Genomic DNA, 144,179 nt, shown 5'->3' with positions numbered 1-144,179 from the left:
CATGTCCCAACAGCTAGCCGCTGTGTTCGGGGATCAGGTCGTTGAGGCCCCTGCCTTCGACTGCCACCCAATCCACACTGCACCAGCCCCCTACGGCTACCTCTGTGGGTGGTGATCCCACAGGAGGTTGGGCCCATGTCACCGCTTCAGGCTGAGCCCGGCCGGCCCCGTGGGCAAAGGCCCAGCCACCAAGCGCTCGCATACGAGCCCCAACCCTGGGCCTGGCTCCAGGGTGGGGCCCCGGCTGCGCCATACCGGGTGACATCACGGTCCTTGATAGATTGTTATCCATAAGGGGTTTTGGTGAACTGCTCTTAGGCTACATCCACACGACAACGGCAACGAGATTTTTTTTTTTTAGCTGGTAAAAAAAATATCGCGTCCACATGGGCAACGGATCAGTAAAATATCAGGTACATATAGCAATGCAACGCTTGCTGAAAACGATGCAATACACATGCCACACCTCTACGTGTGCTGTAAGACGGTCCCATCGGAGACAGCAGAACAATAGAAGAAGAAGTAGGACACATGTGCATGTAATGGGTTTATTTTTTTCCACTTGCCATTGTGTGTAGTGGTGGGGAAATTCTGCGCTGGCCCTTTAAGAGTGCAGGTAGTTATGGAAACGAGGTGCTGGCCTCTTTCAGTTCGTTTTGGAAATGTAAGCGCCAATGCCACTGGACATTTGCAGCCTGTCCTCAGCAGTGTATTTGTGTCTCATTTCTTCAGAATAAAAAGACTGGTGAACAACACAACGCAACGTCTGTTACACGCATAAACCCCTTCTTCTACCCGGCGTGAAGCACTCACAGGAACAAACACACAACAACAAGAAGAAGATGGCTGCGACTACGTGAGGAAATCGTGCCTTCTGTGTGTACAAATTAGTTTTATTAGTGTGCATAGTTTTATATAACTTAATTTTCTTATTGTGTGTGAACATTTTGAAAAGCATTTTTATATAATTTATATAACTTTTTATATTGTGTGTGAACATTTTGAAAAGCAGTCGTATCCAATAAAAAAAAGAAATTCAAGAAATGGTTCAGTTACTTGTTTATTTAAAAGAAAAGCTGTATACAAAAGTGAATGCAATGCAGTGGTTCATACAAAACAGTCTGTTGAAGGGTCTTCTGACCCTTTTCCCCTCTGCCTCCATTATAGTCAGGTAACTGTTGCTTTGTGTGGAAGGCTGTACTTTCTGTTCATCAAAGCAGGTGTAAATTGTCTGTCTGGCAGGTCAGTCAGGTTAATGTGTAAACAATTTCAATTTCTGTTGTTACGAATGATGCGCGCGAGAGTGCTGCTTGTTCTAGTCATGTGGTTGTGACATCATCGTAAACAAATCCGTTCTACTCATCCAGACGACTTCGCAACAGCGCCATTGCCAGATTTTTCCACTCTGGAACCCGTTCTCAAAAAATATCATTTTGGGGCACCCAAAATGCCGGTGCTGTGTGGACACCAGGCCGAAACGATAAACAATTTTATCAGATTCACCCGAATCCGTTGCCGTGTGGACAGGGCCTTAGTCTGGCCTGTCACCTAGGACCTGTCTGCCTTGGGAGACCCTAACAGGGGCGTAATGCCCCCGACAACATAGCTCCTAGGATCATTCAAGCACACAAACTCCTCCACCACAATAAAGTGGCAGTTCTAGGAGGGGTGCATCAGACTGCTGCTATATAAAAAAAAAAAAAAAAAATCCCAGCAACACCTAAATTTGCATTTCAACACCTTCTGACCAAGCACAATCAAGCATTGTGGTATAATATCTATATAGATGACTTGAATTGAAAATAATACTGTATATTACAGGGAGGCATGAGAGAATGAGGACTGCTTTTGGACTGAATAATATTCTGCCTTCACTACTGTATAATATAAATATATTTTGACCTCTTTTATTTGGACACATGAAGTTCTAAATAATGAACCATCATTTTTTACTTTGTCTAAGCTCTAGAATGAGTCGAACGCCTCTACCCTGAAACCTCCTTTCATTCTGCACCTGTATACTCATAATGCCTGATGTGTGCCAGATGTTAGCACCACAGACTGTTGCATTACTGTTGGATGTGTGGGACTCTGACGGTTCAACCACAACTGGCACTGAAGCGTCTGACGCATTTATTCCATGCTGCTTACAATAAACTCTTTATGCAGTGATTATTGTAATATTTAGGTAATACAGCGTTTTGCTTCTTTAACAAAGCATAAGATATTTTGCAGTCTGTTGTTGCCATGTTGCTACTTGTGAACATCACTTTAGTCCTATTTTATCAGCTGTTTATAACACTTCATGCACTGACAATAATTAAGTGTTAGCTGAGCAATGTGAGTGTGTATGGGCCTCAGACTGTGGCTGTGGTGTTGCTTTCATATCACCAGTCCAGCCCAGTTTATCATAAATAAGCTACACTTAATGTTTGCAGGAAACCGGACAAGAATCTGTTTCTATTTTCTTCATGATACAATGTCTATTAATCCCCCCTTGGACTTTCCCACATTTTATAGTTTTAGAGCCTGGTATTGAAATGGGATGAATTGCAATTATCAGTAATGAATTGACACAAAATAACCCATAATATTCAAGTAGAGGGGTGGCATGGTGGTGTAGTGGTTAGCACTGTTGCCTCACAGCAAGAGGTTCTGGGTTCAAGTCCAGCAGCTAATGGGGGTCTTTCTGTGTGGTGTTTGCATGTTCTCCCTGTGTCTGCATGGGTTTCCTCTAGGTGCTCTGGTTTACCCCAAAGATATGCAGGTTAGGTTAGTTGGTGGCTCTAAATTGACTGTAGGTGTGAGTGTGAATGGTTGTTTGTCTCTGTGTCAGCCCTGTGATGATCTGGTGACTTGTCCAGGGTATACCCCACCTCTCACCCATAGTCAGCTGGGATAGGCTCTAGCTTGCCCATGACCCTGCACAAGATAAGCGGTTATGGATGGATTCAAGTAGAGATTGCATCTCTGTTTAATTTCTTTGTCTCTCAATCACTAATTAACAGTTATTTCATGAAATCAAGTCATACATGAGCTGATAGCTGACGAGGCATGTGGTACCGAGTTGGCTATAAGCCATGTAAAAATGAGATTGAGTGGAATAACTGTTTTATTCTATCCACATTCACTGGATTTTGAGAAACAGAGCATTTTTATCTCATCTCATTACCTCTAGCCACTTTATCCTGTTCTACAGGGTCTCAGGCAAGCTGGAGCTTATCCCAGCTGACTACGGGTGAAAGCCGGGGTACACCCTGGACAAGTCGCCAGGTCATCACAGGGCTGACACATAGACACAGACAACCATTCACACTCATGGTCAATTTAGAGTCACCAGTTAACCTAACCTGCATGTCTTTGGACTGTGGGGGAAACCGGAGCACCCGGAGGAAACCCACGCAGACAACATGCAAACTCCGCACAGAAAGGCCCTCGCTGGCCACGGGGCTCGAACCCGAACCTTCTTGCTGTGAGGCGACAGCGCTAACCACTACACCACTGTGCCGCCCCTAATAAAAATTATTATTATTGAAAAAAATCCACATTCTTACCATGAAATACTTTCATTCCATATTTTGTTGCCTTTTTTGCATTTTTTGGGGGGGGTTTGTTTTCAAGTAAAGTTTTCATTTTATCCTCGGTTGGTTCAGCAACACACTCTGTCATTTTTTTCTCGACCCACGGTATATGAGCTGGTATCCAAGTAGCAGGGTAGCCAATCAGAGTGTGTGATTGTTCATATCCAGTGAATGTGGATAGAATTAATATCTTATATACTCTATTAGATGTCACTTTTACAGTCACTCATATTATTTCCAGAAACTTGGAAATCCCTGACTTGTTTTGATAACTTCTTGGTCTTCATGCTGTTTGTTTAGACATGTTCTCTAACAAATTCTGACTTCTTCTAGTGCATTTATACTGCGATTGTGACACTTTAACTGCACACAGGTGACCTCCATTCAAATAATTATGTGACTTCTAATTTAAGGGTTTTTCATGAACGGATGAATACTTATACAATCCAACATTACAAACTATATTGACTTTTCTCCTCACATCTATATTATAGGATGTTTTGTATAGATTCATGGCTTATCCCCACCAGCTACTTTAATAGGAACTTGTTCTTGATTCTAAGATCCCTGTTCTTGGCTGGCAGGAGTAGAACCCAATGTGGTCTTCTGCTGTTGCATGCTGAGATGCTTTTCTGCTCACCACGGTTGTAAAGAGTTGCTATGAGTTACTATATCCTTCCTGACAGCTTGAACCAATCTGGCTATTTTCCTCTGCCCTCTCTCATCAACAAGGCATTTGTTTCCACCCACAGAACTGTTGCTCAGTCAATGTTTTTTTTTGTTTGTTTGTTTGTTTTTCGCACCATTCTGTGTAAACTCTAGAGACTGTTATGTGTGAAAACCCCAGGAGGTCATCAGTTTCTGAAATACTCAAACCAGTCCATCTGGTGCAAACCAACACCCATGCCACAGTGAAAGAAAGCCACACTTTGTGATCACAATTTTTCCCATTCTGATGTCTGAAGTGAAGATTAACTGAAGCTCTTGATTTGTATCTGCATGATTTTAGGCACTGTGCTTCTGTCAAGGGATTGACTGATTAGAGCACTGCATAAAACAGTAGGTGGATGAGTGTTCCTAATAAAGTGGCTGATGAGTGTATAATCCCTGTTAGTTCCAGGATGTAACACTGCAAACTTTGGTAAAGTTCGAGGAGTGTGAATACTTATGCAAGGAACTGTAATGTAGTGAATTATGAAATGCAGTGTAATTTATGTAAGCAGGGATATTGTGCTTTTGCTGATTTTGTCACTGTATTTTTCTTGTTCTCGCAGTATGTTCTTAGGTTTAATCAGATATCTATCTGAATATTATGAAAGCCTTTGCAGAGAAACAAAATCATTTAGTGAAAATAGCTATACTCAGTGTGTGCTGAAATTGTGTTCATGTTGCAAGTAGTCATTTGCATCCAAGCGGTGTGTGTGTGTGTGTGTGTGTGTGTGTGTGTGTGTGTGTGCGACATAAAAAGTTCTCTTCTCTGCTTCATCTCTGTTCTCCTGATAAAGGTGGTTTCCTGTCAATGTTCCACTTTGCATGTGGAGATTGTGAAAGTGCTATCACTGCTAAATGTGGAAGGTGCTGAAGAAAACACGCATCAGCAGGCCGCGTTTCTTCGGTCAGTCAAAGAAGCCAATGCATGAGAGGCCTCAGCTTATGGCCTTGAGCTAAACTGTTCATGTCTGCAAGGTCATTGACCTAGAAGCGAACATCTCTCTCTCTCTCTCTCTTTCTCTCTCTCTCTCTTTCTTCCCTTATCTTATGCACTACCGCCCACTCTTCTTGCATTCATTCGATTTGCAGACGAAGCATAAAGCATAGGTGTTTGAACGCAGCACCCTGAGATGTGGTTTCCAAGTCTACAGATTGACAAAATGTTCCTTTTTTTAATCTTCTATTTTAAACCAGCCTTTTTTTTTTTTTAGTTTAAAGCGTAGCTACACTTTAACCAAAAAGAATGTATTTATTCCTTTCAGTTCAACTTCACAAAGTAATTTAGACTTGAGTGTTTCATGAAACTTTAAATCTTGAAACACATGATTTATGTTTATGATCCTTTCTGAGATTGGTCATTTTATGACGTGCAAAGAAGTTCTGAAAAGAAAAAAAAATCACTCATGAAAGTCATTTCACTCTTAAAAATGCATGTAAGCTCTTTTTTTGCTTATCTTTGGTGTTTCCAAGGTAGAGATCACTTCTAACCAATGCTAGCTGTAACAGGAATGTAATCAAACATGAATACTATACTTGCAATGAAGCAATATTATGGTCTATACAGATACAAATACTGATATGAAGATACACTACCGTTCAAAAGTTTGGGGTCACTTTGAAATTTCCTTATTTTTGAAAGAAAAGCACTGTTCTTTTCAATAAAGATCACTTTAAACTAATCAGAAATGCACTCTATACATTGCTAATGTGGTAAATGACTATTCTAGCTGCAAATGTCTGGTTTTTGGTGCAATATCTCCATAGGTGTATAGAGGCCCATTTCCAGCAACTATCACAGTGTTCTAATGGTACAATGTGTTTGCTCATTGCCTCAGAAGGCTAATGGATGATTAGAAAACCCTTGTACAATCATGTTAGCACAGCTGAAAACAGTTTAGCTCTTTAGAGAAGCTATAAAACTGACCTTCCTTTGAGCAGATTGAGTTTCTGGAGCATCACATTTGTGGGGTCGATTAAATGCTCCAAATGGCCAGAAAAATGTCTTGACTATATTTTCTATTCATTTTACAACTTATGGTGGTAAATAAAAGTGTGACTTTTCATGGAAAACACAAAATTGTCTGGGTGACCCCAAACTTTTGAACGGTAGTGAATGTACAAAGAAAATGTGCCCCATGACTGATGGTGAGTTTGAGCAACATATCATGGGCGTTTTCCAAATTTCCAGTGTAGGCCACGCCTGCTTCAAGTTTAAATCTAAATATAGATTCAGATATTCATAACACTAAACAGATCCAGATGCAGACAGACCCTGTGTCCGAAATCACTTCCTCATTCACTATTCCCTACATAGGGAATTACTATATAGAGGACTAATTGGTAAAATAAAAAATAAAAAAACACTTTTGGACACTACTCCGCCATACCGTTATTTACGTCATTGCTGTTGCACAATTAAAACGTGCCAGATCAGTCGGCTGGTGGGTTTTCAAAATAATAAATACATATTATACTGGGCATATTTATTCTCTTACTATTTTTAATTGTACTCAAATGTCTTTTTATAATGCACTTCTTACTCCGTCCATTCACCCCAACACACTTTTTTTTCAGATTAGATTAGATTAGATTAGATAGAACTTTATTGATCCCTTTGGGCGAGTTCCCTCAGGGAAATTAAGATTCCAGCAGCATCATTACAGGATAAACAGAGAATAGAAAATAGAGAAAAAAAAAACTTCTAGATAAATTTAAATTAAATTAAGTATTTACATATACAAATATAAAAAAGAACAAGATATGGGAAGAGAGGAAGGGGGGGAGGGGCCAGCAGGAGAGATATTGCACTTTATATTGCACATTATATTGCACATTGTCCAGTATTGCTTATTGTTAGGCTAGGCTACTGCTCCTTCCCATCCTCTGTCCTCCTGTTACCCCTCCTCCCCCCCAGAGAGGAGTTGTACAGTCTGATGGCATGAGGGACATGAGGTCACACATGAGTATGACCGCAATGCATGATGGTATATATTGCTTGGTTAGTGACCATAGGTTGTACACTACTTTTCATGGTGCATTGTGGGATACTTTGAGTGCACTATATAAGGTGGAATACTTCTCAATATACATTTGGACAGCACTAAACTGGCAAACTCACTACATAGTCCACTATATGGTGAGTGATTTTGGACATGGGACAGTCTTTGTGTTACACCCCAACAGTACAGCCATGCTCACTTTAAAACTAGCATTGCTTGCAATAAGCAGATTTGTTGCAAGTGCTTGGACCGGACTCTTGCCCACACTTCAGCAGTCTGGGTTGAACGGTGGTGGTGTTCATCTCCTTTAGAAACACATCTGGTCTGCGTACAGCTAGCCCCAGCCGAATGTGAGAACATCAGAGCCCTGTCTTTCCCACCCCCATCCCCCATCCCAATCTCCCAGCCCTACAGGACTCAGAGCTTCTCTGACTCTCATAGTGTGGGAAAAGCCCAGGATGTGATCCTGAGTGGATCCCAGCCAAATGATCCTGCCACTGAGACCCTCTCATCATTCTGCTACTTGATCCCTTTTCACATAAAGGTACATTGGTGTAACACCTAAGAAGAAGATGTAAAGTGATGTCATATGATGTGATGTCACACATGACTTGTATTTTGAGAAGAAGATTTCAGGAGATTAAAAATGGCCTTGCTGGATTTGTCTTGGCGAAATGCATCCATTCAAAAAAGCAGAATTCTGGGAAGACTATCAAGAACACTGACTTTTGCACATCCGGTGTGCTGGAGGCAGAATTATTTTAGTGACAGTGTTAATATGTATTTCTTTATTGATAAAGTTAAACGGTTCTCTGACTGGTCTTCTCCCTTTATTCTCACTGTCTGGCACGGTTACAAGCTTTCCGGGCAAACTCCCTTGAGATCTTTCCTTTAAAAACAGGAACTTGTATGTGACTATTGAGTGACATATTTTGGACCATTTATTAAGTTAGTGATAACAAAGGAAAATTCGCACAAGCTCATACATGTATCATGTATACACACACATCATTTTTCTCTCTATCTTTGTCAGGACCTTCCATTGACAATGAACTGTAGATAATAAACATCACACTCATACCACACTTCACTGCCATCATACCTCATTTGTCTCTTACATGCACTGAATCAATGCTACATTGCTATGTGGCCCATTCTATGATTGTGGGTACATTTCAAGCATTGACTCTACTAGTTATCGTCAACTCTGTTATCTTTAAACTGGGCAATCCATTAACAGAATCGATGATTGTAAGACTCCCTATGTGTGGGTGGAGCACAGAGGACGGCAGGACAGGGGTCAGGTTCCAAAATAGCGTTTATTGCTATACTTTTCAGCTTAAACAATAATTCACTCATTCACACAGACACACACACACAACCGGCGTCTGGTTCAGGGATGAGCTACCTCCGCTCTCACTCTCCCTCCTCATATAGGGTGCGGTCACTGGGAAGACACACAAACAGGTTAATTGCTCTCAGGTGAAGTGATTCTGCCACTTACCTTCCCTGACTCCGCCCTCCTGTCACAGACCGGCGCTTGACCACGCCCCCGCTGCCACATACCCCCACCGCCCGACTCAGGCCGGGCGCCCGTCCGGCCTGCAGCCGACTCCCCCCCCCCCTTGACGGGAGAGGAAGTCCGCCACGACCATCTGCACCCCCGGCCTGTGGACCACCTTGAAGTTGAAGGGTTGGAGTGCCAGATACCAACGGGTGATCCGCGCGTTGGCATCCTTCATGTGGTGGAGCCACTGGAGAGGCGCGTGGTCCGAAAAGAGGGTGAAAGGGCACCCCAGCAAGTAGTAATGGAGGGCAAGGACTGCCCACTTGATTCCCAGGCACTCCTTCTCAATCGTGCTGTAGCGCCCCTCACGCACTGACAGCTTCCGACTGATGTAAAGGACCGGGCGGTCCTCCCCCTCCACCTGCTGGGACAAGACGGCCCCCAGCCCTCTGTCCGACGCATCCGTCTGTAACATAAAAGGGAGAGAGAAGTCAGAGGAGTGTAAAAGTGGCCCCCCACACAGTGCAGCCTTTACCTCAGAGAAAGCCCGCTGACACTGCTCCGTCCACTGGACCGGATCTGGCGCCCCCTTTTTAGTGAGGTCAGTCAGCGGGCTGGTGACGTCCGAATAATTAGGTATAAACCTACGATAGTAGCCAGCCAGCCACAGGAACTGTCTCACCCCCTTTTTGGTCTTGGGCCTCGGGCAGGCCGCAATCGCTGCTGTCTTATTAATTTGGGGACGCACCTGCCCGTTGCCCAAGTGGAAGCCCAGATACCGTACTTCCACCCGCCCAATCCCACACTTCTTTGGGTTGGCAGTGAGGCCCGCCCGCCTCAGCGACCTAAGGACGGCCCTCAGGTGTTGCAGGTGCCGCTGCCAGTCATAACTATAAATGATAATATCATCTAAATACGCGGCTGCATAGGTGGCGTGGGGCCGGAGGACCCTGCCCATCAGCCGCTGAAACGTAGCAGGCGCCCCAAACAGCCCAAACGGAAGTGTGACGAACTGGTGTAAGCCGAACGGTGTGGAAAAGGCTGTTTTTTCCCGGGATAATGGAGTCAAGGGGATCTGCCAATATCCCTTCGTCAAATCCAGTGTCGAGTAAAAGCGAGCCGTGCCTAGTCGATCGAGCAGCTCATCAATACGAGGCAATGGGTACGCATCGAATTTAGACACCGCGTTGACTTTTCTATAGTCCACACAGAACCGGACCGAGCCGTCGGCCTTGGGAACCAAGACCACCGGGCTGCTCCAGTCACTGTGGGACTCCTCGACGATGCCCATTTCGAGCATGGCCTGAAGTTGTTCCCGAACCACCTTTTTTTTGTGTTCGGGTAGCCTGTAAGGGCGGCTACGCACTACCACCCCCGGGGGCGTCTCTATGTGGTGTTCTATGAGGTTAGTGCGACCGGGCAGGGGCGAGAACACATCCGAAAACTCGGCCTGCAACTGGGCGACCTCCGTGAGTTGGGTCGGGGAGAGGTGGTCTCCACAGGGGACCGGAGAGGTACGTGATGCCAATGTCTCTTTTTGAACCTCCGGCCCCAGCTCTGCCTTCTCCGGAACTACCGACACCAACGCCACAGGACCTCCTCGTTCCAGAGTTTAAGCAGATTGAGGTGGTAGATCTGTAGCGCCCCACCCCTGTCTGTTCACCTCACCTCATAGTCGACGTCCCCGACTCGCCGTGTGACCTCAAAGGGCCCTTGCCACTTGGCGATCAATTTGGAGCTCGACGTGGGCAGCAGTACGAGTACTTTATCTCCCGGTGTGAACTCTATAAGGCGCGTACCCTTGTTGTACAGGTGGGCTTGCCGTTCTTGGGCCTGCCGCAAATTCTCCTGAGTTAGGTGGGTGAGCGTGTGGAGTTTTGCGCACAGGTCCATAACGTACTGAATTTCATTCTTACTTTGTGAAGGTCCCTCCTCCCAATTTTCCCGCAGCACGTCCAGGAGGCTTACGCCCATATAATAATTCGAATGGGGAGAACCCCGTGGAGGCTTGGGGGACCTCTCGCACTGAGAACAGCAAGGGTTCGAGCCACTTATCCCAATTATGTGCGTCCTCACTTACGAATTTCTTAATAATATTTTTGAGGGTGCGGTTGAACCGTTCCACTAAACCGTCCGTTTGTGGGTGATATACGCTGGTGCGGATCGGCTTAATCCCCAATAACCCATACAGTTCGCGCAGTGTTCATGACATAAACGTAGTGCCTTGGTCAGTCAGAATCTCTTTCGGGATTCCGACTCGGGAGATGACGCAGAAGAGTGCTTCTGCAATACTGCATGCCGAGATATTGCGCAGAGGCACTGCTTCCGGGTATCGCGTTGCATAGTCCACCAGAACTAATATAAAGCGGTACCCTCGTGCTGACCGATCTAATGGCCCGACGAGATCCATCCCAATTCTCTCAAACGGGGTCTCGATTAACGGTAGAGGGCGCAAAGGCGCTTTTGGAATGGCCGCTGGATTTACTAACTGGCATTCGCGGCATGCCGTACACCACCTACGGACATCGCCACGAATCCCCGGCCAATAGAATCGGGCCATTATTCGGGCTAGTGTTTTATCCTGCCCCAAGTGTCCAGCCATGGGATTAAAGTGAGCCGCTTGGAATACCAATTCCCGGCGGCTCTTTGGAATCAAAAGCTGCGTGACTCGCTCTTTAGTTTGAGTGTCCTGCGTCACTCGGTATAATCTATCCTTCAAAATCACGAAGTAGGGGAAGGATGGGGTGGCGTTCGGCGGGAGCGTTTGACCATCGATTACTCTCACTTGGTCAAACGCATGCCGCAGAGTCTCGTCTCGCAACTGCTCTAATGGGAAATCCGCGAGGAATTCCCCAATAGAGAGAGGAGGAGCCAGCGGCTCCTCACTCTGACGTGGAGATGACGTAGACGGCTCTGTGACAGCTGCTCCCGCCAAAGCGACACCAGGACCTCCCCCTGTCAACTGGCAGGATCCACTCTCTACTAGGCGCGTCATTAACCCCCGAAATCCCGGCCAATCCGTCCCCAAAATTAAAGAGTGGGTAAGGCGAGGATTAACCGCCGCCTTCACTATAAATTTTTCCCCTCTGAAAATAATGTGGACCGACACCAAAGGGTAGCAGTGAACATCCCCGTGCACACACAAAACCTTCACCCCTTGTGCTCCCCCCAATGCCTCGTTTTCAACCAGGCTTTGGCGAATTGAGGTCTGATTACAACCAGAATCCACCAATGCCTGATATGTAGCCCCTTGGATACTCACTGGTATGCGATACGCTCCGGCCCGATCGAGGGCGGCCTCTGGCGCATCGGGGATCTGAACCACTGCGCCCACTTCCATTGCTGTGCACTGCTGTTGAAGGTGGCCCGGTTCCCCACAGCGCCAGCAAACCGGCCCGGGCTTTCCCTCTGCACCGGTGATCTGGGGCTCACTCACCTGAGGTGGGGGAGAGACAGACACAGAAGGGAGAAACGGGAGGGCACCGCGGGTGCGGTGGGCCGGCTGGGGTGGTGCCGGCCCCCGCCTCCGTGGTGGGGGAATGCGGCGAGGACGGGACACAGGAGGAGGGGGGGAGAGAGAGAGAGAGAGAGAGAGAGAGAAGAGGAGAGAAGAGAAGATGTCATCTGCTGTCCTGCCGCCAGGACAGCCGCCAGATGATCCTCCGCCAGGTCGACTGCCTGATCCAGCAACGCCAGGCGGTGGCACTGGACCCACTCCGCGGTTCCTGCTGGTAAGCGGGCGATGAACTGTTCCAGTACCACCTGGTCGATGATTCCCTCGGCGTCGCGATCGTCGGCCCTCAGCCACCGCCAGCAGGCGTCCCGGAGCTGCTGGCTGAACGCGAACAGCCGACCGACTTCCTCTAATTGCAGCGCGCGGAAGCGCTGGCGCTGTTGTTCCTGTGTGCGCCCCACGCGCTGGAGGACGGCCCGGCGGAGGTCCGCATAGGCCAGCCGGCGGTCGGCGGGGAGCTGTAGCGCGGCCAGCTGTGCCTCTCCCGTGAGCAGGGGGAGGTGGCACGCCACGCGCTGCTCCATTGGCCACCCCGAGGCATCGGCAACCTGTTCAAACAACGTGAGGAACGCCTTGGGGTCGTCCTGCGGGCCCATCTTGGTGACAGTGAGGGGAGACGGGCCCGCGGCCGGAGCGCTGGTGGGCCCCGCCGACGCGAGGAGATGCCAGAACGCCTTGCGATCTTCCTGCTGGGCCAGCACCAGGTCTTCGAAGCGCCGTTCTTGTTCCTTTCAGAGGGTGACGAGCGCCTGGTGCTGGCTTTGCTGAGCCGTGGCGAGGGCGTGGACCAGGTCGGCGAACGGGGAGGATTCCATGGGGCTGCTGGGTTGGTGCTCCACTTTTCCCAGGTTTCGGCACCACTGTAAGACTCCCTATGTGTGGGTGGAACACAGAGGACGGCAGGACAGGGGTCAGGTTCCAAAATAGCGTTTATTGCTATACTTTTCAGCTTAAACAATAATTCACTCATTCACACAGACACACACACAACCGGCATCTGGTTCAGGGATGAGCTACCTCCGCTCTCACTCTCCCTCCTCATATAGGGCGTGGTCACTGGGAAGACACACAAACAGGTTAATTGCTCTCAGGTGAAGTGATTCTGCCACTTACCTTCCCTGACTCCGCCCTCCTGTCACAGACCGGCGCTTGACCACGCCCCCGCTGCCACAATGATAAATAGAGTTGACATTTCCCACCATTTTGTGTCTTAACTCCACATGCTAACCTCAAACTAGCTACCACATGGCATGTATAACAAGAAGACATGGCCATCACTATCCCCCACCATGAGCATTTTATGAAGACCTCTTAACACTTATGACCTCATAAGCCCATTGCTTTAATATTGACTTATGATGTCGTAAGTGCTATGACACCTTCATAAAATGCTACCCAGCTTTTTTCAGTAGTATGAGCATGCAAACTTTCATTGATGTAGCTTATGTAGTTTCTGAGAAAACTTGTCCAGATTGAGTCCACTTGTACAAAGTCCAATAACAAAAATCAACAGCCATAACTCTGAAAATAATAATTTCTCGTAAATGATTTTCGAACTCAACTTAAATAATGACCAGTAATATGAACATGCAAAGTTTCATTGATGTAGCTTATGTAGTTTCTGAGAAAACTTGTCCAGATTGAAATGGATGGACAGAAGGATGGACAGATGGATGGACGGACGGACAGACATACTCCATTCCTATATCTCCCTGTGCTCTTCATGGCGGGGGATAAAAACAGAATTTTATGGATTTTAATCATATTACTGTTATTAAAAAATGAGTGATAAATTCATTCCAATGTCATAATAACAGAGTTGATGAATAATTTATCTACTGTTGGTGTATCCTCAACATTTTGTTCAAATTAACGAGAGAAGAAACATAACACACCTTGCTGGCTTTCTGAAGTTTCCTGCCAGAGGATGTGACATCTCTCGGTGCAGGTGTCATGCGTATTATTAAAAGTCTTTGTGGATTTTATGCAGTTTTATAAGAACATTGAGACGGATTTTTTTTCTTTGTATCACTGAAACTTCACATAATACAGAAAATCGACTTTCTATGTATAACCTGGCGACTTGTCCAGGGTGTACCCCGCCTCTCGCCCATAGTCAGCTGGGATAGGCTCCAGCTTGCCTGCGACCCTGTAGAACAGGATAAGCGGCTACAGATAATGGATTGATGGATGGACTTTCTATGCAATTGATTTTATAACAGTTAATAGAATAAGCCCCAAAAAGCAGATTGTTAGACTGAATCACTTCATGTTTATTCAAGTTCAGTGGATGAATCAGGAGTGGAAGATGGCTAATAATGTGGGGGGAGGGGTGGGAGTCATTTAGTTAATGTTTTATGGATAACTGGGTCTAAAATGTACATCAAGCATCGCTATTGGTGAAAGTTTGTCATAATTTGCATTATTGATCAAAACTGATACAATAAAGATTTCTTCTGTGGAAAATAACAAAAGGTTTATCTTGGAGTCCTGAAATGTACCCCGAATTCTAGAATGACCCATGCACATTTCTTCTTATATGCTAACTGCATTTTACCCTCTTTGTACTTGTACTCTGCACACCAAACCTAATCGAAACTTAACTATAAAGGCCTCATCAGACTTCATGCAGACATGAAAACATGGGGACAACTATGGCCTAAAGGTTAGAGAAGCTGCCTTGGGACCAAAGGGTCGCTGAAGTGCTCTTGAGCAAGGCAACTAACCCCCAACTGCTCCCCAGGCACTAGGTATGTGTGTGTGCTTGTTGTACCTCGCTTTGGATAAGAGCGTCTGCTAAATGTCTGTAATGTAATGTAGTGTAATGATATATGCAGACATGGCTTTCTTGAACAACCTGACATCATGGTGAGAGGCTGAGCTCTCATGATTGTGTGATGATCAATGGCAGCAGGGTGAAAACAAACAACAAAGCTTGTAATTGGAGTATTAATATGCAACAACCAAAACTAAACCACAGAAAGTACATGAAGTGGTTTCATCTTCGCACAACCCTCACAGATCTCGTCCGCTCATTAAGGCTGCATTAACTTTAAAGTTAACCTCAGTAACCAAAAGGAAATCATTTTGCGTTTTAAATTTTCAAACAAAAGCTATTACATATGTTTATTTGGTGAGGACCAGGGGATTATGAGAACAGGTGACTCTATCTGATCATTGTGAGGATGTTTTTTTCTTTTTTGGTCCTCACAAAGGTTACAACACACACACACACACACACACACACACACACACACACACACACACACACACACACACACACACATTTTTCTCACAATCCTTGTGAGGACCTTCCACTGACATAATTATTATTGCAGTTAATTAATGCTGTGCCTGCACATAAACCAACCTTAACCTTAAGCTCAGTAATAAAAAGGACACTTTTTGGCTCTTTTTTTTTTAAATCAATTTCCTTGTGGGGACTATCTGAATGTCCCCACAAGGTCAAAATTGTCAGATTTTACTATCCTTGTGGGGACATTTGATCCTCAGTAGTATATAAAACATGCGCGCACGCGCACACACACACACTTGCACTTCTACTATTGTGGGGACACCAGTTCACAAAATACATTCCTTATCCCTTTATCCTGTACCCTAACCTTAACTGTCACAACTAAACGCCGAACCCCAATCCTGACCCTGGCCAGAGCATAAAAGGAGTCAACCCCAACCGTTAACCCTATCCCATGACCCCAACCCTTACCCTAACCCTAACCTAAACCTAATACTAACCTGAACCCTAAAACTAAGTCTTAACTCTCAAGCAGCCTTTGAAGAAGTGAGGACCAGCCAAAATGTCCTCACGTCCCAAAAATGTCCTCATTCTGTTGGTAATAAATAAATAAATAAATAAATAAATAAATAATATTCCAGTCCTCAATATGTAACAAGTACACACACACACATTTGTCATAAAATCTTGTCATCAAAACTGTGAGCTAGTCCTATGCTTAAGGGGACGAGGATGAGGGGACATGCATCAGAGATCAGAAGGGACACACACTGGAGTCCTGTTGGGATTGTTTGGTAGGATGTACTCCATCTATGACTGGATCTCTTGATAGGAAATTCTATGACACACACACACCTAATTGTTTCTGCACACCTTTTTTTCCACTATGTTAAATATGTGGACAGACTGCAATGTAGTGTCCCCCTTTTTCCTTTTCATCATTTGTAAAAATTTCATTGACTCAGTGGGATGGCGCCCAGTTGGCATTCTGCTCCTGCTCTCGGTCTAATATCATCTATGATTCACTATCAAGCCTCTGTTTACACTTCCTGGGATGGGAACATTTGGGAATCAATCCCAGATTCACTTGTACTCTGTCTTTCCACAGTAGAACCATGTGAGAGCGCTAGAATATACACACACAATGGTGTTCAAGGATAATGATGGCTCAATGAGTAAGGGTTTGGCATCACATGGAGCGTGTGTGTGTGTGTGTGTGTGTGTGTGTGTGAGAGAGAGAGAGTGACTGTCTATGTGTGTGGTAAGTTGTTGGGGGGAGGTGTATACAATACATACGTGTTTGTGTACGCAAGTGTGTGCTCCTCAGACCCTTTAGCTTGTGACCTCACACTTTCTCACGCCATACTGGCTGAATGATGCACTCATGCTCTTTAGTCATGCAAACAATGTGTGGAAGGCTGTAAAAGGTTTTTTTTTTTTTTTCCGCTGCATAGATGTAAGCTTGTGTGCCAAGAGACTGTTAGAAGAAGTTGTGACTCAACATACCGTACATGGGGTCTATTCAGATAAAATGTCTTTACTCAAAGAAATACCCGATAAAGAATTTGAGACGGGTGGAAACTCAGTATCTCCCACCACGTTATAATTTATCAGTTGAGAAATCATGAAGGGTTTCATCATTTTTTTTTCACGTGCCATCTAGTCTGAATCACTTCTCATAAATGATCAGTCCCTCAAGACCGACTCACCTATGACTCTTCCATTCTGATGGGTTACCTGGAATGACCCTTTCCTCAACTCAGCCAAGTGTTTTCATACAACAATTTATTTCTTTTTTAACACAAAATAGTCTTATCAACTACAAATATAACTGACTATATCTTGAAAATAGTAAAATTTAACTGGTATTTCTTATTATTCTATCCACATTCACTGGATAAGAGCAATCGCATGCTCTGATTGGCTACTCTACTACTAGGATATCAGCTCATACAGTGGTGCTTGAAAGTTTGTGAACCCTTTAGAATTTTCTATATTTCTGCATAAATATGACCTACAACATCATCAGATTTTCACACAAGTCCTAAAAGTAGATAAACAGAGCCAAGTTAAACAAATGAGACAAAAATATGATACTTGGTCATTTATTTATTGAGGAAAATTATCCAACATTACATATCTGTGAGTGGCAAAAGTATGTGAACATCTAGGATTAGCAGTTAATTTGAAAGTGAAATTAGAGTCAGGTGTTTTCGATCAATGGGATGACAATCAGGTGTGAGTGGGCACCCTGTTTTATTTAAAGAACTGGGGTCTATCAAAGTCTGATCTTCACAACACATTTGTGGAAGTGTATCATGGCACGAACAAAGGAGATTTCTGAGGACCTCAGTGAATTCTAAAGGAAAATGTCAGGACATCTGTCCATGAACTGAATCTCAAGAGAAGGTGGGTTATGCAGCAAGACAATGACCTTAAGCACACAAGTATTTCTACCAAAGAATGGTTAAAGAAGAATAAAGTTAATGTTTTGGAATGGCCAAGTCAAAGTCCTGACCTTAATCCAATTGAAATGTTGTGGCAGGACCTGAGGCGAGCAGTTCACGTGAGGAAACCCACCAACATCCCAGAGTTGAAGCTGTTCTGTATGGAGGAATGGGCTAAAATTCCCCCAAGCCGGTGTGCAGGACTGATCAACAATTAATGGAAATGTTTAGTTACAGTTATTGCTGCACAAGGGGGTTACACCAGATACTGAAAGCAAAGGTTCATATACTTTTGCCACTCATAGATATGTAATACTGGATCATTTTCCTCAATAAATAAATGACCAAGTATAATATTTTTGTCTCATTTGTTTAACTGGGTTCTCTTTATCTACTTTTATGACTTGTGTGAAAATCTGATGATGTTTGAGGTCATATTTATGCAGAAATATAGAAAATTCTAAAGGGTTCACAAACTTTCAAGCACCACTGTATACCATGAGTAGAGAAAAACAAAATGGCAGAGCATGTTGCTGAACCAACTGAGGACGAAATAAAAACTTGAAAACAAAACCCCCCAAAATACAAAAAAGCAACAAAATATGGAATGCAAGTATTTGATGGCAAGAACGTATCTTTTTTTATTTTTCAAGAATTATTATTGCATTCTTCATAAATTGCTACTGTAATTTCGCCAGTTTGTTTACATTCTAAGCAGAATTGATTTTGTCTGACATTTTGTATAAAGTTTTTATTTCTCAAATTTGCATAAAATAAAAATAAAAATGTTCTGTTTCTCCAAATCCAGTGAATGTGGATAGAATAAAACAGTTATTCCACTCAATCTCATTGTACATAGCTTATAGCTGACTCGGTGCTACGTGCCTCATTGGCTATCAGCTCATGTACGACTCGATTTCGTGGAATAACTGTTAATTATAAAATTACAATAAACCAAATATATCATTATTAAACGTATTTCTTGACATGTTTGTCTTATTTAAGCTTGAAGTATTCTTTTTCCACTGGCAACTTTGTTGGAGGAGGTTATTTTTTCACCTCCCTTTGTTTGTTTGTTTGACTTTTCCTAATATACGTCAAAAAACAGTGAACAAATTTTTATGAAATTTGGAGGAAAGGTGGGCCATGGGCCAAGGAATAACTGACTAGATCCTGTTATAAATCTGGATATGTATGTGGATCCAGGATGTTTTTATTTTTTCCCAACATAACTCAAAAAGTAGCGAACATATTTGGATGAAATTTGGTGTACTGCTTTAGTATTATCCTAGGTTCTTTTTTTTTGATGTTGATAATATGTGGCTTGCTGGAGATATGCACTCCAGTTTTGTTTGCATATGTTTTCTCATTTTAAGCATTTATTTGTAGAAAGAAATGCAATTTTCTCCCAATTGCATTCACAACTTTAAAGCTTGATTTGAGTGATGGCATCTAAAAACAGCCTAAATACTCTCATATTAGATTAATAATTATCTCATAATAAGACATTTTAGATACATTAGCTCATATTCAATATACAGCTATGGAAAAAAAGTGTATCTCTTAGTTGTTGTTTTTTTTTCAGTAGTTGTATTTTTAGTTGCTAAGATAACATCCCTGCAGTGTACCAATTTACCATTTCATTTGCATCTTGATTTAATTGAGATTTTGCTGTAATATTAGCTGTGTAGATTTACATAGTTCAAAGTATAAAGCCTAAACCTAAAATGTCTTTCTTCATAATTTTTGCTTAAGTTAGACTCTTATTTTGCTCTTTACATGGGAAAGTTTTGGTTCATGAAGTATTTCTTAAACCAGTGTGGCAATAAAAATCAAGCAATTCTAGATGGTCCTGGTGTCATGTGAATTTTTTTTTTGAAGGGAATGTAATGCTCATTAGCCAAATTTTTCTTTTTATGTTTTTATGATTTTTTTAACATAAAGAGATGATAAAAATACAGTGCGAGAACTGCTTATTAGTTAGTATTTCACTTACCTCACATCAACTTTGTGAACATTCATAAACATAAAAATGGACTCAGCATAAAGTAAAATGACCCACTAATATAAGGTTTTTTTTAACATCCTCATTTGAAAGTTCAACTGGTATTTCCTGCCAGACAAATTTAACTTATGTCAGATTTTTCTCTAACTTCAATATTTTGTTCTCTAACAAATATACATGGAACTAGAAGAGCACTCAGTAGAGTTCATACCTCTACTATACATAGAGTTCATACATATTATCAACATCAAAATCAAATCACTTGAACCCAAGATAATATTAAAGCTGTACACCAAATTTCATCCAAATCAATTTCTTACTTTTTGAGTTACATTGGGAAAAGACAAAAAATCCTGAATCCACATACATATCTGGATCCTAGATCTACATACATATCCAGATTTGCATCCAAATCTAATAAATTATTCCTTGGCCCATGGCACACCTTTCCACCAAATTTAACCAAAATCTATTCACTACTTTTTGAATTATGTTGGGAAAAGACAAACATACAAACAAATGAAAAATGCAGAGCACAATACTTGAGAAAATCACAAAGAAACGGAAGTTATGGTCGATTAGGTGTTTTTACAAGATTTGACCTTGGTGACCTTGACCTTTGAGCTTGACCCACCAAAAACTACTGATGTCTTCGTGTGATCCTAGTGAGTTATCCTGTGCATTTTGGTGAAGATTTGTCAAGAAATGACAAAGCTAGAGCACCAACAAACAAATGGACAAACGGACAGATCAACATACGTGTACTTGCAATAGCAAATGGAGGTGAAACCATAATCTTCTCCAACAAAGTTGGCAGAGTTAATTATTCTCTTCATAAGCAATAAAGTTATTCGTATTACATGACATTACAGGCATTTAGCAAATGCTCTTATCCAGAGTGATGTACAACATCCCCAGAGCAGCCTGGGGAGCAGTTGGGGGTTAGGTGCCTTACTCAAGGGCACTTCAGCCATTCCTGCTGGTCCAGGGAATCAATCGAGCAACCTTTTGGTCCCAAAGCTGCTTCTCTAACCATTAGGCCATGGCATCCTCCATATGAGGCATATGCTTTATTGTTCAACCACTTATTCCTTTCAAAAGCCCTCCTTAATGTTCCCTTCATTGTTTTAGTAACACATTTTAATAACACTGTATATGGATAGTCAAAATTTATTCAATCTACAGCATCTAAAAAATAGTTTGACCTTTTAACAACATGTAAGGTGATGCATCAACCAATGTTCATCATCTAACTTTAAACAACACTTTAGCAGCTTGTGGTTATCAGGTTTTAGTAGATAATCTATATGCAATCTAAAAACTATCAACTTGTAGTTTTAGTTCCCTTTATAATTCTTGTTAAATAGTAGATCATCTACAGACCATTAGTTAATCTCTAGTCCAATGACAAGTTCAAATTTGGTTTACAGTATGTTGAAACATCCATCCTATATTGCAGAGGGAAGTTCCAACCAATCCCAGCTGACTTCCTGCAAGAGGTGGGGTACAACCTGTCACAGAACACCACAGACAGACAGACATTCACACTCAAGGACAATTTAGAGTAGCCAGTGAACCTAATCCTCAGGTAGGCATGGGGAGAACATGCAGACTCCTCATAGAAAGGCCCCAGTTGGTTGTGACGTTTGAACTCAGAACCTTCTTGCTGTGAGGAGATGGTGCTAACTGCTGCACCACCATTCCATCTCACTGTTGAAACATATTTTTGGAAATCACTTGATATACTGCTTCATCTTATTCTTTAGATGGTTTGTGTAGTGTCTGCATTGGACTATCCAAATAAATATGTTACCTTTCTTTGTCTCCATTTCTGCTTGCCTTTTGGACCCTCTAAAATTACACACATTACAGATTACAGCTGCTTAATAAGACCTCCAGCTAACCCTCTCCAGTGGGCAGTGCAAGAGTGGAAACATTAACATAACCACAGAGAAAAGAAAATATTTGTGTCCAAAATAAGCTGAGTTAAGTTGAGGTCACATTAGTAGAGAAGGTTTCTGTAGATTTCAAAACCACCTGCAGTGGTATATGAGTAGGCTGAGTCATTTCTTTTAATGAATAGAGCTGTATTTAGTAACAGTCTTCGGAGGAGACCAATTAATATTCAAATAAAGGATTAAATTGAAACAAATGTCCAGTGGTAAAAATGTTAAGAGATTTATGAATTGCGATATGTACTGAATAACTCATTAGACTACCAGAAAAATGGTTATGGGGCAAAACCATGCTACTGTCTAATGACAGTTATTTATTTAACCCATCAACCATGATGTGTTTTGGTTGCTCAAAACCTTGTTAATTTAAACGTGGTTTTTACATTTAGAAGTGTTATGACGTCACATATTCCATTCTTGCCTCTTAAAATGATTTTTTTTTTAATTGAGTTGCCAAATAACAGCAAGCTAATATGCTAATAAGTATGCATTTTGGGGAATAACCCATTGCATCTGCATTAATGTCTGATTAAATATCATGCAAATGAAATGGAAAATTATAAAGAAAAAGATTAAAGCGCATTTATCTTGATCATTGATCAGAGACTGTAACAGCACTGATAAATGAGTGCAACAAATAACGGCTGTCTAGAGAATTAAAAAAAACAAACATTTTCTTCAGTTACTAAAATGGAAACAAATCTTAACAAGATACAAAACTCATTATGCCTTCATGAGTCATTATGGAAAGGAACCTGTAGATACTCCACATTTTCCCTTTAAATTTTTATCTTTCCTTTTCCACAAGTGGCATGGTCTGTTCTTTTTAAAGTTTTTGACAGTGTTAAAATTTAAAGCAAGTCACAGTTTTTTTTTCGGTTTTTTTTCTTTTTCCCTCACTGTGAAGTATTAATACAGGTCACATTTGTTCCTTGTTAAAATGGAAAGGAGTTCAGGGCTGCAGGGAGGCAATAGATCAGATCTCTGTCTTGTGCAGTGTAAAGGTCAATTGGAAAGAATATTGGAAGTAACTCTTTATTTCCAGGGTTTTAGATTCACTGCTGTCAGGTCCCTTTGAAAAAGGGAGTCATGTAAAAGGAGGAAAAAAAGCAACATTTAACCCCACCTCAGTGTTTGTGTCACTTCCTTCAAACTACCACATTTAAAATAAATGAAATGCAGTCACATCCAGACCTCGTTCTGTTTTAAATCAGGCTTGTAATTTGTCTTCCAGCTCTAAATGACAGGCTGAAAACATGCTGTGCTTCGAAAAATTTTAACTATGCAAAGAACTTGTTTTTATTTATTTATTTATTTATTTATTTTTGGAAGAAGACAGGGTGAACTTTGTCCAATCCAGAAAGACATGTCTCAAGAATTAAATGTTATCAAGCAATGAAGATCTGGAAAATGTGCATTTATATGTTTTATACAGTTTTTCAGGCTAGCTTATACAAACAAGCATCACTGGATAAAGTTTGAGCTTTAATAACAGTCTGAAAAAGGAAGAAAAACAGGATGTAACTAGAAGAGCACTTGGTAGAATGCATACCTCCGCCAAGCAATATCCTTGGATTTGCATCAACATCTAATCAATTGTTCCTTGGCCCATAGCTCACCTTTCCTCAAAATTTAATCAAAATCTATTCACTACTTTCTGAGTTACAGTATGTTAGGAACAGGCAAAAATATACTAGATCCACATACATATCTGGATTTGCATCAAAATCTAATATATTTTTCCTTGGCCAATGTTCCACCTTTTCTCAAAATTTCATCAAAATCCATTCATGACTTTCTGGGTTATGTTGGGAAAATGCAAAAAATATCCTGGATCTGCCTACATATCCAGATTGACATCAAAACCTAATCAATTGCTCCTCAGCCAGTGATCCACCTTTCCTCAAAATTTCATCAAAATCTGTTCACTACTTTTTGCATTATGTTGGAAAAAAGCAAAAAAATATCCTGGCTCTGCATGCATATCCAGATTGACATCAAAACCTAATCAATTGTTCCTTGACCAATGGTCCACCTTTCCTCAAAATTTCATCAAAATCTGTTCACAATTTTTTTGAGTTATGTTGGGAACAGGTATAATAATAATAATAATAATAATAATAATAGGGGCGGCACGGTGGTGTAGTGGTTAGCGCTGCCGCCTCACAGCAAGAAGGTGAGGGTTCGAGCCCCGTGGCTGGCGAGGGCCTTTCTGTGCAGAGTTTACATGTTCTCCCCGTGTCCGCATGGGTTTCCTCCGGGTGCTCCAGTTTCCCCCACAGTCCAAAGACATGCAAGTTAGGTTAACTGGCGACTCTAAATTGACCGTAGGTGTGAATGTGAATGGTTGTCTGTGTCTATGTGTCAGCCCTGTGATGACCTGGCGACTTGTCCAGGGACCTCGCCTTTCGCCCATAGTCAGCTGGGATAGGCTCCAGCTTGCCTGCGACCATGTAGAAGAGGATAAAGTGGCTAGAGATAATGAGATAAGATGAATAATAATAATAATAATCCTGGATACACATACTGGATTTGCATCAAAATCTAATCATTGGTTCCTTGGACCATGGCCAACCTTTCCTCCAACTTTAGTCAAAATCTGTTCACTACTTTTTGAGCTATGTGGGAACAGCCAAACATCAAACAAACAAACAAATGGGGGTGAAAACATAACCTGCTTGTAGTAAGTTCCCTATGGGTGGGTGGAGCACAGAGGACAGCAGGACAGAGATCAGGATTCAATTCAGGCTTTATTGCCACATTTTTCAGTAGACAATTTCAAACAGGAGACAGAGACAAACACACACACTGCAGTCTCGTCCGGGGAAGCTCTCCCTCTGCTCTCCCTCTGCCTCCTTAAATAGGGCGCGGTTACTGGGAAGACACACAAGCATAGGTTAATTGCCGTCAGGTGTAGTGATTCTGCCACTCACCTTCCCTGACTCCGCCCTCCTGTCACAGACTGGCGCTTGACCACGCCCCCACTGCCACATACCCCCACCGCCCGACTCAGGCCGGGCGGCTGTCCGGCCTGCAGCCAACTCCCCCCCCCTTGACGGGAGAGGAAGTCCGCCACGACCATCTGCGCCCCCGGCCTGTGGACCACCTTGAAATTGAAGGGTTGGACTGCCAGATACCAACGGGTGATCCGCGCGTTGGCATCTTTCATACGATGGAGCCACTGGAGGGGTGCGTGGTCCGAACAGAGAGTGAAAGGGCGCCCCAGCAGGTAGTACCGGAGGGCGAGGACCGCCCACTTGATCGCTAGACATTCTTTTTCTATGGTGCTGTAGCGCCGCTCACGCACCGACAGCTTCCTGCTGATGTACAGGATGGGGCGGTCCTCCCCCTCCACCTCCTGGGACAACACCGCCCCCAGCCCTCTGTCCTACATGTCGGTCTGCAACACAAAAGGGAGAGAAAAGTCAGGGGAGTGTAATAGTGGCCCCCCACACAGTGCAGCCTTTACCTCAGAGAAAGCCCGCTGGCACTGCTCCATCCACTGGACTGGATCTGGTGCTCCCTTTTTAGTGAGATCAGTCAGCGGGCTGGTGACGTCCGAATAATTAGGTATAAACCTACGATAGTAGCCAGCCAGCCCCAGGAACTGTCTCACCCCCTTTTTGGTCTTGGGCCTCGGGCAGGCCGCAATTGCTGCTGTCTTGTTAATTTGGGGACGCACCTGCCCGTTGCCCAAGTGGAAGCCCAGATACCGTACATCCACCCGCCCAATCGCACACTTCTTCGGGTTGGCAGTGAGACCCGCTTGCCTCAGCAACCTAAGGACGGCCCTCAGGTGTTGTAAGTGCCGCTGCCAGTCGTTACTATAAATGATTATATCATCCAGGTATGCGGCCGCATAGGTGGCGTGGGGGCGGAGGACTCTGTCCATCAGCCGCTGAAACGTAGCAGGCGCCCCAAACAGCCCAAAAGGAAGTGTGACGAATTGGTGCAAGCCAAACGGTGTGGAAAAGGCCGTTTTTTCCCGGGATAATGGAGTCAAGGGGATCTGCCAATATCCCTTCATCAAATCCAGTGTCGAATAAAAGCGAGCCGTGCCTAATCGATCGAGCAGCTCGTCAATACGAGGCATTGGGTACGCGTCGAATTTAGACACCACGTTGACTTTTCTATAGTCCACACAGAACCGGACCGACCCGTCGGCCTTGGGTACCAAGACCACCAGGCTGCTCCAGTCACTGTGGGACTCCTCGACGATGCCCATTTCGAGCATGGTCTGAAGTTCTTCCCGAACCACCTTTTTTTTGTGTTCGGGTAGTCTGTAAGGGCGGCTACGCACTACCACCCCCGGGGACGTCTCTATGTGGTGCTCTATGAGGTTAGTGCGACCGGGCAGGGGTGAGAACACATCCGAAAACTCGGTCTGCAACTGGGTGACCTCCGTGAGTTGGGTCGGGGAGAGGTGGTCTCCACAGGGGACCGGAGAGGTACGTGATGCCAATGTCCCTTTTTGAACCTCCGGCCCCAGCTCCGCCTTCTCCGGAACTACCGACACCAACGCCACGGGACCTCCTCGTTCCAGAGTTTAAGCAGATTGAGGTGGTAAATCTGTAGCGCCCCACCCCTGTCCGTTCACCTCACCTCATAGTCGACGTCCCCGACTCGCCGTGTGACCTCAAAGGGTCCTTGCCACTTGGCGATCAATTTGGAGCTCGACATGGGCAACAGTACGAGTATCTTATCTCCCGGAGTGAACTCTCTAAGGCGCGTACCCTTGTTGTACAGGCGGGCTTGCCGTTCCTGGGCCTGCCGCAAATTCTCCTGAGTTAGGTGGGTGAGTGTGTGGAGTTTTGTGCGCAGGTCCATAATGTACTGGATTTTGTTTTTACTTTGTGAAGGTCCCTCCTCCCAATTTTCCCGCAGCATATCTAGGATGCCGCGCGGCTTACGCCCATATAATAATTCAAATGGGGAGAACCCCGTGGAGGCTTGGGGGACCTCTCGCACTGAGAACAGCAAGGGTTCGAGCCACTTATCCCAATTACGTGCGTCCTCACTCACGAATTTTTTAATAATATTTTTGAGGGTGCAGTTGAACCGTTCTACTAAACCATCCGTTTGTGGGTGATACACACTGGTGCGGATCAGCTTAATCCCCAACAACCCATACAGTTCGTTCAGTGTACGTGACATAAACGAGGTGCCTTGATCAGTCAGAATCTCTTTCGGGATTCCAACTCGGGAGATGACGCGGAAGAGTGCCTCTGCAATACTGCATGCTGAGATATTGCGCAGAGGCACTGCTTCCGGGTATCGCGTTGCATAGTCCACCAGAACTAATATAAAGCGGTACCCTCGTGCTGACCAATCTAATGGCCCGACGAGATCCATCCCAATTCTCTCAAACGGGGTCTCGATTAACGGTAGAGGGCACAAAGGCGCTTTTGGAATGGCCGCTGGATTTACTAACTGGCATTCATGGCATGGTGTACACCACCTACGGACATCGCCGCGAATCCCCGGCCAATAGACCCGGGCCATTATTCAGGCTAGTGTTTTATCCTGCCCCAAGTGTCTAGCCATGGGATTAAAGTGAGCCACCTGGAATACCAATTCCCGGCGGCTCTTCAGAATTAAAAGCTGCGTGACTCGCTCTTTAGTTTGAGTGTCCTGCATCACTCGGTATAATCTATCCTTCATAATCGCGAAGTAGGGGAAGGACGGGGTGGCGTTCGGCTGGAGCGTTTGACCATCGATTACTCTCACTTGGTCAAACGCATGCCGCAGAGTCTTGTCTCACGACTGCTCTAATGGGAAATCCAAGAGGGATTCCCCAATAGAGAGAGGAGGAGCCAGCGGCTCCTCACTCTGACGCGGAGATGACGTAGACGGCTCTGTGACAGCTGCTCCCGCCAAAGCGACACCGGGACCTCCCCCCGTCAAATGGCAGGACCCACTCTCTACTAGGCGCGTCATTAAACCCCGAAATCCTGGCCAATCAGTCCCCAAAATTAAAGAGTGGGTAAGGCGAGGATTAACCGCCGCCTTCACTATAAATTTTTCCCCTCTGAAAATAATGTGGACCGACACCAAAGGGTAGCAGTGAACATCTCTGTGCACACACAACACCTTCACCCCTTGTGCTCCCCTCAATGCCTCGTTTTGAACCAGGCTTTGGCGAATTGAGGTCTGATTACAACCAGAATCCACCAACGCCTGATATGTAGCCCCTTGGATACTCACCGGTATGCGATACGCTCCGGCCCGATCGAGGGCGGCCTCTGGCGCGTCGGGGATCCGAACCACCGCGCCCACTTCCATTGCTGTGCACTGCTGTTGAATGTGGCCCGGCTCCCTGCAGCGCCAGCAAACCGGCCCGGGCTTTCCCTCTGCACCGGTGATCTGGGGCTCACTCACCTGAGGTGGGGGAGAGACAGACACAGAAGGGAGAAACGGGAGGGCACCGCGGGTGTGGCGGGCCAGCTGGGGTGGTGCCAGCCCCCGCCTCTGCGGTGGGGGAATGGGGCGAGGACGGGACACAGGAGGAGGGGGAGAGAGAGAGAGAGAGAGAGAGAGAAGAGGAGAGAAGAGAAGCTGCCATCTGCTGTCCTGCCGCTGGGACAGCCGCCAGATGATCCTCTGCCAGCTCGACTGCCTGATCCAGCGACGCCGGGCGGCGGCACTGGACCCACTCCGCGGTTCCGGCTGGAAAGCGGGCGATGAACTGTTCCAGTACCACCTGGTCGACGATTCCCTTGGCGTCACGATCGTTGGCCCTCAACCACCGCCAGCAGGCGTCCCGGAGCTGCTGGCCGAACGCGAACGGCCGGCCGACTTCCTCCAATCGCAGCGCGCGGAAGCGCTGGCGCTGTTGTTCCGGTGTGCGCCCCACGCACTGGAGGACAGCCCGGCGGAGGTCCGCGTAGGCCAGCCGGCGGTCGGCGGGGAGCTGTAGCGCGGCCAGCTGTGCCTCTCCTGTTAGCAGGGGGAGGAGGCGTGCCGCGCGCTGCTCCATCGGCCACCCTGATGCTTCGGCGACCTGTTCGAACCACGTGAGGAACGCCTCAGGGTCGTCCTGCGGGCCCATCTTGGTGACAGTGAGGGGAGACGGGCCCGTGGCCAGAGCACTGGTGGACCCCGCCGACGCGAGGAGATGCTGGAACGCCTTGCGATCTTCCTGCTGGGCCAGCACCAGGGCTTCGAAGCACCGCTCTTGTTCCTTTCGGAGTGTGACGAGCACCTGGTGCTGGCTTTGCTGAGCCGTGGCGAGGGCGTGGACCAGGTCGGCGAACGGGGAGGATTCCATGGGGCTGCTGAGTTGGTGCTCCACTGTCCCAGGTTTCAGCACCACTGTAGTAAGTTCCCTATGTGTGGGTGGAGCACAGAGGACGGCAGGACAGAGATCAGGACTCAATTCAGGCTTTATTGCCACACTTTTCAGTAGACAATTTCAAACAGGAGACAGAGACAAACACACACACACTGCAGTCTCGTCCGGGGAAGCTCTCCCTCTGCTCTCCCTCTGCCTCCTTAAATAGGGCGCGGTTACTGGGAAGACACACAAACACAGGTTAATTGCCGTCAGGTGTAGTGATTCTGCCATTCACCTTCCCTGACTCAACCCTCCTGTCACAGACCGGCGCTTGACCATGCCCCCGCTGCCACACTGCTCCAACAAAGTTGGCAGCGGTAATAAGGAACAGATATATTTGTACAACCCCGATTCCAAAAAAGTTGGGACAAAGTACAATTTGTAAATAAAAATGGAATGCAATTATGTGAAAGTTTCAAAATTCCATATTTTATTCAGAGTAGAACATAGACGACATATCAAATGTTTAAACTGAGAAAATGTATCATTTAATGAGAAAAATTAGGTGATTTTAAATTTCATGACAACAACACATCTCAAAAAAGTTGGGACAAGGCCATGTTTACCACTGTGAGACATCCCCTTTTCTCTTTACAACAGTCTGTAAACGTCTGGGGACTGAGGAGACAAGTTGCTCAAGTTTAAGGATAGGAATGTTAACCCATTCTTGTCTAATGTAGGATTCTAGTTGCTCAACTGTCTTAGGTCTTTTTTGTCGTACCTTCCGTTTTATGATGCGCCAAATGTTTTCTATGGGTGAAAGATCTGGACTACAGGCTGGCCAGTTCAGTACCCGGACCCTTCTTCTAAACAGCCATGATGCTGTAACTGATGCAGTATGTGGTTTGGCATTGGCATGTTGGAAAATGCAAGGTCTTCCCTGAAAGAGACGTTGTCTGGATGGGAGCATATGTTGCTCTAGAACCTGGATATACCTTTCAGCATTGATGGTGTCTTTCCAGATGTGTAAGCTGCCCATGCCACACACACTAATGCAACCTCACACCATCAGAGATGCAGGCTTCTGAACTGAGCACTGATAACAACTCGGGTCGTCCTTCTTCTCTTTAGTCCGAATGACACGGCATCCCTGATTTCCATAAAGAACTTCAAATTTTGATTCGTCTGACCACAGAACAGTTTTTCACTTTGCCACAGTCCATTTTAAATGAGCCTTGGCCCAGAGAAGACGTCTGCACTTCTGGATCATGTTTAGATATGGCTTCTTCTTTGAACTATAGAGTTTTAGCTGGCAACGGCGGATGGTACGGTGAATTGTGTTCACAGATAATGTTCTCTGGAAATATTCCTGAGCCCATTTTGTGATTTCCAATACAGAAGCATGCCTGTATGCGATGCAGTGCCGTCTAAGGGCCTGAAGATCACGGGCACCCAGTATGGTTTTCCGGCCTTGACCCTTATGCACAGAGATTCTTCCAGATTCTCTGAATCTTTTGATGATATTATGCACTGTAGATGATGATATGTTCAAACTCTTTGCAATTTTACACTGTCGAACTCCTTTCTGATATTGCTCCACTATTTGTCGGTGCAGAATTAGGGGGATTGGTGATCCTCTTCCCATCTTTACTTCTGAGAGCCGCTGCCACTCCAAGATGCTCTTTTTATACCCAGTCATGTTAATGACCTATTGCCAATTGACCTAATGAGTTGCAATTTGGTCCTCCAGCTGTTCCTTTTTTGTACCTTTAACTTTTCCAGCCTCTTATTGCCCCTGTCCCAACTTTTTTGAAATGTGTTGCTGTCATGAAATTTCAAATGAGCCAATATTTGGCATGAAATTTCAAAATGTCTCACTTTTGACATTTGATATGTTGTCTATGTTCTATTGTGAATACAATATCAGTTTTTGAGATTTGTAAATTATTGCATTCCTTTTTTATTTACAATTTGTACTTTGTCCCAACTTTTTTGGAATCGGGGTTGTAGTATCCCATGTGTATGCAGTACAAACTAAACATGTCTCTCATAAACACTTGGTCACTCAAGAATAAAACCATGTTCTGAATGCAGCAATTAATTAGACTTTTTATCCCTAGTTGAAACTTGGTGCATATGGCTTTCCAATGGTGAAACTTGCCAACTCAATATAGCTTTTTATACCACAGTGCTGTTAAATGCTTGATTCTGATTGGTCTGAAGGTTTTTTTGTTTTATTTTTGCATTTAGATACATTAAAGTTTCTATAGTAACAACTTACACAATCACTTGGAGGGTGGACTGTCCATATTAACAAATTTAAATTTTATCCCTAATTTTATCCCTAGTCTATCCCCAATGAGCAAGCCTGTGGCGATGGTGGCAAGGAAAAACTCCCTTAGACGAGATGAGGAAGAAACTTCAAGAGGAACCAAACTCAAAAAGGAACCCATTCTCATTTGGGTAATAACAGACAACATGATTATAAAATTTTTAACAGTTTTAACATGAAGTCTGTTTCGTTGATGTTATAAACTCTTCATTGATGGAAATTTGAGTGCAAAACTGTTCATGACAACTGCAGTCCTAAAGTTAGCAAGTCAGCTATAGTCTTCAGCCATAAACAGATTACTGTAAGTGTCCAGAGCATCTTCCAAGTGTGATTTTCAACTGTCCATATGGGGCCATCCTCGACAGGAGCAATGTGATGAGACTCCAGCCAGACATAGGGCATCACGATGGATCAGGCAGGTCCGAGGAGCAGAAGAGGTCAGAATCTCGATCTCAGGATTGACATGCAACTCAGAGGGACAGACAGAGTAGGGGGAGAAAAAAAAGAGAGAGAAAACACAGGTTGTTAGGTATTCCCAATATCACCTGATGAGTAGGAACAGTATACATTTTGCACTGACTGCAAGCAAATTTTTATATCAAACAATATTTTATTTAATCTCATCTCATTATCTCTAGCTGCTTTATCCTGTTCTACAGGGTTGCAAGCAAGCTAGAGCCTATCCCAGCTGACTACGGGCGAAAGACGGGGTACACCCTGGACAAGTTGCCAGGTCATCACAGGGCTGACACATAGCCACAGACAACCCTTCACACTCACACCTACGGTCAATTTAGAGTCACCAGTTAACCTAACCTGCATGTCTTTGGACTGTGGGGGAAACCGGAGCACCTGGAGGAAACCCACGTGGACACGGGGAGAACATGCAAACTTCTATTTTATTTAATATTACACAAATTTTAATATTACACACATTTTAATATTAATACAAGGACAGCCTAGGTACACATAACCTATTTAAAAAAAAAAAAAAGATCATTTCATTTATTGAAGGAAAAATGTTATCCAAAAGCATTTGGCCCTGTGTGATGGCCCCGTGCCCCCTTATTGGCTCAACTGACCAGTTTTAAAACATGTTAATGTGTAATGAAATTTGAAATTACACAATGCACACTGTAGCTTCATTACTGGCAGCTGTTGAATCTAAACATCACTGAAATAGAACTGTTTCAGCAATGTGAAGTCGGCTAAAAAGCCTCTACAATCAGCACACTATGTTTCTATGAAAGAGGAAAATTTATCATTGAATGTATATGAGTCTGGAAAGTGCTACAAAGCCATTTTGAAGGCTCTGGGACTCCAGTGAACTACAGTGAGAGCCATTCGCTCCAAATGGAGACAACTTGGAAGACTGGTGAATTTTCTCACAAGTGTCCAGCCTACCAAAAATTCCTCAACAAGCACATCAACAACTTACTCAACAAGTCAGAAAAGAAGACTAGAGGAACATCAACAGAACTGCAGGCCTCACTTGCCTCAGATAAGGAGCTAACTTGTGTCATGGACATTCCACAACATTAACTGTAACTATAAATAGATAAAAAAGTATGGCATGTAGTTATTTAGTTAAAGCCTGATAAGCTGCATCATGACTTCTTGTAGATGGTTTGTTAAAATGCAGCCTACGCCACCCACAACACATTTGCCAACAATATACCTGCATGAAATTAAGGCCTTATCAGTTTGTGTTTCAAGAAAAAAAAAGAAATGCAGCTTTATATTTCAGCCATATATACCACACATTCATAGTTAGGTATGAGAGCTAGGTATCTGATTAACTTTAACAGCATGTGGCTTGGCTACTGTGGTTGTACAAAGTCTGCTTTTGCAAATTATCTTTCTTCGTCATCATGACAGAGAGATCGTGTTTCCATTGCTCTGTTCTGGGTGACCAAACTGCTATACACTTGCAAGCGATCTGCACTTCCGAGTCAGTAGCACAATCTTCAAGACATTCTTGAAGTCATCATAAAGAAAATAACAGCGTCATGTTCTCCAGAATCAAGAAAATCAGATCTGACACTTTGACAGTCAGGTCATTTTTATGCTCAAAGTCCCTGTGAGAGTGCTTTGCATCCACGAATCTCACCATCCATTGCAATAAGCAGGGGATCGTATTGAGGGAAGTGTATATCCTATATCCTATATTTATTCATCAAAACAAAAGTTGCTTTTTCAGATGCAAACATCAGAACTGCAAAGCATCTCAAAGAAGCAAAAGAAACACAGAAAGACGACGGGAAAAGAATCCCCATGGGCTATGGCAATGGTGTGTTTGTGTAAGCCCATGGTGATTCAGCAAGTTTAGCTGTGAATATACTTCATGGAAAGGACATGTTATTGTTCACTAATGATGCGGTCACTGTGGTTGAAATGCATGTAAAGAAAAGTTCTAGTCATGACCACACAGGAGAAATCAGTGATTCAGAGGAGAGAAAGAGATAACTGGTGATGGCTCAGAGATGGGAGAGAGGGAGAGCTTGCTTACAGCAGCAGTTCAGTGGTCCTGCTGTGAATATACACATCAGCCCCTTGCACCTCCCACCTTTGCATCCACTTTAAACATTTACATCTTTTCCAGCAGCCTCTTTTCCCCATCCACTTAACCTACGCATTTATTCTGGGCTCATTGCTTTCCCTTTGGCTGTCATCCCTTATTCTTCAGTTATGTGTTGAGTAGGTGTTTTATCCACCACTGCTTCCTTTCCTTTTAGGATTATATCAATTGAAGTGTAGTGTATCATGAAAAATGACCAGCCTTTCTGTTCTGCACACCCACTTGATAATTCTTCCATTCTCAGTCCAATCTTTCCGTGCATTTTTCCCACAGATACGTTGTTTCTCACATTGCTTACTGCCTGCTTTCTTTATCCAGCTCTCCACTTGTTCTTGTTCAATATCTCAGCCAAGAGTTTTACATCAATCCAGATGCTATGTTGGTGTTGCTTTATTACCTCTCACAGAGGTATGGGAATAACTATCATGGCCAAATGTACTATAGATCCGAAAGTCTATCCAAGTTTTTTAGTTTTCTGATGAGGGTCCATGAGGAGTGGGTTTTTGGAATGGGGGGGCAGTGTGGTGGATTTGGGGGTGGAGGGGTGGTCTCTTAGGAGAAACTGTGATTGGAAGCAGATGTAAGCTAGTAAGGGTAGGGGTAGAGGTAAAGTGGGGGCGGAGAGGAGAAGGAACATTTCAGAAAATTCTCAGGCCTAAGTCCTCACTTTCTGGGCTCTGCCTCGTCCAGCCAATCAGAGCTCGGAGTCGGCTCAGCCAAAGGGTGTTTCAAAGGATGCAATTGGAGCAGAGGTTTTCCATGGTGTGTGGGGGAGCAGATGTCCTGGGAAAGGAGTGCTGACTCCCAGCTACAGTGCACTGAAAGAGAAGTGAAAACACTCCAAGCAGCAACTGGACATGGACCAGATTCTGTACTAATCCAGCTGCATGCACACACACACACACACACACACACACACACACACACACACACACACACGCACGCACGCACACTTGTAAAAACAGAGCAAACATATGCCTGGAATCGCAATTACTAGACAGCTGAAATACCCCAGGACTTATAAAATAGAAAGAAGAGGGTAAAAGTGCTGAGAAGTCAATGCCTACGCAAACACAATGCCCTCGTAAATACCAAGAGCTGCATTATGTATGCAGCTATAGCTGGCACGGTTCCTGGCCAGTGCCCAGTATCAAAGCACCACAATGGGAGGATAATAAACCCATTCAGCAAGCACTCCACATCCTTATTGGCTGGTGTGAAATAATTTTAGCTCAGGACCTCCCCTGCTTTACTGACCCTCAGCCTTCTCTGTCAACTCTGCTTCTTGGAGCCCACTCTCTTTTCATTGTGTCTGTGATGAGCCATCAGAGAACTGAAACAAAAAAATCAATCGGCATTCCTAATGGAAAGCCTACATTACCATCTGAAGCCAGTTCATTTCCTGTCAACGAATGCCAGGTCTATGTCTCCTGCCCCTCATGAATACGCCACCGCTTGGCATTGGCACTGTCATCTGAGAAATGAGGAGGTGACATGCCATGGGTTCCTCACAGGTTCAATGGCACATTACCAGAGGTCTGAACAAGTGTAATAAAAATGCAAATTGGAGCTAAAGCTTGAGAAACCCCCAACCTCAACCCCTATAAACCTTTATAATACACTTCCCACCTGTGGCCATATATGGGCCAGGACATCTTCACTCCATTTCACAGCCAAAGACAGAGACAAATGAAGACAGAAACTGGAGAACACAATCATGGAATTGTACCAGGGTAGGGGGGTTTGGGTAGAATGCCATTTTAGAAGTGCATATTGATTGATGGGCTTCCTTTTTCATGAAGAGGATGAGAATAGATCAAGGTCAGAGTGTTCATGCTTGTTAACTGACAATTATTGAAGGGGTTTCTTGAAAACTTCTCAGCCTGCAGATGAGCAGTCTGAACTGGAGCCATGAGAAGACAAGAGTTATGTCTGACACCAAGTCCATGGAGAATCACATGGATCCTTCACCAAGTCCCAGGATACCTCTTTATTTCCCTGGTTGTTATTGACCAGAACCAGATTCCACCACAGAGGACACTGAGCCCAGAATGGAGTCCAGGCTGTAAGAGAAACCAGGGTCTGATCATATTTCATAGGCTGTGCTGTAATAGACATGACCCTGACCAGAATAAAGTGGTTAGTGAAGATGAAGATGAGATGCTGTAATAGAACTGGCAAGACCTTAGCATGCATCATGAGGATAATCACTCTCACAATATTTTGGGGTTCAAACAGGGGGTCATTAGCTTTAGCTTTTTGTCTTCTATGTACCAGATGCTGTATTTTTCAGTGGCAAACCATTACTATTAGAGCTGGGACTTCAGCTCCGCCAAAACCTAATCAGACATACCAAAAAAGCAACAGGGCAAAGGAATTTGCAAGGGATTAGCGGCAGGCTGCCAGGTCGCTCCATTGTGTGTAGTTGTTGATGCTGATTTTTACATTAAGTAAATTGCAGTACATAGGGAAATGAATACTTAAGTATGAGTGAAAAATACTGTGGTGAGCGTGCATGGAAGAAGAGTCTGGAGACAGAAATCTTAGTTTATTGGTCATTAGCCTGTGCTACTTGCTCTTGATAACACTGGCTTGACTGCTGTATTAGCATTCGCTAACACTATTGATGAATGCTACACTGGCTGGGAGGTGACATCATTGCTGCGCTGATGGTGCCGACTCATGGTTAAGCTCATGTTGGCCTTCGCGAAGGCCTAGGGTGATACATTTTTGGTCCCTCCCACTATAAATCAAAATCTGATTGGTTAATTCATCTGTCACTTCCTACATAAACATACACTGCCATGGCCTTCTTTCCCAGCAATCAAGTCCTAACCAATGAGTAAGCCAGCTCTAAACCCTTCTCAGCCAAAGGACAACAAACAAAAATATCTCATTGGATAACTCTAGTTTAATGTTTTCACGACAGTAACTCTTTCATTTCTGAAGCAAATTTGATAGAAAATGAGGCCAAATTAGGATGAGGAAAGAGTAATTATAATGGAATTATGAAAGAAATTAAAGAATGAAAGAAATTAAATATAACATTTGAAATGCTGATATGTTTGGGCCTTCTCTGAAGAGCTAGAAGGCCCTGATAGTTCCCCTCTGATATTTTTAGCATCAGGTATCAAATGGACTGCAAACCTAACGGATACTTGTCCTGATAAAATATTTAATAAACAATGTACTGGCATTCATGTTATCAAGAAACATTGTCTCATAATTGAAAAGGCATAACAAATCACCTTGGCATGTTGACAATCATGGGAAAGGTTACATACTATATCCATTAAAGTCTTATGAACCAATGCTAAGCCATTAACTAAAATTCACAGCAATCACTGAATGCTCAATCCAAATTTGTTTTTATTGAACATTTCACGATAATTACTGTCACAAAGCAGCTTTACAGATGTACTGTACATCTAGGGCACTAATGAGCAAGCCAAGAAGCAAGGAAAAACTCCCAAACCTTGAGGGGAACCAGACTCAAACCTGAACCCATCCTTTTCTAGCTCATACCCAATAGCGGGGTTAGTTACTTAATAATATACTTTGGAGACTCATTTATACATTCACCTTCAGTAAGCACTTTATACTTATCCTACTGTTAGGGGTGGCATGGTGGTGCAGTGGTTAGCACTGTCACCTCACCGCAAGAACGTTTCTGGTTCGAACCCCACAGCCGATGGGGTCTTTCTGTGTTGAGTTTGCCTGTTCTCCCCATGTCTGTGTGGGCTTCCTCTGGTTTACCCCACAGTCCAAAGACATGCAGATTCGGTAAAAATACCAAGCCACTGGATTTGTACAAGCCAGTGCATATTTAGTGCCAGTCCCAAGCACTAAGATTGGGGAGGGTTGCATCACCAAGGGCAAAAATCTATGCCAAAGGGGTTGAAAATCAGTTGGGGCTTTGCCCTGTATTCTTCCTCTGTCACTATGTGATCTATGTCACAAATCAAATAACCCCTTTGGACACAAGGAAAAACGCTATGGAACTTCATGTGTACAATTGTACACATTATATCTGAAGGGGATAAATTAAAATCCCGATCAGAGATGTGGGGGATCCCAGCATGATCTCGGAACACACCCTAGATAGGATACTAGTCCATCACAGGGGCAACAGTCACACATTCTCACACCAAGGGGCAATCTGGCTTAGCCGGTTCACCTACTCATATGTTTTTTGGAGGTAGAAGTACACTGGAGAACCTGTAGGAAACCCACAAGATCATGCAAAACTCCATACAGACAGTGATATTCAGGGTTGATCAGAATATCATGAACATTAACGTCCAATTAGCTGACTACCTTACTCCTGAAATTTCTATCCATCCATTACCTGTAGCCACTTATCCTGTACAGGGTCGCAGGCAAGCTGGAGCCTATTCCAGCTGACTATGGGCAAGAGTCAGGGTACACCCTGGACAAGTCGCCAGGTCATCACAGGGCTGACACATACAGACAAACAACCATTCACACTCACTTTAGAGCCTCCAATTAGAAACAAGAGCATCTGGAGGAAACCCATGGAGACATGGGGAGAACATGCAAACTCCACACAGAAAGGCCCTCGTCAACTGCTGGGCTCGAACCCATGACCTTCTTGCTGTGAGGCGACAGTGCTAACCACTACACCACCATGCTGCCCCTGTTGAAATTTATTAAATCATATTGATTTGTGTTCAGAACTTTGAATCATTGTGAAATTTCAGTTTACTACTGTTTGTCTTTTCCTCTGTATAACTGTATACTATAATGATCATAAGCCCATTATCTATTGGCTTCCTCCTCATGGTCTCAGGGAGTATTTCCTTACTTCTGTCTCCTCTGGCTCGCTCATTAGGGCTCTAAATCCCCATTCAGATTTATGTAAAGCTGCTTTATGACAACAACAATGACAATGTCAATTGTTAAAAGTGCTATATCAATGAAAATTGTCTTGAACTTTCAACAATGAATGTTTTAGCATTTTGGATGGTGTTTATGGTGTAGGAATAATACTGTTCCAGCATTTTAGAGTGAACTTTGTTCTCTGGAAGTGAAGGTTTTTGAGCAGCTTTGGGATAAACTCAGTTTTGGTGTTCTTGAAATGAGGATTCTTGGGCTTTCTGGGAACCTGACGGGACATGAGACAGCTGGAGCCTGCCAGTCTTTAGCATAAATATTTGGGCTGAGACTCAGCGCTAAGCAATCTACTTCAGAATGCTTTGAGTGTGTGTGTGTGTGTGTGTGTGTGTGTCTGTGTGTATGTGACAGACGGCGAGAATATGAGACAGAGCGAGAGAGAGAGAGAGACAGACAGACAGACAGACAGACAGAAAGAAAGGGATCAAAAAATGTCTGACGCCACCAGGTGCGACACGACTTGAACTTCTTTTTTTTCTGCACCTAAATGCAATGGAAACTTTCCCCAGCATGATATGCAAATTACCCTTTGAAATCCCCAACTGTTGATACCGACAAAGCCACAGGTACACTGCACACGTTTAACTCTTCTGCACGAGCGTTTAGCTCACTTTCAGCTTAAAAACAAGATCTCAATCCAAAGTACCAGTCTGTACTAAGTGGAGTTTTATCACATTGAATATTTTACACAGAATGAACCCATATATAGTTTTTTCAAACCTTTTTGTTTAAACATATACTTGTTTTTTAGTTATCCTTTTTATAAGAATGACTATTGAAAATACAAAATGCAACCATTTCATTTGGATAGGAATTTTAGAAGGAGCTGTTATCAGTACATGCATTTTAAGTCAGCTCATGTTTACTTTAAAAATAAAATGCTTATCATACTTTCCTACTGACAGGTATGGGCCAAAAGATAGTGACTAATATGCATGTGTATGTGGAGGGGGACATGTGATGAATGTGAAGTTATGGAAGTTAAAAGAGAGAAAAAACACCTGTGCAGAGTGAGCAATTTCTGCTAAATAGTAACAAAGACCTTGAAAATTCTGTGTGTGGGCGTGTGTATGTGGGCGTGTGTGTGTGTCGGTTGGTAGTTGTGAAATACCAAATGTATGCTCTAATTAGCTGCTAAAATTGCATAATTTGACTTGTTCCTTATCCCAGTAGATTTATAAATCACAAAAGAACATAGTATTAAATAAAGACCTATACATGTGGTTTATCATTAGCTCAGTGGTTCCAGCAAGACATTACAGGCAGAAATGACAATTTTGTTCTTCATGTCCTTCATGAGGGCCTTTCTGTGTGGAGTTTGCATGTTCTCCCCATGTCCGCGTGGGTTTCCTCCGGGTGCTCCGGTTTCCCCCACAGTCCAAAGACATGCAGGTTAGGTTAACTGGTGACTCTCACTTGACCATAGGTGTGAATGTGAGTGTGAATGGTTGTCTGTGTCTATGTGTCAGCCCTGTGATGACCTGGCGACTTTTCCAGGGTGTACCCCGCCTTTCGCCCGTAGTCAGCTGGGATAGGCTCCAGCTTTCCTGCGACCCTGTAGAAGGATAAAGCGGCTAGAGATAATGAGATGAGATGAGATGTCCTTCATTATTCTTTCACATCTTTGAATCCAAAACTATTTTGTGCACTTACAACCACTGTATTATCTAAAACTTAGCAACTGTTAAGAAGGTTTTAACTCCAACCACTTCACATTCAGATCATGTCATGGCATTCCTGAAAAGCTTCATAATATTTGTCCATGAATGTGTCATCATGATATGTCAATTTACTTTACAAACCTTATAAACCATACTAACTAGAGTTTTTACTGCATTCAGAACAAAAAGATCTCGGTTTCTCCCACCGTGACATCAACTCTCTGTGTAGCCTCAGATTCTTGTTCTTGGCTGACAGTAGTGGAACTTGATATAGTCTTTTGCTGTTGTAGGCAACCAAGTTTCTATAATTTCTTTAATTTTGAGATGCTTTTCTGCTCACCATGTTTGTAAAGAGTGGCTATTTATCGTAGTTACTGTTGCCTTCGTGCCAGCTGCACTCTCAGAAAATAAAGTACATTACTGTACCTTCAAGGGTCCAATGGCTTGTCACTGGACTGGTACCCTCTAAGGTCCTTATTTGTACCCTTAATATTGCTGGGTTTCAGTCAGGTAACTTTTCTTAGCAGTTTTACCAGAAGTGAAATAGTTGGTCTGAACGGCTGTCATAGCGTAAACAACTAGCGATAACTTATCAGAGTATGCTCATTATCTAGAAGCCACTGCTCACTTTAGATACAGTCATGTGAAAAAGAAAGTACACCCTCTTCCAGTTACATGGTTTTACCAGTTAAGATACAACAAAAAAAATAATCTGATCCTTACCAGGTCCTAAAATTATGCAAATCTAACCTCACGTGTAAAGCAACACACAACAGATTCCACTGTGTCATTATTAATTTAACAAAAATTAAGTGAAAATGCAGAAGCCATGTGTGAAAAAGTAAGTACACCCCATGATTCAATAGTTTGTAGAGCCACCTTTTGCAACAATAACTTGAAGCAATCATTTTCTGAATGATTTTATCAGTCTCTCACATCATTGTGGAGGAATTTTGGCCCATGCTTATTTACAATATTGCTTCAGTTCATTCATGTCTGAGGCCATTTGTTTATGCACAGCTCTCTTAAGGTCCCACCACAGCATTTCAATTGGGCTGAGGTCTTGACTTTGACTTGACCATTCCGACTCCTTGATTCTTTTCTTTTTCAGCCATTCTGCTATAGATTTGCTGGTGTGCTTGGGATGATTGTCCATTGCATGACCCAATTGCGGCCAAGCTTTAGCTGTTGGACAGATGGCCTCACATTTTCCTCTACGATACTTTGGTATACAGAGTTCATGGTTGACTCACTGACTGCAAGGTGCCCAGGCCCTGTGGCTGCCAAACAAGCCACAGGGCTTGATGCTTGATGGTTGGTATGAGGTGTTTGTCCTGATATGCTGTGTTTGTTTTTTGCCAAACATGGTGCTGTGCATTATGGCCAAACATTTCCACTTTGGTCTCATCTGTCCAAAGGGCATTGCTCCAGAAGGCTTGTGGCTTGTTTAGATGCATCTTTGCAAACCTAAGTCATGCTACCATGTTCTTTTTAGATAGAAGAGTCTTTCTCCTGGCGACCCTTCCAAACAAGCCATACTTGCGCAGTCTTTTTCTAATTGTACTGTCATGAACTTTAACATTTAACATGCTAACTGTGGCCTGTAGAGTCCTAGATGTAGTTCTTGTTTGTTTGTTTGTTTGTTTTGTTTTTTGCAATTTCTCTGAGCATTGCACAGTCTGACCTTGGAGTAAACTTGCTGGGACGTCCACTCCTGGGAAGATTGGCAACTGTCTTTAATGTTTTCCGCTTCTGAATAATCTTTCTCACATTAGAATGATGGATTTCAAATTGTACTGAAATGACCTTATAACCCTTCCCAGACTGATGTCCAGCAACAATTGCTTCTCTCAAATCATTGCTGACGTCTTTCCTCCTTGGCATTGTGTTAGCATACACCTGAGTGCTCCAGACCAGCAAACTGCCAGAACTTCTGCTTTTTAAGAGGTGGCCACACTTGCTGATGATTAATTAATCAAATTCATTTGATCAGCAACACCTGGCTGCTAATTGCCTTCATAATTTCTATGGAAGCAGTAAGGGTGTACCTGTTTTTTTTTTACACACTGCTCCTGCATTTTTGGCTTACTTTGTGTTAAATAAATAATAACAGGGTGAATATGTCATGTGTTATTGGTCATCTGAGGTTGTATTTGCCTAATCTTAAGACATGGTAAGGACCAGATGATTTTTTATTATGTCCTGACACTTAAAACCTAGACTTGAAAGAGGGCACACTTTTTTTTCACATGACTGTATATTCAGAAGATTGCTATATGCAATGGAATCGACCCCTACAGTCTGGGAAAGAAGGATTTGTCATACGATCTCAAAAACTACCCTTCAGTCAATTTCCCTGACATCTCGAACTATCTGGTGTTGCAGACGTCCTTCTACACCGCAAAACATATGAAAGCGTGGAAGAGTATGGAGGCTTACAACTTTTTTGTATGTGGCTGGGTAAAGGACCCCGGTATCAAGTTGCTGCCAAATTAATCCTGTATTGTTTTTGCCCATGTAAGGATGTTTTTTTAAGCTTGTCATTCACATCTTTACAATGAAGCGCTGCAAGTTGAAGTGTAAACAAACAATAGTTTGCTTGATTCTCACTTATGTTGGCTCTTGTCTCTCAGGTAAATCATTCACAAAGATCATCAGAAACCCCTTTAAAGACCTGGATCTTAGTTAAACAAGACGGAGAAGTGATCACGGCACACTGTAACTGTATGGCTGGGTAAGAATTTTGCTGCGACCTTCATGCATATGGACTTTGTGAGGAGTAAACAAAGAAACAGCTGGGGACTTTAGCGCTTCATGACTAAAAAAGTACCGTAAAATAATGGCACATAGCAAGAAAAGTACTTGGAAAACACTAAGGACATAGCTGAGAGGGATATACAAACCTTTCACCAAGTGATCACTGCAAACTCAAGCATGCTTCGACTCAGCTCCCTTCGATTTCAGTGAGAGGTTCAAAAGCCACCTTTCTCAACGTCTTTTTTTGAAATCCTGTGTTCGTTCACCCTTTTTATTAGCTCACAGGGAACCCTAAAGAAACTTTTATCAATTTCATGGTTCGATCGATTCGAACAACCTAAAACAACGCAAGCGTAAGGCATTTTTCATGCGAGCAATGTACCTTCTCTGTACAAATGGTTTGTCAACTGAGCTTTGGTAGACCACCAGCTAAATTTTTGAATAACTAATGAGGCGGATGGGATGTCACCTGAAGCCCAGCAATACTGCTTAGGAACATGTATGTACCTTTTTGGCCCTAAAAAGGTACATATAGTTACCTTGAGGTCAAATAATGTGCCCTAGGGGGTGCAATAGTGTAGATTGTACCTTTGAGAGACAGAAATGGACTCCTACTGTACCCCTATTTCTGACAGTGTGGAACTAGTCTGGCCATTATAAGTGTTAATTCTGACTTTTCTCATCGACAAGGTGTTTATGCCTGAAAACCTGCAGCTCACTGGATTTTTAAAAAAAATTTTTTTCACATAGCTCTGTGTAAATATGAGGGAGTGTTGAGTGGCAAAATCCTAGAAGATCAGCAGTTTAAAATGCTCAAACCAACAACCATGGTCAAAGTCAATGAGATCACGTATTCCACAATTTCAATGTTTGATTGTAAATGTCAACTTTAGCTTGACCTACAGTATATCTGCATGATTTCATGCATTGCACTGCTGCCATATGATTTATTTTATCATTTGGAAAGTTGCATGAATGTGCTCACTCATTTGCATTTAAAAAATGTCAATCTCTGGAAAACTTCCAATGCCAAAATACTTGTAAGAATATCTCCAGCCACAGCTGTAGGATAATGGCAAGTTGCTTTTTGCCCTGCAATAGACTGGGGTCCTGTACAGGGTGTTCGCCACATCCCTCCACCTTGCATCCAGAGTTCCTGGGATACGCTCCAAATCCAAACCTTGCCAGAATTAAAAGCTTGAATGAATCACTATTTGGTTATGTATCAAAATTTCCATTTTGTTTCCAACTTAACTTGGACATCACTATAAGTGTTAATTCAACACTGAAGCTCTCAGTATCCCAATATCCTGTCAAAACCCTCCACTCCCACCCCCAGTTCCTAATCTCATGGTTTCTTGTCTTGAACGGATTGCATAGTGTCTTCAGCAGCCAGCTGCAGTGTTTCAAAGAGAGATGAGCAAGTGGAGAGAGGAATGAGAATGATAGCCCATGTGTGTTTTTATTTAGACATGAGGAATTTATTGGAGCTTGGGGTTACAAATAAGTGAATGGCTTCAGTGTGTCTGTTTTAGTGCTGACGTCACCAGGGCCCTCCAAAGGGGACTCGGTCATTAACGAGGGACACAAATGAGCAGAGTGTCTCCCTCTGGACCTGCCCCCAAATAAACCACAGGGACAGATGCAGTGCCTGGAATCTTGGACCAGTGTTCCTGATTCCCATTACAGAAATGTCATAGCACTGCACAGATGCATGGGTTCCTTGCCACATTATGCTCTTAGAAGAAAGGGAGTTTTAAAGGTTTTTTTGTAAAGTTCGAGTTCATGCTGATCGAGAAACATGCAGATGTAGCATGCTTCTTAGAATCTTTAAGGGTTTCCCCTGAGGGACAAACCCACTAACCATCCTGAAATGTTCTAGGTTTAACCATTTTGTACAGACTGTACACCTGACCAGACCTCACTAATGAAAGTCTTAATAGTTAGCTGGTGAGAAACCTCAAGTCTGAGGCATTGAAAATAAATCTCTGGAAAAAAAAATGGAACTGCAATGCGAAGCCTTGTTTCTGAAAAAAAAAATCATAAAATAATGTTAAAGAGAGTTTTATGTGATGCTTGCTCTCCCATTTAACATATACTGTATATCCTGAGACACTTTATGAAAACTCTGCTTTTGACATAGATTATATTGATATTATTGTCATTATATCAAAGCACTGTTGAATTCTTGAATCTGATTAGTCACAAGGTGTTGAATAACTTTCTATAACAGCACCTCACAGGAGTTCTGGCTGTAATTCAAAGCACAGATTTATAAATCACAGATTTATATGAATGAGCTTATTGTAATAAGGTATTGTTTCTCTAGTAAGGACTCATACCAAGGGACTTGTATGGCTCCACATAAATGAATTTTTAAAAAGAATTGCTATTTACAACCCTATTAATATATAATATGCATGCACAGGAATGTTAATAATTACGGAATGCGATGAGTCACAAGTCATGGAAACCCTATATTTCATTGAAAATAGTTCAAAGACAACATATCATATATATATATATATATATATATGGCGGCACGGTGGTGTAGTGGTTAGCGCTCTCGCCTCACAGCAAGAAGGTTCTGGGTTCGAGCCCTGTGGCCAACGAGGGCCTTTCTGTGTGGAGTTTGCATGTTCTCCCCATGTCCGCGTGGGTTTCCTCCGGGTGCTCCGTTTTCCCCCACAGTCCAAAGACATGCAGGTTAGGTTAACTGGTGACTCTAAATTGACCGTAGGTGTGAGTGTGAATGGTTGTCTGTGTCTATGTGTCAGCCCTGTGATGACCTGGCGACTTGTCCAGGGTGTACCCCGCCTTTCGCCTGTAGTCAGCTGGGATAGGCTCCAGCTTGCCTGCGACCCTGTAGAACAGGATAAAGCGGCTAGAGATAATGAGATGAGATGAGATTGATAACAGGTCAGTAACATGATTGGGTCTAAAAAGAGTATCCCAGAGAGGCGGGTTCTCTCAGAAGTAAAGATGGGTAGTGGTTTACCACTCTGTAAAACAATTTAAGAATAGCATTCCTCAGTGTAAAATTGCAAATAATTTAGGTGTCACATAATATATTATAATTAAACTATTCAGAGAATCCAGAGAAATCTCTGTATGCAAGAAACAAGGCCGAAAACTGACACTGGATGCCTGTGATCTTCAGGCCCTCAGGCAACACTGCATTAAAAGTAGACACATGTCTGTAGTGGAAATCACTGTATGGGCTCAGGAACACTTCAGAAAACCATTGTCTGTGAAAACAGTTCATTACTGCATCCACAAATGCAAGTGAAAACCAGATATAAACATTATCCAGAAACACCACCACCTTCTCTGGGCCCGAGCTCTTTTAAGATGGACTGAGGTGAAGTAGAAAACTGCTCCTGTGGTCTGATTAATTCGAAATTTGAAATTCTTTTTGGAAATCATGGACATTGTGTCCTCTGGGCTAAAGAGGAGAGGGACCATCCAGCTTGTTATCAGTGCACAATTCAAAAGCCAGCATCTGTGATGGTATGGGGAGCATTAATGCCCATGGCATGGATAACTTGCACATCTGGGAAGGCATCATTAATGCTGAATGATATATACACGTTTCAGAGCAATATGCTGCCATCCAAACAAAATCTTTTTTTCAGGGAAGGCCTTCCTTCTTTCAGCAAGACAATGCCAAACTGACTCCATAGTAAAAGAGTCCAGGTGCTAAACTGGCCTGCCTGCAGTCCAGACCTGTCTCCCATTGAAAACATTTGGTGCATTATTAAACAAAAAATACAACACAGGAGACCATGAACCGTAGAGCAGCTGAAATTGTATAATCCGGCAAGAATGGGACACTTTCAAAACTACACAGTTGGTCTCCCCAGTTCCCAAACATTTACAGTGTTGTGAAAAGTCGATATGATGCAACACAGTGGTAAACATGGCCTTGTCCCTTCTTTCTTGAAATAAGTTGCTGGGGTCAAATTCAAAACGAGATTCAAATCATCACATTCTGTTTTCATTTATATTTTACACAGCATCCTAACTTTTTTTTTTTTTTGCAAATGGGGTTGTAAAAAATCAAAAGTATATTATCACTGATATACTACTATATATATTTTGTAATAAGTTTTCAATCATGGGAAAGTATTTAGGACAGAAGACTTTATGGCATTTTGGTAACATGGCTTTTTTTTTTTTTAAATCCTGACTTAAACATACACTTTACAAGAAATACTGTTATTGAAAAATAACCATCTTCATGGTGGTGTCATTAACTCCATATCTGGCCCCATCACACCACACTATAAGTGATTATTTGTTACCGGCATGAATTGCTATCACCATAGTATATCTGGAACTCACTCATGCAAATCAGTGCAAGTCATGTTGAAAGTTATAAAGGTTTCATTAGCATTTGTGCCATCTCATACCCCTTCATTTACATGATGAGTATTAATTGGTTGATATAGCACATTTTGTTTGATTGTTACTTTTCAAGGATGAAAAAAAAGAAAAAAAAGGTTTATATATGTATATTTGTGACTGTTAAAATACACTTGAATATCTTGTTCATATCATCTGCTTTGTCTTTTTTCCATTCTTTCGTTCAAAAGGCCAAACTTATGCTTCTAAGACCTGTTATAATCTGACAAATATACAAGCTCTGAACTTCTAGTGCATGTGAAATGATCGTGTGTGTAGACTTTTTGTCTGCTGTATGATTTCGCTAATGTGATGCTTGCTGAAGCTCAGCTCGATGACACTGACAGAAAATTTTCCATAGCCAGAAACACTTCGCATCAGTTCCTAATATATATATATATATATATATATATATATATATATATATATATATATATATATACACACACACACAACCTGATATAGCTGTTAGGCTGCGGGTGATGGCTGACACATTTCAAGTACGGTTTATAATAAAATTCGACCACAAATCTTCCACAAAATCTGCAGAGCTACTGCATGCGTAAGCAATTCTCACCTGTGTGTGTGTGTGTATGTCTGCAGGGGTGTGAATATTTTAGCTTTATACATAAAGTAAAGCACTCAAACAAGGTTCTGTCATTTTTCATGTACATTTTATAACATAATTATTTGAAGTACAATAAGAAATAGAAGCTACCATTTATAAAACTCTCCGGCAGAACTTAATGATGGGCCAGCATCAGCCTTTTCTCTATATAACTGTATATGCAGACAGGTCTTTAAATTTCATATCAACTTCTTTTTCTGTATTAAAAAAAGAAAGAAAAAAATCGCTACATTTGGTCCTGCTCTACCTCATTTTTTTCATGAAAGCACCAGCTGTCTGCATCTCATATTTCAAAGTTTATAAAATATAAATTATTGAAAAATATTCAAAATGTTTATGAACTAAATACATTAAAAATTTTCATTCAACAAAAAAATACAGAAACACTGTAAATTGTACAAAAAAGAACAAATGAATTAAGAAAAAAAATCCTCATTAATGGTTTTGTGATATGCCCTCATCACAAACTTTATGCATGTGTGAATCAAAATAGTTGCTTTTGATACGCAGTTCCATCATTTTTGTTCTTAGAAAGAATATAATTGACATTTAAGACAATATCGAATGGTCTTAATACATTAAGCACAAAAAGACAGAAACATAATACCATGTGACATTTTCTGACATTATGAAGCATGAGTCAAGGAAACAAGTAAGAACACAACACTGTCGTGTAACACCTCTTGATCTAAAACCACGTCTATGGACCATATCTCCATCCCCTTTTCCATATAGATGATCAAAGAGAACATCTAGACCTAGAACATATCATCAATCCAATATATGTGTTTTAATTTAGCTCTGTAATGTAATCTTTTATTTTCTACCCAGTTTAATCCATAGTAAAAGCATCAGCAAATTAATTCATTTGAAACTAATAAAAAGATGACTGGAATGTGGGTTTGGTCCTTCAGCAGTGTGGATGAGCATTAAATCCTTCAACACTGAGACCTCACAGGCATTTCAGAGTTATTACTGCTTTAATAGTGGCTTATTTGTTCATTCTGGGTCTTGTCATAAAACGGTTTGAACCAATCTGTGCAAATAGACAATTCTAAAATGAAACCCTTCCAGGCAGTAAGCATACCACTGTAAACAATAACATTGTGTAGATGAGACGTCGTCTTAACTTCTTCGATTTTTTCCCCCCACAAGGCCTACGTGTTCTGTGGAACACAAGCCACGACTGAAAAGGTAACAAGAACCAGAGGCACACTGCTAGCAACAGGCTTAAAAAAAATATCATACTACAGTGCTGAAGAATTCTCGCTTCAGCCTGGTCAGAAGGTGTTGATTAATATTTTATAACAGCAGCTCTGACAGTAAGTCCAGCTGCCAGGATTATAGCAATCCACCCATTCGAATACAGTGTTGTTTCTACACAAGGAGACTTGCATTTCAGACTATTCATATTAAAAGATGATGAGTAAAACATGATATGGGGAAGATTATTTAACATTTATGGAAGGAGTCTCCAGTGTTAGCACTTTATAACAGACAGATTTTCTGCCAGGGAAGTCTTAAAGTCAGGGATCTTTGTGCTTGGTTGGTTGGTGAGGGAATGATTTTAGCTGCTATAACATCAATGAAAACAGAAATAATTTGTGTCAGATGTTCCACAACATTAAATGTAACTATAAATGGATAAAAAGTAGGTGTTGCTCTTTAATTAATTTAAAAAAAAGCTTGCAACTGTTGGCAAATCACTGTAGAGGAATAAACCACTTCAGGACATGCAGTTATTGGAAAAAAATAATGCATCTGGTTACATCACACCATCCGAAATTCATTATTTTCTTAATAACAGAATGCTTTGTTGTTATTTATTCCTTACTTATAGTAGTGACTGAAATCAATTCAGTACCTGTCGGTAATAATATTTGATTGTATTTTAGTTGTGTTATTGGTCAGTCCTTGTTCTGTGCTAATGCTATCCAGATCTGAAGCTACATGTGTAGTAGCATCACTGGCCTTTTTTTTTTTTTAAACATAACATCCATGCTGATCTTAAAACATACCGAAACTGTAACACCCCTACTTTCTTATGCCTATCCAACATTATCCAATACTATCCCATGCTCAAATCAAATCAATCGCACAACCTTCACTTCAGTGATCAAAAACTCCTACATCAGGCTTATGGCTAAGATCTCGATTACATTCAGCTATTTGTCCTCAGACACACTAACTAAAACAAGTCACACAAAAACATATAAATTTGGTCCCAGCTCATCAAGAAGCCTGTTTCCGGCTATCGATCAACTCACAAAAGAGGACTAGATCAGTTAAATGACATTTCTATTGTGCTCCACTTACAAACCCTTCAATCAGTCTGATGACAGGCAGCAAGGTTACAGACATGTTTACATCACATGTACTCTCATAGACAAAACAAGACATGAGGGTGAGTGACAGAAGTGATAACACAGATATAAACCTAAGGCAAGAGATGCTTGAAGTCCTTTGTCTGAACGTTAGAGATTAGAAAAAAAGGAGATCTGAGACGAGCCGTGCTTAACAGCTGCCTAAGTTGTGCTCGCTTAGAAGCGAAACACTCCTGCCCATAAGTCGAGGGCGGGTGTGTTCACAGCTTGCCGCCCTCGAGCAGAAAAACGGCTACTTTCGGTCGCGTCTGTCACCCGTTCTCGGTTTGAGTGAGAGGCTTTTCTTTTAACTGAACTGCATGAGTAAAACAGCAGTCTCTGATCTCACCTGCTGAGTTTTCAGTTATGCAACATGTACAGTATGTGAAGAGTCTTTAACTCTAAACACATGGGGAAAAAACATTTTGGCATTATCAATCCTTCATGTACAAATAAAAAAAAAAGTAATACTGGCACAAACATATCAGAGAAAAAAATAAAATACTATAATCATTTTTTTTTTCCGTGGTCCATTTGAGGACTCCGAGACAGCAACAGTAACTTAATCGTAAATATTTATGAATTTCTGTAAAGTTCCATATTTCTGTAACTTTGGCAACATATTTATAGAACTTCCCATCCATAGAATGTCCACTTTAGGAACGAATCCTTCGTTCTTTCCTCGTCCCACCCCTCTCTAGCAGTCTGTTTTTAGGTGCTGCTGGGTCAAAATGGTGGCTCTGCTGGAAATTCACCGCTTTCTATTCAGAGCTGAATTATGATACACGCTACAGACTATGAACTTTGGTAAGGTTTGGAATGGGTCCTTTTGTGATAGCTGCAGTCATGAGCTCAAAACAAAGACTGGAACTATGACTAAGTATGAAGACAGGACTTGGTTGGACCCAAAATAAACACCCAGTGTTCTGAGGAAAAGGGAGGAAAGTCACTCGGCCCCAGTACTCCCAGACTGGTCCTTCACTCGTCCGTGTCGGGTTTGACGTCCAGCATGGCGTGCAGCTCTTCAGGTGTGTATCCCAGAAGGCTCTTTAAGTCACACACAAAACGGTAGACATAGCGCTTGCCTGATGTCTTGTGGATGATGTTCTTGTCATAGTAGTAGCGCAGACCACGGCTCAGCTTTTCATAATTCATCTTGGGCTTGTTCTTTCTCTTGCCCCATCTCCGTGCCACCTTCATGGAAGAAGAAACGTTTCAATAAACGTGCTTTATGCAAGCTTTATTTCAGAACTATGAATGTTTGTGAACTTTAACACATAAACATTCTTACAACTCGATATATTTGTACCAGGTATGCAAGAAATCATAAGAAAACACACTTTAGTAGACTGATTTGCCAATTGATTAAATCTTTGTGCGGATCAATGGGGTGGCAGTTTCCACGACTTATTATATTTTCCACCCTGCTTGCCACCCCATGGAATCCACAAGTCTGACATAATGTACACTGAATTTGCATTTCTGATTATTCTAATAAAGACAGAAATGAAACTTGGAAAAAAAAATCATCAAATTCAATGTATTACTGATTACATTTTAATTTTTCACAATATTGTGGTGTATGACCACATCCTTCTCTAAAACCTCCACCTCTTTTGTAAATATTTTCTAGATGTCCCACTAAACATGACTAATAAAATAGTGACTTGGTTTATTTATGTATATACGCTTAGTGTTCCTTGGATAGTTCTAGCTTTCTCAAGTAATTCTACTTTAAACCTTTTGGGATAAAGGAACCCTCTGTTATCGGCTTCTATATGGCCCTGGTCAAACTATTGATTCCACTCCAAAAAAATGTCATGTCTAAGCTCCTATTAGGTCATGTTCGATATTTATCACCAAAAGCACATGTCCTAATAGTGCTCATATACTAGGACTAGCTTGGGTAGCATCATGATTTTTTTTCTGATCGATTTCCAGGTGGCCATAGTCACCCAAAGCCTCCCATTTGGCCGTATGCCGTGTTGCATGAAAATATCAGACCAGACAGGAACTGTTCATGGTTTTTGCCTGTTTGGCATCACCTTGAAATTTCTTGTTGGTTGGACTACTAACAGTCGATAGTTTAAATGTGTGGTAAGATTCAAGCTGCATGTTGAATGTCAGTCTTCCCAGATGCGATGCAAACCCATGGTTCCATCTGTATGTGACATTTTCCGTAAACAACTTTTAAGTTATTTCTAGTAGGCTGCTGCGTCCCAACAGGTAACAACTGGAGTCATTCAAAATGCTCTCTGAGAAAGCAGAGTCTAACGTGTAGGTGTAATACACAGACTTCTGAAACACTGATAAATTTTAAGATGTGCCATTTGGCCAAAGTTCATTTGATTATTTTCCGTAAACATTTGTGTCACATACGGAATTTCAATTGTCTCTGTAACCGGTGCTCCGATTCTGCTGAAATTTTCAAGTTTTGCCACAATTGCTTGGAACATTGACAAGCCTAGGTAAAGTGAATTTTAGAAACACTGAGTTTACACCACCTTCTTATTTGAAGCAGAAGAGCCTTCTTGTTGCTTCATTCAGATGCCTGGATAATGTGCACTAGGTCCCCTTAAGCTCTCACTCCCTGTGATTTGTTAACTTTAGGCTATTAGGAAATCAAAAAGTACAGTACTGGGTACATACAAGGATGTTTCAATTTTACCCCTTGTGCGACATAATTGGGACCAATAGCATGACCAGGGCCATATGGATCCTATAAGGGTTTGACCAGTGGGACAAGCTCAGGAACTTGAATTAGAACCCTGGATAGATCTGAAAACTACAGGACTTTCCAGACATTTTGAAGCTTATGTCAATTTCGTTAGAGTACATAGCTATTCAACAACTTCATCATAAACTGACACTCTCATTAAGTGTTTGCATTTAGCTTGCGAAATTTTAGCCATATTTCGTCAGACTGGCTGTTTTTACTGCTGCATTTGCTCAACTGGCTCCATAGCGTTGGCCACAGAGACATCTGACATGTTTTACTACACTACCACTTGTACCAAATTAATTCCCATCCTTCCACAGCTGTAAACCCAGTGACGTGTAGCTTATACTGTAGATTTTCTGAATTCTTCAGTGCAATACTGAACTACACACGCAGTTTCCATTGGAAGCCCAGTCTTGCCCACCACTATGCCTAATCCATGTCTGGATCTCTAAGCAAACAAAAGCTGCATTGTGGCTATAGATGGATGTCTTGTTTTGCAGTTTGACCCTGTCTCTATCTCCCATGAGGACGGTACTGGGCGCCCTTGTGACCTCTCACCTCGTCGGGGTCAGAGAGTTTGAACTCCCAGCCGTCTCCTGTCCAGCTGATGAACGACTGGCAGGACTTGTCTGTAAGGAGCTCCAGTAAAAACTGCCACAGCTGAATGGGTCCACTACCTACAGACATGCACAGGAACAATACAAACATATGCATTAGAACTGAAATGTAAAGAAATATACTGTCTGTATTGTGCATCACTGTAAAAAATGCATTATATTTCTAGTGTCATTTGAACTTAACCATAAAAATGTGCCAAATATCTCTTCAAACATGATCTATCATTTATCATTATTCATTGGTCTGATGGTTTCGGGGCAATGTCTGACAAAGTGTCTGTGTTGTGGTGATGCAAACATCTCCAAGTTCATTTTCCAGACTGGTGTGCAGACTGGAAAATTCTAAACAGGCTCAGAGACACACAAAGCCCCCAGTTCTTGACTCCTAAAAACTATAAATTCCAGTCCAGTGACATCACTGTGGACTCTGCCCTGAAGCTAAAAATATGAGAAATACTACACACGTATACAGGCGGGCATGTTACTGTGTGACTACAGTGATTGTGTGTGTTAGAACATGGCTATGCGAGTATGTGGGTGTGAGAATAAACATCAGTCATCAGCGATGGCCTTTTGCAATCAAGATCTGATGTTTCTTGACTTTCTATGTTGAAAAGCAACGTTACTTTGCACAGACAAAGACCGATAATAAAATTGCATGTTAAATCTTTTATACAAAGTGCTACTGGGCATCACATCCAGACAAAGCCAGCACTATGCTCATCTCATCTCATCTCATTATCTCTAGCCGCTTTATCCTTCTACAGGGTCGCAGGCAAGCTGGAGCCTATCCCAGCTGACTACGGGCGAAAGGTGGGGTACACCCTGGACAAGTCGCCAGGTCATCACAGGGCTGACACATAGACACAGACAACCATTCACACTCACATTCACACCTACGGTCAATTTAGAGTCACCAGTTAACCTAACCTGCATGTCTTTGGACTGTGGGGGAAACCGGAGCACCCGGAGGAAACCCACGCGGACACGGGGAGAACATGCAAACTCCACACAGAAAGGCCCTCGCCGGCCCCGGGGCTCGAACCCAGGACCTTCTTGCTGTGAGGCAACAGCGCTAACCACTACACCACCGTGCCGCCCTGCACTATGCTCATGTTAAAGTTAATCAGTAAAACAAGACCCTTTCTCTGGTTGTGCTGAGGCTTTTTTTAGCACGTATGCCAAAACGTAAACCAGTTTCTACACTCGGATCACCTTCAGCTCGCTTTCAACTTGCAGCTTATGTGTTAAAGATGAACCGATATGTTACATCACACCTGCTTCAAAGCCAAGAACCATCAGTGACACAGGAAGTGGGAAGAAAGATTTCGAGAGGTAACGGCGCTTTAAAGAAACCTCTATGATGAAATTGCCATCATATTCAGCTAAAAATACATCTATTGATTCTACACTCAAATATAGACAGTCAGGATTGATTGGCTTTTTATAAGCCTTTAAAAGAATGGACTTTCAGTTTATCCCTATCTATTTTTCTGGCCTGCTTGCTTTCTAAATGTTTTTTTTTTTTCTATTACAGAAGCACTACTGTTTGTGCAGCTTGACCACCAGAAGCCTTGTAACTTGAGCACAAGTCTACAAGACTGTGTGATGAGCATCAGACTTAAATCTAATGACAGAAAAATAGGTTTGTGGGTTTTGCTCTTCAAAGATAATGTACAAATGTTTGTGATTTGGAATGTGAAACATAAAAACCTCAAAGCTGTTTTTCTTCACATTATCAGCTCCCTACATCACCAACCTCTCTCTCTCTCTCTCTCTCTGTCTTTCATATACTCTCAGAAACGATAAAAAATACATAAAGACGTGATATTATGAAGGCTAATGACGCAGGGATTAGTTTGCCTAGGTGTCTGAACCTGAGACTGGCACAAATGCCAGTGTATTTTTTTTTCCTTCTTTTTTGTTCCACTTTTGTATTTCCACTGAGTGTTACACAAGTAACTGAGAAATTGAGAAATCATTGTGATGTGCTTGTTTAGAAATCCTAAGGAAAATTTTGCAATGCACATTTTTTACGTTTAGAAAATAAGGTTTTAAGAAAAAAAGTGCTAGTATAAAATGCTTTGCCATGTGTGTGTGTGTCATGTCATAGGTTTAGAAAACCTGTCTTTGTGTGCATTTGTGGTGTAGGCTCAGAAAGCCTTCCAAAGATGAAACGATAAACACACTCTCAGGTTAAGTGCACAGGGGCTGCTAGCATTTTTGTGCTGCACCCTCTGTTGCCAAGACGACCTGGGAAAAGGGTTGAGATGCAGGCTGTAGATAAGTATGTGCACATGAGAGAAAAAAAAAGGAGGATGGAGAGGTGCAAAAGATGCATTTCACTGTTCAAGTTGCTCTTGGGTGCAAATTGGTGGAGAAAATCACACACACACACACACACACACACACACACACACACACACACACACACACACACACACACACACACACTATAGGAGAAAAAGGCAATGGCAGCAGAGCTTGCAAGCATTTCAGAGAGATGCTGTTGTGGTTAAGAAACTGGTGCAATGTGATGTTCTTTGAATCCAAAGCTCACCGTGTGCTACTAAGTGCTGTGTTTTTTAGGTTTAGGATGCAGCATGTTTACCACCGCATTCCTTGTTTTCTTGCAAATATTGAAAGTACTTGTAAACACAATTAAGGGAGGAATAAACACCTGGGGATGTACTGTTATAGGAAAATAATCAATGATAGGCAGAGTGTTCAAGCATTACCACCCCAAAGTTTATTATTTTCCAATAACAGGAGACATCCTGAGACGTTTCATTTCTCTTTTACCATAAGAGTTTGCTAACACTTAAATTTTTTTATGGATTATTTATTAATTTAATAATACGTTTTTAACTGTTGAAAGTTTTAATGTTGAATGTCCACAAGTCATTTCCTGTTTTCATTTATCATTATATGCATGTTTTGTGAACAGCTATAAACCAGTCACAATATTTTTTCCTCTTGGTGAAAAAAAAAAAAAAAAGCTTGTTATGTTACCAAGAAACTGGCAGGTCCTCTCTCTGGAAAGTGTTTTTTTGTATGTAAAAAAAAAAACCTTCCAGACAGAGGACCTGACAGTTTCTTGGTAACATAACAAGCTGCATTAAAATAAATAAATAAATAAATAAATGAAGTTTTACCTCTGATACTGGAGACTCTTTCCATAAATGTTAGAAGAAAAAAATCCTTGCAGAAAGCTACACTGTATCAGCAATTATACATTTTTCTTTACTAAATCCAAAATTACATTTAGAAATATATTTATTATTATCATCCTTAGATTTTGCGGAGTGTTCACTTCGAAGAGTTCTTACTATAGAAACAATAACATGTTAGAATGAGCACATTAATATAAACCTTGGAGCCAGAACTACTGTCCGAATGTTGTCCTAGAAAATGACTCCATACCTACTGACCAATCAGATTCGAGAACTCCAGAGTGCTGTGGTTTGAATCGTGTGCATGACATATTTTAACTGATGTGTCACAAATTTTCAATGGCACCTTCAACAGACTCTCCTGATGTCTTTGGTCATTCATTTCTGACTAATCTGTTGAATTCCGATGAATCATAAGTATCACTGGCCCAGTTAAAACCTCACAGTTAAACTTTAACCTGCTTACTGATGACACCCTGAGCCACATTTCTGAACAGCACTGATCTTTTATGACTAATGCATCTGATTCCTGTGATTCATGGTGATTAAATTCATTCCTTTGTTTTCGTGACCGACAAGCACCTGAGTCAGGGAAAGTTTAAGTCTGAGGGGAGAGAAACTGACCCGTGTAGCCGGCGAGGGCAGCAGCTGGAATGACCGGCTTGTCTTTGCTGAGATCAGAGCGCTCGCGGACATAGTCTTTAAACGTGCCTTTGGGCTTGTGGCCATGCAGGGCTGCAGGATAGTCGTCTGATTCAAAGCTGTCATAGGAGGGGACACGCTGGAGACTGTTGAACGATGACTGACTGCTCCATGACTGCGTCAGACGGTCGCAGCTCTCGAAGCTCTCAGTGCTCTCGAACGAGTCCTGGCCTCCTAGTTTACCTGAGAAAGAGACAGAGGAAAAAAAAAGAATAAATAAATAAATAAATAAATAAATAAATAAACAATGCATACACCTAAATCCGGAGCTACAAACTAAAATCTTGCCATCAGTGTCAACAGTCACTCCAAAACATTTTGGCTTTTTCTCAGCAACAGCGATTCAACTCAGCTTTACAAGGTGCAACATTTGGGAACTAATAGAGTCCAGAAGGTTTGATGTGTTAAAACAGAAAGAGAATAGTGGAAGCTGAACCGTAAGAAAATATATCGAACCATCCATGACCGTTCATGTGCAGTTTTCCATTTTACAACCACCATTCACTCTCTTTTCTAATTGCAAGAAAACCAAAACCAAATTTCTCTCCATTTTAAGCCAAGACACAGATAAAAGATTAGTGCTAATTGAACTGCACTTAAGGAATGAACGCTAATGCAAACCTAAAGAAAAAAAAAAAAGCCCATCCTGAAATCCTCAGCTGCATAATGGAAGCCACATGTGGGTTTTGGTGGTGTCACAAATACTTTCCCACATCGGGGGGAAAAAATAAATGCTCGCCAAATTCACAATTTACAGTGTGCAAAGCTTGGTCATGACTGAAGGGGAAATAAATACACGAGGGTCTCATCCTGTTACGATGCTACATGAAAATCTCCAGCTAGAGATTCTTGGCTTTGGAGAACTACAGTGGCTTTGGCTGTTGGTCCTTCTCCAACCAAGGAGTGGTACAGCAAGCAGAAGAAGTGTGGAGGAGCACACGTGTAAGTGAAAACACACATCAAAAGTTTCGTGAGAAAAGCGCTTTTGACTCTTAACACCTTTAGTACCTTACAAGAAGATGAGGCGCTTTGGAAGAAGAAAAAAACAACACTGTCCCCGTTACCATAGCATACTCTGTAAATTATTACATAAAAGGCATAACTTTGGAGAGCTCTCTGCTCTATCTGTGGCTTTTCACATCACTCTTTGATGCAAGCAGCTTTGTTTTTCTTCTTTTTGCCCTCCCTTAGTCTTTTTTTTTTTTGCCTTTGTTTGCTACGGTCTTCAGTATTCAGATGAGGTGTGTGAAACCACAAATAAAACCGCAATAATTCCCTTCGTTCTCTAGCCGCCCAGGCACACATGGCATGCACGCAAAAGAAAAAAAAAAAAAATCACGCTGAAACCAAATGCTGTGCAGACCATATGCAAACGATCTAATGAAATGGGGATGCTGATGTGTTAGATGTGATAAGAACTGCCTCTTATGAAGGTTCTCATGAAAAGTAACGGTAAATGATCAAGCAGTGTGTGGTCGAATCATACAAGCTTTTCAAATCAGCTTCCAAGAGTCCATATTTTTCTGTGATACTCATATGAGACTGAAATATCATTCATTCATTCATTCATTCATTCATCTATCTTCAGTAACTGTGGATCCAGAGTTTGACACGATGGAGGAATACACCCTACATGCAACACCTGTACACACATTCATACCTAGGGGCAATTTGGCATACTCGATTCACCTACTTGCATGAGTTTGAGAGGTAGGAGGAAATTGGAGAACCCTGAGGAAACCCATAGAGACATCATAAGAACATGGAAAACTCCACACATACAGTAATATGAACTCAGGATCAAATGCAGGAATATGGAGCTGTGAGGCAGAACTGTTACACACTGCACAACTGTGGCCATAATTCATCTCATCTCATCTCATTATCTCTAGCCGCTTTATCCTTCTACAGGGTCGCAGGCAAGCTGGAGCCTATCCCAGCTGACTACGGGCGAAAGGCGGGGTACGCCCTGGACAAGTCGCCAGGTCATCACAGGGCTGACACATAGACACAGACAACCATTCACACTCACATTCACACCTACGGTCAATTTAGAGTCACCAGTTAACCTAACCTGCATGTCTTTGGACTGTGGGGGAAACCGGAGCACCCGGAGGAAACCCACGCGGACACGGGGAGAACATGCAAACTCCACACAGAAAGGCCCTCGCCAGCCCCGGGGCTCGAACCCAGGACCTTCTTGCTGTGAGGCGACAGCGCTAACCACTACACCACCGTGCCGCCCTGTGGCCATAATTGTAATTAAATATTGTAAATTATTATACATATAGGACATTTTTTCCAGGGAATAAAAACGTGTTCTATTCCCTTCTAGGGGGTTTCATTCATTTGGTGTGATAGCATGCAATATTGTTAACATATAGCTTATCCTATGTCTATTATGTCAGTCTACCCAATGGAGAATGAGCATTGAATATGGTTTATGATATTGCATGGTTGTCAAGACAACATGTCGTCACACATCGGAGACATAAAACTTCCATGCTAGCGAGTGACAATTTGTTAACAAACATGGCCACCAGGTTGGCTTCGTTAAATACGGACAATTTTGAGAGAATTTTGGCTGTCAGGTTGCTCCGTTGTGTGCAGCTGTCAGTGGTGATTTTTTGAAAGTAACTAAGTAAATTACATAGGGAAAATAATAATAATAATATTCAGCTTGGCTGCGCTAGTATTGGCCTTCGCTAACACTATACCGTCTGGAAGATAACTGGACTGCCGCGCTAACAGCTCCAAGTCATGGCTAAGCTAGCGCTGGCCTTCACTAATGCTCCTGCTCAATGCTACACTGGCTAGAAGGTAACTGGACTGCCACGCTAACAGCACTGAATTGCGGATAAGCTCGAGTTGGCCTTCGAGAATGCTGATAAGAAGAGAGCGTATAATAATAATAATAATAATAATAATAATAATAATAATAATAGCTTTTTCATGGTATATCAGATATATTTCATTCAGCTAGCATGATACTGAATGCAACTTCGACTCGTTCAATATCATGCTAGCTGAATGGGATATATCTGATATACCACTCAAAGTCAGCCAATATTATTTAAACTTACCAACTTCCTTCCTGTACACATACCCAACCATCACCTAACACAGATTCACCACTCATCCACACACACACACACACGCCACCCACTTTGCTCCCTCACCTCTGCTGATCCGACCCACGCACATGTTGTCAGGTGACACTTCCTGTTTGATGGGGAAGTAGTCGCCCTGAAGTGGGTTGAGTGGCGTGTCACGCAGAATGACGTTGTTGTATTCGTTCTCGTATTTAAGTGACAGCAGGTCTTCTGAGCTGATCGGATGAAGGGTCTGGTAGGACTCTGTGATGAAACCCGGCTCTGAGTACTCCGAAGGCGGAACACATTGAGCGTGTTCAATGCCGTAACCTGGGAATACAAGTTGCATCAAGGGTTAAAAAAGTAGGTATCGGATGTGGATATGGGCGTCTGTGTGGGTGTCTGTGTGTATGCACGTGTGAGGTCTTTTATGAAATTACTGTCTGTCTTCAAGCACTCATACTACAGACTCAGACAAATCAATGCACATCTCACGTTACAGGCTTTGCTGTGGCTGTGAAACTGATGGTGAAGTGTGGCTGACGGGTACTCACTGACAAAGTAGTCTGAGGTATAGCGAGATTCCTGGAAACCTGAGCTTATGCCGTTGACAGGGAAATGCTTTGGATCCTCTGTGTTGGAGAAAAGCAAAAAATATAGACGCATCGGTGTATGAGATCAAATTTACTTAATAGTAGATATGATAATGAGATTTCTTCAGTTTTAAAATAGACCATCCCTGTAACCTGACTAACTAAAGATTTTCCATACATGCCAAGCAATCAATAACTGACTATGAAGAGAAAAAAGCATGTGGCACACACAGTATGGTCTCCTGCTGTAATGAGGTAACAAAGACTCTACGCTGTGTGTGGGAAAGTGCTGCAGAGAATAATTATTCTAAAGGAAAGGGTGGGAAGACTTTAAGACAGTGTGCACAATGTGTTATTAATATATTGTTGATTTGAAAATCATTTTAAGTATTTCCGTAACCCCTTCAATGCCCTTGGACGAGTCACGTACGTCATGAAATCTTTTACCTTGTGCCTTATGACGGAAGAATGTTTTAGGCATTGACTGTAATTCATATGTGCCACTGTGAAGTAAAAGTAATGTGCCATGTAAGGTACATAAACTGAGGTGTTTATGACAAGTGGCATACGTCATAAAGCACAGCGGTAAAACATTTCATGATGTGCATGACTCGTCCAAGGGCATTGAAGGGGTTAATGAGGACATATCACATATGCTTGGGCACAAATATTTGGATATCTGGTGTACCTACCAACCTATAAACTCTGAAATAAGACACCCGGTCAAATCTTTTTTGTTGTGCCCATTTCAGAAAACATGAGCTTCAACAAGCTGTGAAAATTTGTCTCCTTTTTCTATGTCACAAACGGAGCTCATTAGAATAATCACGCCCCCTCATCTGAATATCTCCACTCATTGCTTGAGAACTGCCTTTGTGAATGAATTCGTATCATAAGGCAAGTTCTACCTAATTCTTGGGTTTCACGTGATGTCACATCCGCCTCATTAGTTATTCAAAACTTTAGCTGGCGGTCTACCAAAGCTCAGTTGACAAAGCGTTTGTACAGAGAAGGTGCATTTTTCACATGAAAAATGCTTTACGCTTGCATTGTTTTAGGTTGTCTGAATCGATCAAACCGTGAAACTGATAAAAGTTTCTTCAGGGTTCCCCGTGAAATAATAAAAAAGGGTGAACGAACACAGGATTTCACAAAAAGACGTCGAGAAAGGTGGTTTTTGAACCTCTCACTGAAATCGAATGGAGCCAAGTCGAAGCATGCTCGAGTTTGCAGTGATCACTTGGTGAAAGGTTTGTATCTCCCTCTCAGCTACGGCCTTAGTGTTTTCCAAGTACTTTTATTATGTGTCATTATTTTATGGTACTTTTTTCATAAGAGAGAACACAAGTGAGTATCAAACGAACTGTTTTGTTTACATTTCAACTTGCAGCACTTCGTTGTAAAGACGCAAACAAAAAGCTTAAAAAAAAAAAAAAAACTTACTTACACGGGCAAAAACAATACAGGATTCATTCGGCAGCGACTTGATCCTGAGGTCCTTTACCCAGCCACATACAAAAAAGTTGTAAGTTTCCGTACTCTTCCACACTTTCATCTGTTTTGCAGTGTAGATGGACGTCTGCAACATCAGATAGTTTGAGATGTCGGGGAACTCGACTGAAGGGTAGTTTTCGAGATCGTATGACAAATCCTTCTTTCCCAGACTGTAGGGGTTGATTCCATTGCACATAGCAATCTTCTGAAGATATCTAAAGCGAGCAGTGGCTTCTAGATTACGAGCGTACTCTGATAAGTTATCACTAGTTGTTTGCACTATGGCAGCCATTTTTGTTTGCTAGACCACCAGCTGTTTTACCGGAAGTGAAATCGCTAAGAAAAGTCACATGACTGAAACCCAAGAATTGGCTGGCAGAAGAGGTGGCTGGGCAAACAGTGACTCATTATCATTTAAAGGAACAGGCCGTTCCTCAAATCGGTCATTTTGAACAGGGCTGTTTAGACAGGGTGAAAAGGAGCTATGGTGATTTATCCTTGTGGTATTTTGATCAAAGCATGTCACGGACATTTCATTAAGACTTCAGGGAGCTGTGTCAACTTATGGAAAAGGGGTATTATATGTCACCTTTAAAACCTCAGATAGTATTCATTATACAAGACACCTACCTACTGTTGGTAAGTGTAGGAGGTATATCATATCACTTTCATAATGGCTGTTGATTCTATCCACATTCACTGGATATGAGCAATCATGCGCTCTGATTGGCTACTCTACTACTAGGATATCAGCTCATATACCATGAGGAGAGAAGAACAAAATGGCAGAGCATGTTGATGAACCAACCGAGGATGAAATAAAAACTCTACTCGAAAACAAAACCCCACAAATTGTTAAGTATTTCAAAGAAACAGAAATAGCTAAAATAATATAGTCCCCCTCCCACCAATATCTCCTGCTCCACACTAAAGCCCAGTCGGTGACAGTAATGCACCTTTAAGTTGGTTTGCCAAGTGCCAAAAAACCCTAAAGAAGAAGATGAAGAAAACCCCAGAAAAACACAACCCCCCCCCCCAAAATGGAATAAAAGTATTTGATAGTAAGAACATATCTTTTTTTTATTTTTCAAGAATTATTATTATAGCATTTTTCACAAATTGCTACTATCATTTTGCTGGCTTGTTTACATTCTAAGCGGAAGTGATTTTGTCGGAGGTTTGGGATAAAGTTTTTATTTATCAAATTTGCAAAAATAAAAATAAAAATGCTCTGTTTCTCAAAATCCAGTGAATGTGGACAGAATAAAACAGTTATTCCACTCAATCTTGTCATACATGGCTTATAGACAACTCGGCACTACATGCCTCGTCAGCTATCAGCTCATGTACGACTCAATTTCGTGGAATAACTCAAATATATAATGAGTGGGTTATGTACTTTATAGAAAAATCACATCATAGCCTATGCGATCCCATGTGCACATTTTTCAGCAGGTTCTGCCCTGAAACTATATATGAGAGCTCAAGTAAACACATCATGTTGAATCATGTGAACAAATTCACATAAAAATAAAAGGAATCATTTGAGAAAATCAGATGTGAAAAACAAAACCACAGACTCTACACTAAAAACTGTGAGAATAATGAATCACATACAAGAGTCTAAGTGGTACAATAAAAATGCATGCACTACATGTGAAAATTGTATTCTGTAAGTTTATGGGCTTTTTTCCCCTTTAAGTGTTGCAAAGTCTCAGTGATCTTGGTTCAATTTAGATGTTATGGAACAAGTTAGACTTTGAGGCTTGAATCCTAATGCAAAATAAGCTTCATGAATTAAATATGATTGACAGCTTCCTGATTAGTTCGATGTTCATGGTCTAAATCTTTAATTTCATCCACAGAGACCTGAAATTGTCCCTTGAGCAGATGCAGATACTGTATTCAAGCTGCTACGATATGAAAAGGACCGCAAACATTAGAAAAAGTGTTTTGGAGTTATATTTTAAAAATAACCTTGATTGCACCTTTAATTAGAGGCCACTCATTGTAACAAATCTACCAGTTTACCTTTTTGCAGCATCTCTAAATGCTCCCACAGGATGTCCCCTACAAAGTCAGGTGCCAGGTCGAGAAAGCGATCCTTGCCCAGTGCGCAAAGACTGGCTCCATTCATGCAGAACTTGAGGAAGTCCACGTTCTTCAGGCTGAACTCGTTCACTGTCCACAACAGCCATTCTCTCACGTGACATTCTGTCCACTGCCGGGGGTCTGCAGAGGGAGAGAGGGAGAAAACGTCACACTCGGCTTCTTGTAATGCTCCAAATGAATGATAAGCCCAATTCACTGAGTCAACTGTCTATGAGCTGAAATTTCATCTCAACCTCTTATGAAGATCAGAAGAATTTGGGTAATTAAAAATAAATAAATAAATAAATAAATAAATAAATAATAAGAGTGCTCTAAGAACACAATATCCCCTGCTGGTAACTAGGCCATAACTCTGGTAAAATGTGACTGAATTGAACGAAATTGTAATATGTGTATTAACGACATATAACAAAGAATCCTGCCAAGTTTTGTAAAATTCCTCCAACAATTGTGAGAGGAGTTGATGTCAGAAGGAAAACACACTCATGAAATTGTCAAATTATAATTGTGTTATTCAAGGGCTGTAACTCTGGTAAAATGTGACTGAATTGAATGAAATTACAATATGCATACTACCGACATATAACAATGCCTCTTGTCAAGCTTCATGAAATTCCTCCAAAAATTCTGAGAGGAGTTGATTTCAGAAGGTGAGCACCCTTCTCGGGATGGACGGACAGAAATCACCATGACATAATCCCCTTCGGGCCTTCCAGCCAGCAGTGGATAATAATAATAATAATAATAGTAATAATAATAATAATAATAATAATAATTCCTGAAATAAATCCCAATAGTATGCCATCAGGAAGTTATATACAGCATGTTGTAACCACAATAGCTGTGCTTGGAACTCAAAACTCGGTAATTACAGCCTACGGGTCGACCATTTCACACACACATGATATAGCACGCATATATAACACGGTTATTTTCAATTCCAGACCCAACACAGACTGAACCTCGTGCGACACAGCAGACGAAGCCACCCTGCGGTCTGAGTTAGTTTGGGAAATATAATTCATAACAGCACGACCGTGCCAAGTGCCTATCTTGCAAGATCTCCTTATAGATGATCTGCTTTGGGCAGTGCAAAACAACACAGAACAGTTTTGTTTTTTTCCACTTCTTTTTTTCCTCCCAGTCTGCTTCATTTTCTTTCTTATAAAATACACATGCAGTGATTTTATTCTTTAGTACAGAGCTAGCAAAGAAGTCAGACCTTGGTCATGAATAACTGCTGCTTTCATGCTCTCATCTAATAACCAACATATAACGAAAGAAGAACTAGAACTACACAACACAGCATGCCTTGTTGATTAAAGTAGGTTAACGGCTGTCTCTTATCATGTGATTCATCCATAGAAGACGAGATAAGGAATTGCTGAAATGCCAGATATGCACACAGGATAGATATCGCTAAGAAACCCAAAGTTGCACAGTTAATACTCGCTGTGGAACGTGTGTGTGCTTACCTTTAGGGATGCCGAGTCTCTGCTGCTCCTTGGTGAAACCGCTGAAGGTGGCTTTCAGAGCCTGCGACATCAAGTCTTTGCTCCCTGGAGTCAGTAGGGGAACATCCCCACATTCCAGATCTGTCTCAGACAAGCAGAAAGAAAGAAAGAAAGAAAGAAAGAAAGAAAGAAAGAAAGAAAGAAAGACACGTCATCATCATCATCATCATCGGACTGTTTCAAATCACGTGGTCACACAGATTGTTTTGACACCAAGCCATGAAAGAAACAGGCAAATAAAGGGATGTAAGCAAGATACAAACAGAAAGCTTCACAAGGAATCTAGATGAGATTAGTTGAGGTGTGAATTAGGATGAGATCCCGCAGGACGCGACAACAATGTTTTGTCATGCAGGTGCAAAAGCGAGCAATGAGACGTGATGAAACATTTACACCGTTTACTACCTCTGGTTGTTTTCAGTGTTTTTCAGTGTTTCTAGGGGCATAGTGGTAGAGTTTATATTTATTTATGAAAAAAAAAAACGCTTTCCAGTTCAGACCATGCCTATTTCTGGTTTGAATCCGTGAACAGATATGGATACATAGAGTACAAGACAAATAGGCTACAGATACAGCTAGTTGCATTGTTTTACATCAGTAATGCAAATAAATAGACACGCTCACTGTCTTTCGATCTTAATTTCAAAAAACTAAAACGTGTTTTTTTTTTTTAATCAGACAAAGTATCAATTCTTTTCGCAAACTTGGGTGAGCTTGCTGAGCACCAAAAGAGCATATTGTGATTTTATTCTATCCACATTCACTGGATATGAGCAATTGCACGCTCTGATTGGCTACTCTACTACAAGGATATCAGCTCATATACCGTGAGTAAAGGAAAACAAAATGGTGGAGCGTTTTGCTGAACCAACCGAGGACGAAATAAAAACTCTACTTGAAAACAAAAGCCCCAAAAAATACAAAAAAAGCAGCAAAATATGGAATAAAAGAAGTATTTGATGTCAAGAATGTATCTTTTTTTTTTCATTTTTCAAGAATTATTGCATTTTTCCCAAATCGCTTCTGTCACTTCGCCAGTTTGTTTACATTCTAAGAGGAAATTATTTTGTTGGACGTTTTGTACAAAGCTTCGTCGTACATGGCTGATAGCTGACTTGGTGCTATGCACCTCGTCAGCTATCAGCTCGTATACGACTTGATTTTGTAGAATAACTTAAATATTGCTACAGATTATGTATTAAATGCACTGCATTTAAAAAAAAAAAACATGGTGAGCCTGCAATGTATTACCAATAAATAATTTCACCATTTGTTTCAAGTCGATCCACAATTTATCCAAACACGAACAGTATTCAATAAAAGTACAACACTCGCTCACATGTTGCAGATTTCTCTATTATCCCGTGTTGTGAACATGATTGACAAATGACACTACACAGCTCAAAAGCCATCATCATGTGCCTGCTTCCCTGCTGACCCTTCAAAGCTTAAGTTCTAAAGATACACCCTAAAGCCCTGAGGATGCAGCAGGTCAGGCTCTGATCTCTATTCATGACCCAGTGTCCTCTTTCTTAGCCCTCGCCCAGACAGACTTCTGTCACCAGGTCTCAGTGGGCAGGGGTCAGAGGACGCAATGCTAGGGCAATGATGTCAAGACAGAATAGTCGTGCCAGTGTTGGATGGACGCCCAGCGGGACACAGAGGGTCTATTTATGAGTTAAACAGTACCCGATGACTCCTACTAATCCAATTAAATCTGGCCACAGTGACAGAGGATTGGACATGGTAGGGAAACCCCATGAAGGGTCACAAATGCAGCCACTTAAACTTAAGTGGAAAAAATAGTGTAGTGATGGCATTAAAGGCTTGTCTGGTGTCATGTGACTTTATTTATTGAAAGCTACAATAAATATGAAGATGGGTGTTGGTTGTAATGGGAAAAAAAAGTGCCCATGAAAAGGAGATTAGACCTTATGCAAAAAAGAAATCATATACATAGACACATGCTCATATGTTTTTCCACACGTGTGTAACATTTGATGCGAAGGTGAACTTCAGCGAGTCAGCTATAGTTCATCTGTAACTTCGCCTGAAAAATTTAAATGTGAAAAATGAATCGTTTAAAAAAAATCAGGTAAAACTAAACAGATCTTTGAGAAAAAAAAGCTACATGGAAAAATCTGAAACATTCAAAACATGAAAAATAATCCACGTGACAGAACATGAATTGTTTAAAACCACGTGTGAATTTTTCGTGCGAGTGTTCGCATGTGAATCATATGAATCACTCACATATGAATCATTAAAGTGACGTTTGTGTGACTTAGAAGGGTAGGACTGAACTTTTTTTTTTTCTCCACACAAATGTTCTGTTTATGGAATCAAGAATTCTGAACCTCATGTTCACGCAGTCTTTTTTTTATTTCTCTCTCTATCTATCTATCTTCCAGATCCACAACACGACATAGTCGAGCCAGGAATGTGGAACAGCTGTCCCTTCCCCTCCATCTCTCTCTCTCTCTCTCTCTCTCTCTCTCTCCTTCGCTCTCCACTCTGCAGTGACCATCTCTACACATTTCTGACAGCGTTACATTAAACACAGTGTGTAAATGGAACACAGCGTTGCGGTGCTCTGGTGTGATTCGATCAGAATGAAGCCCAGCTCTCTCCGCTCTCCATTTTCAGCTCTTAATTGCGCATTAGCGAAAACCGTTCTGCCGACCCTGATTCAGAACAGTCGCAGACATGCTGGAAAAGTAAAAAGAGCACATTTTTCATTTCACATTAGCTGAAATTTACCGCACGATGCCTGTTTGTGAAATGCAAATGCATAATGAGTGTTGTTTTTGTAATGATAAAACAGTGGAGACCTGTTCATTAGCACAGCACGCGGTAATGCCTTGAAAAATAAAGCAGAGAGCTGGTGTTTTGCACTGTATATCTGAACAGATAACAAACCGGCTTCTTTGTCTCAGAGCTGGAAATATCGCCTGGTGACGTTTCATATTATTATTATTATTATTATTATTATTATTATTATTATCTCAAAGTATGGATCAAACATGACAGTGTGATTTCCTGTTCTCATGAAAACAGTGACACGCAGTTTTACAATTTCTCCACATTGGAGAAGGATTTTGAAAAGCAGACCAGACAAGGAGATTTCAACCATTCCAGTTCTCTTGCACTTTTTCACATTTTTCTCTCATGTTCACTTTTATGTTGCTGTTGCACTCTCTCTCTCTGTTTTTTTTCTTTCTTTTCTCACCCACGCAGTCTCACATGTATCTCATAGAGGGGCCCCATGTCCTCTAATCCTGCCTTGAGCAAAGTTATCACTCTGAACCCCACTATAAAATGTCTTTCAGTTATAGAACAGGGTAGAATGCCTTTACTGTCACTGCACAATGAAATTTAGTTCATCATAGGAGAGCAAAGCGACTGCATATGTGTGTACCACCACTCTTGGGCACTTCAGCCCAAGGCCGACCCATGTTAACCTAGCTGCATGTCTTTGGACTGTGGGGGAACCAGAGCACCCAGAGGAAACCCATGCAGACACGGGGAGAACATGCAAACTCCAGACAGAAAGGCCCCTGTTGGCTGCCGGGCTCGAACCCAGAACCTTCTTGCTGTGAGGTGACAGTGCGAAACACTTACACCACTGGTCACAATTTAAAAAAAAAAAAATCCCAAATATTCAAGTGGTGGCTCCATATTACATACAATTAGTCAGACCTCAGGAGCGAAGTTTTCCTTTCAGACTCCTAGATCTACTGAAACTGTTCATTTTTCATTGTAGCTGGCCGGCATATTGAATCCGTGATGCTGATTGGGAAGACAATGACATGGCCCAAATCATATATCATCCTAAATGAAGCATCAAACAGACAAATCTCTCAAGCTTTGATGTCAACTGATGGCATGCCATATGATTGAAGAACGCCGTCATGTGGCACTGCATCAGTTGAAAACTGAACAAAGTGATGTTTCAGTGCACATATGGAAGCTATATGTGAAGCACATCGCCAGAAAGGAACTTGTGACTACACAGCGCATATTCCACTCACTATCATAGTCTTAGCATTGTGTCCTGTATTTAAGAGCTTCGTTGTGACAGGACAGGTGTGCGCGTACACTGCCTCTGTGTGTCCTGAATTCATGGCCACGTGGACCAAATTAGCAGTCTTTCTCGGCTTTTTGCCAGAGCTGGGGGCCGTGAAATTGAGATTATGGTCACGGTGGTCTCTGGGAACGGGGTGTGGTGAGGAGGGGCGTGTGAGTGATTCACTTGTCTGTAACGTGAGTCCATCACAAGACAATGCATGAATGGAGCTCCTCAGAGGGATGATATCAGCTGTATGGCGCTCCAGGCCCCTCCCTTTGCTCTGAGAGTGTTCATTCATGAAGACTGTCATGCTATTGATTCAGGGTTCCACTAACACATGCACAAAGTAGGCAAGCCTGTAGACTGTAATTGGTATTGTGAAGAAGGCTTATAAATAGGCCCAGGCCTGTGATTTAACTATGTGTGTGTGTGTGTGTGTGTGTGTGTGTGTGTGTGTGTGTGTGTGTGTGTGTGTGTGTGTGTGTCCCCTTCTGATGGTGCGTGAGAGAACATGAGTGGGCGTGCAATAAAAAGTCACACTGTCTCATGTGGGCTTTTCAAAACTCGGGACGATTAAGTGGCTGAATGCTTGCTGGGTCAGATTTATTTCTGTCTATAGTCTATATGTCAGATTAGCATATTGTGCCTCTTCCTGTCTTTTTTTTTTTTTGCATGGCTGTGTAGGTGGATTTTGCTCTGCATATGAAAAGCTCCAGGTCTTGTGACCTTGTTTGCACCAGGAGAGGTCAGATAACAAGAGAAGAGAAGGAATAAAACTTACTTCCATCGATGCTAGCATGGACTGTGGAAAATGCTAGCAGGAAATGTGCACTGCCTTTTAGTATCTGCAGGGGTCTGAGTGCAGGCTTAAAAGCTGCCCCTCCCTTGACAGCAGCCGTCCGGACGTGACCGTGCTATCAGACCCGTTTTGTTACAGATCTTTATCTTTCACTTTCTCCGGGAGTGTGCATTAGGAGAAGGCTATAAAACCTGGCCAGGATGAAGAAGGGTCATTCACCCAGCTGGACCGGGTGGGGGGGGGAGAAAGCGGCAGCAGGGTGCTCGCTCAGAGAGCCGCTTGTTCTAGCTACTATTTGGATTTCCATCTGAATGGAAGAGAAGCCTGGACCAGGAATAGCAGCAAATCTCAGAGCCAGTGCCAAGGCTAGCCAAGATCACCATCAGGGGGCTCTCCCAGCCCGGAACACTGTCACTATTCTTAGAAGCTCGAAACACGCGTTCTTCATGATCCAAAAGCATCGAAGGCGACACGGGCTAAACATTCCCTCTCTATTCCTGTTTGCTAAACTTTTGCTTTCGTTGTCACTCTATCATTCTCTGCTAGTTTTGATTTTACTGTGTGATAAATGACTTGTTTCAGTAATAAGAATCTTAAAATGTGCTCTACATGCAGATTTTTCCTGCATGCTACAAGCTTCAATGACTTTATCAGCAAAATTTGCACTGCATGCATGATAACCACCAACCCTCAGCTTTATAGTAAGGTGTGCCCAATAATATGTCTTGCAGAAACATGGCTGCGCTGCATACTTTGCAGTTGCATGAACGCGCACCACAAAAATCGTCACCCTCAATTCGAGCAGTTGATATATTCGGCTCGGGAGACCTGCTCTGTTTAGACATTGGAAACAAACACATGCAGAGTATTACAAACAGTTTATTGGCAACGTCTTCTCTCCCAGTATCAAGCACAAACCTCCATCAAGTGCATCTTTTGCTGTAAGATGCCACAGAAGTGCATAGCTGAGCAATAAACAAGCATATAAAAGCCCAAGGTATGATTTTTGCCCGAGCAGCTTTTGTAGCACCCAAGCCGTCAAATGGGGGGGCTGTGTGTGTAATTAGCAACGGAGTGGCTAATGGTTTCTGCGTGCTACAAGGCCAGCCGAGGTCCAGCAGGCACATATGCACTAAATGAATTCCCTACAGACCACAGTGTTTTCATGTAGCATGCCACGCATTCTTGCCTTGTTTTACTATCGCTAATGTGGAGGCCTTTGCATTCGTGTCTCTCTGAGTGCATGTTCTTAATTTGCCACGTTCAAACTGAAAAACCATGTTGTATGCTGGACTTAAGAATATTTAATTTAGCAAGCAATTTATATTAGGTACCACAGTGTTAGTCTTGAAAGTCATGCCTACCAAGAATAGAAGTCTAAAATTAGTTTGTATGAAAATGAAATCCAATGTCACACAACTTTGCTTCCTGGAGATGACATCTGTTTCGGTGGGTTTCTTTTGGTATCATCAAAGTGTGACTCAACAACAAAGAAATTTAGGCAGCAAATCTGAACATCATCTGGACATCTAAGAAAAAAAAAGTGCATTTATAAACATAACTAATTTTTGCTATAGCAGGCCGCAAATGGGTAACGCTGCTCAGATGGATCACAGAGAGCTAAGACCAGATCTCATTATGGTGGGGTTTCTAGGAGCTAATCCAGATGCCTGTGCCAATTACCATGAGCTGTACTCAGACCTAAAACCTCATCTTTATCTGTCAGAGATGTTGCAAAGAGGGTGAGATAAAGGAAGCCCATCTGCAATGGTGAGAACATGTGTCTCCTGTCACACGGGAAACATCACACAGTCTGAACAAACAGAGAGAACCACAAATGTTCTTGCTATAGCCAAACACTTGGACAGAAAGTCCAATCACAGACAGACAGCTCGAAGGTGAGACAATACCATGATGGCTTGGTCAAGAGAAGACAGAACCAAGGTCTGAGAGTTCACCCCGTTTTTCATTCACCTTACACACTTCTGATCTCCAAACCAGAACCCAACTCAACCTTCCAGATCTTTTCATTATGACTGATCAAGACTATAGGCCAATTTATGCTGACAACACAGTCCTCGCAGATGGCGTCGCAGATGGCGTCGCAGATGGTGTCTGCGTAGCCCCCCCCCTTCGCAGACGCTCTGCGCGCACCTCCCAAAAATTGTGACCACCGCAGAAGCCTCGCAGACAGCATCGCAGACAAGAGGGCTCTGATTGGTCCACTCTACATCCGCTGTACACGCACTTCCGCTTCCCTACTTTCCCGGTTTGTTTTGTTTTCACGACCGCCATTTTTAAAAACACAGCGAAGATGGAGCAGCACGAAGAGTGGTTGATCGAGGAAGTGAGGAAGTACGTACATCTATACGACTCCAGTTCTAGTCATTATAAGTAACCGGAGGATAAACACTCCACTAACCACACCCACCAACTACTCCTAACGATTTCGCGACTTCGCGCCCCCTTGCGTTGTGGCGGTGAATAACATCGCGCACGCCTATTACTCCCCGCTCAACGATAAATTACAACTGTCTGCGAAAAGCTATCTGCGAAAGCCTTGTCGCAAGAGCATGCAGAGGCCCTAAGGCCACAGAACCAAAGCCAGAGGCTGGCATGTTAAGAAAGGCACCACTCAGGCTGGTTTATTCACCTCCAGAGCTGCCCGCCACCCAGGAGAAAAGTCTGGAACTCACCAGTGATTCTCTGAAAGTTCCACAAGCTCAAGTGAATAGACGTAGAGGGGGTGGGGGTGAAGGTTGCCCCCTGAGACTCTGACTCAGTAATTAGCCTGTTACAGGCGGCTGGGATGAGAAGACATAGCAGCAGACAGGCACCACATCAGGAGCCGGGGAGCCGCGGCAAAAATAAAGGAGCATGTGGACCACAGAGGGAGGGAAAAAAAAAAGATGAATGGGGAGAGCAAGACAGATTAGGAGTAGAAATGAGATGTTGTAAAAAAGTTGAGAAAAAAAATACTTCTGGCTTGTTTGTTCTTTCCTGCTCGGGGACACACTGTTTCTTTTGTTTTTGTTTCGGTCTTATGTGGAGATGTGTAGCTTGAGTTGCCTGTTTGGGAGGCCATAACTGAGTCAGGTCTTCTACACCCCAACTGAAGTCCGTTGTTCTGACTTGTGCCTGATCCAAAATGTAGTGACACAAGCTAAGATGTCTTAAAATGCAGTCATTGATGGTAACATCTCGCAGACTGTTCTCACACATGCTTACTATTTAGCACAGAGTTGCTCCTGAAGGTAAATGCTCCCTATCCTGCTTTGATGACTACATGTTAAAGGGAACAATAAATACATGTGGTCACAAGACAGGCACCCTGAAAGGGGAGGCGTTGAACCGTTACGCATTCCGCCAAGAGGGAGTCATTTCACTGTGAAGTTGTGCAAGACTGCTTTATCAAATGTTCTGAGATAGCTAGGGGGCAAAGAAAAAAAAAAGACAATTGACAGTGCTCTTATTCCCCTAAATATGAAATGTATTTGGACAGAAACCCTACGTGAACAAGCTCAGACACTCTGAGCTCTGGCATGCCTTGCTCGCACCTCTCATTAAAACACACACTTTCATTCTGACTCGTAAAACATTCAGAGGCCTGCTCAAAATGAGCCAAGGCCTAGTCATTTGTTTTGCTTTACCAGCAGCCCACATCATATGAGGTCTGATCACCAAGCCTCATGTTTGTACAGCTGCCAGGCTTCTTTGGCATGCCCACTGTCTGGCAGAGCAAACCCAGGGCAGGAGAAACACCTCAGGCTGGATCTTATACAATACACGGAAACATCTTGGTTACAATCTACGAGTCCTGGAATCAAACACACACCTGTGTTATAATGGATGCAGAGCATATACGTACTGTTAACTAGGACTGTGTGGTGCTAAGGCTACACAGTCTAGTTGTAACTGAAGAATGCAAATATCAAATCTCTACGAAGGTGGTGTGTGTGTGTGTGTGTGTGTGTGTGTGTGTGTGTGTGTGTGTGTGTGTGTGTGTGTGTGTAAGCATGGTTTGGGATGATGAAGTAGTGTCTTAATCAGATAAAAGAGAGCAGCAAGCAACCCACCCAACCCTTACACATTCCTGTCACTCACTGAACCCTGGTTTCCAGCGAAGCAAAAGAGAAAGAGAGAAAGAAAGAGAAAGAAAAAGAAATGAAGCAGCACTCTCATCAAGAGCTGCTTCTTTCTGAAAACGAGTGGGTGGGATGTGACCCCTGGCTTACTCTCATGTTGTTGCTGACCCACTTGGCTGTGCTAAGTACTCTTTGGTCAGAGATGAAAGCAGCAACCCTGTCGTCGAGCACTTTGACACAACGAGTTATGAACGCGCATCTTAGCTCTTTCTGTATGCTCGGACTTTTGATATTGTTTTGTTTGCCGAGCCGTCATGCTGGTGGGAGCGATAGCTATTTTAAACAAGCCTGGCTTGAAACGGCTCAAGGCACCATTTCTAGATCAGCGCTAGGCAAGCATATGGTTCACGTTTGGGTCTGTTTGACAGTGGCTTCATGTTATATGTTATATATTTGTAGTCTTTGTGAAGGCTAGTCTTCAGAAGAAGAAGAAAAGTCAGTATGGTGCTGCGTTGTTTTTAGCTAACAAGATGTGAATGTGTTTGCACAATCATATTAAAGCAAGTCTATTTGAGAATCTAAATATGCTTGTCGAGGTCATCACTTATTTGGAGCCTCCATTGTCTGTTCTTCCTCCATTTGTCTTGAGTCAGTCAGATTCTAGATGAACTCTATACTACTTCTGTTACTGTTTACCTCGGCCCTTTCTCTTTAAAAAGAAATTTGGTGAAGTTAAAAAGAACGAACAAAAAGTGGTGCATGTTTTTTGAATCTAAAACTAGCTTCACTATATTCTCTGTCCTCTCAGACTTATGTGAGCTTGTCACCACTAATATGCATGTATACTCCCTCAAAAGTGATTAACAGGTACAAAATGTGAAAGAAGAGACCAGATTACAGTAAGCACCATGCAGAAATTTCAATCTTTGGCAAACAGTATTGCTAACACAGGACTCTCCATCCTGACCAAGCAAGAGGGAGCCTGTGTTGTGAAATGTTTTTTTGCAAAACACCACCACAGCGTTTTGGCAATTCGAGTGCAACTATCAGCATTTTTAGTAACGTTTTTCCATGTGGCTGATAAAGTTTGTGTATATGGAAATATTGCCAGTGTATGTACATGCAAGACTTTGAGATCACGCCTGTTTGGATATGCTGATATTGTAGTGATTCATATCATGCGTGTGCACACAAGCGCACACACACACACACACACCTCAGACTGAAGTCAGTTTTCAGTTTGACACTTATGGTGCGAATAGCATTTTTCCATGATGTGCATACAGCTGTTGCGGTGTGTATGATCGACAGAGTAAGCAGCGTGCGCAGATGTTATAATAACAGTCAGCTTTTTCGCTCAGGAAAACCAGCGGCCACTGAACTTGTTCTGCTCTGCTGACCGAGCACAAACAGGGTCAGGTTAGAAAAGTGCATTGGACGGGTGTACAGCAGGGCTATATTCGGTCACACACTCACTCCCTCTCAAAAGCCTGCACAATCATCACCTCAATCCAAGTTTCAGGAGTGTCCTGTCAGGAGTGTGAGGGGGAGGATTATAATGCTGACTGCTCAAGCCGCACCTCATGTACTCTCCCTGCCTCCCTCTCGTACTCTCTCAATCATGGTCAGGCATGCGGCCTTGCTCCTGCGCCTCGCCCTTTGGCTGGCATGAGCGGGTAATGAAACAGCATCATGACAAGTAAATCCTTTCAGCGCTGGCGTGAGAACTGACAGAGTGTTTCCTCCTAGACGTGCAGGATGACCGAGTGCAAGAACATAGCCTTAATGTCTGCCTTTATGAAAGCTGATCTCATGATGGCAACGTAAATGACATACCGCTTCTCCTGAAATATAGTAGAAGAAAAAAAAAACCTTGCATGCACTTTAAGCGCGGCCGCACGTTCTATCTATCTTATCATAAATGTCAACTTGCTTTAAAGTGAATAAAAGCAGATCCTGATCTGATTTGCTTTGCTGCAACTTACGCGCCTCGCCCTTTGGTTGGCCTGAGACACTGGCATGGCACGAACTAGCAGCATCATGACCAGTAGCTTGGTCAGCACTGATCAGTGCATGAACAAGCAGGAAAGTTTCCTCATAGCAGAGACACAGGATGGGAGTAATCCTGTGAAAGGCATGCATCTTGAAGAAAGTGTACTTTTGGATTAGAAAAAAAAAAAAAGCTGCCTACACTTATGTTCTTGCAACATCAGGCTTGCAACCTCATTTCAACATTTCCATTTGAGCAGATCGCATTATTATGACAATTAGAGGACGCAGCAAGCTCTTGCACACACACACACACACACACACACACACACACACACAGCACTGAGAGCGAATAAATAACTGATAGGCGCATCTGGAGCGCGCTGGACTGAGCATCGCCTGCGCTGGAGCGCGTGAGCTTTGCGGTGTTACAGACGGTCGTGCGCTCCAACACCAGTTGAAGCGCGCGCGCGGTACATCAAGGTTTGATGAGCCAAATAAACAAACAAACAAACAAACCAATGAATGAATGAATAAATATAACCAATAACATAAAGCTTTAAAAATATGACTGCATAATAAAATAAAACACTCACTCACCGTCTGCTTTTTCGGATTTTATTATAGTTAACGTTGGCGTCATATCCACGGCAGCCGTCATGGTCTCGCACTCAGTGCGTGCGCTTACAGCTCACGTTTAAGTCCCGTTATGTTTATATTTACTGAGGTAAAAGCGCCTTCCCTCTGGTTTTATTTATTTATTTATTTATTTATTTATTTCTAATCCCAACAGTGTCCTAAATCTCGAGAGCGAACTTCTCTTTCTCTCTCCCTTCCTTACTCACTCATTCACTCCCTCACTCACCCACTCTCTCTCTCTCTCCTTTCCTCTCATTCTCTCTTTCTGCCTCTCTCTGGGCGTCACTGTGTGAATGGGCGGCGTCGAGTCGAGTCTGATTCACTCTCTTCACAACGTTCGTTCCTTCTCTGATACCTCTCTATGAGAATAGCCTATCGTCCGTTCCACTTTTTCTTCCTCCTATGAAACATTCTAGTGCGTATATTAGGAACACCCATCCACCTGCAGTTCTCTAACAGGAGCACAAAAATCATCCATCCCATCTCATCTCATCTCATTATCTCTAGCCGCTTTATCCTTCTACAGGGTCGCAGGCAAGCTGGAGTCTATCCCAGCTGACTACGGGCGAAAGGCAGGGTACGCCCTGGACAAGTCGCCAGGTCATCACAGGGCTGACACATAGACATTCACACCTACGGTCAATTTAGAGCCACCGATTAACCTAGCCTGCATGTCTTTGGACTGTAGGGGAAACCAGAGCACCTGGAGGAAACCCACGCAGACACGGGAAGAACATGCAAACTCCCCCGTCGGCCGCTGGGCTCGAACCCAGGACCTTCTTGCTGTGAGGCCACGGTGCTAACCATTACACCACCGTGCCGCCAGATATGAATCAAGACCTTTGGTTAATGTTCACTTCAAACAACATTCATCTTATCTCATCTCATTATCTCTAGCCGCTTTATCCTGTTCTACAGGGTCGCAGGCAAGCTGGAGCCTATCCAAGCTGACTACGGGCGAAAGGCGGGGTACACCCTGGACAAGTCGCCAGGTCATCACAGGGCTGACACATAGACACAGACAACCATTCACACTCACATTCACACCTACGGTCAATTAAGAGCCACCGATTAACCTAGCCTGCATGTCTTTGGACTGTAGGGGAAACCAGAGCACCTGGAGGAAACCCACGCAGACACGGGAAGAACATGCAAACTCCCCCGTTGGCCACTGGGCTCGAACCCAGGACCTTCTTGCTGTGAGGCGACGGTGCTAACCATTACACCACCGTGCCGCCAGATATGAATCAAGACCTTTGGTTAATGTTCACTTCAAACAACATTCATCTTATCTCATCTCATTATCTCTAGCCGCTTTATCCTGTTCTACAGGGTCGCAGGCAAGCTGGAGCCTATCCAAGCTGACTACGGGCGAAAGGCGGGGTACACCCTGGACAAGTCGCCAGGTCATCACAGGGCTGACACATAGACACAGACAACCATTCACACTCACATTCACACCTACGGTCAATTAAGAGCCACCAATTAACCTAGCCTGCATGTCTTTGGACTGTAGGGGAAACCAGAGCACCTGGAGGAAACCCACGCAGACACGGGAAGAACATGCAAACTCCCCCGTCGGCCGCTGGGCTCGAACCCAGGACCTTCTTGCTGTGAGGCGACGGTGCTAACCATTACACCACCGTGCCGCCAGATATGAATCAAGACCTTTGGTTAATGTTCACTTCAAACAACATTCATCTTATCTCATCTCATTATCTCTAGCCGCTTTATCCTGTTCTACAGGGTCGCAGGCAAGCTGGAGCCTATCCAAGCTGACTACGGGCGAAAGGCGGGGTACACCCTGGACAAGTCGCCAGGTCATCACAGGGCTGACACATAGACACAGACAACCATTCACACTCACATTCACACCTACGGTCAATTAAGAGCCACCGATTAACCTAGCCTGCATGTCTTTGGACTGTAGGGGAAACCAGAGCACCTGGAGGAAACCCACGCATACACGGGAAGAACATGCAAACTCCCCCGTCGGCCGCTGGGCTCGAACCCAGGACCTTCTTGCTGTGAGGCGACGGTGCTAACCATTACACCACCGTGCCGCCAGATATGAATCAAGACCTTTGGTTAATGTTCACTTCAAACAACATTCATCTTATCTCATCTCATTATCTCTAGCCGCTTTATCCTGTTCTACAGGGTCGCAGGCAAGCTGGAGCCTAACCCAGCTGACTACGGGCGAAAGGTGGGGTACACCCTGGACAAGTCGCCAGGTCATCACAGGGCTGACACATACTGGAGATATAGACAACCATTCACATTCACACCTACGGTCAATTTAGAGCCACCGATTAACCTAGCCTGCATGTCTTTGGACTGTAGGGGAAACCAGAGCACCCGGAGGAAACCCACAAAGACATGGGGAGAACATGCAAACTCCCCCATTGGCCGCTGGGCTCGAACCCAGGACCTTCTTGCTGTGAGGTGACAGTGCTAACCATTACACCACCGTGCCGCCAAATACGAATCAAGACCTTCGGTTAATGTTCACTTCAAACAACAGAATGGGAAAAAATTGTGATCTCAAAGTGGGACTTTCTTTCACCGCGGCATGGGTGTTCGTGTTCATTTGAGCCAGATGGACTGGTTCGAGTATTTCAGAAACTGCTGACCTCCTGGGGTTTTCACACAAAACAGTCTGCAGAGTTTACACAGAATGGTGCGAAAAACAAAAACAAACAAACAAACAAAAAAAAACACTGAGTGAGCGCTAGTTACTGTATGTGGATGGAAAAATCTTGTTGATGCGAGAAGTCAGAGGAAAATGGCCAGATTGGTTCAAGCTGCCAGGAAGGATATAGCAACTCATATAATCACTCTTTACAACCATGGTGAGCAGAAAAGCATCTCAGCATGCAACAGCAGAAGACCACATTGGGTTCCACTCTTGCCAGCCAAGAACAGGAATCTTAGAATCGACAACAAGTTCCTATTAAAGTGGCCAGTGAGAGGGTGTGTTTATATTATTTATATATAATCTCCATTTCTGACTTGTGAATAGTTCCATGGAACTTCTCCATCCATCCATCCATTATCTGTAGCCACTTATCCTGTTCTACAGGGTCGCAGGCAAGCTGGAGCCTACCCAGCTAACTATGAGCAAGAGGTGGGGTACACCCTGGACAAGTCATCAGGTTATCGCAGACACAGACACAAACAACCACTCACACTCACACCTATGGTCAATTTAGAGACACCAATTAGCCTAACCTGCATGTCTTTGGACTGTGGGCGAAACCGGAGCACCCAGAAGAAACCCACACGGACATGGGGAGAACATGCAAACTTCACATAGAAAGGCCCCCGTCAGCCGCTGGGCTCGAACCCAGGACCTTCTTGCTGTGAGGCAACAGTGCAAACCACTACACCACCATGCCACCCCCATGGAACGTCTCATCTTGCTCTATTATTTAACATTACGTCAGCGGCAGATGCTGACAGATTTGTACAAACTTGTACAAACTCACCATAGGTAACATTGAGCAATTACTCGAGACAAATAAAAGGTGTTACGCAAATTATTGGTCAATTTGTGATCTCATTCTACATATCACATCCATGAAATGGTATTTAGTTCTTCTAGAGTATTCTATATCCCTGACGAATAATCACTAAAGCACTGGATGGGCTGATCATATGTAGTACACCATCTTTGCCAGTGGGTAAGTCTAGGTAGAAAGCAAGTCTCTTTCTCACCATTGTTAATCAGATATCTTATAACAAGCCTTTTGAATGGGATTAGAAAACCTCAAACATGTCCTGATCAGGCCTGAGTTTCCCAAAAGCATCACAGCACAAAGATCATCATTAAATGGTAGAGTGAGCAACACAATGAATGCTCTCTCTCTCTCCTAGTTAAGATGGTCTTAGTGTTAAGAGGCTTTTGGGAAACCCACCACAGTTTAGTCAAGTAATCCAGTAAAAGGAAGCTGGAAAATAACTTACCACCTGGCAAAGATGGTCTACCAGTTTGACCAGCTCTGCATCTGTTTTGGCAGCTGGAAACTGGTCAGACCAAGCTGAAGTTATTCTCTGAGAAAGATGATTAAACATAGCTCACAGAGGGATTCTTTGGTTTCACCCAATGGAGGAATGCTTATGTTACATACAGAATCCTATGACAAACAGTTTCCCTTTTGGGATCCCAATATAAAATTACCCTCCTGAAAAATCCAGCTTGGTCTGATCAGCTACGAGCAGCTAACACACCACATGAGCTGGTCGTGCAGGTAGGAAAAAACAAAAACAAAAAACAGTCTTTAAATTGCAGTTATTGATGGAACATCAATCAAGGGGGTAAAAGTTGTTTTGAAGAAAATAACACAACCTTAAGGTGATTAGAAAATCTCAAACACTTCCTGATCAGCTTAGTGAAGTAACCCAGTAAAAGGAAGATGGAAAAATAACGTATTAGCTGACAACAATCGTCCACCATGTTGTCCAGGACAGTTTGTGTTTTGACAGTAGGTAGGTATTCAGATTAAGCTGAAACCTTGAGGAACCCTAGTAGTCAACAAGCCTTCATCTGATGACCTAACAACACCATGATCCAAATGATAAATGCCTTCTAATGAGTTTGTTCAACACTGTCAGACAGACCAAACTGGGGTTCAGAGTAAGCTTGGTGTGAAGGTAGATTTCAAAGAGATACAGCCTAGTGTCATCCAATGACAAACTATACTGACCCACAAAAGAACATTGTTTACCTCGTGCCCCATCCTCATCTTCTGGCCTTTTATTAAAATCTATACAAAGAACAAGTAAACCATGCCAAGTCTTGACTTTGGATCCATTTCTGAACTGAATGTACAGCAGAAGCCTGTCTGAACTAAATCAGCAATAATGTTCAATGAGCCAGCTCTCAAAGAGTGTGTGCTGATGGGAGCGAGTGCCCTTGCAAGACTGGCCAAGTCCTATAAACACCTCCAAGTATTTCCTGCCCACCTTGAGTGGATCAATAAAAACCCAAATGTGGCATTTTACTGAAGATCCTCCCACCACATCCATATCCCTGTACACAGTGCTGCCCATGACTGACTCTTAACTCTTATTCTCAGATTTCCCCAGGGTGGATGTTGAGTGGCCAGTGAGTATAGTGTCACAGTACATGGATACAAACCTTTTTGTTGTCTTCTTTGTTCAGGTTATCTACAATGGAATATTTCAGGCAGTTTCAGCTTGACTGAATGTTCAATTATGGATATGACTACACCAAGCAAGCTGAAGCACATGAATTTTTATTTTTTATTGTAAGACATAAAGAGAGAGAGAGAGAGAGAGAGAGAGAGAGAGAGAGAGAGAGTCTCTGCTTGCATTAAGTTAATTAGCTGTCATGGCAACAGATTGCCATTACAATCGTCGTGTGCTGATCAGCTTGTATCGCCAAGTGGAACACGATGGCCTTGACAACTCTGAGAGGGCTTGTCAAAAGTGTTTATCCATTTCAGAACAAACGTTCTCAAAAATGAACCAGGACAAAGCAGCCTTTTCTTTCATTTTAATCAAAGGCCTTTAAAGGGAGTATGTCAAGATATAGCACTTGGTCGGTCTGGGCTTGCATATTCAGAATAACCATGTTAGCCCAGTCAATACTGGCTGGTCTCGTTGAGTAGTGGGTTTGGCCATGCCACATGCCTCCAAATGGATTTGAGAGAGCTGGGAGCCAGAGTTATTGATGAGTTATAGATTTTTAAACAGGGGTACCTTGCACACTAGCCATTAGCCTGTCTGTATCGTGTTGCAGCTGACAGATATGAGCAATGGTGCAAATTTTTAGATTTTCTCAAGGGCTTCTGTGGTCAACGCCTCACAAGAGTCTAGCAACCCCAAAAGCTTAGAGAGTCTAATAAAAGTAGGAGGCGATCTCTCACTCCCCCGACACTGTTCAGTCACTCCCACATTCATTTGTTCCCTCTTTCCTTCTCTCACTAGCCCTCTTTGTTTTAGCCTTAATGAGGGCCTTGTATAGTCCTTAAAAGGACAGGCTAGCCTCCTCAATGCCCAGGGGCAGCCATTAAGACTAATGGGGTTGCTGACTAATATCATAGAGAGAGCTTGCTGAGTGGCATTTTTCTCTTTATAGGAAAATGCAGAGATGGGGGTGGGGAGGGTGTCTACTCCTAGTCTGTCATTTCTTCATGTTGCTTTGATGCTATAATGTGAGTGCTTCCTGAGGAATTGCATATCAATGCTGTAAAAGCCTGTTAGATTCTATAGCTGTGTCCATGGGGTTAACTGAGTTAGACCTAATGAGAGAGGGCCACTTGTGTTCAAATATTGTGTCATCTTATAGTCTGATATTCACAAAGGCCTACTTTAGAAAGATATGCATGAGAGAAGTGGTGGGAAATTGGAGAAAAAAAATCCCTTAATCCCAAAAAGAAGATCAAAAAACAGAAACCGTTATTGGTCCATTTTTGTCGTTAGTTATCATCAGCATAACTATCATCACCATTAATACACAGTCATAATGATGATTATTTTGGCCTTTGGGTAATCCCAGACACTGAAGGATCTGGGAAATCCCACCATTGTTGTGTAAGAGCGCTCCTGATCTCACTCAAACACTCGCTACATGCTGAGTTTGATTCACGAAATCCAAAATTCAGTCTTCCTTCCAAGCTGGACTGTGACTATAACTCCTGAGCTTGTTGACTCCCCAAAACAAAGCTGTTGCTTCGATACAGCTATGGAAAAAGAGTTTGATGTTACGGAAAGCATGTGCTCTGCCTCCGAGCAGACCTTAGTTGTGTGGGAATTAGTTGAACAGAGAGGAAGTGCCACGTGCTAGCCCCTTTAGCGCATGCTAATCAGAGGGAGAGCCCTCTGACTTGCGGCAAAAGAGCCTGGTACTATATAACTATGAGGCTTTGATGTCTACCTTTCTCATGCTGAAAGTGCTGCTGTCATGGTTTCTGAGCAACAAAATTCAGACGTTAAATGTCACTCTGTGGCACAGGAACAAGTCAGCAGGTCAGCATATGTGAAAATATTAAAAGATGACTAATTAATCAATCTAGGTTGCAATGCAATAATTAATTACATATGTTTCAGTGGTGCTTGAAAGTTTGTGAACCCTTTAGAATTTTTTACATTTCTGCATAAATATGACCTAAAACATAATCAGATTTTCACACAAGTCCTAAAAGTAGATAAAGAGAACCGAGTTAAACAAATGAGACGGCAATATTATACTTGGTCATTTATTTATTGAGGAAAATGATTCAATATTTCATATCTGTGAGTGGCAAAAGTATGTGAACCTCTAGGATTAACAGTTAATTTGAAGGTGAAATTAGAGTCAGGTGTTTTCAATCAATGAGATGACAAACAGGTGTGAGTGGGCACCCTGTTTTATTTCAAGAACAGGGATCTATCAAAGTCTGATCTTCACAACACATGTTTGTGGAAGTGGATCATGGCACGAACAAAGGAGATTTCTGAGGACCTCAGAAAAAGTGTTGATGATGTTCATCAGGCTGGAAAAGGTTAGAAAACCATCTCTAAAGAGTTTGGACTCTACCAATCCACAGTCAGACAGATTGTGTACAAATAGAAGAAATTCAAGACCATTGTTACCCTCCCCAGGAGTGGTCGACCAACAAAGATCACTCCAACAGCAAGGTGTTTAATAGTCGGCAAGGTCACAAAGGACCCCAGGGTAACTTCTAAGCAACTGAAGGCCTCTCTCACATTGGCTAATATTAATGTTCATGAGTCCACCATCAAGAGAACACTGAACAACAATGATGTGCTTGGCAGTGTTGCAAGGAGAAAGCCACTGCTCTCCAAAAAGAACATTGCTGCTCGTCTGCAGTTTGCTAAAGATCATGTGGACAAGACAGAAGGCTCTTGGAAAAATGTTTTGTGGACGGACGAGACCAAAATAGAACTTTTTGGTTTAAATGAGAAGCGTTATGTTTGGAAAAAGGAAAACACTGCATTCCAGCATAAGAACCTTATTCCATCAGGTGGGTCATGGAGCAAGACAATGACCCTAAGCACACAAGTCGTTCTACCAAAGAATGGTTAAAGAAGAATAAAGTTAATGTTTTGGAATGGCCAAGTCAAAGTCCTGACTTTAATCCAATCGAAATGTTGTGGAAGGACCTGAAGCGAGCAGTTCATGTGAGGAAACCCACCAACATCCCAGAGTTGAAGCTGTTCTGTACAGAGGAATGGGCTAAAATTCCTCCCAGCCAGTGTTCAGGACTGATCAACAGTTACCAGAAACATTTAGTTGCAGTTATTACTGCACAAGGGGGTCACACCAAATACTGAAAGCAAAGGTTCACATACTTTTGCCATGCACAGATATGTAATATTGGATCATTTTCCTCAATAAATAAATGACCAAGTATAATATTTTTGTCTCATTTGTTTAACTGGGTTCTCTTTATCTACTTTTAGGACTTGTGTGAAAATCTGATGATGTTTTAGGTCATATTTACGCAGAAATATAGAAAATTCTAAAGGGTCCACAAACTTTCAAGCACCACTGTTTCATATCATGTACGAATGCATATACATAAACACTGTGATATGGAAGATTAATCAGTTAGGTTCAGTGATGTAAAAAGTACTCATCGTTGAGTATGGTGGTTCTTAAATGTGGCATAAAAAGTGTGGAAAAAAAACCATGGACACTTAAACACATTCCAGTTTTTTTTTTCTTAAAAAAAAAAATTAATATAGTCCAAACATAAAAATATCACATGCATTACATAAACACGGACCACCAAATATGGACCACCAAACAGACAGCATGTTGCTTTTTTTTGTTTGCTTTTTAATAAGTCATACTTAAATTCAAGATCAAGAAATTTGAGTACGGCGGCACAGTGGTGTAGTGGTTTGCACTGTCGCCTCACAGCAAGAAGGTCCTGGGTTTGAACACAGTGGCCGACGAGGGCCTTTGTGTGAGGAGTTTGCATGTTCTCCCCATGTCTGCATGGGTGTCCTCAGGGTGCTCTGGTTTCCCCCACAGTCCAAAGACATGCAGGTTAGGCTAATTGGTGACTCTAAATTGACCGTAGGTGTGAGTGTGAATGGTTGTTTATCTCTGTGTCAGCCTTGCAATGACCTGGCAACTCATCCAGGGTGTACCCCACCTCTCGCCCATAGTCAGCTGGGATAGGCTCCAGTTTGCCTGTGACCCTGTACAGGATAAGCGGCTACAGATAATGGATGGATGGATATTTGATTACGACGCAAAAGTGAGTTACACATGCCACTGATTGCACATGAGAAAAATATTAAAAATAAATTCAGAAAATTTATTTGTCCATACTGAGGGACAAGGTGTGTTGTTAAAGGATATGGGACATGAAACATAAATGCACGCTATATCAGTTTCTTTCCATTAAAAATATGAATTAATTGCATCAACAAATACAAAATCATCTATTAAATTCAGCAAAATCGTTATATTCGTGATGATTATATGGCATTTCTGCTTGACTTCCGATATGCATTTTTTGCAACCGGAAGAGCCGCTGTCATGTGATCATACGTAACAAAAACTTTCGGGCACAGCACAAGCGGGTAGATGAATGGAGAAGTGGATGACAAGAAAATTGTTTTTATAGTCTTTAAAGTACATTGGACAGCATACATTGGACATCATGGTGTATTGTGCTGCTTATGGTTGCAATAATTCCAATGGGAAATGCCCTGGAGTAAGTTTTTTTGCATTCCCCAAGGACCCGAAGCTGAGGAAAGTGTGGGCTCACCTGCGCATGCGCAGTAGGCTTCACGCATGCGCAGTAGGCTTGGTAGGACAAATCCAAGAGGTAGGATAACTTTACAGAACACCTGTTGAAAAAACTTTGCACCTACTGTTTCCCACAAACTGTGTTCGGACCATTTCACTGAGGATTCTTTCAACATTAATACTCAGGTACTGAGCGATATTAATTCATGAAACATGAAACAGGAAGTATAAGGATGAGAAAAAAAAACAGTTTAAATCAGGAAGCTGCGCACATTTGCGCCAGGCTACACAAATGTGCGCAGCTTCCCGATTTAAACTTTTTTTTTTCTCATCCTTATACTTCATGTTTCATGAATTAATATCGCTATATATATATTTTTTAATCGGATCTGTGCGATTCAGCCGTGAAAAAGGTGGCATCCGCCGAAAGGCGCGCTGTTTGCATCCCTGCACGGAGGCCAGGGAAGGAATATTTTTGTTGATATGAGTGATCCGGTGTGATTTCGCGACTCCCCTGTTGAAGACCTCTGCGCTAAGCGTCTGAAAGCCGAGGTAAGGATTAGTATTATAATTTTGGGTGTATCAATTATTGATTATCATAATTCTGACTTGTTTCGCCATTTTGAATGTTTTCATCTCGGACTCTGGAAGCATTGTATCTCAATCAATCTCGAAAAATATCAGCAAAAAAAAAAAACTAGCTTGCAACGGACTTTAGTTAGATCTATGATGAATTTTCAATGTATGATACAAAAATAATACTTCTTTGAACAGATCATTAGTCTTTGAGCAGAATTGTTTTTAACTTACCAGGAAGTGTTATCGAGCCGACCGCTTTCAGTTTCATGAGGGCTGAATGAACTCTCACTCTCAGAATCATCTGACCCGTCAGAGTAAAGACAAGATCCATGTTCATGTGAATTTCCAGCTATCGGTTCGAATTGATAGGGTCTAACTTCACATCTCTGTGAAACATCGGGAATGTCACTGTCGATGGTGTCCATTTCGGTAACCTGTTTACATTAGATTCTCAAGCGCTGGCTCCTTGGAAAGTTTTTGTTACGTCACGGGTCACGTGACCACCTAGCTCATTAACGAATCCTTGTTTTACGCTGATGTATAAAAAAACTTGAATAATGTGATGATTTTCACATTTTTGACGCCCTGCAGTGATTTAGATGGCATTTCTTATGTCCTTTATACATAATTATGCCCAGGTAAAAATCCATGTCCCATATCCTTTAAATTATTATGGTTTTGATCAGTGGTTCTCAATCTTATTGCAGCCAAGCAACCCATTCAATTAAAAAAAAAATTATAATAATAATTTAAAAAATAAAACCCTCACCCACTCTGTACAGATTTGTTTCTTAAACATTATTTAAATGTGTACAATAAAATATTGTCTATTTATTAAAGCTGAAGAGATTTCTATTCCTGAACCTTCCATCAGCAGAACTGATGAGTTCCAGCTTGGCTTTATTTATAGTCCTACTTGTTCTTGCATTATTGAGGTTTGGATTAAACCCATTCAATTCAAAGGACCAGTCTAACAGGCTACTTTAAGAGCTCAATAATAAATACAGCTTTAATAATGATGGGTTGTGATTTCCACTACTGTAACAAAATTTTTACCGCTGTAACAAAACAGTCATGGTCCGAATGGCTTTATGGACTCCTGGGTGTCCCAGGATCCCAATTTCTGAACCATTGGTTTAGATTATTAAAAATGAACATCGTGTTCGAACCGTCTAACTGGCTTTATTTTAATCAATTCAGTTAAACTGAGCAGTCAGTTAGTAATATAATTATAAAAACTAAAAAAAAAAAAATTACATTAAAAAAAGCACTAGAACCAAGAGATAAAGCAATAGCTGATTGTCGCTGTTAGTGATAGCATACGTAATAGACCCCTGAGAATCATGGCTCTAGTCATTCTTTTAGCCTGAAACCATGTTTTCCATTTTAAAGAAACCACCAGCCACAGCATTCCTGCTCACATCGGACATGGCAGAAGACCCTGAGGCTGGTGGAAAGCTTTTAAGGGGCATATGTGGAGGGAGGCAGGGTTAATTCTGGAACAGACCCCCCCTCCTGCTGGGTTCATCACAGAGGAACAGGCTGTCTGAAGAAAGGCCCAGCTCTTTCAGAACAATTAGCACTGCTAAAAAGCACATCTCACTCCTCCATTAGCTCAGCCATGTGTCTGTCCATTCACCCCATTGTGCAGCTAATTAAATTACACCCCTCCTGCTCCGCCTTCTCCTCCTCTTCCCCTCCTCATTTTATCTGTCTCCTCTCTAGCCAATTCGAGCATCAGCTATTTCTTGGTCTTTTTTTCCTACTCTTACCTTACCTACTCAGTCCTACCTCACACACTTTTTCTCTCTTGCACACACCAGCAAACACATAGATCATTCACTTGTTAATAGTAATATAGTTCTCTTTAATAGTTCACCCTGTCCTTGGTACTGCTGCTCTTCGGGCCATTGATCTGTCAGGTCAGAAGCCCTGGATCATTATGAATATTTCATAGAATACAGGAATGCACACACACACACACACACACACACACACACACACACACACACACACACACACACACACAACTGAAATGTGACACCCCCATGAGATCAGAGAATATCTGAGATGGTCTTATTTCTCTCTTACTCCCTGTGCTGTACCAACATGTGAGTCATTCTGGTGATTACTTCTATTTCTGTGGTATGAGTTTCACCACCCATATACACTGAAGTGTGACATGTTTCTCCATTAATGAACACACTGTAAAATTTCAAGTGAGGAAATACTGTAGATTGGAAGGGGAAGTTAAGAACTTCATCATTAGATGTTTGGCCATACTGCAAAAATGATATTTATGAAGCGAAAACATCTTGGCAGAAAGACTACAGTGTGGATAAGTTTGCAAAAAGAAAAAGTACATTTTTATGTTTATCTGTACACCGATCAGCCATAACATTATGACCACTGAGAGGTGAAGTGAAGAACATTGATTATCTCGTTACAGTGGCACCTGTCAAGGGGTGGGGTATATTAGGCAGCAAGAGAACAATCAGTTCTTGAAGTTGATGTGTTGGAAGCAGGAAAAAAAGGGCAAGCGGAAGGATCTGAGCGACTTCGACAAGAGTCCAAGTGTGATGGCTAGATGACTGGGTCTGAGCAGGTTCAAAATGGCACATCTTGTGGGGTGTTCCTGGTATGCAGTGGTTAGTACCGACCAAAAGAGGGTCAAGGAAGGACAACCGGTGAACCGGTGACGGGGTTATGGGTGTCGAAGACTTATTGATTCGCATGGGGCATGAAGGCTAGCCCACATGGTCCAATCCTACAGAGGAGCTACTATAGCACAAACTGCTGAAAAAGTTCATGCTGGCTAAAACAGAAAGGTGTCAACATTAAGTTTTTTCAGTAGTTTGGCCATTTTTTCCTGCTTCCAACACATCAACTTCAAGAACTGACTGTTCTCTTGCTGCCTAATATATTCCACCCCCTGACAGGTGCCATTGTAACAAGATAATCAATGTTAGTCACTTCACCTCTCAATGGTCATAATGTTATAGCTGATCGATGTATATTATACTGTTCTTGAGTTGCAGAGCTGGTCCTGACCAATTTTGTGTTCTAATCGAGAGTTTAGCTGGTGCCCCTTGCATCTCAGTCAGTTCCATCACCATTCATTGAGTTTATACTCTCACACAGAAACTACATAGTTTTATGTCTTTGAAATTTTCCCTACAAAAATTAAAACCGGGCGGCACGGTGGTGTAGTGGTTAGCGCTGTCGCCTCACAGCAAGAAGGTCCTGGGTTCGAGCCCCGGGGCCGGCGAGGGCCTTTCTGTGCGGAGTTTGCATGTTCTCCCCGTGTCCGCGTGGGTTTCCTCCGGGTGCTCCGGTTTCCCCCACAGTCCAAAGACATGCAGGTTAGGTTAACTGGTGACTCTAAATTGACCGTAGGTGTGAATGTGAGTGTGAATGGTTGTCTGTGTCTATGTGTCAGCCCTGTGATGACCTGGCGACTTGTCCAGGGTGTACCCCGCCTTTCGCCCGTAGTCAGCTGGGATAGGCTCCAGCTTGCCTGCGACCCTGTAGAAGGATAAAGCGGCTAGAGATAATGAGATGAGAAAAATTAAAACCTAAGATTTGCAGGGGTGGGATTAAAATATTTCAGGAGTGGATCTGAAGAGAGAAGAAGAGTATTGCTGGGCTTCAGTCACGTGACTTTTCTTAGCAGTTTTACAGGAAGTGAAATAGCTGGTGGTCTAGACGGCTGCTGTAGTGCAAACAACTAGTGATAATTTATCAGAGTATGCTCATAATCTAGAAGCCACTGCTCACTTTAAATATATTCAGAAGATTTATATGTGCAATGTGTAGGGGTCGATCTACAGTCTGGGAAAGAAGGATTTGTCAAATGATCTCGAAAACTACCTTTCAGTCAAGTTCCCCGACATCTCAAACTATCTGGTGTTGCAGACATCCTTCTACACCGCAAAACAGATGAAAGCGTGGAAGAGTATGGAGGCTTACAACTTTTTTGTATGTGGCTGGGTAAAGGACCCCGGTATCAAGTTTCTGCCGAATGAATCCTGTATTGTTTTTGCCCGTGTATGTTTTTTTTTGTTGTTGTTTTTTTTTAAGATTTTTGTTTGCATCTTTACAATGAAGCGCTGCAAGCTGAAATGTAAACAAACAACAATTTGCTTGATTCTCACTTGTGTTTGCACTTATCTCTCAGGTAAATCATTCACAAAGATCATCAGAAACCCCTTTAAAGACCTGGATCTTAGTTAAACAAGATGGAGAAGTGATCACGGCACATTGTAACTGTATGGCCGGGTAAGAATTTTGTTGTGACCTTCATGGACTTTGTGAGGAGTAAACAAAGAAACTACTGGGGACTTTAGTGCTTTGTGGCTAAAAAAGTACTGTAAAATGATGACACAACAAGAAAACTACTTGGAAAACACTAAGGACATAGCTGAGAGGGATATAGAAACCTTTCACCAAGTGATCACCTCAAACTCGAGCAGGTTTCGACTTGGCTCCCTTCGATTTCAGTGAGAGGTTCAAAAGCCACATTTCTTGACATCTTTTTGTGAAATCCTGTGTTTGTTCACCCTTTTTTATTAGTTCACAGGGAACCCTGAAGAAATGTTTCAGTTTCACGGTTTGATTGATTCAAACAACCTAAAACAATGCAAGTGTAAGGCATTTTTCATGCAAGCAATGCATCTTCTCCATACAGATGCTTTGTCAGCTGAGCTTTGGTAGACCACCAGCTAAAGTTTTGATTAACTAATGGGGCGGATGTGACATCACGTGAAACCCAGCAATATACGCCCATTGGATGCTACATTATATTAATAAAAAAAGCTGCTAATGGTGAAACCCAGTCAATAATATCACATAAGCTATATGATAGCCTATGACATTCTAAACAAAAACAACAAGAAGAATTACACCTAGCATTCATGCAGAAGACATGTATTCAATGAGCACTTCTCTCACATGATGCATGCTTGTTTTTTTTGTTTGTTTTTTTAAATACATATAAGAGGAGTCAACAATGAACATGCAAAAGAGTACAACTGTTAATTACTGTACAAAAGGGTAACATTGGCTAACTAGACTAAGATGTTAATAAAAATGTATGCTACACTTGAAAGAAAAGGTGTATTTCTCAAAATTATGTTTAAAGGAATAATCTGGAGTGATATGCTTTCTAGGTCTAATTTCGCATTATTGGGAGTGCATACGTTGAGTTGCAACCACAATCACATCAATCGGATTTGTTTTGAGACAGTTTGTTTTTTGCGATTTCAACCGGAAAGCGCTAACACAGCAGTGCGAGGGGCATGTCTTTTTGCCGATACAAAACGCTAGTTTTAAAACCATTGCAAAGCTCAAAACAACATGACAGTTCTGTGGAAGTGAGTAGAGGATTCCTACAAACAAAACGAAGTGTCCCTAGCTCTGCAAGTGCACGGACAGTGTGTGTAGAAGAGTAAATACAAAGCCAGTACCTTACCTGAAGTTGTTCTTCTCCAGACGCCATCTTCAGGGAAAAGTCCATAAAAGTCGAGTGCCGAGTGCAGAGCCCATCCCGCTGGAAATGCACACTCGGCACTCGACTTTTACAGACTTTCTCCTGAAGATGGCATCTGGAGAAGAACAACTTCAGGTAAGGTACTGGCTTTGTATTTACTCTTCTACACACTCTGTCCGTGCACTTGCAGAGCTAGGGAACTTCATTTTGTTTGTAGGAACCCTCTACTCACTTCCACAGAACTGTCATGTTGTTTTGAGCTTTGCAAGGGTTTTAAAACTAGCGTTTTGTATCGGCAAAAAGACATGCCCCTCGCACTGCCGTGTTAGCACTTTCCGGTTGAAATCGCAAAAAAACGAATTGTCTCAAAACACATCCGATTGACATGATTGTGGTAGCAACTCAACATATGCACTCCCAATAATGCGAAAATAGACCTAGAAAGCATATCACTCCGGATTATTCCTTTAAGCTTATTCCTCAAACACCTGAATAGTCTTTCCAACTTTCCCTAATGAATGTATGAAGTTCTTTTGACAACATACCACATGAAGCCACAAAAATAAGTCTACCCAAATGATTCCAATAATCATTATTCATGGATCCCCGGGGCCATACTCTGAATTCCTTTGTGAATTTGCAGATTTTCAACTCGGTTGTTTCTTTAGAAAAAGTATGAATTGTTGAAGACTAAAATATTCGTTTTGATCATCTAGAAGATACTCTCAAAACAGCATTCATGTGCATTCTAGATTCAGTAGGGGTTAATCAAAACATCACAGGACCCATTCATAATGGTAGTCACACTCTTGATTTAATACTACATTTTGGATTAAATATAGAAAATATAGTCATACTTCCACAGTCCGAAGCTACCTCAGATCATTATCTCATCTCATTTGAAATGTCTTTGCAATAATCTCTGCACCTAGGCACATGATTGCGTCAAATGTGTTGTACATTCACGTCAACTACTGCACAGAGTTTTATCAAGAGTCTCTCAGAGTTATCAACTTTGATTGGCTCACTGTCAGATACCACAGAACCTGATTAAGCAACTGAATGCTTAGAGTCAACATTCCACCATACTTTAGATAATGTAGATCCACTTATTAAAAATTATATATACTGTATATAATGTAAATGGCATCAAACTAAATTGGTAGTATCCTATTTAGTGTGGTAGGAGAGCCTCCTGAACTATAGAAAAGCTCTTTGAGTTACTAGATCAACACATCACTCCACCCTAATAGAAGATAACAAAATAAAAAAAAAAAATTAATAGATTCTCAGTTAATACACTAGCAAGACTGACTAGGAATAAGACCATCACAGAAACATGCACACCTTCAATACGCAGCAGCGACAACTTCATGATTTTTTTTCAATGGCAAAATTGAAAATATCAGTCAAATAATTCAGACAATTAATTTAAAGCCAGATAATTTGATAACTAACCCTGTAAATAACAATATACCTAAGTCAGCTCAATGATTAGAATGTTTTATTCCCTTCCAAAAGATCAAACTAATTTCACAAATTTTCTCATCAAAATCAACTTGTATACTAGATCCCTTACCGATATGCTTCTTCAAATAGATACCACCACCAGCAATTGAACCTCTTCTAAAAATAACCAAATTTTCACTTAGCAATGACTTTGTACCTAAATCCTTTAAACTAGCAGTTATCAAGTCCTTGATTTAAAAAAAAAAACTGACTTCGATTCCTGTCACCTGTCTAACTATTGGCCAATATCAAACCTACCTTTATCTCAAAGATCCAAGAAAAGGCTGTAGCACAACAGATATGCTTCTACTAACATAGGAATAGCATTCATGAAATGTATCAGTCAGGATTTACACCTCATCATAGCACAGAGGCAGCACTGGTTAAAGTAATAAATGACCTACTATTGGCTTCTGATCAGGGTTGTGCCTCCTTACTTGTGTCGTTGACATTAATTCAGCTGTTGATACCACTGATCACACCATTCCCCTTGACATATTAGAAAATGTTGGAGTTGAAGGAATGGCCTTCTCCTGGCTCAGGTCTCATTTAATTGATCGTTATCAGGTTGGAGATATAAATAGTGACTTCTCTATGTGTACTAAGGTAAAGTTTGGTGTTTTTAAGGCCCACAGTTTATATATGCAGCTAGAAGTAAGCTTTCTGATTCTGTTATTGATTCTGTTGTTCTATATTGCTGTTCTGTTTCATCATGTGCAGCAGCAAAAGACCTTGGTGTGATTATTGACTCCAGTCTTTCATGTGAGGCTAATGTACAAATAATATGCCACTACATGATACATAAAAACTAGTTCATGCTGTTGTTACTTCTAGGTTGGATTATTGTAATGCCTTACTTTGTGGATGTTCTAACAGATGCATAAACAAGATCCAGTTAGTCCAGAATGCAGCAGCAAGAGTCCTTACTAGAACCAGAAGATATGACCACATCACCTCAATCTTATCCACACTGCACTGGCTTCCACTCACATTTCGCACTGATTATAAAATATTATTAATGATTTCTAAAGCACTGAATGGTTTTGTGCTACAGTACCTGAATGAAATTCTAGTCTTTTATGACCCCCCATGCCTACTTGGATCAAAAGGTGCAGGCTATTTTTAGTACCTCAAATAGTGAAGGCTACAGCAGAGGGCAGAGCCTTCTCTTACAAAGCCCGACAGTTACGGAATAGCCCTCCCAATAGTGTTTAGGACTCAAACATGGTCTCATTGTTTAAGCCTTGTCTGAAAACATTTGTTTCATCAAGCTTTTTGTTAATAGTATTTTATTGGGTAAAGGAGGAGGTCTGTAGGGTTCTCAGGCATAGAGTGTTTTGGTAAACTGGGATGTTTGGATGCTATCAGCCCCCCTCACACGTTCACTCAAGTTTGTTGATGATGGAGTGGCTGGCTGCTTTATGTCCCAGGGCTCCCTCATGTCTGTGTTACCTTTTGGCTCTCCCTTTTAGTTATGCTTAGTATTTTGCTGGAGTCCCTGCTTGCACTTAACCAATACATTATAGTGAGCATGCATAACAATCTTTGCCCCCCCCCATCAGCAACACATGCCACTCCTGAGATACCAGTGATGCTGACCACTCTTGCTCTCCAGACCTGCCTGATCCATCCTGATGCCCTACTTCTGGCTTGAGTTCCCATTTCTTTGCTCCTGTGAGGATGGCTCCATATGTACAGCCCCTGATCTATCCTGATGGCCTACTTCTGTGACATAGTTCCTGGTTTTTAATTGTTTGCCAAGAGTCTTTTATCCATTTTTGTACCCCTTATTTGTTTTGCATCAATAATATTCTATCCATCCATCCACCCATTATCTGTAGCCACTTATCCTGTTCTACAGGGTCTCAGGCAAGCTGGAGCCTATCCCAGCTGACTATGGGTGAGAGGCGGAGTACACCCTGGACAAGTCACCAGGTCATCGCAGGGCTGACACATAGAGACAAACAACCATTCACACTCACACCTACATTCAATTTAGAGCCACCAATTAACCTAACCTGCATGCCTTTAGACTGTGGGGGAAACCAGAGCACCCAGTGGAAACCCACGCAGACACAGGGAGAGCATGCCAACTCCACACAGAAAGGCCCTCGTTGGCCGCTGGGCTCAAACCCAGGACCTTCTTGCTGTGAGGCGACAGTGCTAACCACTACACCACCATGCCGCCAATAATGTTCTACTGTTGTTTTATTTTTGTTGTATTTTTCATATGCACACACAAAGTCTGGAGTGGAGTTAGCAATTCCCCCACTCTGGCATAAGAGCCCTCACAGCAGGGCAAATGGGGGATGACTTGGTGGCATAATTGCAAAGCCAAAGCTAATGCTAAGGCTCATCCGCAGGAGCACCACTCCTCTCCACTTCACATGTCTAACAGGTTTGCTCTCCTCAGTGAAGAACTCACTGAGAAACCTGAAAGAGCTCTGGTTATGGGAGACTCTGTCTTAAGGCTCATGAAATTATAACCCTGATTCCAAAAAAGTTGGGACAAAGTACAAATTGTAAATAAAAACGGAATGCAATAATTTACAAATCTCAAAAACTGATATTGTATTCACAATAGAACATAGACAACATATCAAATGTCGAAAGTGAGACATTTTGAAATTTCATACCAAATATTGGTTCATTTGAAATTTCATGACAGCAACAAATCTCAAAAAAGTTGGGACAGGGGCAATAAGAGGCTGGAAAAGTTAAAGGTATAAAAAAGGAACAGCTGGAGGACCAAACTGCAACTCATTAGGTCAATTGGCAATAGGTCATTAACATGACTGGGTATAAAAAGAGCATCTTGGAGTGGCAGTGGCTCTCAGAAGTAAAGATGGGAAGAGGATCACCAATCCCCTTAATTCTGCGCCGACAAATAGTGGAGCAATATCAGAAAGGAGTTCGACAGTGTAAAATTGCGAGAGTTTGAACATATCATCATCTGCAGTGCATAATATCATCAAAAGATTCAGAGAATCTGGAAGAATCTCTGTGCGTAAGGGTCAAGGCCAGAAAACCATACTGGGTGCCCGTGATCTTCGGGCCCTTACATGGCACTGCATCACATACAGGCATGCTTCTGTATTGGAAATCACAAAATGGGCTCAGGAATATTTCCAGAGAACATTATCTGTGAACACAATTCACCGTACCATTCGCCGTTGCCAGCTAAAACTCTATAGTTCAAAGAAGAAGCCGTATCTAAACATGATCCAGAAGCGCAGACGTCTTCTCTGGGCCAAGGCTCATTTAAAATGGACTGTGGCAAAGTGGAAAACTGTTCTGTGGTCAGATGAATCAAAATTTGAAGTTCTTTATGGAAATCAGGGACGCCGTGTCATTCGGACTAAAGAGGAGAAGGATGACCCAAGTTGTTATCAGCGCTCAGTTCAGAAGCCTGCATCTCTGATGGTATGGGGTTGCATTAGTGCATGTGGCATGGGCAGCTTACACATCTGGAAAGACACCATCAATGCTGAAAGGTATACCCAGGTTCTAGAGCAACATATGCTCCCATCCAGATGGTGTCTCTTTCAGGGAAGACCTTACATTTTCCAACATGACAATGCCAACCCACATACTGCATCAATTAGAGCATCATGGCTGCGTAGAAGAAGGGTCCGGGTACTGAACTGGCCAGCCTGCAGTCCAGATCTTTCACCCATAGAAAACATTTGGCGCATCATAAAACGGAAGATACGATAAAAAAGACCTAAGACAGTCGAGCAACTAGAATCCTACATTAGACAAGAATGGGTTAATATTCCTATCCCTAAACTTGAGCAACTTGTCTTCTCAGTCCCCAGACATTTACAGACTATTGTAAAGAGAAAAGGGGATGTCTCACAGTGGTAAACATGGCCTTGTCCCAACTTTTTTGAGATGTGTTGTTGTCATGAAATTTAAAATCACCTAATTTTTCTCTTTAAATGATAGATTTTCTCAGTTTAAACATTTGATATGTCATCTATGTTCTATTCTGAATAAAATATGGAATTTTGAAACTTCCACACCATTGCATTCCATTTTTATTTACAATTTGTACTTTGTCCCAACTTTTTTGGAATTAGGGTTATAGCTAGGCCTCCTTTGATGGTGAGTGGCGTGTGGCTATGCTAGCTTCTTTTAAGAAGAAGCCTTTGTCACATGCACACTCAAGCACAGTGAAATTCATCCTCTGCATTTAACTCATCTGAAACAGTGAACACACACATGCACACACACAAGTGAACAACGAGCACACACACATACTCAGAGCAGTGGCCAGCTACACTACAGCACCTGGGGAGCAGTTGGGGGTTAGGTGCCTTGCTCAAGGGCACTTCAACCCGAGGCCACCCCCATATGAACCTAACTGCATGTTTTTGAACTGTGGGGGAAACCAGAGCACCCAGAGGAAACCCACACAGACGCCCTATATTCACACTATCTGTTATCACCCAGATGAGGATGGGTTCCTTTTTGAGTCTGGTTCCTCTCAAGGTTTCTTCCTCATGTCATCTCAGGGAGTTTTTCCTTGCCACTGTCACCTCAGGCTTGCTTATTAGGATTAAATTCACATGTTTAAAATGTGTATATTTCTGTAAAGCTGCTTTGCAACAATGTCTATTGTTAAAAGCATTATACAAATAAAATTGACTTGACTACTTCTGCCTAGAGTTCTCATCACATTGTTCCTGTGAAGGATGGCCTCATATACACAGCCTAACCATACACTTAGAATACAGCTTTGGACAAATAATACAAAGAATGAAGATGGGTGCCCTTCTCAAGGTTTCCTCCTCTTGTTGTCTCAGGGAGGTTTTTTTTTCCTTGCCACCCTCACCTTATTCGGGATATATTTTTTTAAATTCATATGTTTCAAATTTATATACTTCTGTAAACCTGCTTTGTGACAATGCCTATTGTTAAAAGTGTTATACAAATAAAATTGACTTGATGACAAATAATACAACCCCGATTCCAAAAAAGTTGGGACAAAGTACAAATTGTAAATAAAAACGGAATGCAATAATTTACAAATCTCAAAAACGGATATTGTATTCACAATAGAACATAGACAACATAACAAATGTCGAAATTGAGACATTTTGAAATTTCATGCCAAATATTGGCTCATTTGAAATTTCATGACAGCAACAAATCTCAAAAAAGTTGGGACAGGGGCAATAAGAGGCTGGAAAAGTTAAAGGTCCAAAAAAGGAACAGCTGGAGGACCAAATTGCAACTCATTAGGCCAATTGGCAATAGGTCATTAACATGACTGGGTATAAAAAGAGCATCTTGGAGTGGCAGCAGCTCTCAGAAGTAAAGATGGGAAGAGGATCACCAATCCCCCTAATTCTGTGCTGACAAATAGTGGAGCAATATCAGAAAGGAGTTCGACAGTGTAAAATTGCAAAGAGTTTGAACATATCATCATCTACAGTGCATAATATCATCAAAAGATTCAGAGAATCTGGAAGAATCTCTGTGCATAAGGGTCAAGGCCAGAAAACCATACTGGGTGCCCGTGATCTTCGGGCCCTTAGACGGCACTGCATCACATACAGGCATGCTTCTGTATTGGAAATCACAAAATGGGCTCAGGAATATTTCCAGAGAACATTATCTGTGAACACAATTCACCGTACCATCCGCCGTTGCCAGCTAAAACTCTATAGTTCAAAGAAGAAGCCGTATCTAAACATGATCCAGAAGCGCAGACGTCTTCTCTGGGCCAAGGCTCATTTAAAATGGACTGTGGCAAAGTGGAAAACTGTTCTGTGGTCAGACGAATCAAAATTTGAAGTTCTTTATGGAAATCAGGGACGCCGTGTCATTCGGACTAAAGAGGAGAAGGACGACCCAAGTTGTTATCAGTGCTCGGTTCAGAAGCCTGCATCTCTGATGGTATGGGGTTGCATTAGTGCGTGTGGCATGGGCAGCTTATGCATCTGGAAAGACACCATCAATGCTGAAAGGTATATTCAGGTTCTAGAGCAACATATGCTCCCATCCAGACGACGTCTCTGTCAGGGAAGACCTTGCATTTTCCAACATGACAACGCCAAACCACATACTGCATCAATTACAGCATCATGGCTGCATAGAAGAAGGGTCCGGGTACTGAACTGGCCAGCCTGCAGTCCAGATCTTTCACCCATAGAAAACATTTGGCGCATCATAAAACGGAAGATACGACTAAAAAGACCTAAGACAGTTGAGCAACTAGAATCCTACATTAGACAAGAATGGGTTAACTTTCCTATCCCTAAACTTGAGCAACTTGTCTCCTCAGTCCCCAGACGTTTACAGACTGTTGTAAAGAGAAAAGGGGATGTCTCACAGTGGTAAACATGGCCTTGTCCCAACTTTTTTGAGATGTGTTGTGGTCATGAAATTTAAAATCACCTAATTTTTCTCTTTAAATGATACATTTTCTCAGTTTAAACATTTGATATGTCATCTATGTTCTATTCTGAATAAAATATGGAATTTTGAAACTTCCACATCATTGCATTCCGTTTTTATTTACAATTTGTACTTTGTCCCAACTTTTTTGGAATTGGGGTTGTAATAATAATAATAATAATAATAATTACATTACCTGGTCAGTTACTTAGAATGAATTCGGTCTTCTGCTTTGTTTACCTATTTGTTCTCATTGCTCTCTCTCTCTCTCTCTCTCTCTCTCATGTTTTTTTGGTTTATAGTAGAGGGAAGTGTGTTCAGGGCTGATTAGCATCGCAGTTTCCTTCTTTCCCATAACCCCCAGACCCCCACCGGCCGCCTGTTTACTTTAAGACAAAAAAAAGGGCCTTCACTCATGAGGACGTGCCCCTTGTCAGAGAAACCTACGTCCCACTCCTCCAAACACATGCACCCACGCATGCACTTATAGAAACACACAAGCACACTCACACACTCTTCCGTATCAGCTTCATAACGTGCAATTTGTCTCTTCTTGCACTGTCCAGCTGTCAAATCACATCTCATGAAAGCCAGGCGACTGGTCCCAGGGTGCCCAAACACAGCTGCTAGCTCAGGCCGAGTAGATGTTAGTGCTTCCAAAAGTATACGCAAGCTGCTGGTGTGTGTAGCTGGGATGCTGTTTTCACACTGAGCTCTTGTAGCAAAAGTTAACCCAACATGTGTCACTTTAATTGATGAAAGTGAGAAAGTGTTTATAATAGCACTGCGCTCATTAACACTGAAACTTACACAGACACAGAATGCACATACAGTATGTAGGATTCACAAAGTTTACAAGTTACAGACACACATGTACAACATTTACTAAAACATCTAAGGTATGTCTGTGTGTGTGTGTGTGTGTGTGTGTGTGTGTGTGTGTGTGTGTGTGTGTGTGAGAGAGAGAGAGAGAGAGAGAGATGCCCAAGTAGCTAAAATCGTAAATCAAGTGAAAGTACACTTACTAAAAAAAAAGAAAAAAAATCCTCCAACTGATGATGATGATTCAAGTTGGATTCAAGTTCAAAAGTTACATAACTATTTATGGGGGAAGGTTTACCAATATTCAGCGTTGGTGGAACGGTGGTGTAGTGGTTAGCACTGTTGCCTCACAGCAAGAAGGTTCTGGGTTCGAGCCCAGTGGCTGACGGGGGCCTTTCCATGTGGAGTTTGCATGTTCTCCCCATGTCTGTGGGGGTTTCCTCTGGGTGCTCTGGTTTCCCCCACAGTCCAAAGACATGCAGTTAGGCTAATTGTCTACTCTAAATTGCCCATAGGTGTGAATGGTTGTTTCCCAAGCCCAGAAATGGGAGGGTTGTGGCAGGACGGGCATCTGGTGTAAAACTATGCTCCAATTAATATGACATGTGGATCAGTAGGGTCCACATGGACCCCAACCTTGCAGTAGTGCTGGACAAGGAGGAGGAAGAAGTTGTTCTCCAATATTCAGAGTTGGTTTATGCAGGTGCTTAAATTGACTTTCTGTGCAGCCCATTCAGATGTAAGTCTACACTTCTGAGATTGCCAGATAGAATATACTCCTAGTTGTAGTTGTCACATTAATCACTGCAATACTAAATTGAGATTCTAAATGGGGGCGGCATGGTGGTGTCGTGGTTAGCACTATTGCCTCACAGCAAGAAGGTCCTGGGTTCAAACCCAGCAGCCAATGAGGGCCTTTCTGTGTGGTGTTTGCATGTTTTCCCTGTGTCTGCGTGGGTTTCCTCTGGGTGCTCCAGTTTCCTCCACAGTCCAAAGACATGCAGGTTAGGTTAATTGGTGACTCTAAATTGACTGTAGGTGTGAATGGTTGTTTGTCTCTATGTGTCAGCCCTGTGATGACCTGGTGACTTGCTCAGGTACCCCGTCTCTCACCCATAGTCAGCTGGGATAGGCTCCAGCTTGCCTGTGACTCTGTACAGGATAAGTGGCTACAGATAATTGATGGATGGATGGATTCTAAATGGAGGTCATGAAATTGTGTGCTATTTTATCACACTATTAAATGTCAAAATTGTGTTCACATAATGCACTCTTTTTTTTTCAAAGGAAACATGCCCACAGTTTGAAGGATAAGCTGACCATGCTCACTTAAATTTAATCCATAAAAATCCTGTCCTCAAGGTAAGATGTTTCTGATTAAGACACATCTCTCCAGATCATTCCCAAGAGTAGACTTGATATTTACATTACTTAAAGTGTCACATTTGTGTATTTCATATTGTCTTCAGGGTGGTATAGTGGCATAGTGGTTAGCACTATTGCCTCACAGAAAGAAGGTTCTGGTTTCAAGCCCAGTGGCCGACAGAGGCCTTTCTGTGTGGAGGCTCCCCAGGTCCCTGCGGGTTTCCTCCAGGTGCTCTGGTTTCCCCCACAGTCCAAAGATATGTGGTTAGGTTAACTGGCTACTCTAAATTGTCCATAGGTGTGAATGTGTGCGTGAATGGTTGAGAGGAGAAAACCTATATAATGATCCAGAGGAAGGCAACAGTGAACCACTACTTTAATTCTTCCCACCAAAATTTCTAGTTTGAAGCCGTAAGAGCGGAACTGCCATCAGGCAGAACACTAAAGAAGATGATATTGGCTTCAAATGGCATTTCAAAGTTTTCAGTCTGAAATCTATTTTTCACCATGATATATTATAGTTACATCAAACTGTCAGATGGTGGCGCTGGACTTAATACTCCTCCTCACTTGAACTGAGCCTAGGTCCGAATCGCATGTAACTGAGACACACCTCTCTTTTTTCCTCCAACTCAACACCACCTACCTTCTGAACAGTGCTTAAGTCTGTAGTTACATCTGAGGTCTGAATACTGATGTGCGCAACACCACATTATGCATAGGTGCATAACTCATGATAACAAGAGTGAAGATGGTGCACATCTGTAAGTGTGTGAGCTTGTGCAGTGCTCTCTCTGACAGAGTATAGTGAGCGTGTGTTTAGCATGTAAGAAGAATGGACAGGAGGTTTGGTGTAAACATGACCGTGGCATGGAGCATGTCAGGAAGTAATGTGTGTGACAATGTGTTTCCAGGCGAGCACATCCGTTACATCTGGTGTGAACAGAAAGGACACACATAAAGACACTCCACAGCTATGTACAGTACTCTAAATGAAACACTCACACAATAACCCTCTTCTACACCTTGATAAAACACATGTGCACTGCACAAATGGGATGCACTGAGAAAAATATGACATAGTGCAGACCAAAGTGGAACGTTTCATGTTTCCCATATAGCTCTCACGTGTCACAGGGAGCAGTTTATAGTCCATGATCTGGTTTAACTGCACACACCTGCAGCACCAGCAGGCAGCCATCAGCTCACAACATGCACTCATACACACCAGGGCGCTGTGTTTCAGTACACACCTGGAAACCGATGGGTAGCTGCCCGACTGTTTCCAATAGTGTTATAGTTATTTTGGACTGGAGTGCCTGTTCTAATTATTCGCTTTTTGTGAGCGGAAAAATCTTTGGCCTTCGTATTTCTCTCAGAAATATGGCACTGAGTAATTACAGAAATATGAACGCCTTCTACACGTGAACATGTTCAAAGGAAGGAATGATCTAAGCTGGACTCATTCAAAGGCCCAGTTGATGGAGGTCAAGAGAATCAAGTAGCAGGTGGAGAACCTGCTTCCTCATAAGGAAAAAAAAAGTACCTTAAAATATTCTACTGAAAAGCAAATTAAAATGTACAGTGGGGTCCAAAGAACGTTGAACATTTTTAAACAAAGGAAGGAAATGTTCAATATATTGAACAAGACCGTCAATGATGGCGTAGCTCACTCCGACCCCATCTAGTCCAGAAGGAATGATCTAAAGTGGGTCACCTCATGCAATAAATGTTGCAAGTTATACACTATATACAAGCTATATATAGAAGCTATATACACCCTAGGGATAGCTACCTATTTGCCAGAAAGAATCCAAAATGGCAAAGAATTGACTGAAAAGAAACAATTTTTGTTGAACTGTTCATTAAGGCTTAATTAGTGCATAACTTCATTAATAACTGTAATTAAGCAAATCTGGGTAGAATTTATATACACCCAAGGTACCCCTATCTTCCTTCATGCAAGAAAGAATCAAATGTGGTGAAGAACTGAGGGAGAAGAAGCAATTTATGTGGAAACTGCTCATTAGGGCTTAATTACTCAATCCATCCATTATCCATAACCACTTATCCTGTGCAGGGTCACGGACAAGCTGGATCCTATCCCAGCTGACTATGGGCAAGAGGCGGGGTACACCCTGGACAAGTTGCCAGGTCATCGCAGGGCTGGCACACAGAGACAAACAACCATTCACACCTCGGGTCAATTTAGAGCCACCAATTAACCTAACTGTATGTCTTTGGACTGTGGAGGAAACTGGAGCACCCGGAGGAAACCCATGCAAACACAGGGAGAATATGCAAACTCCATACAGAAAGGCCCCTTTTGGCCACTGGGCTTGAACCCAGAACCTTCTTGTTGTGAGGCAACAGTACTAACCACTGCACCACTGTGCCACCTTAATTACTCCATATCTTCTTTATTAATTGTAATTATGTGAATTTGGGTGGAAGTCATATGTATCCCAGGCAGACCAACCTTCCTGCCAAAAAGAATAAAAATCAGTGAAGAGTTGAGAGAGAAGAAGCAATTTTAGTGAAATATGGACAACGACGGATGGACGACAGACAACAATGATGGCATAAGCTCATTGCCTGTCGGCTGGATGAGCTAATAACCAATACTTATGATTTTGCACTTTCCATGTCCCTACTTGTGTTAACAGCCGTTGTCTTTTGTACAAAAGGTCAGATTTTCCTTAAGTCTTATCCCTTCCACTGATGTGTATGTTCTGACAACACTCTTATGGACACTCTTCAGTCCATGGTGTCATTAAAGCAAAAGGGAAAACATATAAAATATTAATTCTGAAATTCATGTCAATATTTCTCACATCTTTCCAATCATGTTGTTGTTGATAATCTGATTTGTCCTGGAAAACTTTAATATTACATAAGAATGCAATGCAAAATAGAAGTACTCATGTTCTCAGACTTTTGGACCTCATTGCCAATAAAAATGATCCTGAACCAAATATGCAGCGAGGAAACCAGTAACTGCTATTGATTCATTAACTACTAAGCCCTTTGAAAATGCATTCCGGCATCAAATTCCTTAAGCCTTATTAAGTTTGAATTATTAGCCCAAAGGTTATAATTTAACTCTGGGTTTAGCCGTGGTTATTGAGGTCTCTGGGAGTCAGTGAGTGCAACTGGTCCTGCTTGTGGTTTGCGTTATAACAGCCAAGGTCAGACTGTTTCAGTTTGACTAACAGCTCCTGCAGTGAGCCAACGGTTTTTGGTTTTGGTGGTCTGGCTGAAAGCACGTGAACCTGTTTTGAGGTTACTTGTCTTACATAGTGTCTTACATCTATTCATTTTTTGGTTTTGGATTTACTAAGTAGCACTGCATCAGACTTAACTGAACAACTACCACGTCAAAGAAAAGTGAAGTCAGATATGGCAAATGTCTGGAGCTGTTCTCCATGACAATTTGTTAATATTTAACATCTGAAATAAAAATCGAAGCCACCTCACAGCTCCAGAGTCCCTGGTTCTGTCATGCACTCAGGTTACTGTTTGTTATGGAGTTTCCCCAAGTTCTCCTAGCATTCATATTGGTTTCCTCTAGGTTCTTTGGTTTTCTTTAAGCTCCCAAAATTCCAGGAGATAGATGGGTTATGCTAAATTGTCTCCAAGTGTAAATTTCTTCAGAAAATCTTGGAAGGCATCCCATTCAGTATGTATTTCTGTCTAGCAATCAGCATTTCTTGGATCGGTTCCAGATCCACCATAATCCAGACCAGGACAAAACTGTTATTAAAGATACAAGACAAATTGTAAAACAATTGTCTTTTACACTGATAAGGTGTTGGTGCCACTTTACAAAGAACTACAATGGAAAAACAGTGAATGGTTTAAGATTAGGATCCAGTAGCAGCACCGAGTTACCAATATTTCAAAAAGCATGGACTGGACTTTCAGAACAACAACCCGAATTTGTCCAGCAGCTATGAATGTTCAAATCCTGGTACTTTAAATGTAAAGTTCATAGAAAGTTAGCATGTTAACTAGCATTAATTAGAAATAATATCATTTAAAAATACATCTTGTATGTTCAGATTTGTTGTAAAATGGTGGATCTGGATTGATATGTTGTGCAATTGGACTTAATTATATTTTATTATACTGAACACTTTCAGGAATGCTGAGTTCTCTCAGGCACTGGAGGGAAAGTTTTTTTTTTTTTTTTTTCCAAGTGATACTGTCAGTGGTCATACACTGGGAGTATTGCAGGCTTTGAGTGAGTGTGTGAGAGTGTGTGTGTCACCAACAAACATCAGCAAATCCCATCATCCCCTCACAGTCCCCCAGAGGCCCCAGGCTTGGGAAAAGGACGGCCGCTGTTGCACCCTCATGCCCTTGCATCCCGCCCGGGAGGTGACGGAGGAGAGCTGATGCCCGAAAACACAACCCCCGCATGCATGCACACATACGCGCACACATGCTAACATGGCATGAATCATTGTCTCTGTCATATATCAATATGAAAAGCGAAGAGGGTGATGTCAAACAGAGGCAATGCCCTGGGAGGAATGTTCCCGTTTTAAATAAACGACAGTTGAAAAAAGTCATAACCAAAAAAATGCTGGGCATGTGGACACCCTCCCCCTTCATCTTACTTCATACGCTCTTTTTTAGAAACACACACACACACACACACACAATTGTGGCAGAGAGAGCACTGTTCTCTGGGGGACGACATGGACATTGACCCTAAAGCGATGCCTTTTCCAGATGCGTTTTTTGTCTTGTACTCAAGAGACATGCATGTGTGTGTGTGTGTGTGTGTGTGTGTGTGTGTGTGTGTGTGTGTGTGCGCACTCGTTTCATGCACTCATACAACAGCCTCTGTTTGCAATGAACAATCTGCTGCTCTATGCTTTATAATGACATGAATGACCTCATAGCCAACATTTCAGCTATGCAGCAGTTCAAAAGACACTGAAGGACTTTTCATATTAAACACTTCAAATGTTAAAGTTAGGAATGAACATATGAAGATATAAAGGGAAAATTGATGTAAATTAATTAGAAGAAGAAGAAAAAGAAGAAAAAGAAGAAGAATGTTCATTATACTTGTTCCAGCCACAAGTCCATTCATATGTCCATTCCCAAACAGCTTACCATTGGGGCCAAACTCTGGGCCATTGGGTACTTCCTGCAGTGTGATGTCATGGGCATATGCAGCCCTGGCAGGGGGTGCATGCTGGGGGTGGTATACCCCAGGGAATTGACTCGGCGTTACCATAGACACCACCATCCCACCAGTCTGTCTCTGTAAGGGTGCATACAGACAAACACATTCCATATTTCACACAAACCACTGAGAAAAGCCAAGCTTTTGCTTAATCAACTCCAACTTCTACACTGAGCTCTCCACAAATAGCGTGAAATTCTGAAGAAGTTGTATGACTGACTGAGACGTAAAGACCTGTATGAGTCATAGTGCTTTTGCTGCTATGGGAATCTCATCCACAAACATGCAGCACCAGCAACCAGAAAAAAGAAAAAAAAAAGAAAAAAAAACCTCTTTACTTTTGACTTATGAAATCCCCTGTGTGGCCTGAAAAACAGTTCAAAATTCTACCGAACTTCTACGTTTGAGCAGCATATTCGTGCCTTTGATGTCAGTGGGGTACTGACGTCAGTCTGGCAAAAGGGGAAGTTAGAGACAGTGTGTGTACGTGTGTGTGTGTGCGCGACAGAAACAGAGACAGAGATGAGGGTTTGGCTCTCTGCTGACTCCACTGGTTACATAAAAATTCAGCATAGATAATCAAGATTGCTAGAAGGCAGCAGATAGCAAATCTAACACTGCTATCAGGGAAATTCCCAGCATGTAAAAGCTTATCTGAGACCAAATGTACTGTACTTTCATTGGCTAAAGCACATGTTAAAACTATGGATGTAGTTTTGCTGGTGTTTGATTTGATTTCGTAAAAGGATGTGAAAGTGTAAATAATATGCAAACGAATTGTTTTGCAAACTGGAGCTGCTGATGTTTACCATTCAGCCGTAGCATTTACAAGGTTTATACTGTAGTTTAAGGACCACGTGAATAAAATTCATCTTGCATTAATGTAAACTGACTGAAAGGGAAAGGACTCAGGACATAAAAGAAACAAATGAGTTTCTAGCAGCTACGGTACTTTTGCTTTGCACTGACTTTATCTAGGTGAAACATACCCGAGGGTTTTTGCAGTAAAACCTGTTAGAGTTGCATTGGTACCTCTGGTTTGGGGAAAGATGAGTTGAATGGCTGTTTTGTCTTATTCAAGGGAGGTTAATTGTTTCTGTTCTTTGTGGATTATTTTGAACAGTGAAGAGATCAACATATGGGTCAATTCCAGAATTCAGGGTACATTTTGCATCCGAGATAAACCTTTTGTTATTTTCCACGAAATAAATATTTATTGAATCAGCTTTGAACAATGATGCAAATTCTGACAAACTTTCACCAATGTACAATGTTTGTACAATGTTTGTAAAATGTACAATGTTTGATGTACATTTTAGACCCAATTTATCCATAAAACATCATAAAACATCACAGTTTTTCTGTGGCAGAATGCTTGTACAGCATACATCTTTAATTAAAAAAAACACAAGAATTTGGTGCACAAGTTTTAATTTTCTCTGGTGTGGCAGCGGGGGTGTGGCCAAGCGTCAGTCGGTGAATGGAGGGCGGAGTCAGGGAAGGTAAGTGGTGGAATCATTGCACCTGATGGGAATTAACCTGTGTTTGTGTGTCTTCCCCAGTGACCGCGCCCTTTAAAAGGAGAGGAGAGCAGAGAAAGGGAGCGCTCCCCAACCAGAACACTTGTGCGTGTGTGTGGGGGGGCTGGGAACTAGAAAAAGGCTGAAAAGCTAAAAATAAATCGCTTTGTTGAAAACTCAGTTCTGGCCTGCCGTGCTTCTGTGCTCCACCCACCTGGTCCAATACCACAGTGGTGCCGAAACCTGGGAAAATGCAGAAGGGAATGGCCACATGGAGTCCTCCCCCTTCAAGGACCTGGTCCATGCCCTCGCCTACAGCCAAACAGAGCCAGAACCAGGCGCTGACTGCCCTCCAGAAGGAGCAAGAACAACGCTTCAAAGCCCTGGTGCTGGGGCAACAGGAAGCTTGCCAGGCGTTCCGGCACCTGCTCATGTCGGCGGGGGCCCCGATCACCACCGCCACTCACCCTCCCCACATCACCCTAACGAAGATGGGTCCACAGGACGACCCCGAAGCCTTCCTCGCTCTTTTTGAGCAGGCAGCTGAGGCATGGGGTTGGCCGGTGGAACAGCACGTGGCGCGCCTCCTCCCCCTGCTAATGGGCGAGGCGCAGCTGGCTGTATGGGTAACTGGGAATTAGGCCTATCCGCACCAGCGTTTATCACCCACAAACAGATGGCTTAGTTGAACAGTTTAATCGCACCCTCAAAAGCATAATTAGAAAATTCGTAAGTGAGGACGCACGCAACTGGGATAAATGGCTTGAGCCCCTGTTATTTGCAGTGTGAGAGGTCCCACAAGCCTCCACGGGGTTCTCCCCATTCGAATTACTATACGGGCGTAAGCCACGTGGCATTCTGGTTGTGCTACGGGAAAATTGGGAGGAGGGACCTTCAACCAGTAAAAATGAAATTCAATACGTTATTGAGCTGTGTGCCAAACTCCACACACTCACACACCTAACCCTGGAGAATTTGCGGCAGGCCCAAGAACGTCAAGTCCATCTGTACGACAGGGGCACGCGCCTTAGGGAATTCACACCGGGAGATAAAGTACTCATGTTGTTGCCCACGTTGAGCTCTAAATTGATCGCCAGGTGGTAAAGACTCTTTGAGGTCACACGGCAAGTCGGGGATGTCGACTATGAGGTGAGGTGAATGAACAGGGGTGGGGCGTTACAGATATACCACCTCAACCTACTAACACTTTGGAATGAGGAGGTCCCCGTGGCATTGGTGTCGGTGGTTCCGGAGAAGGTGGAGCTGGGGCCGGAGGTTCAAAAAGGGAAATTGACATCACTCACTGCTCCGATCCCCTGTAGAGACCACCTCTCCCCGACCCAGCTCACGGAGGTCGCCCAGTTGCAAACAGAATTTTCTGACGTGTTCTCACCGCTGCCCGGCTGCACCCACCTCATAGAACACCACATTGAGATGCCCCTGGGGGTAGTAGTGCACAGCCACCCTTACAGACTGCCCAAACACAAAAAAAGGTGGTTCGGGAAGAGCTTGAGGCCATGCTTGAAATGGGCATCGTCGAGGAGTCCCACAGCGACTGGAGCAGCCCGGTGGTCTTGGTTCCCAAGGCCGATGGGTCGGTCCAGTTCTGCATGGACTATAGGAAAGTCAACACGGTGTCTAAGTTTAATGCGTACCCAATGCCGCGTATTGACGAGTTGCTCAATCGAATAGGCACGGCTCGTTTTTATTCAACACTGGATTTGACAAAGGGATATTGGCAGATCCCCTGGACTCCACTATCCTGAGAGAAAATGGCCTTTTCCACACCATTTGGCCTACACCAGTTCGTCACACTTCCTTTTGGACTGTTTGGGGTGACCGCTACGTTCCAGCGGCTTATGGCTAGGGTCCTCCGCCCCCATGCCACTTACGTGGCCGCTTACTTGGACAACATTATTATTTATAGTAACAATTGGCCGCAGCACGTGGAACACCTAAGGGCCATCCTTAGGTCGCTGAGGCGAGCGGGTCTCACAGCCAACCCGAAGAAGTGTGCGATTGGGCAGGTGGAAGTATGGTATCTGGAATTCCACTTGGGCAATGGGCAGGTGTGTCCCCAAATTAATAAGACAGCAGTGATTGCGGCCTGCCCAAGGCCCAAGACCAAAAAGGGGGTGAGACAGTTCCTGGGGCTGACTGGCTACTATCGTAGGTTTATGCCTAATTATTCGGATGTCACCAGCCTGCTGACTGATCTCACTAAAAAGGGAGCACCAGATCCAGTCCAGTGGACGGAGCAATGCCAGCGGGCTTTCTCGGAGGTGAAGGCTGCACTGTGTGGGGGTCCACTGTTACACTCCCCTGACTTTTCTCTCCCCTTTATTTTGCAGACAGACACGTCAGACAGAGGGCTGGGGACTGTTCTGTCCCAGGAAGTGGGGGGGAGGACCACCCAGTGCTGTACATCAGCCGGAAGCTGTCGGTGCACAAGGGCAGGTACAGCACGATCGAAAAGGAGTGCCTCGCCATCAAATGGGCAGTCCTCGCCCTCCGCTACTACCTGCTGGGGTGCCCTTTCACCCTCTGTTCAGACCACGCACCCCTACAGTGGCTCCACCGCATGAAGGATGCCAACGCGCGGATCACCCGTTGGTATCTGGCACTCCAGCTGTTTAAGTTCAAGGTGGTCTACAGGCTGGGGGCACAGATGGTCATGGCGGATTTCCTCTCCCGTCGGGGGGGGAGTCAGCTACAGGCCAGACAGCTCCCCAGCCTGAGTCGGGCGGTGGGAGGTATGTGGCAGTATGTGACCAAGCGTCAGTCGGTGAATGGAGGGCGGAGTCAGGGAAGGTAAGTGGTGGAATCATTGCACCTGATGGGAATTAACCTGTGTTTGTGTGTCTTCCCCAGTGACTGCGCCCTTTAAAAGGAGAGGAGAGCAGAGAAAGGGAGCTCTCCTCAACCAGAACACTTGTGTGTGTGTGTGTGTGTGTGTGTGTGTGTGTGTGTGTGTGTGTGTGTGTGTGAACTAGAAAAAGGCTGAAAAGCTAAAAATAAATCGCTTTGTTGAAAACTCAGTTCTGGCCTGCCGTGCTTCTATGCTCCACCCACCTGGTCCAATAGCACATCTGGATTTTCTGAAATCAATACAGGGTCAAAATTATACATACAGGGTCAAAAATTTACATACACTCACTTAGATTATTAATTCAGAGGTGCTGAAGCTTCCAAAATGTCTTTTATCTTGCCAAGGCCGAGGTCTCTTAACTTCCTGTTAATGATCATGATTGACTACAGCTGGTAGCTTCTCTGTGCCTTCATAAAAAGGGTTTGTTGACAGCTCTCATTGGATTGACCGACACACAATACAATGGGAAAGTCCAATGAGCTTAGTGCAGATCTGAGAAAGAGGATCACAGATGTACACAACTCTGGAATGCCTCTTGGAGCCATTTCTAAACAACTGCAGATCCCAAGATCAGTTCAAACAATTGTATGCAAGTTATTATGAGGTGTTGTCACTTTGTCAAGACACTTTGCTTCAAGAAAACCCAAACTGTCACCCTCAGCTGAAAGGAAATTGGTTTGGATGGTCAGGAACAACCTGGGAACCACCATGGTACAACCCTGCCATGAACTGGAAGCTGATGGATCACTGTCTACAGTTCAGTGAGTTTTACATCACCATGGACTAAGAGGCTGCTATCCAAGAAATAACCCCCTGCTCCAAAATTAACACCTGTTTTGTTGCCAGTGAAACCGGTTCATTGCACAAAGTGGATGGAATAATGAAGAAAGAGGACTACCTCAGAATTCTTCAGCATAAACCATCAGAAACTTGAACACGACTTGAGAGTTGCAACAAGACAATTAACCCAAACACATATCAGAGCTGGTTGTGGAAGATAAAGCAGGCTAACATTAAGCTTAAAACAAGTCCTGACTTCAGCCCTATTGAAAATATATGGACCATGCTTATAAGTCGAGTCCATGCCAAGAAAAAAACATTTAATTGAACTCTACCAATTCTACCATGAAGAGTCATGAAATATCCAACCAGAATTCTGCCAGAAGCTTGTTCATGATAAACAAAAAAGTTTGGTCAAGGTGAATCTTGGAAGAGACATTTTACCCAAATACATTATTAGGTGTGCTGTATGTATATTTTTGACCCTGTATATATAATTTTGACCCTGTGTTGATTTTCAGAAAGCCCAAAGAAAATTAAAACTTGTGCACCAAATTCTAGTGTTTTTTTTTAATGAAAGATGTATGCTGTACAATCATTCTGCCACAAAAAAGAACAGTTCAAAGAAATTACTGAAAGCCCAAATATTGCCATGACATTCATATCCAAGATGACATTCATGTCACTGTATGTAAACTTCTGACTACAACTGTAACTAAATGACTCCCACCCCTCCCCCCACATTATTGGCTGTCTTCGACTCCTGATTCATATGCTCAATTTGGATAAATATGTAGTGAGTCTAACAATCTGTTTTTGGGGTCTTATTCTATTAACTGTTATAAAATCAGTTGCATAGAAAATGTAATGTGAAATTTCAGTAATAAAAACATATTTTTTTACCCGTCCCAATGTTCTTGTCAACTCTGTTATAAAACTGCATAAAATCCACAAAGACTTTTAATAATACGCATAACACCTGCATCAAGAGACGTCACTTCCTCTGGTGGGAAACTTCATAAAGGCAGTGAGGTATGTTATGTTTCTTCTCTCAATTAATTTGAACAAATTGTTGAGGATACACCAACAGTAGATTAATTATCTGTCAAATCTGTTATTGTGATACTGGAGTGAATCTCTCACTCATTTTTGAAAAACAATAATATAATTAAAATCCATAAAATTATGTTTTTACGCATGCCGTGTGCTAGCCAGTTTGAGGTTAGCATGTGAAGTTAAGACACAAAATGGGGGGAAATGTCAAGTCTGTTTATCATCGACTCTGTTAATGGATTGCCCAGTGTGACGGTAACAGAGTTGACGACGACCAACAGAGTCAACGCTTGAAATGTAACCGCAGTTATAGAATGGGCCTTGTATACAAAATGTATATGCCATATTGCAAAACAGGCCAGTTTTATTCTATTCATATGGAAATATACAAGAACACCAATACAACCATTATTCTTGCTGGAACTCTTAAACATCTCTGTCCTCACTCTATGGGGTATACAACCAAAAAAACAATGCTTCCATCAACCAGAAAGGCTTTCAGGTACAACCCTTTCAGGAAGCTATGAGCCTATTACTATCCAAATTAGCCTTTTGTAAGTGTGTATGATGATGATGATGATGCTGTATACAAAAGTATACTGGAAGTAACTTGTGCATTCACTGATGCAAAAAGTCTTCTCATAGCAAAGATTGCATTTAATAAATACATAAATATTTTAAAAGCTTTCTGCTTCCTCCTGCTTACTGAAACATCCCAGATGTTTACAACGGGTATACAATGTTATTCTGTGTCTCCATAAAATCAGTCCAACTCTTAATCTCCTCTGCGAGATCTTTTGTGCCTCATCTTCAACAAGAGGATGTGCTCTCGAAGATGAACTCCCAATAAAAGGCCAGTGGAAGGTCTGTCTTAATTTCAGATCCATCATCATTCTCATTTAATGTTAGTTCCTGCCATCAAAACCTTGGCAAACCTTCCATGATAAGTGAACTCAGACCTGACTCCAGAGAGGAGCGAAGTTCAGACTATCTGAACAGCTGTCCATCTGATAAAGCCTGCTGCAAAAGCAGAGCCTCTGTTATCAACGTAATCCCTGGTAGTAGCTTTACAAGGTTGTGGTACTGGCAGGATTGAGAGCAGGAGGAGACTGTCTGAGACTCTGAAGCCATACAGAGAAGAGACAAATGGATAGAGGGAGTTTTGGGTGGAATGGAAGGGTGCAGGATTGTAGGGATTGTAAAGGGAAGTGATGTCTAGAGGAGGATTTATTGGTTGGAGGTTGGAGGGTATGCTGGACTCAGAAAGGGCATCGCTGTCTCTCCTCATGTTCATGGCGACAGGATGTTGATAAGTGAGTAGTGAAATCAGTCATCCCGATGAGACGATAGTCAAAAGAGGAGGTAGTGTACTCAAAATTGTCAGCAGTCCAACCCTCTTGTCAAGCTACTTGCTTTCATTGTTAGTTCACCAATGCAAATAATAGAACACTGGCTTATTTGGGGCAACCATCCACATTTCTAGGAATAAAATGGATCTCATCATATAAACCTACCTTAAAACCAACAGAAATTTGTGATTGTTAGAAGCTCGAGGCCTTTATTGTGTCTTGTTATTCAGTCACTTTTTTTGTGGCTACTGCCTCATAGAAGTAAAGCGAGGCTGTAGCCACTATGTCATCATGTTGTAGGAATGTAAGAATAAATGTAACAATAGCGCACTGTGCATGTGCATACGCATTACAATCACCAGAACGGTGAATCGTAATCTTACGATACAAACATTTGATCTCGCGTTATCAAAGGTACACAAAAATGAGTGGCGAAGCCACTATGTCATCGTATTGTAAGATCGTAACAATGAATGTAACAATAGTGAAACTTTGTAACCAATCAGCACTTATTCTGATCAAGTTTGATTACCCGTGCTACTTCTTGATAAACTTCGGAACCAATCAGAACCAGAAATGAAATAAGAGAAACCTTGTTATAACTTTGTAGTATTGGAAGATAATCGGCAGATAAAAAAGATAAATAGAGTGCCTTGCAAAAGTATTCACCCCCTTGGCTTTTTACTTATTTTGTTACATACAACCTGCAATTAATTTTTTTTTAATCTGAGTTTTATGTAATGGATCTGCACAAAATAGTCCAAGTTGGTGAAGTGAAATGAGGATATATTTTTTTTAATTCTAAATAAAAAACTGAAAATTGGCATGTGCATATGTATTCACCCCCTTTGCTTTGAAGCCCCTAAAAAGTTCTGGTACAACCAATTACCTTCAGAAGTCACATAATTAATGAAATAAAGTCCATCTGTGTGCAACACGGGCGATTGCTCTAAGACAACGAGGGAGGCTCAGCCTCCTCTAAAAATGACGAACATCGTGTAGGATGAATTGCGCTAGGCTTATGTTATAGCTGGCCTTATGACACTGCTATTTCAGATCCAGAATCATAGAAATATATGTGCTCAACCCAACTACAGTGCGAAATCATTCTGTTATAACTTTCCCCAGTTTGCCTAATGTGTGCGTGAGTTTTTCCCCCTCGTGACAACGCGATGCAGCCCAGCCTCAGTGGACTTCAATGGCATTTGGGAGCTATGCGCTTTTCAATATCAAAATGCAAGACGATTATTGGACAAATACTGCGAAAACGCCCACCCACGGACTCCCACGGACTCCCAGCCTCACAGTGGGAGGGACATGGCAAAGATTTCCGCGAGGAGACTGGTGATTGGTGAAAGCGGACGGATATTTTCTTTGATTGACAGCTCGTTTCAAATATAGACAGGCAGCGGTGAATTTCAGTTCAGTCCCATGCAGATTCGCAAGTGGTGTGGTGTATTGTAAGAGATCAGCTTACATTTCGATTTCATTCATTACATATGGTTTCTACCAGCTTTTTTAGTTTGTATATATTTTCATTGTAAATAAAGTGTAAATATAGTGTTGTCAAGTTTGCTATCTTAGTTCCAGAAATTTCATTTATTTGAGTGACTGAACTTGAACTTGAGGGGGCTAGTCAGCTAGCAAGAAAGCTGCGCACGGATGCCAAGCATTGTTGATTTAATTTTGGCGAAGCCATTTGCCAGTCTTCCTTTCGAGGAAAAAATTAAAATTAAATAGACCAACGCCTCAAATTGACTTGGTGAAATTAAAATTAGGTAGACCAACGCCTCAAATTGACTTGGTGAAAAAGGTAGGGAATAATACTCGTTCCTTTCAGCTCTCCTGGTACGAGAAAGTGAATTGGCTAACAGCAAGTGACCCACATCAACAACAGTAAATAGGCTACTTTAGTAATATGTCATGGATGGACCAAAAATATAGAATCTATTTAAAATGTTTATGCTGAGTATATTATATTGGAATATATATTTCTCTGGATATGAATTAAACACAGCTACAATTTGGAAAACATTTTTAAACAAAAACACAGCCGAGAACATTTCACACTACAGACCTGGATTAAAAGTGAAGGGTTATCAAAATTGTCAGTAAAACATTTCTCAGTCAAAATAAGTAAAATATAGGGAAAGTGTCATTGAATGAAATGTGTGGCACCCAGCTCTATGTTTGGCTCCCCAAGGTCAGTGCTTGTGCCTATTCCAGAACACTCTGCTGTTACTGCTGAGGTTCCTGACAAAGAGCTGCTTTCAATAGTGATCAATTTTTAAACAACATGCCACAATTTTAAAATATAAAATGTTAAAATATACCCCCCCCAACACCACCATCATGTATATTGGACAGTAGGCTAATGGGCCAAAAGAACCTGTTATTTCACAGCTTGTGACCCTGCCAACAATCAGCCAGATCAGAGGCAAGAGTATGGGCAAAATTGATGTTTTTTTCTTTTTTCTTTTAAAATCTGGAAATATCGTAACCGACCAGCCTCCCCTGTTTGAAAGACTACCAGCCGCCACTGGTGTGCAATCTAAGTGCTACATGATCGGTCAGTATATATACACCTTTTCTGAAAGGCCCCAGAGGCTGCAACACCACTAAGCAAGAGGCATCACTAACCAAACAACACCATGAAGACTCAGGAGCTCTCCAAGCAAGTCAGGGACAAAGTTGTTGAGAAGTACAAGTCATGGTTGGGTTATAAAAAAAATCCAAATCTTTGATGAGCCCCTGGAGCACCATCAAATCCATCATCATCAAATGGAAAGAACATGGTACGACAACAAACCTGCCAAGAGAGGGCCACCCACCACAACTCATGGACCAGGAAAGGAGGGCATTAATCAGAGAGGCAGCACAGAGACCAAAGGTAACCCTGAAGGAGCTGAAGAGTTCCATAGCAGAGACTGGAGTATCTGTCCATAGGACCACAATAAGCCGTACACTCCACAGAGCTGGGCTTTATGGAAGAGTGGCCAGAAAAAAAGTCATTGCTTAAGAAAACACGTTTGGAGTTTGCCCAACAACATGTGGCAGACTCCCCAAACACATGGAAGAAGATTCTCTGGTCAAATGAGACTAAAATTGATCTTTGTGGCCATCATGGGAAATGCCACGTGTGTAGTTATGCATGTTGAAGTTTTCTGTTATTTTGTCCTATTTGTTGTTTGCTTCACAATTAAAAAAAATCACATCTTCAAAGCTGTAGATATGTTCTATAAATGAAATGATGCAAACCCTCAAACAATCCATTGTAATTCCAGGTTATGAGGCAACAAAACCGGAAAAATGCCAAGGTGGGTGAATACTTTTGTAAGGCACTGTAAATTCACTTCATGGTTCGCCAAGGCTACTGATTCGATATCAAGTAAGTGGTGTTTATTTTAAGAAAATTTACCTTTTGATTATCACAGCTTTTGTTTGGTCCTGCTGAAAGGTCAAATGAAAGGTTTTGTAAGTTTTTGAGTTTTTTGGCAGATATATTGAAAAGCTGATATCAAACTTCTGTGATTCGCTTTAATTTTTTTATTAATTTTTTTTATTTTAGAGTCTTTAAACTACACTTGTGAAACAAAATGTGCTCATTAGTACTACATAATGCTTCTAAGACAATTCATGAACAAGTGCTTTCTTACTATTTTGAAAATAGATCTAGTTCACAGCACTGGATTTTGAACAAAACTGGTAACCAAAATACTCCAAGCCCTGATGTTGCTCACAGCTTGATGATGCTTGCAAGAGATGAGGCGAGTATAATTGATAACATGCATATATGCTATATTTGCTGCATGGACATGGTATCAGAAAACAATACAATTTTTTTCTTAGTAGCACTATGAATCTGTTTCCTGAACTCTCAAACTCTCTCTCTTTCAGAGTCTGTCCTCTCATAAAGTGAGCATAGAGAGATCTGAAAGCATCCCTTTTCTTCTTTAATCCATGCAAATTCATGAATCCGGCAGAGGGCACACTCAACGTAGCCTCTGACCATACCAAGAGACCTGTAAACTCTCATCTCAATTTCAAAAGACATGCTGAGCGTCTGGGCACATTAGCCGATTGCTTGGACTCTGTGTGCGTGGACTGGGTCGGCTGCAGATTAGCATGTGACCCGTTTGGGCTCCATTCGAGCGCCTTCTCAAGTTGCTGCCGTGCATACCGATGGCCAAATGTTCTTGGTGCATTTTGATCACGCACCTACCATTCAGCTGTTCATGCTTCTCAGAGTGCAAGCGTGGGATCCGTGAACTGCTTTAACCCTACTGACCCTGCGTAGTAGCAGACAGGCTCTTTTTTTTTGCAGACGTGAATGTTTTGTTTTGTTTTTCACCCCTCTATGAATTGTTGCTGAGGCTTAAAGTCTTTTTTTTTCAGCAGTTGTTTTATTTCTATGGAAGATAACATGTCACCGGTAATAGATTTATTGAATGCAACTGCCACGACTCTGACCTCTGCCATCCTACACTCAGATAAAGTTGTAACACACAATCCCACACATGAAACAGAAACCTGGATAAATATGGGAGACCTCAGACCGGTCAAATCAGTGACATTTCATGAATGAATGAGACTGTAAGATAGACAACTACATAAAAGTATCATGACTATTTAGTAGAAACAGGATTTTGTATCCTTTTGTGTTCATACGAATATAATTTAAAAATCTCGCAAATGGAGTCACCTTTATTTCAACTTCTGGACAGTTTGTATGGCTTGTAATAAAACTTTAGAACACTTCATCAGGATGATGAAACAAACTAAGAGGTGTGTGTTAACAAACTGCTATGCATGTGCCTCGTGCTACAGACTGCTCAGGCCAAACAGGGGTAATTTATGATGTGTCTCACCATCACACCCAGATGGTCAGTTGGATGATGAAGCTGGTAGGAAGAAACTGGATCCATATAGTAACTCATGGTGGTCTGTGGAGGTGCACTGCAGGCCTGGAGTGGGGGAAGAGCACATATCCTTCTTTAAAACAAAAGTAAAATTATTTGACATCTAATATATACATCCTTGATGCAACCAGTCATTATATTAAATCCAATTTCCTCGAATAAGCAAAGCTGTGTAGGGTTAGATTAAATATTGGTACACTGAATATTTCTCAGAAACTATATAAACTATTAATTTTAATCAAAATTCCTCAATTTTCCAAGAATTTGGTGGTAAACTTGTTCTGGAAGGTTGCACAAAGAATAAAGACTACATTTGTCCAAACTGTAACCAAATACTGAAACAAACAACTTCCTGTACAAATGTGTTTCAAAGAGTAGGAAAAAAAACCAACAACAAAAAACAGCTTATTATAACATGAGTCAGACTGGCGTGGGAATGTCCATGTCCATCAATCAGTCCCTGTTTATCTGAGACACAGTTCTGCAGCAGATGCACTGCTACCCTGGACTTCTAATCAACTGTCACTCAAATGCAGAACAGCGGCACAATAACGGCATACTGAAAGAAGTATACACACAAACGCAAAGCAAATGGCAGTGTTGTTTGTCTGTAGTCTGTATTGCTGCTTCTGTGGTTCTGTTTTTGCACTTCCTAGTGTTTGTGGGATTTTTTAATTATCCATCCATCCATCTGTCCATTATCTATACAGCTTATCCATCAGGGCTGTGGGGGACACTAAGTCGGGGGAGCACCCGGAGGAAACCCGCATAGACACGAGGAGAACACACTCAAAAAAAAAAAAACATTGGATTTACTTAACCGAGTTATGGCAACCGGTCCAACGAAACTGTGTTAATTTAGATGTATTGAATACAGTTATGTGTTGAAAAACTCAACATAACTGTATTCAATACATCTAAATTAACACAGTTTCGTGGGACCGGTTGCCATAACTCGGTTAAGTAAATCCAATGTTTTTTTTTTTTTTTGAGTGCATGCAAACTCTATACAGAAAGGTGACTGCAGGGTTTGAACCCATAACCTTCTTGCTGTGAGGCAACAGTGCTAACATAGTAATAATAATAATAATAATAATAATAATAATAATATCCATTATATGTAACCACTTATCCTGTACAGGGTCACAGGCAAGCTGGAGTCTATCCCAGCTGACTATGGGCGAGAGGCAGGGTACACTCTGGACAAGTTGCCAGATGGATCATAGGAGGGCTGACACATAGAGACAAACAACCATTCACACTCACATTCACACCTACGGTCAGTTTAGAGCCACCAATTAGCCTAACCTGCATGTCTTTGGACTGGGGGGGAAACCAGAGCACCCAGAGGAAACCCACAAAGACATGGGGAGAACATGCAAACTCCACACAGAAAGGCCCCTGTCAGTCACTGGGCTCAAATCCAGGACCTTCTTGCTGTGAGGTGACAGTGCTAACCACTACACCACCGTACGGTACCACCCATTATTATTATTATTAACAACAACAACAACAGGAGTTGACTCCAGTCCAATACCTCGTATTAGTATGAGGCCACAACCAGCAAAAAGGGTAGATCGGATATCGGAGGAAAAAAACAATGAATTTGATCTGATTCTGTAACAAATGCAAAACATTAGAATTGGATTTTTTTTTTGCAAACTATAAATATCAATGCACATATAGACTTGATTGTATTGCTTTTCTTTGTTTGTTTGTTTGTTTGTTTGTTTGTTTGTTTGTTTGTTTGTTTGTTTTCTTAAGATTGATTTTTATTATATTTAGATTTTATCCTTTTGTTGTTTTATAGGCTACGTTGTTGTGTAAAAGCTCTAAATCATGTAAAAGCATGTTTTTAGCTCAGTATTTTGTCTTGTATGTTGTTAAGTGCTTCGGATTTTACGTAAAAAAAATATTTTAAAAGTTTAGTAGTGTTTAGAAAAAATAGATTAGGTATCGATATCAGCTGAAAGGCCTACTCAAGGTTGCATTATCAGTATCAGAAAAGAAAAAGTGGTATAGTGACAATGTAATAATAATAATAATAATAAAGGAAGAAGAAGGAGAAGAAACAGAAGAAGAAGAAGTAGAAGAAGAAGAAGAAGAAGAAGAAGAAGAAGAAGAAGAAGAGGGTGGGGGACTCATGACTTAAAGATTAAGTTGTTAGATATCAGAATCTGTTGCAATTGATTTTTTTTGTTTCAGTATTAACACAGCAGGACAGCAAAGTACATCATTTCTGATAACACAATGCTGCATCGTCATGTTCCTCAAATACACACATTTTTAAAAAGCCTGTGCTGCTTAATGTTAATTAATTAATTAATTAATTAATTAATTAATTAATTAATTAATTAATTAATTGCCTGGCAAGGTCTTGCATTTTAAAAGATATTATATCATGGTTCACAGTTATGAACCAGTAAACATCTCAGAACTCTTTAATAGCTCAGCAGGTACACTTGACTGTCTCCTGTATTTCCAGCCTTCACTTTAATTTTCCTTTCTTCCTTTCCTCTGTTCATCCCTTGCCATCTCTTTATCACTGTTTACTGGCAGAGGCATTAGCTGAGAGGGCTGGAACCCAGCTGTGAGGGTTCTGTTTGTGGAGGGAGTTTGGGACACACACACACACACACACACACACACACACACACGGGCAGATCAGCAGCTGAGGAATCACCTAGAGCAGCAGCAGCAGCGTGTGTGTGTGTGTGTGTGTGTGTGTGTGTGTGTGTGTGTGTGTGTGTGTGTGTGTGTTTGAACATCTTGAACTGTTTAAGGATTCCACCTATGTAACTCCTAGACAAGTTTTGAGGTGACTTGGGTCATCTCGAAGTTGCCCTGCTCTTCTGTTGTCTCACACTAAATGAATAATCTTCTTTCAGAAAACAGAGACTGAAATGTTTCTGTTGATGCACAGAATTGCTCACAAACTTGCCAGCTGTTTTGGTAAGCATGTCTACAAATGACAGACGATCAGAAACACATGCATATTAAAGCAGGTCCATGTGGATTTTCATGCATTTTAGGCATAAAGACAAGCAACTTCCAGCATTCAGTTGAAAATCTGAGAAAAATTATCACATGATGATGATTTTTCTTGTCGTTATTATTATTATTATTATTATTATTATTATTATTCACACTCTTCACAGGCTGATCTTTGCCACTTTTAGCCAAGGAATGGGTCATAACAAATAACCAAGGGTCCTGGGCATTCATTTTTTTTTTCCCCTCCACGATCAGGTTTCAAGCACTCTTCACAGTATCCTTGCTGTTCCAAGCAATGTTGTCTTCTGTAACATCGTTCTTGCCATTTTAATTCCAAGCTTTTCTACCTGTTTGCTTAAGTCAACCGTTATACAACCAAGTGCACCTACTACCATTGGGATAACCATTACCTCTTATCTGCCAAAGTCCAGCTGTTTCTCTCCTGAGAGCTTTCTTGAGCTTCTCAATTTCCTTCTCATGGACCATGGAATCACCTGGGATTGCAATATCAATAATCCCAATATTCCTGCACACTTTTTTTGACAGTCTTTTCAATGAGCGCAATGTCCGGCCTTCTGGCTTCTAGTCACGCTGTACATTTACATCCCATAATATCTTCTTCATTTTCTAAAACACTCTTTGGCTCATGTATATATACTATTTTTTCCTTACAAAGTTCCCAATGAATTACATTTCCCCCACCTTGTCACGCCTCCTCTTGTACTCTTTTGGACCAACTTAGCACTCACTATTATTATTATTATTATTATTATTATTATTATTATTATTATTATTATTATGCATGCATGCATGCATGCAACAGCAAAAGAAACTAATGCAGATTCAGCTTGTATGCGTAATCAGTTGCATAGCACTGACATTTGACAAGCCCAGAAGGAGAAGAAGCCCAGAAAGTGTGAGACGCAAGTGTCCATTTAAACACTCTCCGGTAAATCTCTGCTTTCTTTCAGTTTATTAACACACACACACACAGACACTGAACTCCATCCGATAATAACAGAAGTCTGTTCTTACCGTGATTAAGGTGGAGTAAACTCCTGGAAGTCAGCGACTTACTCTCGGGCTGCCGTTCCTGAGTGTTGTACCTGGCGTTGAAGCGCGCGCCGCGTCTTTTGGGAACAGAAGGATAAAAGAACGCTCAGTGCGCGCGCGCTCCCGCCCTCGGCCAATTAGTGCGCGCGCACGCCAGTCACAGCTCACTTCAACTGGTTTGCTCCCCGGCAGCGCGCGCGCACGCGCGCACACACCGCCTGAGTGATGGGAGAACCTGGAGATCCAGGAGAACCGTTTTCATTCACAGCACCCTGGTGTGGGTTTGGGTTTGGCAGGAGGAGGAAGTGCGAGCATACACATGGGTGGAAAAAAAAAATCAGGATTCAGTGAAAAAAAAAAAAAAACTTGGCAGCCACTCTGAGCATTCAAATTAAGAACTAGATAGAACTCGATGGGGATGCCTCCGCCTGGTAGACTACACGCCTTATTAAGTTGTGATTTGGGGATGGACATTTGACCTCACAGTAATCTTGACCTGGTGAAATTACTTGTATTAGCCTTGGAGATGGTGGCACGGTGGTGTAGTGGTTAGCGCTGTCACCTCACAGCAAGAAGGTCCTGGGTTCGAGCCCCGGGGCTGGCGAGGGCCTTTCTGTGCGGAGTTTGCATGTTCTCCCCGTGTCCGCGTGGGTTTCCTCCGGGTGCTCCGGTTTCCCCCACAGTCCAAAGACATGCAGGTTAGGTTAACTGGTGACTCTAAATTGACCGTAGGTGTGAATGTGAGTGTGAATGGTTGTCTGTGTCTATGTGTCAGCCCTGTGATGACCTGGCGACTTGTCCAGGGTGTACCCCGCCTTTCGCCCGTAGTCAGCTGGGATAGGCTCCAGCTTGCCTGCGACCCTGTAGAAGGATAAAGCGGCTAGAGATAATGAGATGAGATGAGCCTTGGAGATATTGTGTTCACAAGGTTTTCGGACAGACATGTGACCTTGACCTTAGACCTTTTGATCTCAAAATCTAATCAGTTTATCTTTGTCCCCAAATGCACAAATGGTGAAAATTTGGTGAAATTCCTTTCATTCGCCTTGGAGATATTGTGTTCACAAGGTTTTCGGACATACATTTGACCTCACACTGACCTTGACCTTAGACCTTTTGATCTCAAAATCTAATCAGTTTATCTTTGTCCCCAAATGCACAAATGGTGAAAATTTGGTGAAATTCCTTTCATTCGCCTTGGAGATATTGTGTTCACAAGGTTTTCGGACAGACATTTGACCTCACAGTGACCTTGACCTTAGACCTTTTGATCTCAAAATCTAATCAGTTTATCTTTGTCCCCAAATGCACAAATGGTGAAAATTTGGTAAAATCCCTTTCATTCGCCTTGGAGATATTGTGTTCACAAGCTTTTCGGACATACATTTGACCTCACACTGACCTTGACCTTAGACCTTTTGATCTCAAAATCTAATCAGTTTATCTTTGTCCCCAAATGCACAAATGGTGAAAGTTTGGTGAAATTCCTTTCATTCGCCTTGGAGATATTGTGTTCACAAGGTTTTCGGACAGACATTTGACCTCACAGTAACCTTGACCTTAGACCTTTTGATCTCAAAATCTAATCAGTTCATGTTTGTCCCAAAGCACATAAATGGTAAAAGTTTGGTGAAATTCCTTTCATTAGCCTTTGAGATATCGCGCTCACAAGGTTTCGGGACGGACGGACGCACGGACGGACGGACAACCCGAAAACATAATGCCTCCTGCACCTTACGGTGGCGGAGGCATAAAAATAACAGGAGTGAATCCTTTCTTGGTGCTTCTTATGAAACACTGTGCACACCTCCAGTTATTTTTGGTGCAATTAGATGCTAGGTGTTTGTAAGCAAATGAAGATGAATTGATCTTATGAAAATGGGCAGCACAGTGGTGTAGTGGTTAGCACTGTCGCCTCACAGCAAGAAGGTTCTGGGTTCAAGCTTCATGGCCTTTCTGTGTTGAGTTTGCATGTTCTCCTCATGTCTGTATGGATTTCTTCTGGGTGCTCCGGTTTCCCCGACAATCCAAAGACATGTGGTTAGGTTAACTGTCCATCCATCCATCCATCCATCCATCCATCCATCCATCCATCCATCCATTATCTGTAGCCACTTATCCTGTTCTACAGGGTCGCAGGCAAGCTGGAGCCTATCCTAGCTGACTATGGGCGAGTGGCGGGGTACACCCTGGACAAGTCGCCAGGTCATCACAGGGCTGACACATAGACACAGACAACCATTCACACTCACATTCACACCTACGGTCAATTTTGAGCCACCAATTAGCCTAACCTGTCTGTCTTTGGACTGTGGGGGAAACCGGAGCACCCAGAGGAAACCCACACAGACACGGGGAGAACATGCAAACTCCATACAGAAAGGCCCTCTCCAGTCACTGGGCTCGAACCCAGAACCTTCTTGCTGTGAGGCGACAGTGCTAACCACTACACCACCGTGCTGCCCGGTTAGGTGAACTGGCTACTCTAAATTGCCCATAGGTGTGTTAGTAGAGGACCTGGGTCAGATATGTATGCACATAATTTAGGAGAGGATAACTCAACTGTTATAGGCTAATTTGAACCCAAGGAACAACTTGGGATGTGTGCCAAAATTGTTATCCGGGGCAAACAGGCCAAAAATCACCAATCCAAGATGGATGCTGGTAGCCATATTGAAAATACCAATTTTTGAACCACTCAGCACAGAAGTATGTGCAATACCTAATTTTATGGGTTTTGGGGTATGGGGAATCCATTAGTGACATCATTTTCATGATTGAAGAGAAAAGGAACAAGCTATGGTCAAGGACAAGGTAAAATAAATAAATAAATAAATTCCCAAAATTGCAGTTTCACAGAAAACATGAGAAAAACAGAATAACCCTATCTCAGACATAAAACCATGGAATTGGGAGACCTATGCACATAATTTAGGAGAGTATAAGAAATCAAGCATTTGATTAATATAAAGAAATTTTATTTTCAATCATACTATTATGATCAATGGAATGTTAACTTAAAGTGAAAAACAGAAAACAAAACTTATTACTTTAGTAGGCAGCAATATCTTGAGAGCCTAAATGTTTAACAGCCAACAATACAACTTTTAACATCACATTATTACTGTCTATGTGTTACATAAACCAGGGTCAGAAACATGAAGAGTAGCACAATAATAATACTGTAATGCCGGTGGCCATCTTGGATTGGTAATTTTCAGGCTGTTCACCCCGGATAGCGATTTTTCACACATTCCAAGTTATTCCTCGGGGTCAAATTAGCCTGTAACAGTTGAGTTATCCTCTCCTAAATTATGTGCATACCTGTCTAAGCCAGGTCTTAGATTATGTATGAATGGTTGTTTCCTAAGTTCAGAAATGGGAGGGTTGTGGTAGAAATGGCATAAAACAGAAATGGAACACTTGTGGTGTAAAACCATGTTCCAATTAATATGACATGTGGATCAGTAGGGTCCACATGGACCCTGAACCTGGCAGCAGCGCTGGACAAGGAAGATGGTGATCTCATGAAATATTTGAAAGAGATTCAAGTAAGTGCAATGTGTCTGGGTTTCTTAATTAAAAGAAGACAAAAGCAACAAGCAAGACAATTTGTTGACAAATTATCAAATAAAGTAATGCTATTCTTTAACCATAGTATTTTTTCCAAATTTCCAAATTAAGTAGAGATGGCATAATGCCACTTTTTTATGATTATTTATATTATATGAATAGCCTACATCATGGCCAAAAGTAGCCTATATGGACACCTAACCTGCAGTAGCATGACAATTTCTCTTCACTGGAATGAAGAGGCCCAAACTTGTTTCATCATGACAATGCCCCTGTGCACAAAGCAAGGTTTATAAATACATAATTTGCAGACCTCAACTCCACTGAATACCTTTAGGAAGAATTCTGATGCCGACTGAGCCCTGGACCTCCTTATCCAACATCAGTCCCCAACTTCAGTAAAGCACAAATCCCCACAGCCTTGCTCCAAAATCTATCACAAAGCCTTCACAGAAGAGTAGAGGTTATTATCACACCAACGTCAGGACCAACTGTTAATGCCATCTTAATGCCATGCCTTTGGAATGATATGTTCATCAAGAGCACATATGGGTGTCCTGGTCAGGTATATACATACTTTGGGCTATATGGTATATGTATAATAAAATGTAATCCTAACAAATAAGTACAATCAAGTCAAATAGATAGATTTCAATGGCCACATCTGTCTGTTGAACTTCCTCTTACTCACTTTTATGCATAACAGTAAAATCTTGAGTGTGACTGCATTAGCCAACCACTACGTGACCAGCAGCTTGTAGAGGAACATCTCTGAATGAGCTATTATGAAGTATTGCTTTCGCAGCAGCTGTTCGGATCTCATTGATCCAGTGGAAAAGCTTCAGGAAGGTGACCATATAAAGAGGAAGGGAAAAAGAGAGCCTGGCTGATGGGGGTTACAATCAGTGGATTTCCTGCAGGCCAGTTTGTCCAGTGGGTCACTGCATTACTGTAGCATGTGTATTGTTGAGCCAGAACGTGGGGAGAGGTTAAGGTGTGGTCGGTTTGGATATAATGTCCGAGGGAGGAAATGTGTTCCGCTGAAGTAAAGGGTCAATGTTGTGTTTCTGAATGAAGATCAGTGAAAATCGGCGAGTGAGGGGGAAAAGACAAAGTATTTCTCTAATGTCAGTCCAAAGTGCAGCTGCATCAGTCTGAACTAATGACTAGCAACAGTGTAGCTGTAGATGTGTGATTCTGGTTTATTTCTTGCTTGTTTTTGAATTTTAGAGTGAGTTCATGATTGGGTGCCTTATGTAACTCTTTTCATTTTTTTCACCATTGAATAAAAGTAATTATTATACCTACAGGACACTTTTTTTTGCATGGAAAACAAACAAACAAACAAACAAAAATATGTATTCTATTTCCTTCTAGTGGGGCATGGCCTAATGTTTAGAGAAGCAGCTTTGGAACCAAAAGGTTACTGGTTCAATTCCCTGAACCAGCAGGGATGGCTGAAGTGCCCTTGAGCAAGGCACCTAACCCCCAACTGCTCCCCAGGCTGCTCTGGATATGTTGCACATCACTCTAGATAAGAACATCTACTAAATGCCATTAGTATAATGTAATGTTTCATTCATTTGGTTTGATGGCATGCAATATTATCATATTGCTTATCCTACATGTATTACATCACGCTACCCAATGGAGAATGATCATGCAATATTATTACACTATTGCACGTTGTCAAGACAACATGACATCACAGGTTGGAGCTCATGCGAATATCCAGTGACAAAACTTTTCTGCTGCACATGCGCACAATCATTTCTTTGTCCGCCAGAGAAGGGAAAAGACGAGGCTAATCCAGTGCTACTGCTAGGATTAGATATGCTATAATTAAGCACTAAATAAATAAACTGAAAACTGAAACTAAAGACCTGTTGAACACCCAAAAGGCTACCAAAACTTAATTATATATTCTTCATGCATGTTTACAAGAGAAAAATACACCAATGGACATCAAAAAACTGGAAAAGAGACACGTCGGGGATATAAAACTTCCACGCTAGTGAGCAACTGTGACAATTTGTAAACAAACATTGCCATGAAGTTTGCTTCATTAAAAGCAGAAGATTTTAAGAGAATTTTGGCTGCCTGGTCGCTCCAATGTGTGTCATTGTCAATGATGATTTTAAAGGTAACTAAGTAAATTACATAGGGAAATGAATACTTAAAGGAACAGTCCACCGTACTTCCATAATGAAATATGTTCTTCTCTGAATTGAGACAAGCTGATCTGTACCTCTCCGAGCTTTGTGCGACCTCCCAGTCAGTCAGACGTGCTGTCACTCCTGTTAGCAATGTAGCTAGGCTCATGAGTGAAGGTATCAATGCGCTGTCGAAGCGCGCAGAAGGTGTTAGTATGCCTGTCATTATAGTGCGGACTTTCCATAGCATAGAAAATCGCCACGTTTCAATTTGTGTAACTGAACTTTGTTTCATGTCACTGGTCATATAAACCTATGTAAACAGGAAAAACGTGGAAGAGTTTGGTCGCATCTAACTACAGCCCCAAAAAATACCATTGGCCATGCTGAGCCTAGCTACATTGCTAACAGGAGTAACAGCGCGTCTGACTGACTGGGAGGTCGCACAAAGCTTGGAGAGGTATGGATCAGCTCGTCTCAATTCAGAGAAGAACATATTTCATTATGGAAGTACGGTGGACTGTTCCTTTAAGTATGAGTGAAAAATATTGTGGTGAGTGTGCATGGAAGAGGAGTCTGGAGACAGAAATCTTAGTTTCTCAGTTGTTAGCCTGTGCTACTGATGAACGCTAAACCGGCTGGAAGGTGACTTCACTGCCACGCTGATGAATGCTACACTGACTGTCGGTGACTTCACTGCCACGCTGACAGCGCTAACTCGCAGGTAAGCTAGCACTGGCCTTTGAGAATGCCGATATGCTGACATGAAGAGAGAGTGCATGTACAGTGCTCAGCATAAATGAGTACACCCCCTTTGAAAAGTAACATTTTAAACAATATCTCAATTAACACAAACAATTTCCAAAATGTTGACAAGACAAAGTTTAATATAACATCTGTTTAACTTGTAATGTGAAAGTAAGGTTAATAATATAACTTAGATTACACTTTTTTTTTTCAGTTTTACTCAAATTAGGGTGGTGCAAAAATGAGTACACCCCACAACAAAAACTATTACATCTAGTACTTTGTATGGCCTCCATGATTTTTAATGACAGCACCAAGTCTTCTAGGCATGGAATGAACAAGTTGGCGACATTTTGCAACATCAGTCTTTTTCCATTCTTCAACAATGACTTCTTTTAGTGACTGGATGCTGGATGGAGAGTGATGCTCAACTTGTCTCTTCAGAATTTCCCAAAGAAAATAATTTCTTTACACCACAAAGGTGAAGGCTACAAGAAGATCAGCAAAGCTTTACTTATCAGTCAGAATACTGTCGCAAAAGTGGTACAAACATTTAAGAAAGATGGAACTGCAACCATATCACAGAGACGTCCAGGTCGTCCATGGAAGTTAACACCTCGACAGGAGCATCTTCTGATGAGAAGCATTGAAGAAAATCGGCATGCAAGTTCACTGCAGTTACCTAAAGAAGTAGAAAGCCAAACTGGGGTGACTATTTCCCGTGACACAATACGGCGTACACTGCAGAGGAATGGCATGCATGGATGCCGTCCACGAAAGAAGCCTCTCCTAAAGCCCAGGCACAAAAAAGCCTCCCTAGAGTTTGCCAGGGCCCATGCTGACAAAGATGAAGACTACTGGGACTCTATACTCTGGAGTGATGAGACCAAGATAAATGTTTTTGGAACTGATGGCTTCAAAACTGTATGGCGTCGCAAAGGTGAGGAATACAAAGAAAAATGCATGGTGCCTGCAGTGAAACATGGTGGTGGCAGTGTCCTTATGTGGGGCTGCATGAGTGCTGCTGGTGTCGGGGAGCTGCATTTCATTGATGGCATCATGAATTCACAGATGTATTGCTCTATACTGAAAGAGAAGATGCTACCATCACTCTGTGTCCTTGGTCGTTGTGCACTTTCCAACATGACTAAGGCCACTTTTGGATTTCTGAAGAAGAACAGGGTGAAAGTGATTCAGTGGTCAAGTACAGTGGGTATGGAAAGTATTCAGACCCCTTTACATTTTTCACTCTTTGTTTCATTGCAGCCATTTGCTAAAATTAAAAAAGTTCATTTTATTTCTCATTAATGTACACTCAGCACCCCATCTTGACAGAAAAAAACAGAAATGTAGAAATTTTTGCAAATTTATTAAAAAAGAAAAACTGAAATATCATATGGTCATAAGTATTCAGACCCTTTGCTCAGTATTGAGTAGAAGCACCCTTTTGAGCTAGTACAGCCATGAGTCTTCTTGGGAATGATGCAACAAGTTTTTCACACCTGGATTTGGGGATCTTCTGCCATTCTTCCTTGCAGATCCTCTCCAGTTCCGTCAGGTTGGATGGTGAACGTTGGTGGACAGCCATTTTCAGGTCTCTCCAGAGATGCTTAATTGGGTTTAGGCTGGGCCAGTCAAGAATGGTCACAGAGTTGTTCCGAAGCCACTCCTTTGTTATTTTAGCTGTGTGCTTAGGATCATTGTCTTGTTGGAAGGTGAACCTTCGGCCCAGTCTGAGGTCCTGAACACTCTGGAAGAGGTTTTCTTCCAGGATATCTCTGTACTTGGCCGCATTCATCTTTCCTTCAATTGCAACCAGTCGTCCTGTCCCTGCAGCTGAAAAACACCCCCATAGCATGATGCTGCCACTACCATGTTTCACTGTTGGGATTGTATTGGGCAGGTGATGAGCAGTGCCTGGTTTTCTCCACACATACCACTTAGAATTAACGCCAAAAAGTTCAATCTTCATCTCATCAGACCAGAGAATCTTATTTCTCATAGTCTGGGAGTCCTTCATGTGTTTTTTGGCAAACTCTATGCGGGCTTTCATATGTCTTGCACTGAGGAGAGGCTTCCGTCGGGCCACTCTGCCATAAAGTCCCGACTGATGGAGGGCTGCAGTGACAGTTGACTTTGTGGAACTTTCTCCCATCTCCCTACTGCATCTCTGGAGCTCAGCCACAGTGATCTTTGGGTTCTTCTTTACCTCTCTCACCAAGGCTCTTCTCCCATGATTGCTCAGTTTGGCTGGATGGCCAGGTCTAGGAAGAGTTCTGGTCATCCCAAACTTCTTCCATTTAAGGATTATGGAGGCCACTGTGCTCTTAGGAACCTTGAGTGCTGCAGAAATTCTTTTGTAACCTTGACCAGATCTGTGCCTTGCCACAATTCTGTCTCTGAGCTCCTTGGGCAGTTCCTCATGATTCTCATTTGCTCTGACATGCACTGTGAGCTGTAAGGTCTTATATAGACAGGTGTGTGCCTTTCCTAATCAAGTCTAATCAGTTTAATTAAACACAGCTGGACTCCAATGAAGGAGTAGAACCATCTCAAGGAGGATCAGAAGAAATGGACAGCATGTGAGTTAAATATGAGTGTCACAGCAAAGGGTCTGAATACTTATGACCATGTGATATTTCAGTTTTTCTTTTTTAATAAATTTGCAAAAATTTCTACATTTCTTTTTTTCTGTCAAGATGGGGTGCTGAGTGTACATTAATGAGAAATAAAATGAACTTTTTTGATTTTAGCAAATGGCTGCAATGAAACAAAGAGTGAAAAATTTAAAGGGGTCTGAATACTTTCCGTACCCACTGTATGTCTCCTGATCTGAACCCAATCGAAAACCTATGGGGAATTCTGAAGAGACAAGTTGAGCATCACTCTCCATCCAGCATCCAGTCAATAAAAGAGGTCATTGTTGAAGAATGGAAAAAGATTGATGTTGCAAAATGTTGCCAACTTGTTCATTCCATGCCTAGAAGACGTGGTGCTGTCATTAAAAATCATGGAGGCCATACAAAGTACTAGATGTAGTAGTTTTTGTTGTGGGGTGTACTCATTTTTGCACCACCCTAACTTGAGTAAAACTGAAAAAAAATGTGTAATCTAAGTTATTCACCTTACTTTCATGTTATAAATTAAACAGATGTTATATTAAACTTTGTCTTGTCAACATTTTGGAAATTGTTTGTGCTCATTGAGATATTGTTTAAAATGTTACTTTTCAAAGGGGGTGTACTCATTTACGCTGAGCACTGTATAATAATAATAATAATAATAATAATAATAATAATAATAATAATAATAATAATCACATCTCATTATCTTTAGCCGCTTTATCCTGTTCTACAGGGTCGCAGGCAAGCTGGTGCCTATCCCAGCTGACTATGGGCGAAAGGTGGGGTACACCCTGGACAAGTCTCCAGGTCATCGCAGGGCTGACACATAGACACAGACAACCATTCACACTCACATTCACACCTACAGTCAATTTAGAGTCACCAGTTAACCTAACCTGCATGTCTTTGGACTGTGGGGGAAACCAGAGCACCCGGAGGAAACCCATGCGGACACGGGGAGAACATGCAAACTCCACACAGAAAGGCCCTTGCCGGCCACAGGGCTGAAACCTGGACCTTCTTGCTGTGAGGCGACAGCGCTAACCACTACACCACCGTGCCGCCCAATAATAATAATAATAATAATAATAATGGCTTTTTTCATGGTATATCAGATATATTCCATTCAGCTAGCATGATACTGAACTCATCTTCGCCTCGTTCAGTATCACGTTAGCTGAATGGAATATATCTGATATACCACTCAACACCAGCCAATATTATTTAAATATTTCAACCCATTTCTTTATTGAAAATGGTTGTATTTTCCTCTTAAATGAGTGGAAAGTTACAAAGATGTTTTAGCATAGAAAACATAGTTAATTAACATTCACATTAAAAACAGGACTTAAAATTATTTTAAGGCATTTGAATGATTACCAACGTTTTTTTTTAATAGTAATTGAGTAACATGTGACTTCTGTCATAAATATCACAATTAAAAAAAAAAGTAGTGAGAGAACATACATTTCTTCTTCCTGTAATGTTCAGGAAATTCAGCTGACAAAACTTCCTGTTGATTTGTGAAATATTCCAAAGGATTGAACGTGTTCAAGTAGCAATGTTGGGTGGGATGCAACTAAAATCCATGACTCATGGAAAAGAATGATATTTTAAATGAGATGATTTCCAGGATTTCCACTTTAAAGTGGGAGTCATGAATTCTGGCAAGATTGTTGCTATTCAAACTCAACAGCAAAACACATACACATTTCCCATCAATGCTTCTTCCGAAGCTCTGCCCAAAATGTGTATTAGTTAAGAATTGATGACTGCACCTTTAATGCAAAAATAAGTCTGTAACATTATTTTAAGTACAACCCCAATTCCAAAAAAGTGTATAAAATGTAAATAAAAACAAAATGCAATGATTTGCAAATCTGTTTTGACCTATATTCATTTGAATACAATACAAAGACAAGATATTTAATGTTCAAACTGATAAACTGTATTTATTTATTTATTTATTTATTGTAAATACACTCACCAGCCACTTTAAAAGGAACTTGTTCTTGATTCTAAGATCCCTGTTCTTGGCTGCAGGAGTGGAACCCAATGTGCTCTTCTGCTGTTACATGCTGAGATGCTTTTCTGCTCACCACGGTTGTAAAGCATTGCTATGAGTTGCTGTATTCTGGCAGCTCGAACCAATCTGGCCATTTTCCTCTGACCTCTCTTATCAACAAGACGTTTCCACCCACAGAACTGTTCCTCAGTCACTCTGTTTTGGGTTTTTTTCGCACCATTCTGTGTAAACTTTAGAGCCTGTTGTGTGTGAAAACCCCAGGAGATCAGGAGTTTCTGAAATACTCAAACCAGTCCATCTGGTGCAAACCAACACCCATGCCACAGTGAAAGAAAGTCACACTTTGAGATCACAAATTTTTCCCATTCTGATGTTTGAAGTGAACATTAACTGAAGCTCTTGATTTGTATCTGCATGATTTTATGCACTGCGCTGTTCTCAAGGGATTGGCTGATTAGAGAACTGCATAAAACAGCAGGTGGATATATGGGTGTTCCTAATAAAGTGGCCAGTGTGTGTGTGTGTATATATATATATATATATATATATATATATATATATATATATAGTCAGATGCTACTCCTGAAATCCTGTGGGTCTATTGATTCAAATAAATAATTTTGTGTTGTACTATAAAACTATAGAATGTATTCAATTCCCCAAATAAATTTTCTGTTTATCTTCATTTGCATATCTCTCTAGTCTTTCTCACACATTGTCCTCTGTGACAAGTCAGATTTGCCAATGTGTGTTTATCATGCCACCACTTGTCTCTCATCTGCAACACCTCGAGCCCGTGTGATTACTCCCCCAAGCTGACTCGCTCAAACGTTTGTTTGAGTTACAAAGTTAACAGTCAAAGCCTGGCCATGCAGCTCCTTGGAAGTAAATCTGGAGCTGCTTTCAAGTCTAAGGTCAGCAACGTGAAGAGATGCCATGACAACCTGTGCTGTCTTGATGGGATGAATTTCTCTGAAGCTGGGGTAAAAGGGGCACATAGTGCTGGGCAACACTGGAGCAAAAGGGAAAGGAGATGAGTTATTGCCATGTGGAGGGTGTGTGTGGGGGGGAGGGGGTGTTGGACGGGCACAGACAGAGTCATGGCCCTCCGATGAGTCAAATTGAATAAAGGGGAGGATAAATGAGATCCAGATCTCCCTTGGATGCCTACAATCCTGTTCCAATTAGCAGGCTGTCTGGTTCAAAGGCAAGACCTCGATACACTTCTGCTCGGCATGATCCACAGCTCATCACCTCCTCTTATGACTTTCACTTCTGTTATCACTCTGCTGTCTTTTATCTCTCACTCTCTCAAATTTAGATTTCAAGAACTTTGTCAGGGTGTGGCAACATCCGGTTAGTGTTTTTTTGCAAAGCAAATATCAACTGTTTGTTTTTTTTTTACTGAATATACCAGTGCGCAAAAAAGAAATAATAAAATTCATTTTCCTACTACTTCTTCATGCCTTAAATTGCTTTCATTCATAAAGAGTCTTGTTTCCTTGTTTCCTTTCCACTACTTTCATCCACTACATCCATAAAAATTACACTGACTTCCAGGTAAATCTAGTCCATTCAAGAAAACTATTTTACTGCACTGGAAATCTAGAAATAAATTCACTATATCAGACTGATTCATCAGATCATTTATTAATCAAGAAAAAAAAACTAAGAATCACAACACATGACCCAAACTGACCAATCACACATTCAGGTTACTTCATCAACTTTATCCTTGCTGACATGCGGACATCTACATAGTACCTACATGCTGGTTTTAGATGTGATCAGAGCTGTCTTTTAAGATTATTACTTGTCACACTCTATGAAATCCTAATAAAATCTTTGTCGATTTTTATAACAAGCACAACGATAAAATGTATTATTCTATCCACATTCACTGGATATGAGCCATCACACGCTCTGATTGGCTACTCTACTACTAGGCTATCAGCTCATATACCATGAGTAGAGAAAAACAAAATGGCAGAGCATTTTGCTGAACCAACCGAGGACAAAATGAAGACTCTACTTGAAAACAAAACACCAAAAATTATCAAGTATTTCAAAGAAACAGAAATAGCTAAAAGAACATATATACATTTTTTCCCCCAATATCTTCTGTTCCACACTCCATCCCAGTCGGTGTCAGTAATGCAACTTTAGACGGCTTTTCAATTTCATATAATCAGTGAAATTTAGTTCCCTCTGAAATTTGGTCATTGTGATATATGTTTATTTCTGTAATATCTCACAAAATATCAGGCCATTCTGTAGCTGGGAAGTTATTCAATTTGAGGAGATTCCCGAGCAAATAATGTGCATGAAATCGCTTGCTTTGCGCAGTCAAGTTCAAGTTCAAGTTCACTTTATTGTCAATAATGCCATATGTGCAGGACATACAGAGAATTGAAATTGCGTTTCCCTCTTATCCGCGGTGCAAACAGTAATAAACATGAAATATAAAATATAGGTACAAGATATAAACTATAAAAAGAGGAAAAAAACGGGGGGGGGGGGGGGGGGGGGGGTATTTACGCACACAAGCTAAAGCTATCCAAGAAAAGACAGTGGCAATCCAGAAAGTGCAAATGTGGCAGTGTGAACAGAATTAATGGTATAAATTTAAATGTGACGAATGACAATATAAACAGAATGAACAATGCAAACGGGAACAGCAGTCTGACAGTATAGTAATTATCAGTATAAATATAAATAAATATGGCAGTATGAGCAGAATTTTCAGTGTAAGTATAAATATGGCAGATATGTATGGTATAAAGTATAAACAGTGTTCTAAACAGTTTTTATATAGTGCAATTAACTTTAAAAAAAAAATGTGTAGACAGTATTGTAAACAGCTTTAACATGGTGCAATTGAATTTCGTTACAGTTTGTTAAATTGGCTGGTGACATTTGGTTTGTGTATTAAGGGAAGGGGGTACTGGCCTGGGAGGGAGTTCAGCATCCTGATGGCTTGGTGGATGAAGCTGTCTCTCAGTCTGCTGGTTCTCGCCCGGAGGCTTCTCATTCTCCTCCCAGAAGGCAGGAGGCTGAAGAAGTGGTAGTTGGGAAGGGTGGAGTCGCCTGCAATGCTGAGTGCTCTGCAGGCCAGGGGTGTGTTGTAAATATCCTGAAGGGAGGGTAGGGGGACACAGATGATCTCAGCTGCTCTCACTATGCGCTGCAGGGTCTTCTGGCAGGATGCAGTACAGCCGCCGTACCACACAGTGATGCAGCTGGTCAGGATGCTCTCAATGGTTCTGTGGTAGAAGGTCTGCATGATAGTGGCTGGTGCTCTAGCTCTTTTCAGTCTGCGGAGGAAGTACAGGCGCTGCTGAGCTTTCCTGGCCAGCAATGCAGTGTTGCTGCTCCAGGAGAGATCCTTGGTGAGGTATACACCCAGGAACTTGGTGCTGCTCACTCTCTCCACAGCAGCACCATTGATGGTCAGTGGAGGATGCTGGGTGGAGGCTCTCCGGAAGTCAACAACCATCTCCTTCATCTTCTCCACATTAAGAGAGCGATTGTTGTCTCTGCACCATGCGGCCAGTTGGCTCACCCCGTCCCTGTAGTATGACTCATCATTGTTGTTAATGAGTCCCACCACAGTCGTGTCATCCGCAAACTTGATGAAGAGGTTGCTGTTGTGTGTTGGTGTGCAGTCGTGGGTCAGCAGGGTGAAGAGAAGGGGGCTGAGCACACATCCTTGAGGGGCCCCTGTGTTCAGTATGATGGTGCTGGATGTGTTGCTGCTGACCCGGACTGCCTGTGGTCTTCTGGTCAGGAAGTCCAGCAACCAGTTGCAGAGGGAGGTGTTTAGTCCTAGACAGTCCAGTTTCTGAATCAGCTGCTGGGGGATGATTGTGTTAAATGCTGAACTAAAGTCTAAGAACAGCATCTGCATGTAAGAGTCCTTAGTGTCCAGGTGAGTGAGAGCTGAGTGGAGAGCGGTGGAGATTGCATCATCAGTGGACCGATTGGCCCGATATGCAAATTGGTACAGGTCCATGGAGGAAGGGAGGATGGATTTGATGTGCTGCATGACTAACCGCACGAAGCACTTCATAATGATGGGGGTCAGTGCCACAGGGCAGTAGTCATTGAGAGAGGCCTTCTTTGGAACAGGGATGATGATGGTGCTCTTGAAGCAGGTGGGGACAACAGCTTGGCTCAGAGACATGTTGCAGATGTCTGTGAGCACTTCTGTGAGCTCCTCTGCACAGTCCTTTAGCACACGACCTGGAATGTTGTCAGGTCCTACAGCTTTGCGGGTGTTGATCCTGGAGAGGGATCTCCTCACACTGGCTGGAGACAGGGACAGCACCTGGTCATCCGGAAGGGGTGGTGTCTTCTGTGCAGGCATGCTGTTGTTGGCTTCAAACCGTCCAAAGAAGTTGTTTAGACTGTTCAGCAGAGTGATGTCCTTGTCACAGGTCTGTGGTTGAGGTTTATAGTCCGTGATGGTCTGTATCCCCTGCCACAGGCTCCTTGTGTCTCTGCTGTCAGTGAAATGATGGGCTATCCTGCTACTGTACTGCTTCTTTGCTAGTCTGATGCCACGGGACAAGTTGGCTCTTGCTGATCTCAGACCAGCCTCATCACCTGCTCTGAAAGCAGCGTTTGGGGCTTTCAGTAACCAATAGACTTCCCCTGTCAGCCATGGTTTCTGGTTTGCCCATACTGTGATGGTCTTAGTGTCAGTGACATCATCAGTGCATTTACTAATGTAGACTGTAACAGTGTCTGAATATTCCTGGATGTTGATCTGGTGGTTGTAAGTGGCTGCCTGCTTAAACATGTCCCAGTCTGCAGACAGCAGACTCAGCAGACAGAGGAAGTCTGTGTGTGCATGTGTAGGTTTACCTTTGACTTTGCACTGACAGTTCCATCATTCTGTCACTAAACAAACAGCTGATCACACCGAGGTGCTCGCTGATTGCCGATATTTATTAGTTTGGTCCTGTGTTTCCTTTCCTTTGCAACATAGCATCTTTTCTGCTCGCTTTCCGTTACTGTAGTCAGTCTTTCACGTTTCATTCGCACACTCGTGTCCTCCATTTTTCTCTCCTGTTTCACATTTGTATCCCACAATGCCTTGCATGAACGGGAACCCCCCCATGTGATGCATGACGTAGTATCTTGAATTGGGTAACGGTGAAGCAAGAAAAAATAGTGGAGAATTTAGGGCCATGTGGCACTAAAATCATTAATTATTCTATTTTAAAAAAAGGTTTTTTATGACTTACACTTGAAAAATCTGAAAGGCAGAATAGCTTTAAGTTGGTTTGCCAATGGCCAAAAAACCCTAAAGAAGAAGAAAAAGAATGAGAAGAAGAGCCCCCCAAAATAAAAAAGCAACAAAATATGGAATAAAAGTATTTGATGGTAAGAATGTATCTTTTGTTATTTTTCAAGAATTATTATTATCACATTTTTCACAAATTGCTGCTGTCATTTCGCTGGTTTGTTTACATTCTAAGCGGAAATTATTTTGTCGGACGTTTTGTATAAAGTTTTTATTCATTGAATTTGCAAAAAATAAAAATAAAAATGCTGTTTCTCAAAATCCAGTGAATGTGGATAGAATAAAACAGTTATTCTACTGAATCTCATCATACATGGCTTATAGCCAAATCAGCACTACGCACCTCATCAGCTAGCAGCTCATGCACAACTCTATTTTGTGTAATAACTGTTAAATATCCAGGTCAAATTCTATGAAAAAGATCCTCTGATGATTGATCTGTGATTAAAGAAAAATACAGTACCATGTTCTGCTTGCATCATCAATCAGTGTAATCCAGGTTCTTACATGAAACAGGATCACATTAACATATTCTTCAGAGTGAGCTTGAGGTAATACAAATATTTTTCTGCCAATTAGCGTGTTTTGTTTTCTTTTTGTCAATGCCACTTCTGCACTTCTGTATTTGTAGCTGCCCTGTGAGTTTTTTATAATCCTATGCTGTCCTGCTACTGGTGGATTTAAGGTGAGCATCATAGCAGCAGTAACTCTCTGATTTAACACTATATGATTTTCATCAAAAATTTCCCACACTGCCAGAAATTTGTCTTCAACTTTCTTTGGTCACAATAAATCAACCGCCAATGGGCCTGTCGCACTAAGATCGCTGATCTCAACTCGCAGCCAAATAATTATTTTACAATGTGTGACATTGTATGGCAAAAGCCAACTTAACTTACAGGTGCATGAGCATGGTAGCAACCACACACTCGAAACTTCAGTGTGCAGTTTATAACAGCAGTGACACATAGCATGTAACATACACCTAGCTGAAGAACATGTCAATACCTCAATATTTACTGTTGTTCAATCAACACATTTAAGCTACTCATATTTCTTTCAGTTTTTGCTGCTCAGTATCCTTCTGTCTTTCAGATTAATAATAATAATAATAATAATAATAATAACAATAACAATAATAATAATAATAATAATAATATCTTTATTAAGACACTATTGTGAAAAATACAAGATAAAATAAAGTAAAAAAGAAAAGAAAAAAGTCAATAAATTACTATAATCAGAATCAGAATGTATTGTCATTGTAATAAATACAATGAAATTAAAAAGTATGTGTACACAGAAGACACACAAAAATGCACAAAAAGGGAGAGCCTAGAGCCACTGCAAACATGTGTGCTGCCATCTTGGATCACAGGTGGAAAATTTTCATAGGAACCTATAGTTCATAGGTATGTATATTTATGTGAATGCTAAATATCTAACAGTTATTCCACAAAATCGATTCGTACATGAGCTGATAGCCGACAAGGCACGTAGCGCCGAGTTGGCTATAAGCCATGTACGATGAGACTGAGTGGAATAACTATTTTATTCTATCCACATTCACTGGATTTTGAGAAACAGAGCATTTTTTTTATTTTTTTGCAAAGTTGATAAATAAT

General features: G+C 42.1%; 1 protein-coding gene across 2 annotated transcripts; it reads right to left on the bottom strand.

Annotated features, from left to right (window-relative positions):
• Nucleotides 1-48,546: 48,546 nt before the first annotated feature.
• On the bottom strand, nucleotides 48,547-126,359 carry ets1 (v-ets avian erythroblastosis virus E26 oncogene homolog 1). 2 transcript variants are annotated; one of them, XM_060924112.1, is made up of 10 exons: nucleotides 126,106-126,359; nucleotides 122,026-122,121; nucleotides 109,514-109,664; nucleotides 66,866-66,985; nucleotides 65,310-65,510; nucleotides 61,746-61,823; nucleotides 61,279-61,521; nucleotides 58,022-58,282; nucleotides 54,166-54,284; nucleotides 48,547-52,079 (listed from the first exon to the last, which is right to left on the bottom strand). In XM_060924112.1, exons 2-10 carry the CDS (start codon nucleotides 122,092-122,094, stop codon nucleotides 51,864-51,866), a joined length of 1,458 nt encoding a protein of 485 aa, XP_060780095.1. In that variant the 5' UTR covers nucleotides 122,095-122,121; nucleotides 126,106-126,359; the 3' UTR covers nucleotides 48,547-51,863. The 2 variants fall into 2 exon arrangements, with proteins under 2 accessions (XP_060780095.1, XP_060780096.1); XM_060924113.1 differs by lacking the exons at nucleotides 109,514-109,664; nucleotides 122,026-122,121; nucleotides 126,106-126,359 and adding an exon at nucleotides 78,447-78,749.
• Between the last annotated feature and the right edge of the window lie 17,820 nt (nucleotides 126,360-144,179).

Source organism: Neoarius graeffei, chromosome 6, assembly GCF_027579695.1.
Source record: "Neoarius graeffei isolate fNeoGra1 chromosome 6, fNeoGra1.pri, whole genome shotgun sequence".
NCBI lineage: Eukaryota > Metazoa > Chordata > Actinopteri > Siluriformes > Ariidae > Neoarius > Neoarius graeffei.
Note: the sequence above shows the minus strand (reverse complement) of the source record. Positions and strands in the feature narration are given on the sequence as shown.

What these genes read in the sequence shown, in the direction of transcription:
- ets1 (XM_060924112.1), bottom strand. Translation starts at nt 122,094, where the DNA reads ATGAGTTACTATATGGATCCAGTTTCTTCCTACCAGCTTCATCATCCA. An exon ending in TACCTCAGACTACTTTGTCA is followed by an intron (nt 61,522 to 61,745) that starts GTGAGTACCCGT and finishes TTGTATTCCCAG; the next exon opens with GTTACGGCATTGAACACGCT. An exon ending in TGCCCTCGCCGGCTACACGG is followed by an intron (nt 54,285 to 58,021) that starts GTCAGTTTCTCT and finishes GCATGTCTGTAG; the next exon opens with GTAGTGGACCCATTCAGCTG.